Genomic DNA, 144,179 nt, shown 5'->3' on the forward strand with positions numbered 1-144,179 from the left:
TCTCTCCCCCCTCTTTTTCTCTCCCCCCCCCTCTTTGGCTCTCCCCCCCCTCTTTGGCTCTCTCCCCCCCTCTTTTGCTCTCTCTCTCCCCTCATTGGCTCTCTCCCTCCTTTATTTTGCTCTCTCTCCCCCCTCTCTTTGGCTCTCTCTCCCCCCTCTTTGGCTCTTTCTCCCCTTTTGCTCTCTCTCCTCTTTGGCTCTCTCTCTCCCCCCCCCCTCTTTGGCTCTCCCCCCCTTTGGCTCTCTCCCCCCCCCCCTTTGGCTCTCTCCCCCCCTTTGGCTCCCCCCCCTCTCTTTGGCTCTCCCCCCCCTCTTTGGCTCTTTCTCCCCCCCTCTTTGGCTCTCTCCCCTCTTTTGCTCTCTCCCCTCTTTTGCTCTCTCTCCTCTTTGGCTCTCTCTCCTCTTTGGCTCTCTTTCCTCTTTGGATCTCTCTCTCCCCCTCTTTGGCTCTCCCCCCCCCTCTTTGGCTCTCTCCCCCCCCTTTGGCTCTCCCCCCCCATCTTTGGCTCTCCCCCCCCCTCTTTGGCTCTCTCCCCCCCCTCTTTGGATATCACTCCCCCCCTCTTTGGCTCTCCCCCCTCTTTGGTTCTCTCTCCTCTTTGGCTCTCATTCGTCTTTGGCTCTCTTTCCTCTTTGGCTCTCTCTCTTCCCCCTCTTTGGCTCTCTCTCTCTCCCCTCTTTGGCTCTCTCTCTCTCCCCTGTTTGGCTCTCTCTCTCTCCCCTGTTTGGCTCTCCCCCCCCCTTTGGCTCTCTCCCCCCCTCTTTGGCCCTTCTACCCCCCCCTCTCCTCCTGCTCCCTCTCTGGCTCTGTCTTAATTGAAAGCCTTTGCCTCTCTGGCCACGCCCCCATTGCGGCACCCCACCCGGCCATGCCCCATCACGGCAACACCCGCCCGACCACGCCCCTCGCGACGCCCGGCCATGCATCCATCGCGACGCTCCCGCCGGCCACTCTCCCTGACGCTCCGCTTCAGCCTTGCTCTGTGCTGAGTGTCAGGATCCAAACAGCCAGGTATGTTTGTCACGTGCAGTCTCTACTGCGCATGACTGCATCTGACAAACATACTTGGCCATTTATTATATAGGATTTGTAGCTAATATGTTTATACAAAACTAAACTCTTGTTTTGGTGTGTACAAAAAATGAGTATATTGGTGATAAGTGTAGTGATAAGATTTGTCTGAGGATTTGAGAACAAAATAAGTGGAAAAGCATGGACAATCTCAAGGTTACAAGTCCATCTTCAGAGATCTTAATGTTCATGTGTCCACTGTGCACAACATTGTCAAGACGTTTACAGGCCATGGAACTGTGGCTATTCTTCCTGGATATGGACGAAACAGAAAAATTGATCAAAGATTGCAACAAAGGCTTGTTCCAATGGTGGATAAAGACCCTTGATCAACTTCCAGACAAATTCAAGCTGACCTTCAGGCACAGGGTACAAATGTGTCAGCTCGCACTATATGTCGCAATCTGAATGAAAAGGGACGCTATGGTAGGAGACCCAGGAAGACCCCACTGCTGTCACAGAAACATTAAAAAAACATATTGGAGTTTGCCAAAACTTACCTGAGGAAGCCACAATCCTTTAGGGAGAATGTGCTGTGGACAGACAAAACAAAATTACAGTTTTTTGGTAAAATCCCATCATTCTACTGTTTTCAGAAAAAGAAATGAGGCTTTTAAAGAAAATAATACAGTCTCTACAGTCAAACATGGTGGAGGTTCACTGATGTTTTGGGGTTGCTTTGCTGCTTCAGACACTGGATGTCTTGACTATGTGCATGGCATTATCAACTCTGAAGATACTGGGCCCTACATTGCACCACAAAATTTTGTGGTGCAATGTAGGGCCCAGTGTCAGAAAATTGGGTCTCTGTCAGAGGTCCTGGGTCTTACAGCAGGAAAATGACCCAAAGCACACGTCAAAAAGCACCCAGAAATGGTTTAAGACAAAGCACTGGAGAGTACTGAATTGGCCAGCAATGAGTCCAGATCTCCAATCCCATAGACCACCTGTGGAGAGATCTCAAAACAGCAGTTGGGAAATCTGAGAGACCTGGAGCAGTTGGCAAAAGAAGAGTGGTCCAGGAAAACCTGAAGCTTGCAAACAGCCTCAATACAACCCTTGTTAATGTGCCACTAATAATCTGTCCCTTAATTGGTTGAGGTTTCAAAGAACAAACCAGATATTTCATATACAACAGTTAACATAAAGAAGCAATTTCTTATGGATTTTATATTCTGCAGCTGGCATAATAAGTTGCTGGAAACACATTAAGGGAAAAATTATTTTACAGTACACTGCCAACTTAAACTTGAATTTTCAATAAAGAAGTAGTTTACAGACAACTACTCACTCATAAAGAGCATCATTTTTAATATTAATATAAATAATTGAGTTATACTGGAGTTGTAGAAGAACTTAAAAATAAGTTTTTGTAGTACTACACTGCTATTAGTGTTTGTCTTGTCTCTTTTCTGGGGGCTTTTGATGCTGGAGAAAGGAAATGTCCACTAATGAAAGGAGACTGAAAAGCTCAGAATCTCTGTGTTGTATCCAAATGCATAGACACCTAATTATTTTTAGGTTGGGGCAGCAGTATGCACTATTATGTTTGTTTTCTCTTTCATGTTTTTTTTCTACTCGAAATTAAATGAGTCTGGAAATGAAGCAGTGAAATCCTGTCAGGTGAGTTCCTCTGTGGTGGTAGTAAAGAGTATTGTGTAAATACAGCTACATGATAAAGGAGAAAGGTTCAGTCGCTCAAGCTCACAGACATGTGAACGCCAACATCTCGGCACAGGGAGATTACATCACAGGTCCTCTTCGTCTGAGATCATCAGACAGGGTGCTAGCCTGAAAGGTGGGCAGGAAACCTACTGCCCCAACAACATGCAGAAAAACAGGAGAAGGCTGCACAACAGTGTGAATATAAAATATATTTTAATCGAAATCCATAAAAACAGAAATGGCAGACATAGAGGCTGCAAGACGGCTGTCTGACGCGTTTAGCGACCCCTAGTGTCACACCTCTTTTACTGGAATATTTTGAGATTTGACTGAAAGCTTGTGAGATTTGATAGTAAACTTCCTTAAACTGAATAGGGAAATAACATGACTGTGTCTGTACATGCCAGATGCACACTCCCTTACAGGTCCTGGGACTAGCATCCTGATTAGCTGCTTTGCAGTCCCTTTACAATCAGATGTGGCTACTGAGGAGAGTGAGGTAAAATATCATTCTTTTTTACATAGAGATATTTTTAGTCAACGTTTTACAGCTATGCTGCATCACTTTCAAGTGCTTCAACATTTTGGCTATCATGTCCCTTTAATTATCTGTAAAACAGCAACATCCACATTTAGCCATGGGGTGCAGATTTCAGTTTAACTTATTATGCTTGGGCAGAAAGCCAGGGAATTCTCCTTCCCTAGACTCTTTGAAAAAAGATAGGTACAGGGCTCTGTGCTACAAATCTCCCTTTATGACATGCACTGCTGGCACAACTGCTCATATTACTTACCACCACGGCTCAAATACTCCATTTTATATAGTCTCCTCAACAGGTAACTAGCTGAGTGTGCAAGGCTGGTGCAATAAATGGCATGGCTTTAACATAAGGAGCCCCTGGAGTAATCCACATTACTCTCACGTGTGCTAGATATTTGGCTTTGCTTAAACATTTTAGAGAATAGGAAATTTAAAAGCTGTTTCCGTGCAAACCTTCAGGCCCGCCAGAAACATAAATTAACAAGCAGCTATCTTAAGACCACTGCTCCTTAACTCATCTGCCACTTCTGAGGCGGCGGACAGCAATCATCCTGATCAGATACCATCGGGATGATTGACACCCCCTCCTAGCGGCTGATTGGTCGCGAATCTGCAAAGGGGCATAGCACAAGCATTTCACAAGGAATGCTTGTGAAATGATAACGACAGCATATGCTGTCGGCATTTAGCGATGCCCGCCCGCAACTTAATAAATCAGCCCCTAAGAATGTTGTACAAACATTGGAAATTCGAAACAAACAAACGAATGTGTTAAAATTTGTTTAATTTTTCGAATGTTGCTAAATCCAGTAGCCAGCCACAGATGTTAAAGAAATATATATTTTTACATTGTTAACTACTTGGCCCAACTTTTCTTTTTAAGTTTGTGAAAATATCTCATAATGTACAACTTTTACGTTTTTATTTCATAATGTACTATTTTTATTTTATATCTCCTAATGCAAATTTAAAAAAATACTCTTCTAATGTACTTTTCTATTATGCCTAGCATAATAGCATTTCATTTTATTGCATGCTAATCTTACAATGATATTTCCTTCTACAATAAATTTAACTTTTGTTTTAATTATACCTTTTTTTGATATAGCACCAACATTTCACATGGAACATTTGTTAATAAAATACAGTAAATAGGTAAATATGATCAAGGTGTGGATAACAAATCCTTAGCAAATCTGGAGATGATATTGCAGCTGTAGTAACACATAATAACATGGTCACTGAAGTAAAACACTTGTCTAAACAGGTCTGCTTTTCTGGAATGTTTCCGTGCAGACAAAATAAAGTTATGGAGCTTCAAACAAACAAATCCAATACTAACATATTTATTGAATCAGGTGCCATGGCTCATTACTTTGATTGACAGGTTATCCAAATCTATGGAAAAAAACTCACAAAAGGCGCAGAGTGTACAAATCCCCCCACTGATCAAAACCTTCTTGTGTTTTGGATACTTTCTATCCTAACCGAAACAGGGATAACAATGAAGTAGATTCCAAGCCTTTAGAAAACTAATCAACTGATTTAACTACAAAAATCCACATATACTCAAATGGCGATTCTCTATAGAAACCATTAGATAAGATTTTCTAAAGAATTAGGGGCATATTTATCAAAGTGCGAGCGGACATGATACAATGTAGTGTATCATGTCTGCTGCACATCGATAAATGCCGACAGCATACCGCTCCCTGCAGATTCGCGGCCAATCGGCCACTAGCAGGGGGTGTCAATTATCCCGATTGTATTTGATCGGGTGGATTTCTGTCCGCCGCCTCAGAAACAAGGGGCATCAAGCTCCATTCAGAGCTTGGTAATTCCGCCCCTTTAGAATCAACCCCAATATTGGCAAGCAAAACAAAAAGCAACCTCAAAAATTCACCTTTCCAATGTATTTTTAAAGCAGAGTAGCAGAGTTTATGAGGCCCATTTATCAAGCTCCGGATGGAGCTTGAGGGCCCGTGTTTCTGGCGAGTCTTCAGACTCGCCAGAAACACATGTTATGGAGCAGCGGTCTAAAGACCGCTGCTCCATAACCCTGCCCGCCTGTTCTGATGAGGCGGACAGGAATCGCCACAATTCAACCCGATCGAATACGATCGGGTTGATTGACACCCCCCTGCTGGTGGCCCATTGGCCGCGAGTCTGCAGGGGGCAGCGTTGCACCAGCAGCTCTTGTAAGCTGCTGGTGCAATGCTGAATACAGAGAGCGAATTGCTCTCCGCATTCAGCGATGTCTGTCGGACCTGATCCACACTGTCGGATCAGGTCCAACAGACTTTTGGTAAATTGGCCTCATAGAGGCCTATTTATTAAATGTCTGTTGGACCTGATCCGACAGTGCGGATCAGGTCCGACAGAGCGGATCAGGTCCGACAGACATCGCTGAATGCGGAGAGCAATACGCTCTCCGTATTCAGCATTGCACCAGCAGCTCTTGTGAGCTGCTGGTGCAACGCCGCCCCCTGCAGACTCGCTGCCAATGGGCCACGAGCAGGGGGTGTCAATCAACCCGATCGTACTTGATCAGGTTGAATTCCGGCGATTCCTGTCCGCCTGCTCAAATAAGGTGGACAGGGTTATGGAGCAGCAGTCTTTGTGACCGCTGCTTCATAACTGCTGTTTCTGGCAAATCTGAAGACTCGCCAGAAACACGGGCCCTCAAGCTCTATTCGGAGCTTGATAGATAGGCCCCTATATCTTCAAATGGAGTCAAAGAGCCTTAAAGAAACAAGAAAGTCAAAATTAAACTTTCATGATTCAGATAGAGCATGAATTTTAAAAAAAAACAAAAAAAAAACTTTCCATTTATGTCCATTATAAAATTGTGCACAGTCTTTTTATAGGCACACTTTCTCAAGCACTAGCTCCTACTAAGCATGTGCAAAAGTTTACAATATTTACGCAGATATTTGACAGAAGTGAGCTTAACTGAAGTATATCAGCTTGATCCCACCTAACAAATAGACAGTTCCAACCCAAAATACCAGGCATTCCTTCTCTGAACTATGGAAATGGAAACCCCAGATGATTATTTCAACCTTCTGTGAGCCTTGTCAGTGAGGTGCAACCATATCTCTCTTGGCAAATTGGGCAAGGAGTCTACATCTTGTTTCCCTCATAACCCTTAGGGAGACTTTCATGTGATGTCATGCTTTCCCTAATAGAATTGTGCCTTTAAATTTAGCACTAGCCTTTTGACTGAGGCCATGATTAGACTGCTACAGAGCAGCATGGTTGTTTGCTATAATTCTGGAGAGATGGACCTACTGTGAACTCACTGACTCTTCACAGGACCTTGATGTAGCAGACAAGTATTCTCTTACACAAAAGGAGAGAAGTGCTTAACCATAGAATGAACAATAGCATTATAACTTGTTGTATAGCTAGTTACCACCACAGAAGCAGCCTCATTTTGCCCAGAAGGGCCTTTCACAGAAAATAACTTATTTGTAGTATATCCGCCTGATCCTGACTAATCAGCACACTTCAGCCTCGAAATACCAGGCAATCCCTCTCTGAACAAGAGACATGGCAAATCCCAGACATACGTTTTGGCCTAGTGTGGACCTCATCAGTGAGGTGCCGCCATATCCCTCTAGTCACATTTGGAAATGGGTCCACGTCTGGTCTCCCGCCAAAGAACAAGCTATTACTCTATTGTTCATTCCCTGGTTAAGCGCTTCTATCTTTTTATCTATGCATTTTGTTACAGTGGATACAGTCATCTGCATGTTTAGAGGTTTTTGAGAAGAGTACATGGGTATTCTTTCACATAGCTAAGAAATTCACCATAGCCAGTGATGCATGGACACTTGTGTAGTTTGATGTATAGAGGCCTATTTATAAAATGTCTGTCGGACCTGATCCGACATTGCAGATCAGGTCCGACAGACATTGCTGAATGCGGAGAGCAATACGCTCTCTGTATTCAGCATTGTACCAGCAGCTCTTGTGAGCTGCTGGTGCAACGCCGCCCCTGCAGACTCGCAGCCAATCGAACCCAGCAGGGAGGTGTCAATCAACCCGATCGTACTCGATCGGGTTGAATTGTGGCAATTCCTGTCTGCCTGCTCAGAGCAGACGGACAGGTTATGGAGCAGCGGTCTTTAGACGGGACCACAAGCTCCATCCGGAGCTTGAGAAATGGGCCTCATAGTGTTAATGTGCATGATTCCAGATGGACTGGAAAACCAAAATAGGCATTAAATTGGAGTGTAATGAAGTCCGTTTGTATATTTATGGCTGGAAATATCACTAACCTAATAAGATACTACAAGGAAGTAAGTAAAAATATAGATAAAGGGGAATCGGTGGATGTGATATACTTGGATTTTGCAAAGGAGTTTGATACAGTGCCACATGAGAGTATTAATGTACAAAAAAGGGACTGGGAATAGCTGAAAATGTTAGCTCAAGGATAAGTAACTGGATTAAAGACAGGGAGCAATGAGTAGTAGTGAAAGGATCATACTCAAATTGGACAAAGGTAATCAGTGGAGTCCCCCAGGGATCAGTACTGGGCCCTGTTCTTCTTTTTAATGTTTTTATTAATGACTTGGAACAAGAATTAAATACCAACATCCATATTTTTGCAGATGATACAAAGTTGTGAGTTCATTAGGTCAGAACAAGACAAACTTGCTTTACAAGGGGATCTGCAAAAATTAGAAGAATGGGCAGGTAAATGGAAAATGAGATTTAATACGGGGAAATGCAAGGTTCTACATTTTGAAAGTAAAAATAAGCAGGCAATGGGGCATATGTATCAAGCTCCAAATGGAGCTTGATGCCCCGTGTTTCTGGCGAGTCCTCAGACTCGCCAGAAACAGCAGTTATGAAGCAGCGGTCACAAAGACCGCTGCTCCATAACCTGTCCTCCTGCTCTGAGCAGGCGGACAGACATCGCCGGAAATCCACCCGATCGAGTACGATCGGGTTGATTGACACCCCCCTGCTGGCGGCCAATTGGCCGCGAGTCTGCAGGGGGCTGCGTTGCACCAGCAGCTCTTGTGAGCTGCTGGTGCAATGCTGAATACTGCGAGCGTATTGCTCGCCATATTCAGCGAGGTCTGGCGGACCTGATCCGCAGTGTCGGATCAGGTCCGCCAGACCTTGATAACTAGAGGCCAATGTATTATTTAAATGGGACTAGACTTAGCCAAAAAGAGGTGGAAAGGGATTTGGGAGTAGTACTAGAAAATAAGCTAAAGATGGTTGCACAATGCAGGGCAGAAGCTCCTAAAGCTAATAAGATACTAGCATGTATTAAAAGTGGCATTGATTCGAGGGAGGAAAGCATAATTCTGTCACTATATAAATCCCTGGTAAGACCTCACCATGGCTCTCCCATGCTGATCTTCTTTACACATAGCTCTTTATAAGCTGCACCTCTCTGACAATCCCTTCACTAGCTTCCTCTAGCCTCCAGAATAAAACAAAAAATCCTGACCTTAATTTTAAGGGCCCTCAATTACACTGCTACCCTATATCTCTGTGCTTGCCTCCAGATACTCTCCCATTGGTCCCCTTTGCTCTGCCCTATTTTGTTACCTCCTCTCATTATGGGACTTCTCCAGATTGGCCCTCAACTCTGCTTAAAGGGACTCTGAACCCAAATGTTTTCTTTCATGATTCAGATAGAGCATGCAATTTTAAGAAACTTTCTAATTTACTCCTATTATCATTTTTTCTTCGTTCTCTTGCTATCTTTATTTAAAAAAGAAGGCATCTAAGCTTTTTGTTTGGTTCAGACTATGGACAGCACTTTTTGATTGGTGGATAAATTTATCCACCAATCAACAAGGACAACCCAGGTTGTTCACCAAAAATGGTCCGGCATCTAAACTTACATTCTTGCATTTCAAATAAAGATACCAAGAGAATGAAGAACATTTGATAATAGGAGTAAAATAGAAAGTTGCTTGAAAGTTCATGCTCTATCTGAATCACGAAAGAAAAAATTTGGGTTCAGTGTTCCTTTAACTTCACAACACTCTCCCCTAGTCTTCATAGTTTTAAACGTCCCTTAAAGGGATGTTAAGCAGTCTATTTTATTGTTGTAATAAAAAAGCACTAAGCAATGACTTATAGTTAATAACATTAATTGCATTATTCATCCTTTTAAAATTATTTTACCTTTTTTATTTCTTATTTCTAACTTAATAACAGCTGTTAGATTAGCTGTAATTGTTTTTATTTTTGATAATTTCGTTATTATTGTTTTTTATTTTTCGTAATTTAGTGTTTATTATATTTTGTAATTTTAGATTTTTTATTTTTTATCGTAGTGTTAGGTTTTTAAAATTTGTTATTTAGATGTTTTAATTGGTAGTATTTTTTATTTTATTAGAATAGTAAGGTTAGGTTAATTTATAGTTTAATGTTAGGTTTATTTTTATTTTACAGGTAAGTTTGTATTTATTTAAATATAGTTATATTGTAAATTTAAAGTTAGGGGGTGTTAGGTTTAGGGGTTAATAGTTTAATTTAGTGTTTGCGTTGTGGGGTCAGGCAGTTTAGGGGTTAATAGGTTTATTTAGTGGCAGAGATGTGGGAGGCCGGAGGTTTAGCAGTTAATAGGTTTATTTAGTTACAGAGGTGGCGGCAATGTCAGGGGCGGCGGATTAGGGGTGTTTAGACTTGGGGTTTATGTTAGGGTTTAAACATAACTTTTTTTTCCCCATAGACATCAATGGGGTTGCGTTACAGAGAATTTTTATTCCGCGATCGCAGGTGTTATTTTTTTCTAACACTCTCTCCCCATTGATGTCTATGGGGGAAAGCGTGCACGAGCACGTCAAAGCAGCCCTTGGCTTTTGTGCGGTATGGAGCTTAACGCCACAATATCGCACGCACAAGGAGGCTTTTCAGTAACGGCAGCGCTATGGAGGGTGAAATAACGCAACATTTTTGGCGTTAGTTTTACACCCTCTTTAGCGCAAAACTCGTAATTTAGGTGTAAGTGCATTGTCCTTTACTTCCTGTCACAAGGAGGCTGGCACCTCTGCAGGAAGGTATTTATAGCTAGTTACAAAAACTTCTACTGTAACATGAGCTGATATAGACCCCTATTTATCAAGGTCTGGTGGACCTGATCCGACAGTGCGGATCAGGTCCGCCAGACCTCGCTGAATACGGCGAGCAATACGCTCGCCGTATTCAGCATTGCACCAGCAGCTCACAAGAGCTGCTGGTACAACGCCACCCCCAGCAGGGGGGTGTCAATCAACCCTATCGTACTCGATCGGGTTGATTTCCGGCGATGTCTGTCCACCTACTCAGAGCAAGCGGACAGGTTATGGAGCAGCGGTCTTTGTGACCGCTGCTTCATAACTGTTGTTTCTGGCGAGCCTCCAGGCTCGCCAGAAACACGGGGCATCAAGCTCCATTCGGAGCTTGATAGATAGGCCCCATAGTATTCAGATAATGCTAGAGAGACACTAAATCTATTTAGCTCATGCTCAGAAGAGACAGAATGCAACTTAAGTTTAGAACGTACATGTCCCCCTATCTCCCTGAGGGCAAGAGCTACAATGAGAAATTCTAAGTTCTCATTTTGCAACAAAACAAGTAAGTTGTTTGCTGTCTTTTACACAATCTGTTTCTTTTTAAGTTTACTTTGAGTTAACATATTTGTTTTTACTATAGGGGCGCTATTTACTATCCATTTAGAGATTCTACTGTTCAGGGATGCATATAATTCATGCTAACAATTGATGGCAACTCTGTAAATGCAAACCCATACACTTTCTATACATTGTGCCCCCTGTTTTGTAGAGGGAGCTCACATAGGGGCTAGACATAGGGGGCGATTTATCAAGCTGAGGTGGACATTGGCACACTAACGCCGCCTGTCCGCCACAGCTCGCCTCTGGTGGGCTAAATTCCCCTGGCGTAATTCAGCATTGCACACAAGCGCTATTTTGCACTTGCGTGCAAACCCTCCCCCTGCCCGCGTACAGCCAATCACACGTGGGCAGGAGCTGTCAATCTCCCCGGTTGGACTAGACCGTAGAGATTGAAATTTGCCAACTAAGAGGTGGTGAAAGGGTAGGGAAGCAGCGGTCTGATGACCACTGCTTGTTAAATAAGGCGCTCAGGTTCTCTTGGGAAAACCTGCAGTCGTAGGCAGGCAAAGCCTGCTAAAAGGGCTTGATAAATCGTCCCCATAATGTAGGTTGAGTCCATGACCCTTAAGACCCCCCCTGTAGCAAATACAAAACTAAAACTAAAATGAGCAATTTCCCTTACATTTTATACGTAATATGTAGCTGGTCTATAGTGTAAAACATATTTTGTTTCAATTTATTTCCAATTTCCCTTTAAAGAAAGGGACTGGCTGAAGAGCTTGTATGGTAATGAAGCTGATACCCAATGTGTATATGGGGTTGAGAAAGTGGTTGCAGTGCCAAGATCTGATCTAATCAGCGCATGGGACATCTGAAGGGATTGCACAGCCAAGGGATCTGCTCTGATTTTCTTTCTTTCATTATTAATTAATTATTAATATGCATTCTTTATTAATTACCAAACCTAATTAAAGAAATTAGGCTGTCATACCCAGGCACTATTTACTATTAGATCTGCATAGCTCTTGTAAAATCTTGCCAACCTCTGCACTAGAATGTTACAAAGTGAATCTTACAAATCTTCTGCTGTGACCTGAATAAATGATGAAGCTGTTAACATCAAATTGCTGTGACAAACATCTAAGGGAAGGACCCTATATTATAGAAAACAGTATATGGGAGAGGGAAGGGATGCTACAAAAAATTGGGAATAAGGGTGTGGGGGGGGGGACCGTACAGTAGTGATTGCATTAAATATATTTTTCTCTGAAAATCCCATTAGTGAAGGGGTTTAACAGCTTTCCCATTTACTTCTAATATCAAAACAGCTTTGTCCTCTTTGTATCCTTTGTTAAAGGAGCAGCAGTGCACTACTGGGAGCTAGCTTAACACATCAAGAGAGAAAATAACAACAAGCATATATGTGCAGCCACCAATCCGCAGCAAGCTCCCAGTAGTGCATTGCTGCTCCAGAGCCTACCTATGTATGCTCTTCAACAAAGGATTCAAAGAGAACAAAGCAACATTATTAATAATAAAAGTAAATTGGTAATTTGTTTAAAACTGCATGTTCGATCCGATACATAAAAAAAAGGGTTTCATGTCTCTTTTAACAAAAGCTCTACTATCTGAGTTGAAGTATTGAACTAGGGCTATTTATTTCAAATTCAAAGAAAGTCTTTTTTTGCATTGTCTTTTTATTATTTATTTGTCAGTAATGCAATTTTACTGTATTTAATAGTCCATTAGAACATTTCATAGGAATTGTGTGGTTTTTTTAATTGACAGCACTTGTAGGAAGAAATACAGGAACAGAAAGACATGACATATCTGCTTTCAATCAAAAACTGACCTCCTGCTTCTTACACAATCCCCCTGCTCTGGGAATTCAGCCAGCTGGGAGAAGGATTCCCTATTTCCTCTGCAACCTCCTCCAACATTCCCACAACACTTCCCAAACCTTGAGCATGATTTGCGTGTTCTCACTCTGGAAACCATACGCACAGAGCACATCCTTTCGCACGCTGAAAAGCTGCTGATGGAAGATGTGGGCAGTGGGTCACTAGGAGCACCTACTGGGATTAGCAGGAGTCCTGAGAACCTCTAAAAGTTTATCTCAGAACTGGAGCGTGGGTATATGATGACTAAACTGATGTACCAGAAAGTTTCAATTGTCTTACTTCTAACTGCAGTAATAAAATAAAATATAGCGTATTAAATATATTAAATCAACTCCCGAGGTCTATCTCAGTGTGGGCCATATGATAACCAAACAAATGTACCAGAAAGTATAAATTTAGCTACTTTTAAAGGGACAGTCAACACCAGAATTTTTGTTGTTTTAAAAGATAGATAATCCCTTTATTACACATTCCCCAGTTTTGCATAACCAACACAGTTATATTAATATATGTTTTACCTCTGTGATTATCTTGTATCTAAACATCTTCTGACAGCCCCCTGATCACATGACATTTTATTTATTATCTATTGACTTTCATTTTAGCCAATTAGTGCAGTGTCTGCCACAATCCACGGGCATGCTCACAATGTTATCTATAGGGTTTACCTGAACTAGCTCTCCCCTGCTGTGAAAAGCAAATACAAAAGCATGTAATTAGAGGCGGCCTTCAAGGGCTTAGAAATTATCATATGAGCCTTCCTAGGTCTAGCTTTCAAATAAGAATACCAAAAGAACAAATAAAAATTGTTGATAAAAGTAAATTGGAAAGTTGTTTAAAATGACATGCCCTATTTGAAACATGAAAGTTTTTTTTGGACTTGACTGTCCCTTTAACTGTATATTCCAATATCTTAAAGAGGATATATAGTGAAATATATATGTATATCATTCAATATTGCGACTGCGCTAACTCCCATAGACTTCAGCGAAGCACGATTTAAAAAAGAAACCTAACACTTATTGCTCGCACACTAACTCGACAGAACGGGAGTTATGAATATTTAACATTCCAATGTTCTTCACATAGAAGAAAATGTTCTTTTTATTCTTAAATAGAAATGTATATATATATATATATATATATATATATAACACATAAATACATACAGTTATATATAGGAATATCTATTTAAAAAAATGAAAAGAACATTTTCCCCTATGTGAAGAACATTAGAATGTAAAATATTTACAATAAAACACATTATTAAAAGGACAGTCAATACCAGAATTTTTGTTGTTTAAAAAGATAGGTAATCCCTTTATTACCCATTCCCCGGTTTTGCAAAACCAACACTGTTATATTAATAAACGTTTTACTTCTGTGACTAACTTGTATCTAAGCATCTTCTGACCGCCCCTAATCACATGACTTTTAGTTATTATCTATTGACTTGCATTTTAGCCAATTAGTGCAGTGTCTGCCACTAGCCATGGGCGTGCTCACAATGCTATCTATATGGCCTACATGAGCTTGCTCTCCCCTGCTGTGAAAAGTAAATAAAATAGAGGCGGCCTTCAAGTTTTTAGAAATTATCATATGTGCCTCCCTAGGTTTGCTTTCAACTAGAATACCAAGACAACAAAGCAAAATTGTTGATAAAAGTAAATTGGAAAGTTGTTTAAAATTGCATGCCCTATTTGAAAAATGAAAGGTTTTTTTGGACTTGACTGTCCCTTTAAATACTAAAATTGAATAAATAAGTCTAGTATTCCTCTGCTCTTCTATCTTCTATTTTGCTGTGTACTGGTTATTGCCCATCCCCAAATTGTTTGTTGATGGAAAAGGAATTTAAAAACAGAATCAGAGAACAATAAGCACTTAAAGGACCATTCAACACAGTAGATTTACCTTTGATAAAACATCACCTTCACATTCATATGAAAACAGAGAAACCTTCACATGATCTGAAGTGACTGTAACTACAAGAGTTTTTTAGGGACAGTAAACACCTTGTAATTACAAGACATTTACATTGTGTTGCTACAGAATAACATATCAGCCAAGTCTTACCATTTGTAAAAGACATTAAAATTCTTTTTACTGTGCAGATATCTAGCAGAGTTAGCCTTTGCAAAGTCAGCAGGGTGTAGTTTTGGTTATGCGAATTAGAAATTGCTCAATTGTTAGAGCTACATTACATGAAAAGGGGGAACATAAATAATTAAAGTATATTTCAAAGTTGTTTCTTTACATATAACTAAACATTGTATACACAAATCTTTAAAGGACTATTAAATTCAGTTAAGTTGCATAATCATCACATACATAATAAAAAGACTATGCAATTGCACTTACTCTGGAATTTAAATGAATAGTAATTTGTTTTTTGACAAATTTCAAAATTTACTTCAATTTACTGGCCCCCTGTATCATGCCAATAACAGACTCATTATACATTGTGAACTCTTGCAAGCAATCTGTAGGAGTTGGTGCCTCAATCTGATAATGAAAGTAAATTGGAAAGTATTTTAATAGGCCACCTCTGCATATGGCAGCAGGGGTGTAGGAGGGAGGCTTGGCATGTTGGCAAACTACAGATTCTTGTTCCTCTAAGGGATATTGATATTCATAACAGTATTTTACTTTTAACAAAATTGACTTTTAAAATATGTGATTCATATTTCAAAAGAGTTAAACACATAATCAAAGTTGCACTGATGCAACACCCCCATTCCATTTCAGATGAGGATATGACCAGTGAATGCAGCATTGCATGTATCCATGCTTCTGATTGGCTCACCAGCTGTATCTTTATTTTATCTTTAATTGCATTCCTGCAATAGATCTGAATGCATTAACACTGTATTTAATGTATTTGTTTTCCAATGGCCGAACAACCACCACCACTTGCCTTGACCCCTTAAAGAACTTGTACATCACTGGTCTTTCTATGGAGATTACATTTAGCCACAAATCAGCAAGCGCTACCCAGGTGCTGAACCAAAAATGAGCCGGCTCCAAAGCTTTAGATTCCTGTTTTTCAAAAAAGATAGCAAGAGAAAAAGAAGGAAAAAAAATGATACTAGGAGTAAATTAGAAAGTAGCTTAAAATTGCGTGCTCTATTCGAATAATTAAAGACAAAATCTGTGTTTAGTACCCATTAATGTATTTATAGGTGTATATACAGTATCTCACAAAAGTGAGTACACCCCTCAAATTTTTGTAAATATTTTATTATATCTTTTCATGTGACAACACTGAAGAAATTACACTTTGCAACAATGTAAAGTAGTGAGTATACAGCCTGTATAACCGCGCAAATTTGCTGTCCCCTTAAAATAACTCTACACACAGCTATTAATGTCTAAACCATTGGCAACAACAGTGAGTAAACCCCTAAGTGGAAATGTCCAAATTGGGCCCAAAGTGTCAATATTTTGTGTGGCCACCATTATTTTCCAGCACTGCCTTAACCCTCTTTGGCATGGAGTTCACCAGAGCTTCACAGGTTACTACTGAAATCCTCTTCTACTCTCCATGATGACATCACAGAGCTGGTGGATGTTAGAGACCTTATGTTCCCCTACCTCCTTATTGAGGATGCCCCACATATGCTCAATACGGTTTAGGTCTGGAGACATGCTTGGCCAGTCCATCACCTTTACCCTCAGCTTTTTTAGCGAGGCAGTGGTCGTCTTGTAGGTGTGTTTGGGGTCATTATCATGTTGGAATACTGCCCTGCCGCCCAGTCTCTGAAGTGAGGGGATCATGCTCTGCTTCAGTATGTCACAGTACATGTTGGCATTCATGGTTCCCTCAATAAACTGCAGCTCCCCAGTGCCGGCAGAACTCATGCAGGCCCAGACCATGACACTCCCACCACCATGCTTGACTGTAGGGAAGACAAACTTGTCTTTGTACTCCTCACCTGGTTGCCTCCACACACGCTTGACACCATCTGAACCAAGTTTATCTTGGTCTCATTGGACCACAGGACATGGTTCCAGTAATCCATGTCCTTAGTCTGCTTGTCTTCAGCAAACTGTTTGCAGGCTTTCTTGCGCATCATCTTTAGAAGCGACTTCCTTCTGGGACGACAGCCATGCAGACCAATTTGATGCAGTATGCATCGTATGGTCTGAGCACTGACAGGCTGACCCCCCACCCCTTGAAACTCTGCAGCAATGCTGGCAGCAATCATACGTCTATTTCCCAAAGACAACCTCTGGATATGACGCTGAGCATGTTCACTTAACTTCTTTGGTCGACCATGGCGAGGCCTGTTCTGAGTGGAACCTGTCCTGTGAAACCGTTGTATGGTCTTGCCCACCATGCTGCAGCTCAGTTTCAGGGTCTTGGCAATCTTCTTATAGCCTAGATCATCTTTGTGTAGAGCAATAATTCTTTTTTTTCAGATCCTCAGAGAGTTCTTTGCCATGAGGTGCCATGTATAACATCAAATTTAACACACCTGCTCCCCATTCACATCTGAGACCTTGTAACACTAACGAGTCACATGACACCGGGGAGAGAAAATAGCTAATTTGGTCCAATTTGGACATTTCCACTTAGGGGTGTACTCACTTTTGTTGCCAACGGTTTAGACATTAATGGCTGTGTGTTGACTTATTTTGAGGGGACAGCAAATTTACAGTTATACAGGCTGTACACTCACTACTTTCTTCAGTGTTGTCACATGAAAAGATATAATACAATATTTACAAAAATGTGAGGGGTGTACTCACTTTTGCGAGATACTGTATGTCTGTTCATACATATATACACAGATAAATACATATATACACAGATAAATACATATATACACAGATAAATACATATATACACATATATATATATATATATATATATATATATATATATATACACACAGATAAATACATATATACACAGATAAATACATATATACACAGATAAATACATATATATATATATATATATATATATATAAAGACACATACATATTAAGACATGTATGTATCTCTATGTTAAAGCCCTTTGCAGCCCTTATAACTTAAATATCTTTGAGCCCTTATAACTTTTATATGCAATTTATTAGATAGTTTTACTATGAGTGTAATTGTACTTTTTAATTTATTTTTAATGTGTTTTGTGGCACTTTTTTGTCAGAGCTTAAACAGAGCTCTGAAGTTGTGCTATCCCAGCGCGTTAAGTTCAATTCCGATCAAGCGATCGTGTTTACTTTCAACCAATAAAACTCTCACGACTTCCAACATGCGCAAACAGTTGTGATGAATCCGATGTCGCTCGTGCGCAACAGTTAGCAAGCCACTCATAATCTAGCCCATTGTGGGGATGGCTATCATGTGTCATTGTCCCCACTTAAAGGCATATGAAACCCAAAAATGTTCTTTTGGGATTCCGAAAAATCAATTTTTTAAAAAGTTTAGAAATTTACTTCAATCTAAAATTTGCTCTGTTCCCATGGTATTCTGTGTTAAACAGATACCTAGGTAGGCGCCTGGAGTACTAAATGGCAGGAAATAATGCTGCCATCTAGTGCTCTTGCAAATGGTTAAAAGTCTTGCTAAACTGTTGTCATATAGTGCACTAGACATGTGCACCCTCCTGAGCGTACGTCCCTGCTTTTCAACAAAAGATACAAAGAAAATTTGATCAACAGTTGTTTAAAATTGTGCACTTTATCTGAATGGTGAAAGAAATATTTTGGGTTTCAAGTCCCTCAGCAAGTAACAAGTCTCAGTGATGAATGAGATCTCGCTATTCTAAGAAATCAATAAATACACAGAAGAAGCCCAGTGTAATTAAAGGAAGGATAAACTGAGATGCTACAATTTTAGCTTTGGGGTTAGTGTTAGAGGTAGGGATGGGCGAATGCGTTTATATTCAAATTCGAATGTTAGAACGAATTAAGAACAAATATTCTTAAACATTCTATAATCGAATGCTATTTACAGTTTTCAAATGTCACTTTTCGAATTTGAATGTTTTAGATGTAGACTGAATGTCCACATTCCAAATATTGAATGTAACATTTGAAACCCAAATGATTTGCTTATTCTCTCCCCTCTCTATACGTGTTGCAGTCATATACCGACCCCCTGGCTCCTCAACTCAATTTCTAGATCACTTGGCTGCCTGGCTACCTTATTTCCTTTCCATGGACACCCCTGCCCTCATTCTTGGTGATTTCAACATCCCTCTTGACAATCCCGCTGCCTCCTCTGCAAAACAACTTCTGCAACTCACTTACTCTTTCGGTTTGTCACAATGGACTGATTCTCCCACTCACAAAGATGGTCACTCCTTTGACCTGATCTTTAGCTATTGATGCACTATTTCAAACTTCACAAACTCTCCTTTTCCTCTTTCTGACCACCATCTCCTCACTTGCAACATCTCATCCCTTGCTACAACTCTCCCTCCTACTTCTCACACCAAACTTCACAGAAGCATTATGTCATTAGATCAGCAACAGCTTGCTAATTCCCTTGAACCTCTCCTCTCATCCATCTCCTCCTTCTCCTGCCCTGACTTTCCTTCATTACAAGTTCATTTTGAACTCTTACTATTCTGCCCTTAATCTCTATAAGCAACATTACTTCTCTACTCTTATCTCTACTCTTTCTTCAAACCCAAAAAATCTATTCTCCACTTTCAATACTCTTCTCCGCCCACCCCCACCCCCTAATACAACTTCTCTGTCAGCTCAAGACTTTGAAAGCCACTTCAATAACAAAATTGACTCCATCAGAAACTAAATCAGCTCTCAACATACTTCCATTCTCTTACTCCCTCAAACGCTCGCAATCAACCACAACCCACATAGCCATAAATGTAGCTCTTTCTTCCCTGTTACTGAGGAAGAAGTTCTGGCACTTATGCTGCGCTCTCACCTCACTACCTGTCCCCTTGACTCTATCCCCTCACAGCTGATCCCCTCCCTCCCTCTCTTCTACCCTTACCCCTATACTCACACACATTTGCAACCTCTCCCTCAGCACTGGTATATTTCCCTCATCTCTGAAACATGCACTGGTCACACCTATCCTCAAAAAACCTTATCTTGATCCAACCTCCCTATCCAACTACTGCCCTATTTCCCTACTCCCTCTTGCCTCAAAGATTCTCGAAAAGCTAGTATATGCAGACTGATCCCATTTCCTTACAGTAAACTCCCTCCTCGACCCACTGTAATCTGGATTTTGTCCCCATCACTCCACAAAGACAGCAATTGTTAAGGTAACCAACAATCTTCTTACAGCAAAATCAAAAGGCCACTTCTCTCTGCTTATCCTCCTTGATCTGTCCACAGCCTTTGATACTGTTGACCACCCTCTTTTTCTTTGGCATTTGTGACACAGCCCTCTCGTGGTTCTCTTCCTACCTGTCAAACCGTACCTTTAGAGTAGCCTTCTCTGGGGCCTCCTCTGCCCTATCACCACTTGCTGTTGGGGTACCACAAGGCTCTGTCCTCAGTCCCCTTGTTTTCTCAATCTACACTTCATCATTAGGTTCCCTAATAAAGTCCCATGGGTTCCAAAATCATTTGTATGCCAATGACACCCAAGTCTACTTCTCTGCACCAGATCTATCTCCTTCCTAGCTAACCAATGACCCTAACTGTCTTTATCACATCTCTTCCTGGATGTCTTCTCCCTACCTCATGCTAAATCTCTCCAAAACTGAGCTCCTTATTTTCCCCCCTTCTTCCAAAATCTCCACCCCCAATCTCTCTATAACTGTCGACAACTCCATCATTACCCCTACCCCTCATGCCCGATGTCTTGGGGTCACACTTTACTCAGATCTTTCTCTCACTCATCACATTCAGTCCTTGGCTAAATCCTGCCGCTCCCACCTTAAAAACATCTCTAAAATTGGACATTTCCTTACCCAAGAAATTTTAATCTAATCTCTCATTCTTTCCTGCCTTGATTACTGCAACTCTGTCCTCTCTGGTCTCCCCAGTTGCTGCCTAGCTTCTTTACAATCCATAATGAATGCCTCTGCCAGGCTCATCTACTTACACATCGCTCTTCATCTGCTGCAACTCTCTGCCAATCCCTTCACTGGCTTCCTCTTGCCTCCAGCATTAAACACAAAATTCTCACTCTGACATACAAAGCCCTCAACTGCACTGCTCCTATATCTCAGACCTTGTCTCCAGATACTCTCCCTCCTGTCCCCTTTGCTCTGCTCATGACCTCCTACTCTCCTCGTCTTTTGTTACCTCCTCTCACTCCTGTGTACAGGACTTCTCCAGGCTGGCTCCCATCTTGTGGAACTCTCTGCCTCGCTCCACAAGACTCTCCCCTAGTTTTGAAAACTTAAGCGCTCCCTAAAGACTCTACTGTTCAGGGATGCATACAACCTACACTAACCTTTCTTTATACCGTTTCCTCTCCTCCATTGCTATCCCTTTGAACCCCCTTAGCATGTAAGCCTAAGAGCCATGCTGTTTGTAGATCACCTTCTTTAGAGCTGACTACAACAGTGCAACTCTTGACAGAGCCCTCTACCAGTCTGATCCCTATAACTGTTTCCTTGTATTCCACCTATGTTTATAGCACTGCAGAATCTGTTGGCGCTCTACAAATAACCAATAATAATAATAATTTGATTTAACAAATACTATTCAGAAATTCAATAGTTCATGTTGTTGGAAATTTAGTAAATTGATACATAATAGAACCGGTATTGTGTACTATATGGCAGCAGTTTTTGTAGCAATCTGATAAAACAACCTGCTAAAGGAGCTTTAGAGTACAAGAGTTTTTATTGAGTAAGCTAGTGCTGTATAGTTAGAAGCACTGTTTAATAAAGAATAGTGAACAAGAAATTAAAGTGATCTGTCTTTGATTATATGCTTCCTTGAGCTTTAAAAAAAGAGGCGTGGGCACTTGTCTTCCCTGGAATTTAGCTTTTTATACAATTAAATATATGTTAGCATTTGTCCATATCAGTGGCATATTGAAAAGTGAAAAGAGGGGGGGCTTGAGATTTACTAAAGCTAGTCATAACTTTTAACATTCCCCTTTGTTACATGCCAGGGTAGATTAGGTAGTAGTACTGTATATCTATTTTTTTTTAGTTGCAGACAGACAAAAATAATGTATGCCCCCCTCTCTCACACACACACACAGTACAGCAGGAAAGTGTTTTGTTATGTTTACAAACTGCAGAAAAATGTAAACTTTCTTGAAAGAATTATTTGGATTTATAAAGTGCATCCAGCAATCATAAACCTATTCTGATTATTATAAAAAAGTAACATATTTTTTTAATAAATCACTTTATTGTTAGGGCTGCGGTAGTCACTAAATAATTTTCAGAAGGAGGAATTTGGTTGCAAATCATTGGCTTATATTAACATTATTGTTGGGGTATATTTGTTTTGGGGTTTTTTGCCCCCACCTGGAACTTTTTTGAGGGCACCCAAACAGTGTAAGTAGTAATAGTAGGTCAGTAGAAAGGCAGAGCTGTGTGTTTTCCCTGCTGTCACTCAGCATTGCCTGATGCAGATAAAGCCCTTCTACAGATTCATTTTAGCCAATCAGTGCTGACTCCTAGGATTTCCACGTGTGTGGGCACAGTGTTATCTATATGAAACACATGAATTAACACCCTCTAGTGGTGAAAAACTGTCAAAATGCCCTGAGCGAAGAGGCAGCCTTTTAAATTAGCATATGAACGCCCTAGATTTAGCTTTCAACTAAGAATACCAAGAGAACAAAGCAAAATTAGTGATAGAAGTAAATTAGAAAATTGTTTAAAATTACATGCCCTATCTGAATAATGAAAATTTGTTTTGGACTGTCCCTTTAAAGGGATATAAATCCCACAAATGTTCTTTCATGATTCAGATAGAGCATACAATTTTAAACAACTTTCCAATTTACTTCTATTATCAAATTCTGTTGTTATTTTGTGATCCTTTGTTGAAAAGCAGGAAGGTAGCTCATGAGTGTGTACGTGTCTGCAGCACTATAAGGGCAGCACTATTTTATACATTAGCAAGAGCAGTAGAGGGCAGCACTATTTCCTGTCATGTAATACTCCAGACATGCACGCTACCTATCTAGATATCTCTTCAACAAAGAATAACATGAGAAAGAAGCTAATCCAATAATAGAAGTCAATTAGAAACGTTTTTTAAGTTGTTGTCTCTATCTGAATCATCAAAGAAAAATGTGGTGTTTCATGTCCCTTTAGTGCTCTATATGTGTACATCCCTGAGCATATCTTAGTATGCTCTTACAGGTAGGAGCTAATAAGTGTTTTGCATATTTTGACAATAATACGCCAGGCCTGAGAGAGAAATTTCAGCCATGAAATGTCGCTATTCAGCCGACTAGCAGAGACAGTGAAACGCATTTTGCAGTAAGGAAAACAATACGTTCTGCATTTCATATTATAAGTCGGAATGTCAGTGCTTTCCATGTGCAGTGTAGTTTTATTAAGATTTCTACTGTGTGCATTCATTTATTTTTTCCTGCATAATTTCAATACATTTCCATAAAATATCTTTTTTTTTTTCAGAAAATTTTCATTATGATTTGAAATGTGATATAACCGTATAATTTTTTTACTGCATGTTTTTTTTTTCAGTATCTCATTTATTCCTTTTTTTTAGCTCTATTGTAATGTTTGCATCTCCTTGACATACTTAAAGGGACCTAAACCCCCAAAATGTTTTTTTTTTTTATGATTCAGATAAACCATACAGTTTTAAACAACTTTCCATGATATGTCTGTTACCTAATTTGCTTTGTTCTCTTGGTATATTTTGTTGCAAAGCATACCTAGGTAGGTTTATACGCAGCAGTGCACTACTGGGAGCTACCTGCTGATTGGTGGCTTTACAAATATCATTGGCTAACAGATGTTTTCATCTAGCTACCAGTGTTGCATTGTTGCTCCTTCAACAAAGGATACCAAGAGAATCAAGCAACTTTTCTAATAGTAGTAAAGTGAAAAGTTGTTTAAAATGTCATGCTGTATTTTTATTATGAAAGAAAAATATGGGATTTAATGTCCCTTTAAATGTGGGGAACACTATTTTGATAGACAGACACATTGTACACAAGGTAAACGGTGCCTTTGAGAATTCCAGCACCAGGGGCTACAGAATCTCACCTGAGACCTTTAGGTAATGAGTCCTACATTTTGGTGAATAAACTGTACAGATAATAGCGCTGCGGAATCTGTTGGCGCTCTACAAATAAATGATAATAATAATAAATAAGGTAAAATCTGGAGAGACTATATCAGACTGTAATCATTTACTAGACTGTTAAACATATCTATCTCATTGTTAATCCAGATGGTTTCTTTGTCATGTCAGATACTTACAGACTAATAAACATTCCCAAATAGTTGTCCAAAGTATGTTGACAATAAAGTTTTATTTAATACATATCAGGAATACAGGAAAATGTGCAGCTCAAAGTGTTGCCAAAAAAACTGTCAGTGAATTTAAACACAAAATGGCAACATGTGATGAATCAATCAACACATTTTTCTGTCATAATTTATTCATCATGTAAAATAAAAGAGAATAACACTCAAAACAATGTAGATGGAATATGCTAACAAAACACTTCTATAAATAACTATTTACATTTAAAGGGGTATGAATGTGGTATTTTTGCTTCTTTATTTAATCCAAAATATGGTATTTTAATATTTATCCCATTCTTTACTGTAATCAGTAACTAATGTCAGGGCATGTGAGACCCCTCCTTGGAAAGAACAGGGCTTTTTTTTTCTCCTCAAAATGGGCTCTTGTGCAATGCTGTGTGGATTATGGAGGTGATAGTGGCACTAAAAGAAAAGAAAAAAACACCATTATTTCTAGTGCGGCTAGGGTTACCACCTGTCTGTTAATGACCCGGACAATTTGAGTGTCCACTTGTGTATCCTGGTTTGAAGCCAAGTCAGGTTTTGCTAGGAAACAGCCCCAATTGGTTGCTGCACATAGAAACATCATGTGATTGGCTCACCCATGTGCATTGCTTTTTCTTCAAATAAGGATATCTAAAAAATGAAGCAAAATAAATAATAGAAGCAAATTGTAATGTTGTTTAAATTTGTATGTTCTATCTGAATCATGAAAGAAATATTTTGGATTTAGTGGCCCTTTAAAGGGACAGTATACACTGTGTGCAGAATTATTAGGCAAATGAGTATTTTGACCACATCATCCTCTTTATGCATGTTGTCTTACTCCAAGCTGTATAGGCTCGAAAGCCTACTACCAATTAAGCATATTAGGTGATGTGCATCTCTGTAATGAGAAGGGGTGTGGTCTAATGACATCAACACCCTATATCAGGTGTGCATAATTATTAGGCAACTTCCTTTCCTTTGGCAAAATGGGTCAAAAGAAGGACTTGACAGGCTCAGAAAAGTCAAAAATAGTGAGATATCTTGCAGAGGGATGCAGCACTCTTAAAATTGCAAAGCTTCTAAAGCGTGATCATCGAACAATCAAGCGTTTCATTCAAAATAGTCAACAGGGTCGCAAGAAGCGTGTGGAAAAACCAAGGCGCAAAATAACTGCCCATGAACTGAGAAAAGTCAAGCGTGCAGCTGCCAAGATGCCACTTGCCACCAGTTTGGCCATATTTCAGAGCTGCAACATCACTGGAGTGCCCAAAAGCACAAGGTGTGCAATACTCAGAGACATGGCCAAGGTAAGAAAGGCTGAAAGACGACCACCACTGAACAAGACACACAAGCTGAAACGTCAAGACTGGGCCAAGAAATATCTCAAGACTGATTTTTCTAAGGTTTTATGGACTGATGAAATGAGAGTGAGTCTTGATGGGCCAGATGGATGGGCTTGTGGCTGGATTGGTAAAGGGCAGAGAGCTCCAGTCCGACTCAGACGCCAGCAAGGTGGAGGTGGAGTACTGGTTTGGGCTGGTATCATCAAAGATGAGCTTGTGGGGCCTTTTCGGGTTGAGGATGGAGTCAAGCTCAACTCCCAGTCCTACTGCCAGTTTCTGGAAGACACCTTCTTCAAGCAGTGGTACAGGAAGAAGTCTGCATCCTTCAAGAAAAACATGATTTTCATGCAGGACAATGCTCCATCACACGCGTCCAAGTACTCCACAGCGTGGCTGGCAAGAAAGGGTATACAAGAAGAAAATCTAATGACATGGCCTCCTTGTTCACCTGATCTGAACCCCATTGAGAACCTGTGGTCCATCATCAAATGTGAGATTTACAGGGAGGGAAAACAGTACACCTCTCTGAACAGTGTCTGGGAGGCTGTGGTTGCTGCTGCACGCAATGTTGATGGTGAACAGATCAAAACACTGACAGAATCCATGGATGGCAGGCTTTTGAGTGTCCTTGCAAAGAAAGGTGGCTATATTGGTCACTGATTTGTTTTTGTTTTGTTTTTGAATGTCAGAAATGTATATTTTTGAATGTTGAGATGTTATATTGGTTTCACTGGTAAAAATAAATAATTTAAATGGGTATATATTTGTTTTTTGTTAAGTTGCCTAATAATTATGCACAGTAATAGTCACCTGCACACACAGATATCCCCCTAAAATAGCTATAACTAAAAACAAACTAAAAACTACTTCCAAAAATATTCAGCTTTGATATTAATGAGTTTTTTGGGTTCATTGAGAACATGGTTGTTGTTCAATAATAAAATTAATCCTCAAAAATACAACTTGCCTAATAATTCTGCACTCCCTGTACACTCATTTTCATATAACTGCATGTAATAGACACTACTATAAAGAATAAGATGCACAGATACTGATATAAAAATCCAGTATAAATGGTTTAAAAACTTACTTAGAAGCTGTCAGTTTGGCTCTGTTGAGCAATGTTATTTAAAAATAAGCAAAACTATACATTTATTTTAAAAAAAAAACTTTATGGGCTATATAAATAGATCATCTACAAAACATTTATGCAAAGAAAAAATGAGTGTATAATGTCCCTTTAACTCCTGCAAAATCAGCTCCAGAGAAGCAATCCACAGAGCTAGCTGAACACATCTGGTGAACCAATGAAAAGAGGTATATGTTCGTAGCCACCAATCACCAGCTAGCTCCCAGTAAAGAAGGATATGCACATATGATTTTTCAACCAAGCATACAAAGAGAACACTGTGAATTTGATTATATAATTTAGTTTGAAAGTGTCTTGAAATTACATGTTGTGTATGAATTATCAATGACTTTCCTTTCCCTTTTAAGGGACATAAACTATATTTTTCATATAAATTATCTATACTATAATTGTGTTTGTAATGGTCTGTCTCCATCACCAGTTGCGCAAGCATCCTCAAAGGAATGTTGGCTACGCGCACAGCTAAAAGAATCCTTATGGATGCAGCGTAGGCAATTGAAGCCTTAAAAAAACAAACAGTCAACCACCCACACAAAATAATGAAAAAACACGTAACCGCCCACAAGAAATAAAAAATATAAACCTAATTAACTTATTAACTCCTAAACCGTCAACCCCCCACAATGTAAATAACTAATTTAATTACTAAGCCCCTAACCTAAAACCAGGGATAGGCAAGGTGTCCGTACACGGCCCTTGCAGTGTCTGCCACCCGTTTTGCAGAGGGGAGGGAGGATTAGAACAGATAAATGCGGGTCCTCACTCCTCCTTGACCCAAGTGGCGCCACGCTTAGTAGTGGGAAAGTGAGGGAAGAAGCAAGCTGCCTGCAGTCAACTAACGGTGAGTCATGACCCATCCCAATTCCTTGATTTGTGCGGCAGCATGGTGCTGGTGTCTGTGTGTAGAAGACTGCTGCCTACTCTGACAAACCTTACGTAACCAAGTAAGTAACCAACCATGATGATCATGCAATTAACATCAAGGTGGGTGGGTTTGGTCAGGAGTTGCAGACTCTCAATATAACCAAAAAAAAAAGGTAATATCACAAGCAGTATATATATAAATGTTATTTTAAACTTGTTTGATTAGATGACTAATTTGTAGTTGTGGAACTAGGCCAAGGGCGTCCAGCGTGCAGTCCATTTGACAGCAAAGTGTTGCTCTCCCGACTTAAAGAAACATAGAATATGTCGGCAGATAGGAACCATTCGGCCTATCTAGTCTGCCCAATTTTCTGAATACTTTCATTAGTTCCTGGTCTTATCTTATATCTAGCATAACCGTATTCCTATCCCATGCATGTTTAAACTACTTCACTGTCTCCACCACTTCTCCTGGATGGCTATTCCACCATGTATACACTACCCTCTCTGTAAAGAGAGTGTTTTTTGATGTTTTTATTTGAAATGTACCTTGTATGTCTGTACTTTGGAAAATGTCCGCCACAGCCTTGCTCTGTGCCTATGCCTGCCTAACACCCCCTAAATTAACCCCAATTACATAAACTAAACTAAGTTACAATTAAAATAAAAAATCCTAACATTAATTTAAAAATCAAACCTAACATTAAATTACAAAAAAATAATCTAAAATTACAAAAAATAAAAAAGTCTAAAATTATAGAAAAAAATAAACAAAATTATATATATATATATATATATATATATATATATATATATATATATATATATATATATATAAAATTTAAACATATTCCCTATGAAAATAAAAAAGCCCCCCAAAATAAAAACACCCCCTAATATAAACTAAACTACCAATAGTCCTTAAAGGGGCCTTTTGTAGGGCATTGCCCTAAGTTAAACAGCTCTTTTACATTTCAGAAAAATACTAAGTCCCCCCTAACAGTAAAACCACCCCACCCACCAAACCCCCTAAAATAAAAAAGACTAACACTAAACAACCTAAACTACCCATTGCCCCTAAAAGGGCATTTGTATGGGCATTGTCCTCAAAAGGGCATTCAGCTCTTTTACAAGCCCATTAAATCCCTAATCTTAAAAATCCCCCCCCCCCCCACCCAAAAAAAAACCAAAAAAAAACCAAATAGGTACATTCCTTAAGTCCGGCGGAGAAAGTATTCTTCAAGGCGGTGCAGTCTTCTTGGAAGCGGCGATATCTTCTTCCAGCGCAGTGACTTCTTTTGTCTTTATCCAGGACCAAGCCGGTGTGGAGCAGAGGTGACCACGGAACAGAAGAACGGCGACCGCTGAGCCATTGAGCATGGAGATCCTCTTCGTATGGTCATCGCCGCACACTGAAGATGGAATGCAAGGTACTGGTTTAAAAATGGGGTACCTTGCATTCCTATTGGCTGAAATTTTGAAGTCAGCCAATAGGATGAGAGCTACTGAAATCTTATTGACTGAAATTTAAAAATCATCCAATAGGATTAGAGCTACTAAAATTCTATTGGCTGTTCAAATCAGCCAATAAGATTTCAGTAGCTCTCATCAAACCTAGTAAAACCACCCCACCTACCAAACCCCCGAAAATAAAAAAGACTAACACTAAACAACCTAAACTACCCATTGCCCCTAAAAGGGCATTTGTATGGGCATTGCCCTTAAAAGGGCATTCAGCTCTTTTACAAGCTCTTTTACCCCAAATTGAATACAGTACCTTTCATTAAATTTTTAGTGTACGGCCGAGATCGGATGAAGAAGATCCTCCCCGCCACTGAGGATAGCTGCCGCTGAAGACTACTGCTAAGGACTGCCGCTGAGAACCGCCGCTGAGGACCGCCTCTCCGGATCCGCACATTGGGGAAGACCGCTCTGCCACTCCGCTCTGCACTGCCTTCGCTCCGGATGAAGATAGAAGATGATGGAGCCGTCTGGAAGAAGACCTTCTCCGCCGGACTTCAGGAACGGTAAATACCTATTTGGGGCTTAGTCTTAGGCTTTTTTTTTATTTTTTGGGGTGGCTTTTTTTTTACATTAGGGTTTTTTAGGCTGTAAAAGAGCTGATTGCCCTTTTAAGGGCAGTAAAAAAAGCTGAATACCCTTTTAATGGCAATGACCATACTAATGCCCCATTAGGGGCAAAGGGAAGCTTAGTTTTTTTTATTTTGGGGAGGTTGGCTGGGTGGGGGGGTTTACTGATATGGGTAATTGGTAAAAAAAATTTAAGTAAAAGAGCTGTTTAACTTAGGGCTGTGCCCTACAAAAGGCCCTTTTAAAGGATATTGGTAGTTTAGTATTAATTAGGGGGGGTTTAGGGGGGATTTTTTATTTTTATAGTGGTATCAGTTTAGATTTAAAAAATGTATTTTGGATTGCTTTGTTTATTTTTTATGTAATTTTATATTTTTTATTTTTTGTATTATTACGTTTGGGGTTTATATATCTTTTTTTAATAGACTGACCTTTGGGCAGGTTTATCGCCTAATGGATTTTATAAAACAGCAGTTTTTTTTATTTGTATGCAGCACTAGACACTGGGATATCTGCTGCACTACCAACTTACAGTAGTTTATATCTGTTTAATATATATAAAACATCTGAAGGGTCAGGGGCACACTGAGTGGTCATACTCGCCCTCCAAACAACCAGGGATTATTGATTTGTGATACAATAAATACAAAATAAAGTGCATAGGACTGGGAAGGAATCTTGCGATAAAACTGTCTGATAAAACTACCCATCAAAATTTGCTTCCTTCCCTCAAGTCCTACAGTCCTAGGCAAATGCCTGGCTGGCCTAACTAAATGTGTGTCTATGTGTGTGTGTGTCTATGTCTATGTATTTGTGTGTATGTGTATATATATATATATATATATATATATGTGTGTGTGTCTATGTTGTATGTATAGGTGTGTGTATGTATGTATATGTGTATGTGTGTATATGTGTATGTATGTGTGTGTCTATGTGTATGTATGTGTGTGTATGACTGTACGTGTGTGTATGTGTATGTGTGTGTGTATTTGTGTGTGTGTGTATGTATGTGTGTGTATGACTGTATGTGCGTATGTGTATGTGTGTGTCTGTGTATGTTTTTGTGTGTGTGTGTGTATATATGTGTATGTGTGTGTGTGTGTATATGTGTATGTATGTGTGTGTATGACTGTACGTGTGTGTATGACTGTACGTGTGTGTATGTGTATGTGTGTGTTTGTGTGTGTATGTATGTGTGTGTATGACTGTATGTGTGTGTGTATGTTTTTGTGTGTGTATGTATATGTATGTGTATGTATGTGTGTGTGTATGTGTGTGTGTGTGTGTGTGTGTGTGTGTGTGTGTGTGTGTTTGTGTGTGTATGTGTGTCTGTGTGTGTGTGTGTGTGTGTGTGTGTGAGTTGGTGTGGTTATGTAAAGTATGTATGCATTTATATGTGTGGGTATGTGTGTATAAATGTGTGTGGGTATGTAAAGTATGGGTGTATGTATCTGTGTTTTCTGTGTTTGTGTGTTTGTAAGCTATAATTTGAAACATTGTTGCAGCATCAGTGTCTAAGTGTGAGTTAATTTTGCACATGCAAACAAAATAAGGAAGGAAGGTTCTGCTTGTGTTTGTTACTTGATGCATTGTCTATGCCAGTGTTCTGGGGTGCATAGCATGCATGCACAAGCATAGTATTGTTATTTTTATTATTTTGCAGAGATAGGCAAAACAGCTTGTACAGACACAGTGTGTAATAGACTACTGTAGTTTAAAGAGGTGGCAGCTAAATCAACATTATTATATTATATTACAAGTGCAATAATTTAAAGCTTGTAAAGTGAAAACTTATGTATATATCAGCTGTCTTATATAAAAACATTGTTTTATGTCCAAAGATAAGATAACATTGTTTCTGTGATGTTCTCTGCACTAAATATATTTAACACATGTTAGCATTATCTTTAGAGAACAATGGACCAGGAGATTTTATATTTTCTGGAATCTCTGAGGTTAATATTGCTGCTACTAGATGGGGCATTTTGGAAAGACCCTCATATAACTTAAATCCAATGAGCAGGCTCCTTCCCCTCACCCCCTCCCAGCCAGCCCCATAGCCTCACAGCTGAGGAGGGGCACACCACTGTATGGGAAGTGTGTTTCTTGTAAAGTATCCAGAATATGAAAAGCCAGTGAAATTGTGTGAGCAGAACTCCAATGTTTCCTCATTGTGCCTCCTGATGTTGGTAACAGGAAGAAGCCTGATTCTACTGGTTGAAAGTTACTGGGAACTATTTATGTAGCCAAATATCTCTCTGCAAACAAAACAATTTGCAGCAGGAACATCACTGAGCTCATGTAAGTATTGAATGTTACCTATGATATTCAATAATTTTAGAACAGTATCATATAATATATATATATTGTCTCAGTTGATTGCGTCTCTGTTTTTATATATATATATATATATAAAAACATATACATAGATACATATATGTGTGTATATATATATATATATATATATATATATATGTATGTATATATATATATATATATATATATATATATATACATACAAAACACGGAAGGGGACTGCACTCTCATACCGGACCGGGTACACATCCCATGACCCTGTAACATGCTGAGCCCTGGGTGCTCACGGGCACTCACAGGAAGCTGTGTTGTCCCAAAAGTCAAGGACAGTTAACCCCAGACAGGTCTGGGTGCAAGAACCATAGGGAAAATTACAAAACAAATTATTACAACACACAGAGAAAGTCCAGCACTCACTTACAAGCTCTCAGCTAAGATTTAAAAGCAAAAATGGAAAGCTTAGTTACCGCATTTGGCCAAATGGGACAAGCCCAGGTACCACATCAAGGTCCTTTCCAATACCTGGGACCCTAAAACAGCCACACAATGCAAGCTCTCAAAGCCAAACAAACTGGGAACAAGGGAAGGGTGCACAGGCTTATGTAATCACCCTAGACACACATATGTGTATAATGCATCCTTTGAAGGTAATCCTAATAAGTGTTTTTTTATGTTTTGGGAATAAACTATGATAAAATGCTTATCTTAAAAGTTCATCAAATTTTATTTTTTTTTGATTATTTTGTAAATGTTTTAGTATTATTTTTACAAATATAGATTTATGGATTGATTTTAATATAACATGTCTTGACTATTTAGAGTGAGTCACTTGAAAAGTATTGTCTCTCTATTATGAAGGATATTGATTTATAAGTTTTGAGAACATACTGTAACACAATATGTTGTTTTATTTTGTCTTGGCAAATTCCCTCTCTCTATTATCCTTATCTGTGAATTCCACCAATCTCTGAAACACTTAACAACTGTCACTTGGAAGGTGATTTCTGCAGTTTTATCTCATCTAACCCTCCTTGTTTATCCACATCCTGAAATGTGACCTTTTTAACGCTTGTGTATTTTCTACCAACTTGTCTGCAATGTATTGATCATTCTATAAACGTGCAGAGTTTACATTGTATTTTACAGGAAGAAAAGCATTTAATAAAGAGAGATGTTCCAGAACAAGGGGTCATATCCGTGAACTGGAACATAAGTGATATAAAATCCTTTATGTGAAAAGAATGTTAGATATTTGTTACATATGTAAATGATATGGGACTTGCATTATGTAGCATACTTAAAGGAACATGGAGCCTTAACATTGTCTTTCATGATTTGGATAGAACATACAATTTTAAACAGCTTTCCAATTTACTTCTATTAGCAAATTTGCTTCATTCTCTTGTTATCCTTTGCTGAAGTAACAACATTGCACTACTGGCAGATTGCTGAACACATCTAGTTAGTCAATCACAAGAGACAAATGTGTGCAGGCACCAATCAGCAGCTAGCTCCCACTAGTGTAAGATATATGCGTAATCTTTTTCAACAAGGGATACCAAGAGAATGAAGCAAATTTGAAAATAGAAGTGAATTTAAAAGTGTCTTAAAATTACATGCTCTGATTCATGCAACTTTAATTTTGACTTTCCTAGACCTTTAATTCTACACGTTGTACAGTTAAATGATGATTTTATATCCCTTGCAATATAAATATATATATATATATATATATATATATATATATATGAACAATTGCACTTAAAGGGACAGTCTACACTAATATTGTTATTGTTTAAAAAGATAGATAACACCTTTACTATCCATTCCCCAGCTTTGCACAACCAACATTGATATATAAATGTACTTTATAACATTTAAACCTCTAAATTTCTGCTTGTTTCTAAGCCACTACAGGCAGCCTCTTATCACATGCTTTTTTATTGGCTTTTCACAACAGGAGACTGTTAGTTCATGTTGGCAATATAGATAACGTTGTGTTCATACCCAAGGAGTTATTTAAGATGTAGCACAACTAAATGCAAGTCAATAGATAATAAATAATAAGTCATGTGATCAGGGGGCAGTCTGCAGAGGCTTAGATACAAGATAATCACAGAGGTAATAAGTATATTAATATAACTGCGTTGATTATGCAAAACTGGGGAATGGGTAATAAAGGGAATATTTATCTTTTAAAATAATAAAAATTATATTGTAGACTGTCCCTTTTTAAGTACATCTAGCCTTTAAATAATGTAATAAAAATCTGTAATTGATAAGAAAATGCTATTGCACAAATGTTTGTGTGTAACTATTTATTTAACCAACCTTAAGGAGTTACATAGATGGTTACAAGCAAAACAGAGGCATATGGCATTATGGATCTTGAGCAGGACACAGCCTGAAAAGCCAGTAAGGTGCATCATACACGCGTAGTCGCCAATTAAAGGCTATATACTGTAATTACAAGACATTTCTGTGGTGTTGCTATACAATCAGCCAAGTCTTAAAGGGACAGTCAACTCTAAAAATGTTATTGTTTAAAAAGAGAGATAACGCCTTTACTACCCATTCCCCAGCTTTGCACAATCAACATTGTTATATTAATATACTTTATAACATTTAAACCTCTACATTTCTGCCTGTTTCTAAGCCACTACAGACAGCCTCTTATCACGTGCTTTTTTATTTGCTTTTCCCAACAGGGGAGCGCTAGTTCATGTGGGCCATATAGAAAACATTGTATTCATGCCCGTGAAGTTATTTATGAGTCAGCACAACACAGTACTAATTGGCTAAAATGCAAGTAAATAAATAAAAAGTAATGTGATCAGGGGGGCTGTCAGAAGATGATTAGATACAAGGTGATCATAGAGGTAAAAAGTATAATTATATAACTGTGTTGATTATGCAAAACTGGGGAATGTGTAATAAAGGGATTATCTATCTTTTAAAAAAATACTAATTATATTGTAGACTGTCCCTTTAATGTTTTAAAAACAAATTAACATCCTTTTTTATTGAAGTTATTTTTCAATAGCCAAACTCCCCCGACCATTTGCCTTATTTGGAGAAGCCAATCAGGGCTTTAGTCTGCAGACAAAGGCTATCTACTGTCATAATGTGTATAAAGTCAATTGTTTTGCAGTTGTTGTCTGATAAAGCCAATTAGGGACAGATATCTAACAGATTTAGCCTTGAGCCAACAAGGTAATTTTTAAGTTCATAGAATTACAAATTGCTCAGTTTTCAGAACTAAAAAAGATGAAAAGTGGGCAAAACAAATCATGTAAATATACTGCAAAGTTTTTAATTACACATTACTAAATATTTTATGTAAACATCTCAAGGTGTATACACATAGGGGTAGATTACAAGTGATGCACTAACTTTAGCAAGGGTTGCGAGAAGCATAATTGTGAGCTCGCTAACTTGTACATATTACAAGTTGAAAGTAAACGGGTGCACTCGAGCGCAAACAGAAGTTAACAGAGTTAAGACCTAGGGGCTGATTTATCAAGGGCTGAAAGGCCCCTGATGCCCCTGTTTCTGCACAAGCCTTCAGGCTCGTCGGAAACAGCAGTTATGAAGCAGCGGTCTTAAGACTGCTACTCCTTAACTGGTCTGCTGCCTCTGAGGCTGCGAACATCAATCTGCCCGATCTTATACGATCGTGTTGATTGACACCCCCTGCTAGCGGCCGCATAATATGCTACAGCGTATCATGTCGGACAGACATCGATAAATCGGCCCCCTAGTGTAAAGTGTAAGGGGTAAAAAAAAAAATCTGCACCAAACACAAATACATTAAAATAAAATATTGCACGTATATAAACACTTTCTGATAATATTTTTTTTTAAAGGGTTAAAAGGTATATGGTATATGACAAGGTATTTGACTGGAAAGGGCTATAACGTGTATATATACAGTATATATATATATATATATATATATATATATATATATATATATATATATATATATATATATATATATATATATATATATATATATATATGTTTGGCCATATAAGTTCAGTAGACAAGATGTCAAAATAACTGCACTATGCAATGATAACTTTTTTATTTTATAAGGGTTAAAAGGTATATGGTATATGACAGGGTATTTGACTGGAAAGGGCTATAATGTGTATGTATGTGTGTATATATATATATATATATATATATATATTTATAGGTTTGGCCATATAAGTTCAGTAGACAAGATGTCAAAATAACTGCACTATGCAATGATAACTTTTTTATTGGACTAACATAGGGCTAAATTACAGGTGGAGCGCTAATTTATTGTGTGCCCACAAATGGACACATTTGCCCGTTTATGGGCGCACTATAAATAACCAGCCATTACAAGTGCTATAAGAACAAGGCTCCCATTGGAGCCTATGGAAGCATATACTCTTGTGAGCGCAATGCTTCAGTGGAATGCAAACGCGAGGCCGTGTTTGCATTGCACCTCGCTCATAATACCAATACACATTTTTATGCTCAAATATTTTTATTACTCAGTTGAGCGCAAATATCGCTTTCGCCTAAATGATATTTTGCGCTTAACTCGTATCTCAATTTACTTTCAGCTTGTAATATGTGTGCTAACCCCCAGCTCTAAAAAGTTTGCTTTGGGAGGTGTTTGCTCTCAAACAGAAAAAAAATGTAGGGTGCCACTTGTAATCTGGCCCATAGGTGCCAATCACAATCGTTTACATTTTATCTAATGGTGTGTCTACAAAATTAAAGGTGATACTGAACCCAGATTTTTTCTTTCATGAAACAGATAGAGAATGCAATTTTAAGCAACTAACTAATTTACACCTATTATCAATTTTTCTTTGTTCTCTTGGTATCTTTTATTTTTGGTTCAGTACCCTGGATAGCGCTTGCTCATCGGAGGCTGCATTTAGCTACCAATCAGCAAACGCTACCCAGGTGCTGAACCAAAGATGGGCCGGCTCGTAAGCTTACATTCCTGCTTTTTCAAATAAAGATACCAAGAGAACAAAGAAAAATTGATAATAGGAGTAAATTAGAAAGTTGCTTAAAATTGCCTGCTCTATCTGAATCACGAAAGAACAAAATTTGGGTTCAGTGTCCCTTTAATTATTAAAAGCTATGAGAATTTTTGTACATAAATTATTTGATTAGCTTTTTTAAAAGATTATGTTCTACCCCGTATTTACACACAAGCATTTAGTAATAAATATGTTGTAATGTGTCAGAGCATTTTGTAGTCACATTAGTGTGTCCGTTTAAAACAATTATATTTTCCTATTTTTTTTTTATAATGATAAATAGTATGTCTCTGTTCGTCTATGATCTTCAATCAATCAGACATAAAAGTCCCGGTTTAAATTAATAATTTTGTAATTGTGGAAAGAATTTTGATGTTGCCTGTAAATGATGGCTATAAACTGACTGAATGAATAATCCATCTGTCCCAAAAAACAAGAAGAGTAAAGGCATTTTAATATAACAAAAGGTCAAATGAAAAATGTGGTTTATTGACAAGATCCATACAGACTAAAACAGTAAGGGAATTCACACACACGCACACTCTGGATTAGGGACAGATTTCTGTAAAGGTCGATGAGGTCGTGGCCTGGGGGCATCAGAGAACAACAACTGTCAACAAAACCTCCTTCTGTGTCCTTGATCAGAGGGTTAATCTAATCACAGACTGTCTGCCGATGTTCTCTCTTTCATCTTTCTCTCTCACATTCTCTCAAATTAGTTTTATTGGTAAAACAGATTCCAAGTAATGTTTACTACAAGATATAGGGCATAGATGGCTAACCTTGGCACTTCAGATGTTTGAAACTACAGACCTAAAATCAGGATGCCAAGTTTAGCCTTCATTGATATACGGACTATGGTATTTGCAGATTTGGAGCCATTAAAGTTTTAAATGGATCTGAAACTCAACATTTTTCTTTTATGATTCAGACAGAACATTGGTTTTTAAATCCCTAACAGGTCAGATTTTGAGGGTATCTGAACTAGAGCACAGGTGAAATAATCAGCTGATTAGTAAACATGGTTATGTTACCTGCTCTCACCTAAGGTAATCCTGAAAATCTGGCCTGTTAGGGAGGCCTGAGAACAGGTTTGAAAACCAGTGAGATAGAACATGCAATTTTAAAAAAAAAATCAAATTACTTCTGTTATCTAATTTGCTTTGTTCTCATGCTTTTGAAAAGAATACCTAGGTAGACTCAGGAGTAACAAAGCACTAATAGAAGTTAGCTGCTGATTGGTGGCAGCACATATATGCCTCTTGTCATTGGCTTACCTGATGTGTTCAGCTACCTCCCAATAGTGCTTTGCTGCTCCTTCAACAAAGGATACCAAGAGTACAAAGCAATGTGATAATGGAAGAACTTTGGGAAGTTGTTTAAAATTGTACAATCTATCTGAATCAGGAAAAAAGAAAAAAATCGGTTTCCTGGTCCTCTAACTTTGAAGGTTTTAGTTAAAGTCTCTTTGTATATAGTTCAATAGTCAGTGTTTAGAGGTTGTGTTCATAAGTTGTTCCTTTAAGTAAAGGGACAATAAAGTAGATTTTTTTTTACAACTTTATTAAGTCAAACTAAACTTTAATGATTCAGGCAGAGCGTTATATTATATTTAAAAATAAAATAAAACACTTTACAATATACTTCTGTTATCAAATTTGCCTGTATCTTTTGGTGTCCTTTGTCAAAACTTGTACCCTCCTTCATAAGAGCATACTGAGGTAGGTGTAGACTTGTCTAAGTTGAGCAGGATATGGCAGCAGCATTTGCAATAGTGTTTGCAAAAAATGTTAGACATGCACACCCATGAGCCTACCTCAGTATGCTTTCATGAAAAGGGGCCACGTTTCAAATGAAGTTATAAAGACAAAGAGGTACATTTGATAACAGAAGTTAAAGGACCAGTAAATACAGTAGATTTGCATGCTCAACAAATGCATGATAACAAGACAATGCAATAGTACTTTTTTTCTGACAAATTTCAGTTATGTCTATTTCCACTCCCCCTCTGCCATGTGACAGCCATCAGCCAATCACAAATGCATATACGTATATTATGTGAATTTTTGCACATGCTCTTTAGGAGCTGGTGATTCAAAAAGTGTAAATATAAAAAGACTGTGCATTTTGATAATGGAAGTAAATTGGAAAGTTGTTTAAAATGGCTTGCTCTATCTGAATCATGAAAGTTTAATTTTGACTTGAGTATCCCTTTAAAGGGACAGTCAAGTCCCCAAATAACTTTCATGATTTAAATAGGGCATGTCATTTTAAACAACTTCCCAACTTACTTTTATTACCAATTTTGCTTTGTTCTCTTGTTATTCTTAGTTGAAAGCTAAACCTAGGAGGTTCGTATGCTAATTTCTTAGACATTGAAGACTGCCTCTAATCTGAATGCATTTTGAGCACTAGAGGGCATTAGTTCATGTGTTTCATATAGATAACATTGAGCTCATGTACGTGAAGTGACCTAGGAGTGAGCACTGATTGGCTAAAATGCAAGTCTGTCAAAAGAACTGAAATAAGGGGGCAGTTTGCAGAGGCTTAGATACAAGGTAATCACAGAGGTAAAACGTGTATTAATATTACTGTGTTGGTTATGCAAAACTGAGGAATGGGTAATAAAGGGATTATCTTTCTTTATAAACAACACCATTTCTGGTGTTGACTGTCCCTTTAACTGTATATTTTTTTTAAATGTTGTACACTATGGGCTAGATTACTAGTGGCGCACTAATGATAGCGAGGGACACGATGAACAATATCTCTGGACCTCGCTAACATTAGCTGTTACAAGTCCATGGTAAATCCCATTTACCAGAGAAGGGTTAATGCGTCCGACATCGCTCTAGCGCAACCTACACTTTCAAAATAAATAGCGCACATATTACACGTTTAAAAAGTTATAGGTTGCACTCAAGCTGAAGCTCAAGTTGCAACCTTAAAGAGACATTAAACCCAACATTTTTCTTTCATAATTCAGAGAATACAATTTTAAACAGCATTCAAGTTTACTTCTATTATCTAATTTGCCTCATTCTTTAGATATCCTTTGTTAAAGAAATAACAATGTACACGGGTGAGTCAATCACATGAGGCATCAATATGCAGCCACCAATCAGAAGCTACTGAGCCTATCTAGATATGCTTTTCAGGAAAGAATATCAAGAGAATGAAGCAAATTAGATAATAGAAGTAAATTAACAAGTTGTTTAAAATGGTATTCTCTATCTGAACCATGAAACAAAACATTTGGGTTTAATGTCCCTTTAAGTAAAGTGTAAAGGTTAAAAAAACAGTTGCACAAAACGCATCAAAAACTAAATCTTGCACAACAGCCAGACAGTGATAGTTCATGTGTGTCTTATAGTTAACATTGGGCTCACTCGTGCAGAATAATAATGGTTATACAATAACCAGCACTGATTGGCTAAAATGCAAGATTGTAAAAAGAACTAAGATAAGGGGGCAGTCTGCAGAAGCTTAGATACAAGATAATCACAGAGGTAAAAAGTATATTAATATAACATTGTTGGTTAAGCAAAACTGGGGAATGGGTAATAAAGGGATTATCTATCGTTTTAAACAATAACAATTTTCAAGTAGACTGTCCCTTTAACAATCAAGTGGTTTCCTTGCACCTTTCTGATAGGTGTCACAAAGTCTCTTTGTTTAAAATAAAAAGTATTGCACAAAACAAACAGGGGATGGACAATTTCAAAAGAGATGTTGTTTCTTACAGCAGAACATGTTCCTATCAGCGATTGCCCTGTTGCGAAGTATCATCCTGCACGTGCTTACCTGTCATCTCCAAATACAACTGATGTTCGCCAACTGCATCAAGCGCACGTGCTCAAGAGACAGAGCGTGCACACAAGTTGCTGATCGCACATGTGCACTTTGCGATCACCCTCATTTGCATCCCTCCTATTGATGGGCAGGGGGTGTATAGCAATGTATTTTTTCCCAAGCCCTTTTATGAGGGCGCCCCTGGAACATGTTTCTCGTAGTGGGAATGGAGAGAATTTAGATGGGGAGACCCAGAAAAGTAGCTGGGTCACAGTTAGAAGGGGAAGTAAGAATAAGCAGAAACGACGGACCAGTTCTGAGCTGGTACACCCCAACAGACTTGCCAGATTGAGTGAAGATGTTGGAGATTTCAGTTCAGGGCTTGCAATGTCAGAGAGGGCTGTTCTGCCTAATATAGTGAACAGTCATTCAGTCATGGAAGAGGGGCATACTATAGTGAGCAGTCCTTCAGTCATGGAAGAGGGGCATACTATAGTGAGCAGTCATTCAGTCATGGAAGAAGGGAAACTATAGTGAGCAGTCATTCAGTCATGGAAGAAGGGAAACTATAGTGAGCAGTCATTCAGTCATGGAAGAGGGGAATACTATAGTGAGCAGTCATTCAGTCATGGAAGAAGGGAAACTATAGTGAGCAGTCATTCAGTCATGGAAGAGGGGCATACTATAGTGAGCAGTCATTCAGTCATGGAAGAAGGGAAACTATAGTGAGCAGTCATTCAGTCATGGAAGAAGGGAAACTATAGTGAGCAGTCATTCAGTCATGGAAGAGGGGAATACTATAGTGAGCAGTCATTCAGTCATGGAAGAAGGGAAACTATAGTGAGCAGTCATTCAGTCATGGAAGAGGGGCATACTATAGTGAGCAGTCATTCAGTCATGGAAGAGGGGCATACTATAGTGAGCAGTCATTCAGTCATGGAAGAAGGGAAACTATAGTGAGCAGTCATTCAGTCATGGAAGAGGGGCATACTATAGTGAGCAGTCCTTCAGTCATGGAAGAGGGGAATACTATAGTGAGCAGTCATTCAGTCATGGAAGAAGGGAAACTATAGTGAGCAGTCATTCAGTCATGGAAGAGGGGCATACTATAGTGAGCAGTCATTCAGTCATGGAAGAAGGGAAACTATAGTGAGCAGTCATTCAGTCATGGAAGAAGGGAAACTATAGTGAGCAGTCATTCAGTCATGGAAGAGGGGAATACTATAGTGAGCAGTCATTCAGTCATGGAAGAAGGGAAACTATAGTGAGCAGTCATTCAGTCATGGAAGAGGGGCATACTATAGTGAGCAGTCATTCAGTCATGGAAGAAGGGAAACTATAGTGAGCAGTCATTCAGTCATGGAAGAGGGGCATACTATAGTGAGCAGTCATTCAGTCATGGAAGAAGGGAAACTATAGTGAGCAGTCATTCAGTCATGGAAGAAGGGAAACTATAGTGAGCAGTCATTCAGTCATGGAAGAGGGGAATACTATAGTGAGCAGTCATTCAGTCATGGAAGAAGGGAAACTATAGTGAGCAGTCATTCAGTCATGGAAGAGGGGCATACTATAGTGAGCAGTCATTCAGTCATGGAAGAGGGGCATACTATAGTGAGCAGTCATTCAGTCATGGAAGAAGGGAAACTATAGTGAGCAGTCATTCAGTCATGGAAGAGGGGCATACTATAGTGAGCAGTCCTTCAGTCATGGAAGAGGGGAATACTATAGTGAGCAGTCATTCAGTCATGGAAGAGGGGCATACTATAGTGAGCAGTCCTTCAGTCATGGAAGAGGGGCATACTATAGTGAGCAGTCATTCAGTCATGGAAGAGGGGCATACTATAGTGAGCAGTCATTCAGTCATGCAAGAGGGGCATACTATAGTGAGCAGTCATTCAGTCATGGAAGAGGGGCATACTATAGTGAGCAGTCATTCAGTCATGGAAGAGGGGCATACTATAGTGAACAGTCCTTCAGTAATGGAAGAGGGGAAACTATAGTGAGCAGTCATTCAGTGTGGTATACCTTTAACTCAAACCCCTCCTATGTGGTCTCCTCCCTATTTAAGGACTACCTGTAACATTCATTTACTGCCTGATTATTGAAGTCATACCTACTCTGTTGTAGCTATTCTTATTTCAGGTCTCCTATTGCTTGTATCCTGTGCAAAGTAACTTTCTAATATTTACTTTTGCTTCATCTTGAATCTCTTATGATCTTATCGCAACTTTGTTATTACCGAGTCTGGATCATTGAACGGCCGGATCTACTTTTTTACCGCTACCCGGAAGTAAGCCGCATTCACACACGCTGCCTGTCCCAGACACGGATCTTCCAATGCGGTAACGGAACACCCACGGTCCTCAAGGTGGTAACGTACACGAACAAAACTAAAGCCTTTAAACTTCATACCTGCTTGTTTATTGTCACCATTCTGAATTATTGGGCATATCCTATTACCTGCAATATCCAATATAAACAAACAATGTGTGTCTGCGGAATGTCTGAACTTGTAAATATTTTAGGCTGTGTGTGATTGCGTGAAGTAAAAGAGATCATTTTGTTTCTACCATTACTGATTCTGAGCGTGTCAGTATTTCTTCTCCATCTGTGGCTTCCGTTTACATATATATATATCGAACATAAGATATGTATTATATTAATAAATCCTTATGCTTATTAACACTTAAGTCTGTAGTTAATACATAAATTCATCATATATTAAATGTCTCATATTGTCTAATCAGGCTACATAGAAGTTGTTTTCTGATTAGTACAAAAAAGAGCAACAAGCTCTAATTTTAGGGCTAACCTTTATAACAATTGTACAAAATGCTTGTTTTCTGAAATACAAAGCTCAGTATACCACATAATAATCAGGCCCAAAAAACCTTATTTTTGAAATAATTACCATTATGGATCCTAATGAAATAAAAAAGGAATTTAATAATGTCTATCTTAAACTTGATTATTTAGCAAGAGCAGTGACTGAAGTACAGACTGAAAATGCTGCACTTAAAACAATAGTTAAAGATTATGTTTCACAAAAGCCTCATGATCCACCTGAACCTCATATTAATTATCCACAACCTTTCTCAGGGAAACGTTCTGAGTTCAGGGAATTTAAGAATGCCTGTAACTTATTATTTTCCCTTAGACCTAAGACTTATCATACTGAGCGGATTAAAGTATGTACCACAATATCTTTCCTACAAGGTGAACCCAGGACTTGGGCTAATAGGTTTTTTGAAAACAATAACCCTATCCTAGACTCATTACAGGATTTTTTTTTCTGCTTTAACTAGTCTATATCAAGACTCAAATACTCAAATAAATGCTGAAACGAGATTGAGGTCTTTAAAACAGGGTAAGAGAAATGTGGAAGATTATACCACTGAGTTTCAGATGTGGGCAGAGGACTCTCAGTGGAATGAAATCAGTTTGAAGAATCAATATCGTTTGGGTTTGTCTGAATCACTCAAAGATGAACTTTCCCGTCTTGAGATCCCAGATACCCTTGAGGGTCTTATTAAATTAAGCACATCTTTAGATCGTCGTTTGAGAGAAAGGAGAGCAGAGAGGGCCTCTTATGATACCCCATCCAGGAAACCTTACCAAGTCACAACAAGTCATGACAGAGCTCATGGCAGTGCTACCCCTATGGAGATTGGAGTTCTTAGAGGACCTCTGCCACCAGAGGAAAAAATTAGAAGGAGGTTGGAAAATCTCTGTTTATACTGTGCTCAAAAAGAACATGTAGTATCCACTTGTCCTTTGTTGAAAAAACAAAAGAATGGTAAGACAATAACCAGTGACTTTATTTACAGCATTGCAAATGATACACACATGACTTTGTCCATTTCTTTACAGTGGGACCAGAAAAATATCCAAACCAAGGCATTAATTGATTCAGGTGCATCCGGAAATTACATTGATTCCACTTATGTAAATAAAAATCAAATACCAGTTATTTGCAAACAAAATCCTGTGTCTATTAAGTTAATAGATGGTTCATTCATAGAACAAGGACCTATTACACATCATACTGTTCCCCTGCTTGTAACATCATTGCAGGGACACACTGAATATTTATCTTTTGATCTCATATCCATACATCAGCATACTCTCATCCTAGGGTATCCTTGGTTGAAGAAACACAACCCAAACATAAATTGGGTTTCAAATAAGGTAACATTAGATTCTGCCTTTTGCTCAAACACTTGTTACCCACATCAAACCATAGCGTCACTTGATAATGGTTTACCCTCGTGTTATCAGGATTTGGCAGAAGTATTTAATTTAAAAGAGGCAGAAAACCTTCCACCCCATAGGGAATTAGACTGCCCTATCGATATAATACCTGGTTCCAAAATCCCTCATGGTAAGATCTATCCCCTCTCTCAAGAGGAACTCCAGTATATTAGAAATTACCTAGACGAAAATTTACGTAAGGGATTTATTTCACACTCCACATCCCCTGCAGCTGCAGGAATGTTTCTAGTAAGAAACAAGGATGGTACCATAAGACCTATTATTGATTATAGGGCATTAAATAACATCACAATAAAAAACAGGTACCCTTTACCCTTAATACCTGAACTTTTGGAACGTCTAACTGGTGCCACTATTTACACCAAATTAGATTTAAAGGGAGCTTATAATTTGATTAGAATCAAAGAAGGTCACGAATGGAAAACGGCATTCAGGACCAGATATGGCCTTTTCCAATATAACGTAATGCCTTTCGGTCTGAGTAATGCTCCGGCAACTTTTCAGTTTTTTATAAATGAGATCTTTCGTGACCTGATTGACATTTGTGTCATAATATACCTTGACGACATCTTAATTTATTCTAGAACACCACAAGAACATGAAAAGCATGTACGCTGGGTATTAACTCGTTTAAAAGAACACAAACTATATGCTAAACTGGAAAAATGTTCATTTCATGTCACAGAAATAAAATTCTTGGGTTATATCATCAGTCCCAACAAAATACAAATGGATCCGGAGAAGGTATCAGCAATTTTGAATTGGCCTACTCCAACTTCCACAAAATCTGTACAACGATTCATTGGTTTTGCGAATTTTTATAGAAAGTTTATTAAAAATTTCTCTTCAATCGTTAAACCATTAACAGCACTTACTAGTGAAAAACAAAGATTTAAGTGGACAGAATCCGCTAGTCTTGCCTTTAATAAATTGAAAGAATATTTTACAACAGCACCCATTCTAGCTATGCCAGACTTTGATTTGGAATTTATCCTTGAAGTAGATGCATCCGACTCAGGTATCGGTGCAGTATTATCACAACAAGATAAGAACAAGACTGAGATTCATCCTATTGCTTTCTATTCAAAAATGTTGACTAGCGCTGAGAAAAACTATAGCATAGGAGATAAAGAACTTCTAGCTATAAAACGTGCCCTAGATCACTGGAGACATTTATTAGAAGGTTCTAAACTGCCTTTTAAGATTTATACCGACCATAAAAATCTTGAATTTCTAAAAACAAGTAAGACCTTGTCTGCAAGGCAAGCAAGATGGTCGATATTCTTTGATCGTTTCAATTTTCTTTTAACATACAGACCGGGACACTTGAATACCAAAGCGGATGCTCTCTCTAGACTACATGAACAAGACACTCATAATCAAATCAACCAAATCATTCCAAAAGAAAAAATTATAGGTTTACTAACACCTTTAGAAGAAGAGATATTAAAAGAATTAAAACATGAACCACCACATGGAATAGACTGTCAAAAAGATTCCAATACTGGTCTTTTTTACCATAATTCTAAACTATATATCCCCAAACAAATTAGATCTTCCATTCTTAAACAAACCCATGACGGGACACTAGCGGGTCATCCAGGTATTTCTAAAACTATTGACCTAACCAGGAGAAATTATTGGTGGCCACTCATGGATACTTATATTACAAATTACGTAAAACATTGTGATACCTGCGCCAGAAATAAGTTAGTTCACAAAAGACCATCAGGTCTTTTATCTCCTCTGCCTATTCCTGACAAACCCTGGAGTACCATATCAATGGACTTTATTGTTGAGTTACCTGAATCCCACCATTACAATACTATATTAGTTGTTGTTGACCATTTAACAAGACTGGCTCATTACATTCCCCTAAAAGGTCTCCCTACAGCTTTCACAACAGCTCACGTTTTCCTAGACAACATAGTTCGCTTACATGGACTGCCTAAAGTTATTATAACTGACCGTGGTACTCAGTTTACCTCTAATTTTTCGAGATCTTTATGTAAGCTTATCAAGATTGATTCAAGATACTTGACTGCCTTTCACCCTCAGACAAATGGTCTTACAGAACGACTCAACCAAACCCTTGAGCAATATCTTCGTTGCTATATATCTCATTTACAGGATGATTGGTCATCTTATTTACCTTTGGCAGAATTCTGTTACAACAATACTACTTCTTCATCAACTAAACTATCCCCATTCTTCGTTACTTATGGATATCATCCTACCACCATCTCTTTGTCCTCTCAACAAGTGAACTCTCCCTCAGCATTGGATTTCGCAACTACTCTACAAGAAAGGCTTGACATCCTGAAAAAACATCTTTCGGAAGCTAAAGATTATCAAAAAAGGTTGTATGATACCCATCACACAGCTAGCCCTTCTTATCAGATTGGAGATTTAGTACTACTCTCGACGAAGAATCTTAAACTTTCCGTTCCTAGCAAAAAGCTAGCAAATCAATACTTGGGTCCTTTTAAAGTGTCTAAAATAATCAACCTCAATGCTGTGAGATTGGAGCTTCCTCAGGATTTTAAGATTCACCCCTCTTTTCATGTCTCCTTGCTAAAGCCATATCTTCCTTCACCTCAGTCCCTCTCCTTGTCTCGACCACCTCCAATACTCATTGATGATCGAGAGGAGTATGAAGTCGAAGCTGTGTTGGATTCTAGGATCCATAGGCGGAGGTTGGAGTACCTTGTGAAATGGAAGGGTTATGGTTCGGAGGATAACTCTTGGCAACTTCATTCTGATCTTCGCACTCCCCGTCTTCTGCGAAATTTTCATCGCCGCTATCCTGAGAAACCTAGCTTGGAAACCCCTGGGGTGCTTCCTTGAAGGGGGGGAGATGTGGTATACCTTTAACTCAAACCCCTCCTATGTGGTCTCCTCCCTATTTAAGGACTACCTGTAACATTCATTTACTGCCTGATTATTGAAGTCATACCTACTCTGTTGTAGCTATTCTTATTTCAGGTCTCCTATTGCTTGTATCCTGTGCAAAGTAACTTTCTAATATTTACTTTTGCTTCATCTTGAATCTCTTATGATCTTATCGCAACTTTGTTATTACCGAGTCTGGATCATTGAACGGCCGGATCTACTTTTTTACCGCTACCCGGAAGTAAGCCGCATTCACACACGCTGCCTGTCCCAGACATGGATCTTCCAATGCGGTAACGGAACACCCACGGTCCTCAAGGTGGTAACGTACACGAACAAAACTAAAGCCTTTAAACTTCATACCTGCTTGTTTATTGTCACCATTCTGAATTATTGGGCATATCCTATTACCTGCAATATCCAATATAAACAAACAATGTGTGTCTGCGGAATGTCTGAACTTGTAAATATTTTAGGCTGTGTGTGATTGCGTGAAGTAAAAGAGATCATTTTGTTTCTACCATTACTGATTCTGAGCGTGTCAGTATTTCTTCTCCATCTGTGGCTTCCGTTTACATATATATATATCGAACATAAGATATGTATTATATTAATAAATCCTTATGCTTATTAACACTTAAGTCTGTAGTTAATACATAAATTCATCATATATTAAATGTCTCATATTGTCTAATCAGGCTACATAGAAGTTGTTTTCTGATTAGTACAAAAAAGAGCAACAAGCTCTAATTTTAGGGCTAACCTTTATAACAATTGTACAAAATGCTTGTTTTCTGAAATACAAAGCTCAGTATACCACATAATAATCAGGCCCAAAAAACCTTATTTTTGAAATAATTACCATTATGGATCCTAATGAAATAAAAAAGGAGTTTAATAATGTCTATCTTAAACTTGATTATTTAGCAAGAGCAGTGACTGAAGTACAGACTGAAAATGCTGCACTTAAAACAATAGTTAAAGATTATGTTTCACAAAAGCCTCATGATCCACCTGAACCTCATATTAATTATCCACAACCTTTCTCAGGGAAACGTTCTGAGTTCAGGGAATTTAAGAATGCCTGTAACTTATTATTTTCCCTTAGACCTAAGACTTATCATACTGAGCGGATTAAAGTATGTACCACAATATCTTTCCTACAAGGTGAACCCAGGACTTGGGCTAATAGGTTTTTTGAAAACAATAACCCTATCCTAGACTCATTACAGGATTTTTTTTTCTGCTTTAACTAGTCTATATCAAGACTCAAATACTCAAATAAATGCTGAAACGAGATTGAGGTCTTTAAAACAGGGTAAGAGAAATGTGGAAGATTATACCACTGAGTTTCAGATGTGGGCAGAGGACTCTCAGTGGAATGAAATCAGTTTGAAGAATCAATATCGTTTGGGTTTGTCTGAATCACTCAAAGATGAACTTTCCCGTCTTGAGATCCCAGATACCCTTGAGGGTCTTATTAAATTAAGCACATCTTTAGATCGTCGTTTGAGAGAAAGGAGAGCAGAGAGGGCCTCTTATGATACCCCATCCAGGAAACCTTACCAAGTCACAACAAGTCATGACAGAGCTCATGGCAGTGCTACCCCTATGGAGATTGGAGTTCTTAGAGGACCTCTGCCACCAGAGGAAAAAATTAGAAGGAGGTTGGAAAATCTCTGTTTATACTGTGCTCAAAAAGAACATGTAGTATCCACTTGTCCTTTGTTGAAAAAACAAAAGAATGGTAAGACAATAACCAGTGACTTTATTTACAGCATTGCAAATGATACACACATGACTTTGTCCATTTCTTTACAGTGGGACCAGAAAAATATCCAAACCAAGGCATTAATTGATTCAGGTGCATCCGGAAATTACATTGATTCCACTTATGTAAATAAAAATCAAATACCAGTTATTTGCAAACAAAATCCTGTGTCTATTAAGTTAATAGATGGTTCATTCATAGAACAAGGACCTATTACACATCATACTGTTCCCCTGCTTGTAACATCATTGCAGGGACACACTGAATATTTATCTTTTGATCTCATATCCATACATCAGCATACTCTCATCCTAGGGTATCCTTGGTTGAAGAAACACAACCCAAACATAAATTGGGTTTCAAATAAGGTAACATTAGATTCTGCCTTTTGCTCAAACACTTGTTACCCACATCAAACCATAGCGTCACTTGATAATGGTTTACCCTCGTGTTATCAGGATTTGGCAGAAGTATTTAATTTAAAAGAGGCAGAAAACCTTCCACCCCATAGGGAATTAGACTGCCCTATCGATATAATACCTGGTTCCAAAATCCCTCATGGTAAGATCTATCCCCTCTCTCAAGAGGAACTCCAGTATATTAGAAATTACCTAGACGAAAATTTACGTAAGGGATTTATTTCACACTCCACATCCCCTGCAGCTGCAGGAATGTTTCTAGTAAGAAACAAGGATGGTACCATAAGACCTATTATTGATTATAGGGCATTAAATAACATCACAATAAAAAACAGGTACCCTTTACCCTTAATACCTGAACTTTTGGAACGTCTAACTGGTGCCACTATTTACACCAAATTAGATTTAAAGGGAGCTTATAATTTGATTAGAATCAAAGAAGGTCACGAATGGAAAACGGCATTCAGGACCAGATATGGCCTTTTCCAATATAACGTAATGCCTTTCGGTCTGAGTAATGCTCCGGCAACTTTTCAGTTTTTTATAAATGAGATCTTTCGTGACCTGATTGACATTTGTGTCATAATATACCTTGACGACATCTTAATTTATTCTAGAACACCACAAGAGCATGAAAAGCATGTACGCTGGGTATTAACTCGTTTAAAAGAACACAAACTATATGCTAAACTGGAAAAATGTTCTTTTCATGTCACAGAAATAAAATTCTTGGGTTATATCATCAGTCCCAACAAAATACAAATGGATCCGGAGAAGGTATCAGCAATTTTGAATTGGCCTACTCCAACTTCCACAAAATCTGTACAACGATTCATTGGTTTTGCGAATTTTTAAAGAAAGTTTATTAAAAATTTCTCTTCAATCGTTAAACCATTAACAGCACTTACTAGTGAAAAACAAAGATTTAAGTGTAAAAAATTATAGGTTTACTAACACCTTTAGAAGAAGAGATATTAAAAGAATTAAAACATGAACCACCACATGGAATAGACTGTCAAAAAGATTCCAATACTGGTCTTTTTTACCATAATTCTAAACTATATATCCCCAAACAAATTAGATCTTCCATTCTTAAACAAACCCATGACGGGACACTAGCGGGTCATCCAGGTATTTCTAAAACTATTGACCTAACCAGGAGAAATTATTGGTGGCCACTCATGGATACTTATATTACAAATTACGTAAAACATTGTGATACCTGCGCCAGAAATAAGTTAGTTCACAAAAGACCATCAGGTCTTTTATCTCCTCTGCCTATTCCTGACAAACCCTGGAGTACCATATCAATGGACTTTATTGTTGAGTTACCTGAATCCCACCATTACAATACTATATTAGTTGTTGTTGACCATTTAACAAGACTGGCTCATTACATTCCCCTAAAAGGTCTCCCTACAGCTTTCACAACAGCTCACGTTTTCCTAGACAACATAGTTCGCTTACATGGACTGCCTAAAGTTATTATAACTGACCGTGGTACTCAGTTTACCTCTAATTTTTGAAGATCTTTATGTAAGCTTATCAAGATTGATTCAAGATACTTGACTGCCTTTCACCCTCAGACAAATGGTCTTACAGAACGACTCAACCAAACCCTTGAGCAATATCTTCGTTGCTATATATCTCATTTACAGGATGATTGGTCATCTTATTTACCTTTGGCAGAATTCTGTTACAACAATACTACTTCTTCATCAACTAAACTATCCCCATTCTTCGTTACTTATGGATATCATCCTACCACCATCTCTTTGTCCTCTCAACAAGTGAACTCTCCCTCAGCATTGGATTTCGCAACTACTCTACAAGAAAGGCTTGACATCCTGAAAAAACATCTTTCGGAAGCTAAAGATTATCAAAAAAGGTTGTATGATACCCATCACACAGCTAGCCCTTCTTATCAGATTGGAGATTTAGTACTACTCTCGACGAAGAATCTTAAACTTTCCGTTCCTAGCAAAAAGCTAGCAAATCAATACTTGGGTCCTTTTAAAGTGTCTAAAATAATCAACCTCAATGCTGTGAGATTGGAGCTTCCTCAGGATTTTAAGATTCACCCCTCTTTTCATGTCTCCTTGCTAAAGCCATATCTTCCTTCACCTCAGTCCCTCTCCTTGTCTCGACCACCTCCAATACTCATTGATGATCGAGAGGAGTATGAAGTCGAAGCTGTGTTGGATTCTAGGATCCATAGGCGGAGGTTGGAGTACCTTGTGAAATGGAATGGTTATGGTTCGGAGGATAACTCTTGGCAACTTCATTCTGATCTTCGCACTCCCCGTCTTCTGCGAAATTTTCATCGCCGCTATCCTGAGAAACCTAGCTTGGAAACCCCTGGAGTGCTTCCTTGAAGGGGGGGAGATGTGGTATACCTTTAACTCAAACCCCTCCTATGTGGTCTCCTCCCTATTTAAGGACTACCTGTAACATTCATTTACTGCCTGATTATTGAAGTCATACCTACTCTGTTGTAGCTATTCTTATTTCAGGTCTCCTATTGCTTGTATCCTGTGCAAAGTAACTTTCTAATATTTACTTTTGCTTCATCTTGAATCTCTTATGATCTTATCGCAACTTTGTTATTACCGAGTCTGGATCATTGAACGGCCGGATCTACTTTTTTACCGCTACCCGGAAGTAAGCCGCATTCACACACGCTGCCTGTCCCAGACACGGATCTTCCAATGCGGTAACGGAACACCCACGGTCCTCAAGGTGGTAACGTACACGAACAAAACTAAAGCCTTTAAACTTCATACCTGCTTGTTTATTGTCACCATTCTGAATTATTGGGCATATTCTATTACCTGCAATATCCAATATAAACAAACAATGTGTGTCTGCGGAATGTCTGAACTTGTAAATATTTTAGGCTGTGTGTGATTGCGTGAAGTAAAAGAGATCATTTTGTTTCTACCATTACTGATTCTGAGCGTGTCAGTATTTCTTCTCCATCTGTGGCTTCCGTTTACATATATATATATCGAACATAAGATATGTATTATATTAATAAATCCTTATGCTTATTAACACTTAAGTCTGTAGTTAATACATAAATTCATCATATATTAAATGTCTCATATTGTCTAATCAGGCTACATAGAAGTTGTTTTCTGATTAGTACAAAAAAGAGCAACAAGCTCTAATTTTAGGGCTAACCTTTATAACAATTGTACAAAATGCTTGTTTTCTGAAATACAAAGCTCAGTATACCACATTCAGGCCTAGATTTGGAGTTCGGCGGTAAAAGGGCTGTTAACGCTCCGCTGGCTTTTTTCTGGCCGCACCATAAATTTAACTCTGGTATCGAGAGTTCAAACAAATGCTGCGTTAGGCTCCAAAAAAGGAGCGTAGAGCATTTTTACCGCAAATGCAACTCTCGATACCAGAGTTGCTTACGGACGCGGCCGGCCTCAAAAACGTGCTTGTGCACGATTCCCCCATAGGAAACAATGGGGCTGTTTGAGCTGAAAAAAAACCTAACACCTGCAAAAAAGCAGCGTTCAGCTCCTAACGCAGCCCCATTGTTTCCTATGGGGAAACACTTCCTACGTCTGCACCTAACACTCTAACATGTACCCCGAGTCTAAACACCCCTAACCTTACACTTATTAACCCCTAATCTGCCGCCCCCGCTATCGCTGACCCCTGCATATTTTTTTTAACCCCTAATCTGCCGCTCCGTAAACCGCCGCAACCTACGTTATCCCTATGTACCCCTAATCTGCTACCCCTAACACCGCCGACCCCTATATTATATTTATTAACCCCTAACCTGCCCCCCACAACGTCGCCGACACCTGCCTACACTTATTAACCCCTAATCTGCCGAGCGGACCTGAGCGCTACTATAATAAAGTTATTAACCCCTAATCCGCCTCACTAACCCTATCATAAATAGTATTAACCCCTAATCTGCCCTCCCTAACATCGCCTACACCTAACTTCAATTATTAACCCCTAATCTTCCGATCGGAGCTCACCGCTATTCTAATAAATGGATTAACCCCTAAAGCTAAGTCTAACCCTAACACTAACACCCCCCTAAGTTAAATATAATATTTATCTAACGAAATAAATTAACTCTTATTAAATAACTTATTCCTATTTAAAGCTAAATACTTACCTGTAAAATAAATCCTAATATAGCTACAATATAAATTATAATTATATTATAGCTATTTTAGGATTAATATTTATTTTACAGGCAACTTTGTAATTATTTTAACCAGGTACAATAGCTATTAAATAGTTAAGAACTATTTAATAGTTACCTAGTTAAAATAATAACAAATTTACCTGTGAAATAAATCCTAACCTAAGTTATAATTAAACCTAACACTACCCTATCAATAAAATAATTAAATAAACTACCTACAATTACCTACAATTAACCTAACACTACACTATCAATAAATTAATTAAACACAATTCCTACAAATAAATACAATTCAATAAACTAGCTAAAGTACAAAAAATAAAAAAGAACTAAGTTACAGAAAATAAAAAAATATTTACAAACATAAGAAAAATATTACAACAATTTTAAACTAATTACACCTACTCTAAGCCCCCTAATAAAATAACAAAGCCCCCCAAAATAAAAAATTCCCTACCCTATTCTAAATTAAAAAAGTTACAAGCTCTTTTACCTTACCAGCCCTGAACAGGGCCCTTTGCGGGGCATGCCCCAAGAATTTCAGCTCTTTTGCCTGTAAAAAAAAACATACAATACCCCCCCCCAACATTACAACCCACCACCCACATACCCCTAATCTAACCCAAACCCCCCTTAAATAAACCTAACACTAATCCCCTGAAGATCTTCCTACCTTGTCTTCACCATCCAGGTATCACCGATCCGTCCTGGCTCCAAGATCTTCATCCAACCCAAGCGGGGGTTGGCGATCCATAATCCGGTCCAGAAGAGGCTCCAAAGTCTTCCTCCTATCCGGCAAGAAGAGGACATCCGGACCGGCAAACATCTTCTCCAAGCGGCATCTTCGATCTTCTTCCATCCGGAGCGAAGCGGCAGGATCCTGAAGACCTCCAGCGCGGAACATCCATCCGGACCGACGACTGAACGACGAATGACTGTTCCTTTAAGGGACGTCATCCAAGATGGCGTCCCTCGAATTCCGATTGGCTGATAGGATTCTATCAGCCAATCGGAATTAAGGTAGGAATTTTCTGATTGGCTGATGGAATCAGCCAATCAGAATCAAGTTCAATCCGATTGGCTGATCCAATCAGCCAATCAGATTGAGCTCGCATTCTATTGGCTGTTCCGATCAGCCAATAGAATGCGAGCTCAATCTGATTGGCTGATTGGATCGGCCAATCGGATTGAACTAGATTCTGATTGGCTGATTCCATCAGCCAATCAGAAAATTCCTACCTTAATTCCGATTGGCTGATAGAATCCTATCAGCCAATCGGAATTCGAGGGACGCCATCTTGGATGACGTCCCTTAAAGGAACAGTCATTCGTCGTTCAGTCGTCGGTCCGGATGGATGTTCCGCGCTGGAGGTCTTCAGGATCCTGCCGCTTCGCTCCGGATGGAAGAAGATCGAAGATGCCGCTTGGAGAAGATGTTTGCCGGTCCGGATGTCCTCTTCTTGCCGGATAGGAGGAAGACTTTGGAGCCTCTTCTGGACCGGATTATGGATCGCCAACCCCTGCTTGGGTTGGATGAAGATCTTGGAGCCAGGACGGATCGGTGATACCTGGATGGTGAAGACAAGGTAGGAAGATCTTCAGGGGATTAGTGTTAGGTTTATTTAAGGGGGCTTTGGGTTAGATTAGGGGTATGTGGGTGGTGGGTTGTAATGTTGGGGGGGGTATTGTATGTTTTTTTTTACAGGCAAAAGAGCTGAAATTCTTGGGGCATGCCCCGCAAAGGGCCCTGTTCAGGGCTGGTAAGGTAAAAGAGCTTGTAACTTTTTTAATTTAGAATAGGGTAGGGAATTTTTTCTTTTGGGGGGCTTTGTTATTTTATTAGGGGGCTTAGAGTAGGTGTAATTAGTTTAAAATTGTTGTAATATTTTTCTTATGTTTGTAAATATTTTTTTATTTTCTGTAACTTAGTTCTTTTTTATTTTTCGTACTTTAGCTAGTTTATTGAATTGTATTTATTTGTAGGAATTGTGTTTAATTAATTTATTGATAGTGTAGTGTTAGGTTAATTGTAGGTAATTGTAGGTAGTTTATTTAATTATTTTATTGATAGGGTAGTGTTAGGTTTAATTATAACTTAGGTTAGGATTTATTTACAGGAAAATTTGTTATTATTTTAACTAGGTAACTATTAAATAGTTCTTAACTATTTAATAGCTATTGTACCTGGTTAAAATAATTACAAAGTTGCCTGTAAAATAAATATTAATCCTAAAATAGCTATAATATAATTATAATTTATATTGTAGCTATATTAGGATTTATTTTACAGGTAAGTATTTAGCTTTAAATAGGAATAAGTTATTTAATAAGAGTTAATTAATTTCGTTAGATGTAAATTATATTTAATTTAGGGGGGTGTTAGTGTTAGGGTTAGACTTAGCTTTAGGGGTTAATACATTTATTAGAATAGCGGTGAGCTCCGATCGGAAGATTAGGGGTTAATAATTGAAGGTAGGTGTCGGCGATGTTAGGGAGGGCAGATTAGGGGTTAATACTATTTATGATAGGGTTAGTGAGGCGGATTAGGGGTTAATAACTTTATTATAGTAGCGCTCAGGTCCGCTCGGCAGATTAGGAGTTAATAAGTGTAGGCAGGTGTCGGCGACGTTGTGGGGGGCAGATTAGGGGTTAATAAATATAATATAGGGGTCGGCGGTGTTAGGGGTAGCAGATTAGGGGTACATAGGGATAACGTAGGTGGCGGCGCTTTGCGGTCGGAAGATTAGGGGTTAATTATTTTAAGTAGCTGGCGGCGATGTTGTGGGGGGCAGGTTAGGGGTTAATAAATATAATACAGGGGTCGGCGGTGTTAGGGGTAGCAGATTAGGGGTACATAAGTATAACGTAGGTGGCGGTCGGCAGATTAGGGGTTAAAAATTTTAATCGAGTGGCGGCGATGTGGGGGGAGCTCGGTTTAGGGGTACATAGGTAATTTATGGGTGTTAGTGTACTTTAGGGTACAGTAGTTAAGAGCTTTATGAACCGGCGTTAGCCAGAAAGCTCTTAACTCCTGCTATTTTCAGGCGGCTGGAATCTTGTCGTTAGAGCTCTAACGCTCACTTCAGAAACGACTCTAAATACCAGCGTTAGAAAGATCCCATTGAAAAGATAGGCTACGCAAATGGCGTAGGGGGATCTGCGGTATGGAAAAGTCGCGGATGAAAAGTGAGCGTTAGACCCTTTAATCACTGACTCCAAATACCAGCGGGCGCCCAAAACCAGCGTTAGGAGCCTCTAACGCTGGTTTTGACGGCTACCGCCGAACTCCAAATCTAGGCCTCAGTCATGGAAGAGGGGCATACTATAGTGAGCAGTCATTCAGTTATGGAAGAGGGGCATACTATAGTGAGCAGTCATTCAGTTATGGAAGAGGGGCATACTATAGTGAGCAGTCATTCAGTTATGGAAGAGGGGCATACTATAGTGAACAGTCATTCAGTCATGGAAGAGGGGCATACTATAGTGAACAGTCCTTCAGTCATGGAAGAAGGGAAACTATAGTGAGCAGTCCTTCAGTCATGGAAGAGGGGCATACTATAGTGAGCAGTCATTAAGTCATGGAAGAGGGGCATACTATAGTGAGCAGTCATTCAGTCATGGAAGAGGGGCATACTATAGTGAGCAGTCATTCAGTTATGGAAGAGGGGCATACTATAGTGAACAGTCCTTCAGTCATGGAAGAAGGGAAATTATAGTGAGCAGTCCTTCAGTCATGGAAGAGGGGCATACTATAGTGAGCAGTCATTCAGTCATGGAAGAGGGGCATACTATAGTGAGCAGTCATTCAGTCATGGAAGAGGGGCATACTATAGTGAATAGTCCTTTAGTAATGGAAGTGGGGCATACTATAGTGAACAGTCCTTCAATCATGGAAGAGGAGCATACTATAGTGAGCAGTGCTTTAGTCATGGAAGAGGGGCATACTATAGTGAACAGTCCTTCAGTCATGGAAGAGGGGCATACTATAGTGAACAGTCCTTCAGTCATGGAAGAGGAGCATACTATAGTGAACAGTCCTTCAGTGATGGAAGAGGGGCATTCTATAATGAACAGTCCTTCAGTCATGGAAGAGGTATGTACTATAAATCCCTAAAACCCCATCCCCCACATCGCCAACACTAACTAAACCTATTAACCCCTTAAACGCTGCCCCCCACATCGCCAACACTAACTAAACCGTTTACCCCCTAAAACGCTGCCCTCCCACATCGCCAACATTAACTAAACATATTAACCCCTAAAATCCTACCCCTCCACATTACCAACACTATCTAAATCTATTAACCCCTAAAGCACCGCCCCCCTCATCCCCAACACTAACTAAACTTATTAACCCCTAAAACGCCGCCCCCACATCGCCAACACTAACTAAACCTATTAAGCCCTAAAGCGCCACTCCCCCCATATCGCCAAGACTAACTAATCCTAATAACCCCTAAAAAGCCACCCCCTCTACATTGCCAAAACTAGCTAAAACTATTAACCCCTAAAGTGCCGCCCCCCCCCCCCCACATTGCCATAAAAAAAAAATGTTTTGGCAAATTAGTTATGTTGTTAAATCGTTATTTCGGATCTGTTCGTTATTTCAGATCCATTCTTTATTCATATTAATTATTCTATTCTGAAGTTTAGAATAGAATAATGAATATGAATAAAGAATGGATCTGAAATAAAGAATGGATCCGAAAAACGATTCCCTAAACAAAATTATCTGAAAACAGCCATCACCCTAACACTAACTAAACTTTTTAACTCCTAAAACGCAGCCCCCACATCACCAACACTAACCAAACCTATTAACCCCTAAAACGCCACCCCCACATCGCCAACACTAACTAAACCTATTAACCCCTAAAGCACTGTCCCCCCACATATCCGACACTAACTAAACCTATTAACCCCTAAAAGGCCGCCCCCCACATCGCCAACACTAACTAAACCTATTAAGCCCTAAAGCGTCGCTCCCCACATCGCCAACACTAAGTGAACTTATTAACCCCTAAAGCACCGCTCCCCCACATTGCCAACACTAACTAAACCTTTTAACCTCTAAACTGTTGCCCCCCCACATCGCAACTACCTAAATTAAACTATATTAACCCTTAAACCTAACACCCCTAACTTTAACATAACTAAAATACACCTACATTAAAGTTACAATTATTAACTACCTATTTAAAAATAAATACAAACCTACCAGTGAAATAAAAATAAAACCTAAGCTAGTTACAATATTACTATATACTAACTACCTAGTTAAAATAAATACAAACTTACCTGTGAAATAAAAATAAAACCTAAGCTTAAACTAAAAAAAAAACTAAGATTAATAAAAATAAAAAAACTAGCATTACAAAAAAATTAAAACTACAATTACAAAAAATAAGACTAAAATTAAAAAAAAATACTATTACAAAAAATAACAAACGAAATTATCCAAAATAATAAAAAATATTCTTATTCTAATAAATAATAAAACAAAACACCCTAAAATAAAAAAACAACTAATCTTTAATAAACTACCAATGGCCCTTAAAAGGGCCTTTTGTAGGGCATTGAGATAAAGTTAACAGCTATTTTGCAAAACAATTAATAAAAAACACCCCCTAACATTACAAACCCCCACCCGCCCAAACCCACAAAAAAAAAAAAAAAAATAACTAAAAAAAACCTAATCTACCCATTGCCCTGAAAAGGGTATTCAGCTCTTACAAGCCCATTAAAACCCTAATCTAAAAAAAAAAACTTACACTAACCCCAAAATCGGTACTCACAGTTGCTGAAGTCTGGTGAAAGATCTTCATCTCAGCAGTGAAGCATCTTCATTCATCACGGGACCGGCATCTTCTATCTTCTTCATCCCTGCAGAGGCGGAGCGATCGGTGGATGCACGGAGGTGGTGGGCCATGCGGAGGTCCATTGGTCCGACGTGGAGGTCCTCTTCATGCAATCATCCACCGCACACTGAGGATTCAATGCAAGGTACCCCTTTTATATTGGGGTAACGTCAATGGGATTTAAGTAGCTCTCATTCCTATTGGCTGATTTAAAATTTTCAGCCAAAAGGAATGCAATGGTACCCCAATATAAAAGGTGCATTGAATCCTCAGTGTGCGGCGGACGATCACATGAAGAGGACCTCAACGTCGGACCGATGGACCTCCGCATGGCCCTCTGCCTCCGCGTATCCACTGACCGCTCCGCCTCCGCAGGTATGAAGAAGATAGATGATGCCGGTCCCACGATGGATGAAGATGGAGAGGCCTGGATGAAGATGCTTCGCCGCTGGGATGAAGATCTTTTTGCCGGACTTCAGCAACTGTCAGTACCAATTTTGGGGTTAGTGTTAGTTTTGTTTATTTTTTTGGGAGGGTATTTTTTTTTAGATTAGGGTTTTAATGGGCTTGTAAAAGAGCTGAATGCCCTTTTACAGGCAATGCCCATACAAATGCCCTTTTCAAGGCAATGGGTAGATAAGTTTTTTTTTAGTTAGGTTTTTTTATTTTGTGGGTTTGGGGGGTGTTTGTAATTTTAGGGGGTGTTTGTTTTAATTTTTTTGCAAAAGAGCTGTTAACTTTAGGACAATGATCTACAAAAGGCCATTTTAAGGGCTATTGATACTTTATTATAGATTCGTTTTTTTTTATTTTGGGGTGTTTTTTTTTAAACGGGGTATTTTGGATAATTTTGTTTGTTATTTTTTGTAATGGGATTTTTTATTTTTGGGGTGTTTTTTTTAGATTAGGGCTTTTTTATTTTTAATGGGCTGAAAAAGAGCTGAATGCCCTTTTTAAGGGCAATGCCCATACCAATGCCCTTTTCGAGGGCAATGGGTATATATTTTTTTTTTTTTACTTTGTGGGTTTGGGGGGTGGGGGTTTATAATGTTAAGGGGTGTTTGTTTTATTTATTTTTTGTTGGCGATGTGGGGGGAGGTTTAGGGGTTAATAGGTTTAGTTAGTGTTTTGGCGATGTTTGGGAACAGCAGTTTAACAGTTAATAGCTTTATTTAGGGTGTTGGCGCTGTCGGGGACTGCTGTTTAGGGGTCATTAGGTTTAGTTAGTGTCGGCGATGTTGGGGAACTGTGTTTTAGGGGTCAATAGGTTTATTTAGTGTCGGCGTTGTCGGGGAACTGTGTTTTAGGAGTCAATATGTTTAGTTAGTGTCGGCGATGTCAGGCAACTGTGGTTTAGGGGTTAATAGCTTTATTTAATGTTTTAATTAGTGTTGGCGATGTTGGGGAACTGCGGATTAGGGGTTAATATAGGTTTAGTTAGTGTCAGCGATGTCGGGGAATTGCGCCATAGAGGTAAATAGGTTTAGTTAGTGTCAGCGATGTCGGGGAACTGCAGTTTAGGGATTAGTAGGTTTAGTTATTATCAGCTATGTTGGGGAACTGCGGTTTAGAGGTTAATAGATTTAGTTATTGTCGGCGTTGTTGTGGAATGACGGTTTAGGGGTTAATTGCTTTATTTTGGGTTTTAGTTAGTGTTGGCGATGTCAGGGAACGGCGGTTTAGATTAGAACACTGAAAAATTCCAAATATGAATAAAGAATGGATCAGAAAATTCGGTAACAGATTTATTAGTTTTTGGAATTGTAATTATGGTGCCAATTTGGAAATTCAGATTCATCCGAATCTCCAAATCGGCCAAAATTCAGGTGAAACGAAATTCGGCCGAAACTAATTGCACGTGTCACACAGTTATAATAATACATGTTTCACCTCTGTGATTACCTTGTATCTAAGCCTCTGCAGACTGCCCCCTTATTTCAGTTCTTTTGACAGACGCATTTTAGCCAATCAGTGCTCACTCCTCGGTAAATTCATGTGCATGAGCTCAATGTTATCTATATGAAACACATTAAATAATGCCCTTTAGTGGTGAAAAACTGTCAAATGCAGAGACGGCCTTCAAGGTCTAAGCAATTAGCATATAAACCTCCTATGTTTAGCTTTCAACTAAGAATACGTAGGGAACAAAGCAAAATTTGTGATAAAAGTAAATAGGAAAGTTGTTTAAAATGACATGCCCTATTTGAATCATGAGTTTTTTTTGGACTTGACTGTCCCTTTAAGGGAGATAGCTTTTTAAATGTTCTCAAAGATAACTTCATGTAACAATTAATATGGAGCCATGACATGGTCATGTTCAAAACACTTCTCATAAGTAGTAATATAAATTGGGACCAAGTATTCTTAAATAAAAACACAGAGGATAAATGTATAACATATGTACATCAACACCTGAGTTATCTCTAGAGGATTTCAGGGAAAAACTAGATAATATTATGTTAAATAAAACTCCAGGTCCAGGAGATATCCTTGGCAGGGGTGAGAGGAGACTGCCCGGAGACAAATCAGACAGGAATCTAACACCCGATTCCCCCACCGCAAAAGTTAACGGAAAGGAGGAGAACAGAGCGGTCGCGGAGGTGACCGCGGAAGACACAGAGATAAACTAACATTGGCTCAGAGTGCGAGGGGAAAATCTGACCCTGAGAATAGTCTCAGCAAAAGTAGACATAGCGGTACCGGAGACTCCGACCAGAGGGTGAGTTTTACAGAGAGCGGGAAACCGCCATTTTAAAAAAACATTGAGGGGAGGAAGAGAAAGCCGCGCAGCACCCGCCCCACGCACAACCTGACTAGAGTGAAAGTAACTATATAGGGTTCAGACACACAAGCTGCTACCCGAACCCAAACTGATCCAGGATAAGGGAGATTGAGCCTAACATATAGCTTCACATTACGGAGTTAAGGCAGGGAAAGAAGGGGGAACAAAACAAACAAAAAACTACTCGCTACCTCCCAGCATAGTATCCGTCTGGAGCCAAAAGTTACACAAGTATAATAAACACTAGGCGTGCAGGTAACCTTTACAGCGCCTCACCCTTATAGAGCAGTGCTGAGTGTCTGGGAAAACAGTAAAGAAGTGGGACACTAGCAGGTTGCAACTCCCCAGTCACAATTGCAAAGGAGTTACCGGCACCCTTGCCCTGATCACTGGGGGACTCACCTCTGGCTGACAAGATAAATCTCCCCAGCTACAGCCATATTGTTCACATTAATGGTGGTACCCTTTGGTAACATGCAGGGCTAAACTGATGTGAGTTCATACCCCCTCACTCACCCACCGCGCAGTAAAGACTTTCAGACTCTCTGATGGACCTGATCATTTCAACCCTGACAGTGTATTCCTACAGTTCAGTGGATTAGACCTTTTCACCTGTCACAGAAACACCACATCTTTATTCTTAGCTGGAATTATCAGCTACAAGACCCGCTCACCTGTATGCAAAAGTATTACGACTCTTTCACTAAAACAACTGTCACAATGACGAACAGACTTAAAAACGCTGACAAGAGAAAGAATCAAGTAGAAATACAACAGGTGGCAGTGCCAGCTGACGACATGCTCCCCAACAATACTATAGACGCTCACCCAATAGTCTCCCAGATCTCAGCTCTGTTTTTGCCAAAAATTGATCAGCTCCAGTCAGGAATGGACTCACTTACAGCAGAAGTTAAATCTTTCAATGGCAGACTGACACAGGTGGAGCAGAAGGTTGCAGACAGTGAACTCCGCCACAGAGAGACTGAATCTAATGTTCAAACGCTACAACAACAAAATGAGAGATTATGGGCTAAGATCGATGATCTGGAGAACAGATCGCGAAGAAATAACCTGCGAATAGTGGGGGTTCCAGAGTCTATCTTGCCCACGCAACTGATGGAGTTCGCAGAAAATATCCTACCAAAGTTATTAAAAATCTCACAAGATTGTCTACCCTGTACGGCGGAAAGAGCGCACAGAGTGGGAGACCCAAGAAAGCAGGGAGGAAACAACCAACAACCACGCCAAGTTATGGTGAAGTACCTTAGCTTCCAGGACAAAGTCACCATCCTGCAAGCCTACAGGAAAACTTCCCCATTGGAATATGAAGGGAAAAGAATTTATTTGTTTCAGGACTACTCTGCCACAGTAGCAGCTCGAAGGAGAGAATTCTCACCATATTGCAAACAACTAATTGACCAGGGCAGATCAGCGGTTTTACTGTTCCCAGCACGCCTGAGACTCCAGACAGCAAGAGGCCCTCTGTTCTTTGACTCACCAGACCAACTGAACCTTCATCTACAGACGGAGAGAGAACGTCAAAGAGCTGAGCAGGGCAGAGACACTGATCCACCAACTTGAAACTCATTGTAGGTCCACAGCATTCATTACCAAAGACAGACTATAAGCTCAGTCACGCAGACTGATATCTTTGAAATGTGAGGGGGGGGGGGACTCTTTTATAGAAGTGCTGTTTTTGTTCTTTAACGGTTGGGGATTGTGGGGGGAGGAGGGAATACTGTTTGCAAAAAGCATTATTGTTTGTCATTTCATTGGTTAACACTGTTTGTCTCTCTTTTGAAGTGTAAACGTCAAACCAGCCAGATCCGTGTAACCTCGGGGCGTCACTCCGGGGGAAAGAGGTTATAGAAACCCCGCCATACACTGAGTGTAAGTAACTACTAGATAGCTGGGGAGACCCTAAACCACATTCTAAGAGCAAAGCGAGCCACACCATACATTGGTATTCAGAAACACCTCAGACTGACACCTGTCCCAGTATAAGATGAAATTAATCACATGGAACGTGGGAGGGATCACTTCCCCAATGAAGAGGAAAACGATTCTTAGGCAGTTAAACATTAAGAGGGCTGACATAGCGATATTAGAAGAAACACACCTCTCACAAACAGAACACCAGAAGCTGAAACAGAGTTGGGTGGGGGAGGTTCTATACACACCGTATGAGTCAAGGAGGGCGAGAGGTGTTGCTATTTTATTTCGAAAAGGCTTGGACTACACTATCTCACACACGATAGCTGACAAAGAGGGTAGGTACCTAATTATTAAATTGGAAGTGGACAAACTACACTTGGTGTTATGCGGAATATATGGTCCCCATACCGAAAAGAAACACTTCTTGACCCAAATACAGACCCAACTTATTCAATTCTCCGACCTTCCCATCATTGCAGGAGGGGACTTTAACATAGCACCACACACCCCAGCAGACAGATTCCGAAATCCACACCTTCCTACACATTCAGCTCAATCCTGGCCTAGTTCCAAAAGGGAAACCCTCATCCTCAAAAACTTTAGGAACACTCTGTCACTCTCTGATATCTGGAGGAACCGTAATCCAGAGTCTAGAGACTATACTTGCCTACACCCATCTAAAACCACGCTATCCCGTATAGACTACTTCTTGGTAACAGACTCCTTCTGCCCCCGGATTACAGATGCACGAATTGACCCAATTACAATCTCAGACCATGCACCAGTCTCAATCACTATAAACACCACCACATCACACAGACAGGCTCGCAGATGGAGGTTCCCCGTCCACTTATACCACGATCTGAACTTTCATAAACATTTAATTGGGGAGTGGCTGGGATATAAAGATTTGAACATCCAACACCTTAGAGACATCTCCCTATTTTGGGAATCAGCGAAAGCAGTGCTAAGAGGGGTGGTCACAGCATATGCAGCCAAAGTAACCAAAACCCGTAAGTTGAGGGGCGACCTACTCCTCCGTCAATTGCTGAACGCTAGAAACCAATACTTACGAAACCCCACAGACTTGAACAGAACGAAATATAGAGACACAAAATGCCTCAGGGACACATATCTTACTCAATCCTCTATCACTGCTCACAATAGACTACAGGCCAAATATTACCGCTTTGGCAATCGTGCCGGTAAACTCCTAGCAAGGCTCACTAAACTTGAGAGGAAATCCAGCACCATAACAGCCGTAAGACAAGGTGACAAGATTCTCACACAAGAAACAGACATACACAAAGCATTTATTGACTACTACTCAGACCTCTACAGCTCACAAGAGATCGACTCAGACAAAAAAGACCTTTTCTGGAAAGACTTACATTTGCCACAACTAGATGTAGAACAAGCACAAAAGCTTAACGCCCCAATCCACCCTTTAGAGGTTGGTAAGGCGATTGATTCACTCCCACTTGAGAAGACCCCGGGACCAGATGGGCTACCCGGGGAATTCTACAAGATGCTTAAAGTAGACACCATAGATACACTAGCATCCTTATTCAATGCAATACTGGATGGGGAGGCCAAGTTGTCCAATCGCTTCACAGAGGCGAATGTAACGGTGATTCCCAAGCCAGACAGAGACCCACTGTTGACGTCCTCGTATAGACCAATCTCCCTACTAAACGTGGACTACAAGTTGTTCACCAAAATACTGGCCAATAGACTGGCGGGGGTGCTCCCTGCCCTAATACACAAAGATCAAACTGGTTTTGTACAAGGTAGATCAGCAGTTAGAAACATGAGACAGCTCCAATTAGTACTTGCTTACTTCTGGGGGAGGAAGGGTAAAGACCAACCAAGGAGGGGTGAGGACGCATGCTTGATCCTAGTAGATGCTGAAAAAGCATTCGATAGGATGCTCTGGGACCATCTTTTCACAGCCCTGGAGAAATATGGAGTACAAGGACCCTTCTTGAGAGCCATTAAAACCATTTATAGTGCACCTCAAGCGGCGATCTTGATAAATGGAACGCCATCCAAGCCATTCCCTCTTAAGAGGGGTACGAGACAGGGGTGCCCCCTCTCCCCACTCCTTTTTGACCTCGCACTGGAGCCCCTAGCGATAAAAATTAGAACTGATACATTAGGACTTAAAATAGGTGACGAAACCATCCATTTGTCCCTTTTTGCTGACGACATGGTGCTGTATATGAGCGACCCTAGAACTAACATTCCCACTGTTATGACGATTATTACCGGATTCAGTGACATATCGGGATACCGGATAAATAAAGACAAATCCGAACTGCTATGGCTATATGACACACAACCTTCCACCCCTCTTAGAGACAACTTCAAAATCATTCACAACACTTTCAAATATTTGGGGATTCATCTAGCACTGAACCCCGCCAAATGGTATGACGCAAACTTTAAACCACTGTTGAAGGAGCTTAAACAGCTCCTAGTGAACTGGCGAGGCCTACCGCTTTCACTGTCTGGAAGAGTGGGGCTAATTAAAATGATATTATTCCCCAAGCTCTTATACACCCTACAGATGTTGCCTGAACTACTACACAAACAAGATCTCAAATCACTAAACAAGGAAATCCTTCATTTCTTGTGGCAGGGAAAGAAACACAGAATGAACCACCGCAAACTAACATGTCAACCTAGGGTGGGAGGATTTGGACTCCCAAACATTGAACACTATAACTGGGCAGCCCTGGCCAAATATGTAATGGATTGGTTGGTGGACAAAAACCACTTCACCAATAGCCCACCTGAATCTGAACTTACCAAACCATGGTCTCTGAAGATGCTACCACACATGACACACGCACAGATAGAACCCACCATCAGGGAGATACCCCCCCTCTATCACCCCATAAGGGCCTGGTGGAAGATTTGCAAGATGCTTAATGTCTCACATAAACACACAATCTACCTACCCCTCAAAGGTAACCCTAACTTTCCTGCGGGGATTACTACAAAGCCCTTTCAACAGTGGGAAGGGTGGGGGATTTCCACAGTCAAACAAATCTTGATGGAGGATGGGAAGACAATAAGATCTTTTGGAGAACTGCAACATGACTTTAACATCCCAAATACACACCACTTTGCCTACCTCCAGGTGAGACACTATGTGCAAGACATTTTGAGAACAGGAACCTTACCTGACAGTAATTGCGACATTTATAAACTTTTGACCTTGACAAGAGGAGGGATGACGTCCATCTCACACACTTACAACACCCTTCAATCTCAGCCCCACAATACCCTTAGATCACATATTCAGAATGTCTGGAACACACTGACGGAACAAAACTCCATTGACCAAGAGATAGAGCAAAGCTTTGAGAAAGTGAGAAAAGCCACCTTGTCGAATGACATACGAGAATCCCATACAAAGCTGATCAATAACGTATACATTACACCTAGGATGTTTCACAGATGGGTACAGACCTCGTCAGGTCTGTGCCCAAAATGCGCACACAATGACCCCAATATCCTACATATGATCCTGAAGTGCCCAGGGCTCACTAAGTTTTGGGGAATGACACGGAGGTGGTTGGAGGGTTGTACTGGGGAAAAACTCAGATTCACGACGGAAATGATATTCTTCTTACACTCACAGCCCATAATTAAAAATCACGTGGAATACATCCATAATGTCATACTACACGCCAGGAAACTCATTCTTGGGCAGTGGATGCTCCCTACACCACCTAGACTAACACAGCTCAAAGGAGCTTTGCGGCAACAGATGACAAGAGAACAATTGGACACTCAAGGGGACATTACACGAAGGACAAAAAAATTTATGACCAAGTGGGAGCCCTTCATTAAAACGCTAGACCTCACACACCAAAAGCAAATACTATACCCACTTAAGGACTCTGACTTTATCCTCAATGCGCAGCTACGAGGGGACTGGAACATATTCACCTAGACACCAATAGAATAGGAAATTGAGAAATATACAGAGAACATAAATCCTGGAGTGGCGCCCCAGGGGAATGAGAACGGACGGATTTTGTAGAAAAGAGATAGAGTTGGGAAAATTAGAAGGGGAAAGTTCTTCAATAGACTCTGGGCTGATGCTCCTCTCCTCCAGAGAAAACCTTAGGAGGACATTTAAAGAGACTTTGTTATTCCATACAGCTGGAAAAGAGGAGAAGTTATCAATCAAGGGGAGAGAGTGCATAGTCCACCAGACTTCCTATAATGATGAGGGAGCCTAACCCTTTGAGTTAGTAAAAGTGTTCAGGGAGAAAAGTATGAGGAGGGGAGGAGAGAATAGGATTTAATGGAATGGAAAATAAGTGTGGTTGAAGACCTAATATGCATTTCTTTCTTTTCATCTTACGTATGGTTGACTTGTCATTGTTTTCTTTTACCTGTTTATGAATACCACACGAAAAAATAAAATATTTAAAAAAAACTCCAGGTCCAGATAGAATACGCCCAAGGATTTTATCGGAATTTATAACTGTTATAGCTAAACCTCTACTCCTAATTTTTCAAGACTCATTATCCTCAGGCATAGTACCCCAGGACTGGTGAAAAGCTGATGTGGTGCCACTTTTTATAAAGGGAAACAGGGCTGATCCAGGAAGCTATAGACCAGTTAGTCTGACATCGGTAGTAGGCAAGATACTTGAAGGTATTATAAGAGATTATATTGATGAGTATATTCGTGTAAACAAGATTATGATAGGGATGGGTGAATGTTTTGCAACATTCGAAAATTGAAACTAATTTTAACACATTCATTCATTAGTTTTGAATTTCAAATGTTTGCAAAACATTCTAACATTCGTTTTAGGTAATAGTATTTCTAATGCTTTATGTAATTAAATATTCAATTTGAATTTTTCTAATAATACGATTCGACTAATACAATATTCGAATTCGAAAATTTTAATCTATATATTTGTAATAGTATTTCTAATGCTCTCTTTAAATGTAATATTTTAATTATGCAATATTTGAAATAGAAACATTTGAACTGATATATTTGTATCTATTATTTATCAATTTACTAAATTCCCTACAACATGAACTATTGAACTTCTGAATAGTATTGTATGTTACATTCAATATTATGAATGTGGATATTCTATTTTATTATGAACATTCGAAAATAAAAGTAATATTCGACTGTCGAATTTTAATGGATTTTCATTCATATTCGATTGTCCAAAACGAATGTCCACAGTACTATCCGTTCTACCAAACGAATCACACTTTCAGCACATCCCTAGATTATGAGTTAAAATTAACATGGTTTTATGAGAAATAGATCATGTCAAACTAATCTAACTAGATTTTATGAGGAAGTAAGTCAAAATATAGATAAGGGGGAATCAATCGATATACTTGGATTTTGCAAAGACTTTTGATACAGTGCCACATGAGAGATTAATGTACAAAATGAAGGGACTGGGAATAGCTGAAAATGTTAGCTCATGGATAAATAACTGGATAAAAGATGAGTAGTAGTAAATGGATCATACTCAGATTGGACAAAGGTAATCAGAGGAGAACCCCAGGGATCAGTACTGGACCCTGTTCTTTTTAACCCCTTAACAACCATGACGTACCCTGTATGACGCTGGACGTTAAGGGTTTTCTTGGTTATTATAGAGTGTGTCCTGCCGCTTGCATATTGATCATGCTATTATACCCTCCCTCCCTTCTGCTGGCCACCGGAAATAGCACACTCTAGCTGCTGGTGGTAAGACCGCACTATTAAAAAGGCAATCCCCATATAAAAAGATATATAAATATACCCTGTAAGTCGCTGGTCCTTAAAGGGATACTAACCCCTCATTTTTTTTCTTTCATGATTCAGATAGAGCATGCAATTTTAAGCAACTTTCTAATTTACTCCTATTATCAATTTTTCTTTGTTCTCATGTTATCTTGATTTGAAAAAGCAGTAATAAAAGGTTAGGAGCCGGCCCATTTTTTTAGTTCAGCACCTTGGTAGAGCTGCTGATTGGTTTGCTACATTTAGCCACAAATCAGAAAGTGCTACCCATGTGCTGAACAAAAAATGGTCTGGCTCTAAAGCTTACAGTACTGCTTTTTCAAATCAAGATAGCATGAGAACAAAGAAAAATTGTTAATAGGAGTAAATTAGAAAGGTGCTTAAAATCTCATGCTCTATCTGAATCATGAAATAAAAAAAAATGGGTTTAGTATCCCTTTAAGGGTTTAATATTATTATTCACGACTTGGAGCAAGGATTGTATAGCAACAGCTCTATTTTTGCAAATGATACAAAGTTGTATAAGGTCATTAGGTCAGTACCTAATTGGCTTTAACTGAAAAATAGTGCAAAACAATGTACTTTATTTATATTTGTTCTAAAGAAGGTTAAGACTTGTCTTATGTTTTTCTATAGCAACACAACAGAAATGTCTTGTAATTACAAGGTACTTTATTTACTCTCAATTTAGCTGCTCATATATATTATGCATATATACAATTATTTGTTGTTCAGCAGATCATTTGCTGTTGCAGGGCATAATTGCTGGTATGTACTGTGCAAATATAAAAAACTTATTGTGTATATACACCTCTTACAATGCACAAATTAAAGGAACACTGAAGTGAAAAATATACTTTATTATTGAGATAGAGCATACAATTTAATTTTTTTTTAATTAATTCCGTTATCAAATCATACAGAATCTTTTTATCTACACATTTTTTGAAGAACTAGCTCCTTCTCAGCATTTGCAAGAGTTCACAGTGCATACATATATGATTCTGTGATTTGCTATTGCTTGTCACATGATACAGGGGCAGAGAAATCTAAGGATATTCTTAAAGGGACAATCTAGACCCATTACTTATTCTTTATTACTTATTGTTACATACCAGACAAGAATCTTGCAATGTGTTCCAAATCTATAAGCTTGTAAGAAGTACATGAAACTATTAAATAATCATTGTTTGTTAGCAGCTAAAAATGGCCAACAAGCTCCACCCACAGCTTTCTTCTTGTCCAATTAGCTGTTTTCTTGTATGACAGCTAAGCAGTGCACGTTTAATATTTTTCAGTTTGCTATTTCGAATTGCACATGCAAAAATCAGTGTGTGCGAGTAGAAAACAAAAATGTAAGAGTCAATCGTGATTGGAGAAACTTACATTCCACAATATACATACAATAGGTGGGCGGAGCTTGGTGGCCATTTTTGGCTCCTAACAAATTATAAAGATTTCAATGTTTCATGTACTTCTTAGAAGTTTATAGATTTGGGACCAGCTGCAGTATGCTTCCCTGGTATGTAAAAATAAGTAATCAAAATTATGTATTGGGTATAGACTGTCCCTTTACTTTGGGTCAGAAAGAAATCTACTTCTCATTTGAAAGTCAGAATAAATTATATTGCATTGTCTTTGTATTATGCATTTTTTGATTATGCAATTCTACTGGAATGTAACAGTCCTTTAACTGCTGATATATGGGTGACTAAAGGAAAATTTCCTTCAGCAAATCAGACTCATATACATATACACGGTGAACTCTTGCACAGGCTCAGTAGGAGCTAGGGTCTAATAAAGCTTGCATGTAAAAAGACTGTGCACAATTTGATTATGGAATTAAAATGAAACATTTTTTTTTTTAAGATTACCTTTTCTATATGAATAATTTAAAAATAAGTTTGACTTAAAGGGACATTAAACATGGTTATATAAAATGATAAATTGTATATATATATATATATATATATATATATATATATATATATAAAAAACTCTGCAATATACTTTATTTATTTTGTTCCCTTTTCCTGTAATTCCACTCTGAAATTGTGAGCTTGTCAGTTCCTGTTAGAAATGGAAGTGCTGAACACTGTTATGTCGCACACAGCCATTGGCTGCAAACTCTAGTGACCTATTTATAACTGTTCCTAATTGGCTACAGCAGAAAGTTAAGTTACAACATGGAAGCTCCCATTGTTTTATATACACTCAAACTTTACACTTATTTTGTCAATGTTTAAACTTTAAAAATATATCTACTGTATATGTTATTCTCAGACTAATCTTTTCTTTGAGTGCATCATTCTATCTATCTATTTATTTAGTGTTTAATGTCCCTTTAAGTGCCCCTTAGCATTAGTCAATGATGTTGAATTGTTTATAAATTAATTTATTTATTTATTTTGCAGAAATTCAAGAATTATTTGGCGTTTTCACCCCCAACAGAAATATGGAATCATTTACTATCGATCATTTAGATCTAGAAGACGAAGATTTCAACCATTTTAACTTATCCTATGTGGATTTAATTGATTACACTGAGACTTCTAACATTTACATACTATACTTGTTTATATGTTTGTTTGGTCTCGTTGGAAATGCCTTGGCCATCTATGTCATTTTGAGGTATCAAAAAATGAGGACAGTTACCAACATTTATGTGTTAAGTCTGGCTGTGGCCGACCTGCTTCATATGATCTGCTTGCTAATAGATGCTATTGAAGTAGCTTTGTCCTACTGGCCATTGGGGGGATTCATGTGTAGGGTATACTGGACTCTACTAACATGGACTAAATGCTCTAGTATCTACTTCCTGGTTACCCTTTCCATTAGTGACTGTGTACTGGTGTATTTTCCTGCCTTCTCAAACCAACGGCTTGGATCCAAGATAGCCATAGGAGCAAGCAGCTTTGTATGGGCTCTGTGTTTGCTACTAGTAATCCCCCTATTTAGATATTCTGATATGAATGAGTTTTATTCATGTAAGATCATTTGGCCCGAACCAATAATATTTTGGTCTCAAATCATTATATCCTACCAATTGTCCATGACTTTTGCGTTGCCATTCTTAATCATTTGTATCTGCCTCATTCTCACTATAGTTCGCATTAAGCAACAAGAGAAACCAACTAGTTCTACTATCAAGCAAAATCTGATAATGATTGTCGCTCTTTACATTGTCTTTATCATTTTCTGGCTTCCCGTGGATGTCCTGGAAACAATGAAAGTATACAGGAACTTAGAGGATCTTAGTGATGTAATGCTCTACATTGTTTTACTCATACCTTACTTAAAATCATGTCTTTACCCTATATTGTATGGATTTTTGTCTCCGGGTTTTAAAGAAGCTTACAAGAATGTGCTGCTCTGCAGAAAAGGGGCGGACACTAAAAGCACTCAAGAAATTTCTGACGGTAAACAAGATGCACCATCCTCCAACTGCTAGTTGTGATCTTATTGGGCTTTAAAGAAATGATGTGGCTCATGATGCGAACTTAAACAGAAGTTTTTTTTAAACCCATTACTAGTAATCAATTACTAAGAGGACACTGTACATTGATTTCTATGCTTACTTGAAGACCTGCTCTTCATTATTATCACAAATGTCTCAATGTAATATAGTTTATAGTTACAAAAGCTATTTGATGTTTTAAATGCAGGATGCAACCATAATATTATACTATATACATAGCTGGGATTTCCTACTAGTTCTAGACTAGTAAACATTCATAGTGGACAATTTCAAATTTAATTTCCAGGTATATTGTCGAGTACAATAGTGGTATAATAGTAACTTTTCTCTCCAGAGTAATAAATTAAAGTGACAATTTTGCTGCATTTATATATATATATATATATATATATATATATATATATATATATATATATATATATATATATATATATACATACATACACACATGCTGTATGTGTGTGTGTAAAAATATTGAAAATATTATAATAGTTTACCCGAAGAACTATGATTTTCATGATCCCTAGGTTTGCCTTTAAGGGTTCCTTTTCTTTTATAAATAAAAAACGTTAAAGGGACAGTCTACACCAACATTTTAATTGTTTAAAAAGATAGATAATACCTTTATTACCCATTCCCTGGGTTATATACTTTTTATCTCTGTGATTACCTTGTATCTAAGCCTCTACAGACTGCCTCCTTATCTCAGTTCTTTTGACAGACTTGCATATTACCCAATTGGTGATCCAGGGTACTGAACCTAAAATGGGCGGGCTCCTAAGCGTTACATTTGTGCTATTTAAATAACGATACCAAGAGAATGAAGAAAAAATGATAATAGGAGTAAACGAGAAAGTTGCTTAAAATTGCATGCTCTATCTGAATCATGAAATAAAATAATTGGGTTTTGTATCCCTTTAAGCGTGCTTTACTTTCCTGGCTTATTTACTAAATTTAAAGTATTCAAGCAAAATAAACTGAGCTCAACAAATACAATATGTGTTTAGTCATAGACTGCTTCTATATTTATTCCAATGCTGAAGCATATGGAGGTGTGATTGTTTTATATTAATGTGCAGTTTTGGTGTAAAGATCTTAGGTTTTCAGAAGAGTTCATTACTGACCCCAGATTTTTATTATCATCCTCATCAATAAACATTAAATTCAAATTGTTTTGTTTGCACAGGATTTAGTAGGAATTGGGTGCTTTTTACTATACACTTTTCTTCACAGAGATTCACACAGAATTGTATAGTAAATTATCAATATACACCACCATCATGCAAGGATTATTAATCAACAGTGAAACAAGCATTGTATATATGATCGTCTGGGGTTGCTGTGTTCCTTGTACAGAGAGGAATTGCCTGGTATTTTGGCGCTGGACTGACCGTAATAGGCGGGATCAGACGGATATACTACAGGAAAGCTCTACTCTGTGAAAAGCATTACTGGGCTAAAAAGAAGCTGCAAAGTCGCCATAGAACTGAGGCTAATCAATGTGATGTTTATATATATATATATATATACACTATACATACAAACTATGACTTGCACAATTATACATTCATTCTATAATAGTTGACTTTCAGCATATTAAGAGGTGAAACATGCTACCCATTTTCCCAATAAATCAGAGAATTAATGATTCTAGTCACTGAACTGAAGAACACTGTCTCATAATATTAATAGTAATAAACATCGCCTGGAGAGTCGGCATTCAGCCTTGATGCTTTGTCATTCCAAGATCTATGATCTTCAAAAGAAAATATTAGTCTAACAATATCTTTTCTCTCTTGTAACAGCAAAGACTAAGAAGACACGTTTAAACACTTATTGGCTGGAACTAGCCCATGTTCATGTTGTTAATAAAGCTGGTTGAACTAAGGCATTGTATCTTACTTACTCAAGTTACGGCACTAATTTACGTGTGAGCCCCTTTCATTTATTTTTTTAAAAGCTCATGGGTAGCTACAGACAATACTAAAGATTGGCTTTTGATTGTTGGTGTTTCTAATTCTGTTTTATAGGGTCTTTAAAGGGACATTGTGCTAAAAAAGGCATCATTTATATGAACGGCAACATTTATTTCTGTTGATCTATTTTCTTTTTGTCTGAAAAAAACTGTTACAGGACCACTAAAGTCAAACTTAAACTTTCATGATTCAGGAAGAGTATGAAAAACGTTCCAATATACTTACATTACCAAAATACATATAATATTTTATTATGCACACTTTTTTTTTTTTAATTGGCTGATGGCTGTCACGCGATGCAATGGGGAGGAAAATAAAACTAAGTTTGGAAATTGTCAAAAACAAACTACTTGTGAAATTCAAACTATCGGCCAGATTACGAGTTTTGCGTTATTGTCACCGCTCACTTACCTACAGCGCTGGTATTACGGGTTTTTCTAAACCCGGGCTTAAAAGACAAAAAGTGAGCGTAGAGCAAAATTGTGCTCCATAACGCACTCCAATACCAGCGCTGCTTAAGTCAAGGAGAGCCGGCTAAAAAAAAACTTAACACCTGCAAAAAAGCAGCGTAAAGCTCCGTAACGCAGCCCCATTGATTCCTATGGGGAAACGAAATTTATGTTTACACCTAACACCCTAACATGAACCCCGAGTCTAAACACCCCTAATCTTACACTTAATAACCCCTAATCTGCCGCCCCCGACATCGCCGACACCTACATTATATTAATTAACCCCTAATCTGCCGCTCCCGACATCGCCGACACCTACATTATACATATTAACCCCTAATCTGCTGCCCTCAAAATCGCAGACACCTACATTATATTTATTAACCCCTAATCTCCCTCCTCCAATGTCGCTGCAACCTACCTACATTTATTGACCCCTAATCTGCTGCCCCCAACGTCGCCGCCACTATAATAAACATATTAACCCCTAAACCGCCGCACTCCTGCATCGCAAACATTAGTTAAATATTATTAACCCCTAATCTGCCGACCCTAACATCGCCGCCACCTACCTACAATTATTAACCCCTAATCTGCCGTCCCAACGTCGCCGCCACTATATTATATTAATTAACCCCTAGAATTCTATCAGCCAATCGGAATTAAGGTTGAAAAAATCCTATTGGCTGATGCATTCAGCCAATAGGATTGAACTTCAATCCTATTGGCTGATCCAATCAGCCAATAGGATTGAGCTTGCATTCTATTGGCTGTTCCAATCAGCCAATAGAATGCAAGCTCAATCCTTTTGGCTGATTGGATCAGCCGATAGGATTGAAGATCAATCCTATTGGCTTTTGTATTTTAGCTAATTGTATTGAATTTAGTTAATTGTATTTAATTTAGGGAATTTATTTAATTGTAGGGTTAGGTTAGGTGTTAGTGTAAGACAGGTTAGGTTTTATTTTAAAGGTAAATTTGTATTTATTTTAGCTAGGTAGTTAGTAAATAGTTAATAACTATTTAGTAACTATTCTACCTAGTTAAAATAAATACACACTTGCCTGTAAAATAAAAATAAAACCTAAGATAGATACAATGTAACTATTAGTTATATTGTAGCTAGCTTAGGGTTTATTTTACAGGTATTTAGTTTTAAATAGGAATTATTTAGTTATTAATTGTAGGTTTTATTTAGATTTATTTTAATTATATTTAAGTTAGGGAGGGTTAGGGTTAGACTTAGATTTAGGGGTTAATAAATTTAGTATAGTGGCGGCGACGTTAGGGGCGGCAGATTAGTGGTTAATAAATGTAGGTAGGTGGCGGCGGTGTTAGGGGCGGCAGATTAGGGGTTAATAATATTTAACTAGTGTTTGCGAGGTGGGAGTGTGGTGGTTTAGGGTTTAATATGTTTATTATAGTGGCGGCGATGTCAGGAGCGGCAGATTAGGGGTTAATAATTTTATTATAGTGTTTGCGATGCGGGAGGGCCTCGGTTTAGGGGTTAATAGGTAGTTTATGGGTGTTTGTGTACTATTTAGCACTTTAGTTTTGAGTTTTATGCTATGGCTTTGTAGTGTAAAACTCATAACTACTGACGGGATAGGCTGTACCGCTCACTTTTTGGCCTCCCAGGACAAGCTTTTAATTCCAGCGCTATGGAAGTCCCATTGAAAAAAGACTATACCCATTTTGCGTAAGTTGTTTTGCGGTAAGGCCAAAAAAGTGTGCGGAACAGCTGTACCTAGAAGACTCGTTATAACAGCGGTAGTAAAAAAGCAGCGTTATGAGCCTTAACGCTGCTTTTTTACTCATAACGCAAGACTCGTAATCTAGCCGTAAGTGTTTTCGCATTGTCTATCTATTATACACTTAATGACTGTGCTATACTACTGTATTTAGTAGTTATTTTTAACCCCTTCCCGCCATTAGGATGTTCTATACCATTCTAACTGCGCAGGGCTTTAGTGCCATTAGGATGTCATGGAAGATCCTAACCATTTGACTGTCCTGAAGCAATAGCCGCTTTCTATATGGGATCATGTGATTTCTATTTCAAATCATTCTTGGCAGGAAGGGGTTAAGTAAAAGCTGTTTATATTTAAATGACACAATAGTGCAGTATTGGTTTCTTTACTGGTGGAGAGGGGCGCACTATAAAAAAAATAAATTATATTTTCAGAACCAAAACATGAGTTTTCAAAAAAAATAAAATAATATATCAAATACATTTTGAAGAAAGTTGACTCAAACAAGGCTTGTCTAATCAGGAATAAATAATAAAAGCTATAATTGAATTCACACACTGCAGTTTCACATATCCTGTTCCTCATTTGCTTTGAAGATATTTAAAAGGAACAGTGAACAGTTTGAGATTGTAATACAAAATGCTTAAATGGACGCTAAAGTCAAAATGATACATTTTTATGATTTAGATAGAGCATGCAATTTAATTTTTTTTAAAAAAATCTTTACTTCCAGAGTCAAAATGGGCACTATTTTTATGTGCACACTTTCTGAGGCACCATATCATACTGAGTATGTGCAAGAATTCACAATATATACATATATGCATTTGTGATTGACTGATGACTGTCACACGATGCAGGGGGCTGGGAAAATTAAGTACCTTTAAAATGTATCAATAAACAAATTCACTACTCATTTGAAATACAGCCTAAGTATTATTGCATTATATATGTATTATGCATTTGTTGATTATAAAATTCAGCTGCATTTAATGGCTTTAAAGGGACAGTCTAGTCAAAATTAAACTTTCATTATTCAGATAGGACATGTAATTTTAATCAACTTTTCAATTTACTTTTATAATCAAATTAGCTTTTTTCTCTTGGTATTCTTAGTTGAAACTAAACCTAGGTAGGCTCATATGCTAATGTCTAAGCCCTTGAGGGCTGCCTCTTATCACATGCTTTTTAAATTGCTTTTCACAACAAGAGACTTTATAGTTCATGTGGGCCATATAGATAACACTGTGTTCAGGCACAGAAAGTTATTTAAGATTTAGCACAACACAATGCTAAATGCAAGTCAATAGATAGATAAATAAATAGTCACAGTCATGTGATCAGGGGGCTGTCAGAAGGTTCTTAGATACAAGGTAATCACAGGGGTAAAAAGTGTATTATTATAACTGTGTTGGTTATGCAAAACCGGGGAATGGGTAATAAAGGGATTATCTATCTTTTAAAACAATAAAAATCATGAAAGTTTCATTTTGACTTGAGTCTACCTTTAAGCCAAAAATTGCCGATTTTGTTAAAACAATGACAGTTCCAAATATGCTTCTCTAATTACGGAAAATGATTGATGGTGTTTGACCACTGACAAAATTGCAGCAAACATGGTGTTAAGTAATTCTAATAACATTCAAACTCTGAATGATATGCTGATATGTTAATCTTTTGAAAGACTGATTACCAATGTTGTAATTACAAAGTGTTTGCCATTGTTTAAGCAATAAATATTTTACTATTTACAAATGCATACATCTTTATGGTTGGTTTTCCTTTATTAAAATAAGAGACCTTAAAAAGTATGGGTACTGGTGAGAGACTTATTAGTTTCTACCAATGATTCTTGGCTTTATTATTAAAGGGACATTAAATACTTTGAGATGGTGATATAGAATGATAAATTATATATATAAAAAACCTCTGCAATACTTTCATAATTTATTTTGTCCCATTTTCCTGTAATTCCATTCTGAAATTGTGAGCTTTTTTGTTTTTGTTAGAAATGGAAGTGCAGTGCACTGTTATATTCCACACAGCCATTGGCTGCACTCTAGTGACTTATTTATAACTGTCACTATTTGGCCACAGCAGAGAAGGTAACCTAAGTTATAACATGGCAGTTCCCATTGTTTTATAGACACTAAAACTTTACACTTATGTTGTCCATATTTAAATTGAAAGTCAACCATAGCGTTTTTGAAACGCAAGGATTGACTGTTGAAACAAATAAAGGGCACTTTCATTTATGAAGTATAAGATACTTCATGCAGAAAGTGCCTTTATTCGTTTCAACCACTTGCCGTTCTTAGCTGCAACGGCAGCCCACGGCCAAAACGGCAGCCCACGGTGAAAACGTTACCTAATAGCCAATAGCCTTGTGGTAAATCCGGTTTGGCGCCCATGGGAGCTGGATTTACCGCACAGCTATTTGCTAAGAGGTGAAAACTTCACCTCTCAGCAAAATATTTTTTTACCGTGGGCTGCTGTAGCAGCTAAGAATGGCGAACGGTTGAAACGAATAAAGGCACTTTCTGCATGTTATACTTCATGAATGAAAGTGCCCTTTATTTGTTTCAACAGTCAACCCTAGCGTTTCAAAAATGCTATGGTTGACTTTCACTTTAAACAGCTAATGAAACTTTAAAAAATACATCTATATGTTATTCTCAGACTAATTTTTTCTTTGACTGCATCATTCTATCTAGCATTTATTTAGTGCTTAATGTCCCTTTAAACCTCCCTTTTCGCCATGTATTGCTATACTTGTGCTAATCACTTAAAGAAGTAGTCTACATCAATAATAGACTCACATTTTTGGATTCCTTGCCCCCTAATTATTCCATAGTACATTATCCCAGGTAGCATTCTTTTATTCAATGTAGGCAAAATCAAGGTTTTTTTCAGTTGCAGTTTTAAAATGGCTGCCAAGCTCCTTCTATGTTACATGATCATATTCTGAGGGGTAGTGAATCACCAGCATGTCGTATACGACGATTCATGCACGTTCACTGCGATTTGTAATCTAAGAAATCCAAGGACACAATAGCTTGTTATGTTCTCACTTTATAATACAGTCTACTTAAAGGGACACTCAATCAAAATAAAATTTTCATTATTCAGATAGAGCATGCCATTTTAACCCCTTAACGACAGAGGATGTGCAGGGTACGTCCTCAAAAAAAAGGCAGTTAACGCCTGAGGACGTACCCTGCACGTCCTTGGTGTGGAAAGCAGCTGGAAGCGATCCTGCTCGCTTCCAGCTGCTTTCCAGTTATTGCAGTGATGCCTCGATATAGAGGCATCCTGCAATAACCTTTTTAAGCCATCCGGTGCAGAGAGAGCCACTCTGTGGCCCTCTCTGCACCGGAGATCGGTGGCTTACTGCGTTGGTGGGTGGGAGCCGGACCGATGGCCCTCGTGATGTGGAGGGGGGCGGGATCGTGGGCGGGGATGCCAAGGGGCGCGCACTGATGCGTGCACGTGCACGGGAGGGTGGGGCGGGCGCGTGCACGGGGAGGGAGTGGGTGGGAACTGCTACACACAGAAAAAAAAGTGTAAGAAAATAAAAAAAAAAATAGTAAAAATAAAAAAATCAGATTAAAAAAGAAAACAATCAGTTAGGTGGTGGGGTTGGTCTGTGGGGAGGGGGAAGCTACACTACAGAAAAACTGGGCAAAAAATAAAAAAAAACATATTTTTTTGCAAACTCATCCCCCCCAAAACCGCTAGAGAGCGGTTTTGGGGGGGATCAGGGAGGTTGGGGGCTAAGGGGGGGATCCTACACAGTAGCATATGTAAATATGCTAAAAAAAAGTATTATTTTTAAATACCCTTTTATTTTAGTACTGGCAGACTTTCTGCCAGTACTTAAGATGGCGGGACAATTGTGGGGTAGGGGAGGGAAGGGAGCTGTTTGGGAGGGATCAGGGGGTGGGATGTGTCAGGTGGGAGTCTAATCTCTACACTAAAGCTAAAATTAACCCTGCAAGCTCCCTACAAACTCCCTAATTAACCCCTTCACTGCTAGCCATAATACACGTGTGAGGCGCAGCAGCATTTAGCGGCCTTCTAATTACCAGAAAGCAACGCCAAAGCCATATATGGCTGCTATTTCTGAACAAAGGGGATCCCAGAGAAGCATTTACAACCATTTGTGCCATAATTGCACAAGCTGTTTGTAAATGATTTCAGTGAGAAACCTAACATTGTGAAAAATTTAACGTTTTTTTTTTATTTGATCGCATTTGGCGGTGAAATGGTGGCATGAAATATACCAAAATGGGCCTAGATCAATACTTGGGGTTATCTACTACACTACACTAAAGATAAAATTAACCCTACAAGCTCCCTAAAAGCTCCCTAATTAACCCCTTAACTGCTGGGCATAATACACGTGTGGTGCGCAGTGGCATTTAGCGTCCTTCTAATTACCAAAAAGCAATGCCAAAGCCATATATGTCTGCTATTTCTGAACAAAGGGGATCCCAGAGAAGAATTTACAACCATTTATGACATAATTGCACAAGCTGTTTGTAAATAATTTCAGTGAGAAACCGAATGTTTGTGAAAAAATTTGTGAAAAAGTGAACGATTTTTTGTATTTGATCGCATTTGGCGGTGAAATGGTGGTATGAAATATACCAAAATGGGCCTAGATCAATACTTTGGGATGTCTACTAAAAAAAAATATATACATGTCAAGGGATATTCAGGTATTCCTGAAAGATATCAGTGTTCTAATGTAACTAGCGCTAATATTGAAAAAAAAAATTGTTTGGAAATAGCAAAGTGCTACTTGTATTTATGGCCCTATAACTTGCAAAAAAAGCAAAGAACATGTAAACATTTGGTATTTCTAAACTCAGGACAAAATTTAGAAACTATTTAGCATGGGTGTTTTTTGGTGGTTGTAGATATGTAACAGATTTTGGGGGTCAAAGTTAGAAAAAGTGTGTGTTTTTTTCATTTTTTTCCTCATATTTTATAATTTTTTTATAGTAAATTATAAGATATGATGAAAATAATGATATCTTTAGAAAGTCCATTTAATGGCGAGAAAAACGGTATATAATATGTGTGGGTACAGTAAATGAGTAAGAGGAAAATTACAGCTAAACACAAACACCGCAAAAATGTAAAAATAGCCTTGGTCCCAAACGGACAGAAAATGGAAAAGTGCTGTGGTCATTAAGGGGTTAAACAACTTTCCAAATTACTTCCATTAACTAAATGTGCACAGTCTTTTTATATTTAAACTTTTTGAGTCACCAGCTCCTGCTGAGCTTGTGCAAGAATAAGTGTGTATGCATTTGTGAATGGCTGATGCTGTCACATGGTACGTGTATGCATTTGTGAATGGCTGATGGCTGTCACATGGTATGTATATGCATTTGTGATTGGCTGATGGCTGTCACATGGTACAGGGGGAGTGGAAAAAGACATAACTTTTAAAATTGTCAGAAAAAAAATCTACTACTCATTTGAAGTTCAGACTAAGTGCTATTGCATTGATTATGCAAATCTACTGTGTTGACTGGTCCTTTAAGAAAAAGGGTGTTAGATTCACTTCAATGAGAAAGCTTTCTAAAAAAAACGGAAGTATATTTGTTTCAAGGTGGTCCATTCATGTAAAATGTCCCCTGCTCTTCCTGATCCCTCAAGCACGGGAACAAATGTTAGGGAACAACCGACACAACTTAGAACATGATGATGTAACACATTGTTTCACAACCGCAGCCCTCAAGTACCCCCAACAAGCCAGGTTTTCATTATAGCTGAACCATTACACAGGTTAAGTCATCAGCTGATGAACCATAGTTACTAACCTTCTCTCACCCATCAGCTGATTATTTCACTTGTGCACTAGTTCAGCTATAATGAAAATCTGGCCTGTTAGGAGTCCTTAAAAGGACACTGAACCCAATTTTTTTTCTTTCGTGATTCAGATAGAGCATGCAATTTTAAGCAACTTTCTAATTTACTCCTATTATACATTTTTCTTCATTCTCTTGCTATCTTTATTTGAAAAAGAAGGCATTTAAGCTTTTTTTGGTTCAGGACTCTGGATAGCACTTTTTTTATTGGTTGCTGAATTTATCCACCAATCAGCAAGGACAACCCAAGTTGTTCACCAAAAATGGGCCGGCATCTAAACTTATATTCTTGCATTTCAAATAAAGAAACCAAGAAAATGAAGAAATTTGATAATAGGAGTAAATTAGAAAGTTGCTTAAAATGCCATGCTCTATCTGAATCACGAAAGAAAAAAATTTGGGTTCAGTGTCCCTTTAAGGACCGCAATTGAGAAACACTGATGTACCATAAAGGAGGAGTCCAGCAGCCATTCTAAAAGGTAAACGCTGGAAAAGAAACTTGATTTTTCCTACATTGAAAAAAAAAAAAGAGTGATATTTGGGATAATTTACTACGGAATAATCAAGGTGAAAGGAGTCCAAAATGGTGAGTCTATTATTGGTGGAGACTGTCCCTTTAACCACAGTTTTAGTCCCCTCCACATATGGATAACTACTGAGATTGTAATGGATGAGTTTATGTTTAAAGGGATATTTCAGACAAAATTGAAATGCACATGATTGCATTTCAATTATGAATAAAATATTTTTTTAATATATGTGTATTAGCAAAAATGCTTCTAGTAAAGGCAATCACTCTTTAAAAGGTCAGTTTATTCAATTCCCCCCCCCCCCCTTTTAATTGTTCCCAATTATCTATTTTACCTGCTGGAGTGTATTAAATTGTTTACAAGTAGCTCATTTACCCTTATTTTGGCATTTGAAATAGCTGATTTAGCCTGTGGAATCCCAACCTACGCTGAAAGTTTATTTAATTAAGTCTAGGCTATTGACAAGCCTAAGTAAACACAGCCAGCAGAAGAAGGGATACTCCCAGTGGGGTGCAGGATAGTTAAAGGGACAGTAAAGTCAAAATTATACTTTCATGATTCCGGTAGAGCATGGAACTTTAAACAACTTTCCAATAATTTACTTCTGTTATCAAAGTTGCTTTGTTATCTTGGTATCTTTTATTGAAGAGTAAAACTAGGTAGGCACATAAGAGCTCAGGAGTGTGCACGTGTCTTTAGTACTCTATGTAGCTTTGTTATACAACAAATTCATGCATTAGCCCTGAAATAAAATGAACACAAGTTACAGTTTATATTTATCAGTGTGTGCTTTGAATATTCAAACTGCTGCATATTGTTAAAAATAAATCAGCACTGAAATAAAAAAGTACAACAATCGTTATTCATTGTGTAGTACATCTCTGCACATACAAACATACTGGGTAATCTTTTTTTTTAGGAATGAAGAGAGAAACCACCTCTCGAATGAATAAAAAATAACATTTACTAGAATGCTTATTTTTTTTTATATAGGACAGCAAGCCACCTATAAAAATAGTAAGGGGAAACGCAGCACATAGGCTTACACGTTTCGGCAAACTGCCGTAATCATAGTTATTTTTATGGGTGGCTTGCTGTCCTATATAAAAAAATTTAAGCATTCTAATAAATGTTATTTTTTATTCATTCGAACGGTGGTTTCTCTCTTCATTCCTGAATCTATCTAACCAACCTACCACACTCACTAGTCTGCTGCTATCACAAAAGGATTGGTCTACAGACACACACACCCAGGATTACGTCATCAACAGACGCATCGTGGAAACTGGAAGCATCAAGCCTGCATGACGGGCGGGTTCAGCGGACAGCGTGGAAGCACCAAGTGTGCACGAAGGATTTCGGCGTCCAGCTGCAGATGTGAGAGACCCTTCCTGATGCCAATGAAAGGTGGAATGGAGGTATGTGTTTGCCTATTACGGCATCTCACATAATTTGAGGATTGTTAATAAGCGTGTGAGTTGTCTTTGATTACTCTGTCGCCAGGCAAGCTAAAGGCTGCAAGCAGGGTAGAAAAACCCTAAGATGAACACTTTGATTATCTACTCCTAAATAATACCTTCTTTGACGAAGTACACATATATTATCCACAAAGGGGTTAACAGAAGTGTGTGAACTACAAGGAAAATTTACCAATCCTATCTAATAGACATTGAAAAAGAACTGTATGCAAAAGTATCAAGTTTTTATTATAACCAAACATATTTTCTGAACTTTTGTATTTAATCTTTTTTTTTTCTCAACAAAATATCTCTGCAAAAGTGTTTCCATTAGAGCAAGGAATTCTGGCTAATGCTATGTTTCTTTCTTACAGTTATTGCATCTAAAATCAGTATGGGCAACCTAACGTCAGTCGGATACTGCTTAGTAAAGCTTTAGATGAACATAAAGGAGAAATAAATAAGTGTTCTTATGTGCTAGAGCATTTTATCCTTGCACTAATACTTGAAAATAACTATATATTTAACTATAACTACCTTAAAAGGACAGTCAAGTCAAAATTAAACTTTCATGATTCAGATAGGGCATGTAATTTTAAACAACTTTCCAATTTTCTTTGATTATTAAATGTGTTTTGTTCTCTTGGTATTCTTTGTTGAAGGCTAAACCTAGGTAGGCTCCATTGCTAACTTCTAAACCCTTGAAGACCATCTCTTATCTCAGTGCCTTTTGACAGTTTTTCATAGTTAAACAGTGCTAGTTAACCTGTGCCATATAGATAACATTTTGCTCACTTTACGTGAAGTTATTTATGAGTCAGCACTGATTGGATAAGATACAAGTTCGTCAAAAGAACTGAAATATGGGGGCAGTCTGCAGAGGCTTAGATACAAGGTTATCACAGAGGTTAAAGTGTATTAATATAACAGTGTTGGTTATGCAATGGGAAGGAGTAATAAAGGGATTATCTATCTTTTTAAACAATAACATTTTTCAAGTAGACTGTCCCTTTAAAGAGGTTAAACACAGGCAATGCACTACTGTTCCAGAGCTGAACATAGCCACTAAGCCAATCAGGCTCTGGATATCTGGATAGCCACCAATCACTATCTAAATGCAGCTCCAGACCATCACTGCTTAAGAACTGACTTTCTTTGCAGGGGTTAAATGTGTTCTTCTGTTCAAGCAGCAGTGTGATAATAAAACCCATGTAGTGCATTTAGGAATTGTATTATTGCTCCATTATATTTGTTTAAACCATTGCAGAGAACCATGTGACTAGTCTGTTTCATTACAATAAAAACTCCAGCACATTATATGACTGTATACTTAGTAAAGCTGGTGAAAGGAACTTGCTGGAGTAAACTCTACTGTTACGGTCTTGCCTGTCTAGCAGAGAAGGAATCTTTCAAGCATATGTTTTTAATCACATAAACCTATCAGCTCTGCATTTTATGCTGGCGTTTTTGTCTTTTCAACCTTCAATTAGTCTTCTCATTAAGCCTCTCTTATGTCAGCGTTTACAAATTATCTGCATTATCAATTGATTCCATTTACAATAAAATCATGCATCACTTCATTATAAGGTTAAAGGCTTTCCATACTCCAGAGAACCAAGGAAATTGCTTATTTGTACTACTGAGCCCTCTCACACTCAATTTTTGTTACAATGTTTGGATGTGTTTTAAAGTAGGCCAAGCACTTTTAGAAAATAACTTCAGTTTGCAGAATTATTCAGACATGGCAAATATTTTGTCACCACCACCCTGATTGACAAACTAATTAATGGCACGCATCTTGAAACTAGAAATGTGGATCAGGCCCCAATAAAACAGCAAAGACCCAATATAGAGAAGTTGCACCCATCAATGAAACACCTTAATAATCTAAAAATGAAAAACCAGTCTGGACCTGATCAAATCCCAGCAATGCTGTTGAAGCTCAGTGCGCCGGCAATGCTAAGCCTGTCGCAACCCTAATTAACGAATCCTTGATGTCTGGATACATACCCAAACTCTGGAAAATTGCAAGAGTAGTGCCTATAAAAGTGGGGAGTTAACCTTGGTTTCTAACTATATCATTGCTCCCAGTATTGTCAAAAATTTTAGAAAAATGCGTCCATACACAATTATGCGAGTATTACCAACTTTCTAACTATCTGACCCCTGATCAATCAAGTTTTTGCCTGAATCACTCCACTACAACTGCCCTCCTAAAAGTTTGCAACGACATACAAAATGGCATGGAACAAGGAGAACTAACTGGAGCTATTTTCCTTGATTTTGCAAAGGCCTTTGACACAGTAGACCACGACATACTACTGCTCAAACTAAAAAACTCTGGTATTGCTGATCGTCCGTTAACCTGGTTTCGATCATATTGTAATATACCTTTAAGACAGATCCCTCCTACTATTAACCAAACCCTATTTAACCTATCAGTACCATATGCACCTTGCCTGTTAATTGTTGTCCTACGCTTAGTTAGCTCTGTGTAGAGTCAGCTCTATTTCATAGTTTTATTTCCAGGTCCTTGGTAGTATTTCACCTCTGATTTTTGAACCAGCGACAACTACCTTTACTTTCATCAACTACTTGTGCAAGAACAAATCAACTTTATCACAGTCTCCAAAGTATCGTATCCTGTACCGGTAACTGCAGCTTCTATTCAGTACATTCTGTAGCGGTTTCCTTCAGAACTCCTTACCGCAACCGGAAGTGAGTCACACTCTCACCGGCTTCACTTTCCTCCACACGCTGACGGTTGAACTTCTCCCCAAACCCGAACTTCTGACTAAGGTATCATACTGCTCATTTTGGTCTAAAGTCGGTAAGCACATTTACAATATCCTCTAAAGCATTCCAGTTCTCTACTTTGATACTTGTGACTGAATCACCAAATATTATCTGTGCTTTACTAATGGATGAATGTATAACTACTGTATATATTTTATCCCGGTGTGAGTGTGTGAAGATTGATTGCCAAACTTGCTGATACCTCTATCATCGCTATAATGGATATGCTGCACAAAAGCTAATTTACGTTTTCATACCAGTCTGCAGAGATCTCAATCTGCAACGTATCACTGCTTATTAGAAAGTCTCTGTATTAATGTGCACTTGCTTTCTTTATATTCAGTGTTATTTATCTAACTGTTCCTACGACTAAAAAGCTCACAGTTACTGATCTTAGTAAAATCAAATACTTTGCTGAGACAAATAACACAAGAGCAACAAAACCAATTTTACATTGGTCAGAGCATTACAGTATTAACAGGCCAAAAGACTACCTGTTTGTTTAACTCTTTAAGTCATGGAACCACAAGAGATTCAGAATGAGTTCAATAATATACATCAAAAATTGGACTACCTTGCACGTGGCTTAACAGAGGTGCAAGCAGAGAATACTGCACTAAAAGCATTAATTAAAGACTTATTAACCCCTAAAGAGCAGGCAACTCCTGAACCTCAAATTCAGCCTCCCACACCTTTTGCAGGTAAACGTTCTGCCTTTAGGGATTTTAAAAATGCGTGCAATTTACTTTTTACTATGAGACCTAGGACTTACCATAGTGAGAAAATCAAAGTTTGCACAACTATTTCTTACTTACTTGGGGAACCTAGAACATGGGCCAATAGGCTATATGAAGCTAATGATCCCGTATTAGATTCTTTACAGGACTTTTTTTTCTGCTATGTCTATCTTATATGAAGACACAAACATTCAGATTAATGCAGAGTCTAAATTACGTGCCCTTAAACAAGGCAAGCGAAGTGTTGAGGAATACATCACTGATTTTCAGATGTGGGCTTCAGACTCACAATGGAATGAGGTTAGCCTCAGAAATCAGTTTAGGTTGGGACTATCTGAGAGTCTAAAGGATGAACTTTCACGCCTTGAAATGCCTGACTCTTTAGCAGCTCTCATAAAGATTTGCATCACTCTTGACAGACGCTTAAGAGAACGTAAAGCAGAGAGATCACTTTATGAGACAGTCCCAAGACGCTCATACCCCACACCTGTAACACAAGAAAAGAGCTCCTCCAATCCTATACCCATGGAAATAGGAGCTATAAGGGGTCCTCTTTCCTCAGAGGAAAAGATAAGACGAAGGTTATCAAATCTCTGCCTTTATTGTGCACATAAAGAGCACTCTGTGAGTGATTGTCCATTATTAGCTAAACAAAGAAAGGGTAAGACAGTATTTGTTAAACACATAGATAACACCTCAAAGACACAACATCTAACTATTCCCCTTTCTTTACAGTGGGATCAAGACAACCTACAGACTGAAGGACTGATAGATTCTGGGGCGACTGGAGTATATATTGACACTGATTTTGTAAATAGAAATAAAATACCCACTGTGTGCAAAGCAAATCCAGTTTTTGTCAAGTTAATTGATGGCACTTTCATTCAGAAAGGACCAATCACTCATCACACCATACCTCTCCTATTAACCACATCTAACATACACACTGAATATGTCTCATTCGATATAATTCCTATAGCACAACATTCAGTTATTTTGGGTTATACATGGTTAGTGACTCATAATCCTCTTATTGATTGGACACAAAACTCTGTAAAGTTAAATTCACCTTATTGTTCTAAGACTTGCTACCCACAGGTTTCCATTGCTACTATGGAACAGGGTATTCCATGTGTTTATCAGGATCTGGCAGATGTATTTGATTTGAAAGAAGCTGAAAATCTACCACCACATAGGACATTTGACTGTCCCATTGATATTATTCCTGGATCTCAAATACCTCATGGCAAAATATACCCAATGAATCAAAATGAGCTACAAGATTTACGTTCCTATTTGGATGATAATTTAAGAAAGGGGTTTATTACACACTCTACCTCTCCCGCAGCCGCTGGGATTTTTTTTGTGAAAAAGAAAGATGGAACTTTACGTCCCATCATCGATTATAGAGCCTTAAACAAAATTACAATAAAGAACCGTTATCCTCTCTCTTTAATACCTGAGCTATTAGAAAGACTTACAGGAGCCACGGTATTTTCGAAGCTGGATCTAAAAGGAGCATACAATCTAATCCGTATCAAAAAGGGTGATGAGTGGAAAACCGCTTTCCGCACTAGATACGGACTATTCCAATACAACGTTATGCCCTTCGGATTATGTAATGCTCCGGCAACCTTCCAGCATTTCATAAATGAGATTTTCCATGATCTCACTGACGTTTGTGTAATCATCTATTTGGATGATATCTTGATATATTCCAAAGACATGACTGAACATGAGAAACACGTACGTTGGGTTTTATCTAGACTTAGACAAAACAAGTTATATGCTAAGTTGGAGAAATGTATCTTTCATACATCTGAAATAAAATTCTTGGGATACATTCTAAAACCTAACAAAATTCAGATGGATCAACAAAAGATCCAGGCAATTATAGATTGGCCAGAACCCTCTACTGTACGCTCACTCCAGAGGTTTCTGGGGTTTGCAAATTTTTACAGGAAATTTATTAAAGGATTTTCCTCCGTAGTAAAACCCCTTACACAACTGTCAGGTTTCACCTTTCTACTCCACCTCTCCAGTACGCCCACTCTCTCCTGATTGGATAACTCTCCTTTAAGACACCTGTGCAGCACTCAACCTGTGCTTAGTATTGTTTGTTTATAGGATACTAGCTCTGAAGTTACTCTAACGTTCCCCAGAGGTTTCCAAGAAGCTTAATTCTTTCTTTTGAGACTAATTTCTACTCTCACCGGACTTATCTAACAGTGGTGTTCAGGAGAATACCTTGCAACTGCAAAAGCCTCTCTCAGTGCGGTAATATACTTTCAACCACTTTATTGAAGTCCATTCACTTACCGTCTTCTTACAGCACTTCTGCCTTCTCTCCCCTAAACGCTGCCTGTCAGCACTACACAACTCTGCTGCAGCGTGACGTCACTTCCGGTTTCTCCGGCACCAGCTTCAGATCACTGACAAACAGCTCCGGACCAAGTCGCACGAGCCTGCCACTAATACAAGTTTCAGGTACCTTTAACTGTATTACAATACCGGACAGTATACATTCTGTTCTCTTGCTTGCTACATCGCCTAAGCTGCTGCTTAATACGAACTGTGCCTGTGTTTAATCCACTTTGTGCGGCTGCTTCCTCCTACTGTGCTTCTATGAACTTTTGCTACTCAGTTTAATATGTTTGGCTTGTTTGCTATTAACTTGGAACATCTGTGATAACATCACCTAAAACTCTCCTACAGATTATACTGTGAGGTTTGTTAATTTCAACAATCTGAGCATTATCACATTGACTGAGGAATATCCTTTTCACTCATAGAGGATTATATCAGTTAAGTGAGACATTCCACATATTTTTAGGTACTGCAGTTGCGTTCCAATCCTGATTCTAAATAGTTACCTTATATAATACTAAGCCCTTAAAAAAATGGAACCAGCAGACCTACGCCAGATTGTTTACAATTTAACTCAAAAAGTAGATCAATTAGCTCAGCGATTACATGACCTCCAAATTGAAAATGCATCCTTAAGAAGTATCATAAAAGACTCTTTAGCATTAAATGCTACTCAGACTGAAGCGATTATTGAACCACAGATTCCTTTCCCTGACTTATTCTCTGGAAACCGTAAAAATTATAGGCAGTTTAAAAATGCCTGCTACCTCCTCTTCACCATGAGACCTAAAACATATCCCACTGAGAGAGTGAAAGTTATGACTACTATCTCCTTCCTCAGGGGGGACCCCAGAACATGGGCTGACAAATTCCTAGAGACCCAAGATCCAATTTTAGGCTCCTTAGAAGATTTCATTTCTGCTATGGACGAGTTATTTCAAGACACTGATATACAGCTCACTGCTGAAACAAGCCTCAGAAATCTCAAACAGGGTAAGAGACCGGTTGAAGAGTACATTTCGGATTTTAAACAATACGCCACTGATTCTTTATGGAATCCAGTTGCTCTGAGGAACCAATTCCGTTTGGGACTGTCTGAACAATTAAAAGACGAGTTTGCCCGAATTGAATTGCCAAAAACTCTTGATCTCTTTATGAAAACCGCTATACAAATTGATCGTCGCTTACGCGAACGTAAGGCAGAAAAGTATGCCATGGATTCTAAGGCAAAGGTCTCCTATATACCCTCAACCCTCTCCACCAGCTCAAGTACCAAGGTTCATGCTGAACCCATGGAGATTGGTTTCTTGAGGGGTCCACTCACACCTGAAGAAAAACAACGTAGAAGGCTTAAAAACCTCTGTATGTACTGTGCAAGCTCCTCCCATTCCGTCCAGGAGTGCTCACTTTTGTCTAAAAACAAGAAATGTAAGTCTGATTCTCTAATGTCTTCCTTACAACAACAAATGAAACCTTCTCATTGCACTATCTCTCTCTCTCTACAGCTGGAGCAAAGCCTGCAGATGATTGACGATGCAATAATAGATTCTGGGGCTTCTGCGAATTATATGGATCAAGTATTCTGTGAAAAGAACAAAATCCCTCTGATCCTGAAGAAGACTCCTATACCCATCAAAGTTATTGATGGCTCATTTATGTTTTCTGGTCCCATTACACATGAGACTGTTCCTTTATTAGTTAATATTTCTGGTCATATAGAAAAATTGTCCTTTGATGTTTTACCCTCCCCCCATTTTTCTGTTGTTTTGGGATTAAAATGGTTACAAATCCATAACCCAAGTATTCTTTGGTTTCCCTTTCAAATAAAATTTGATTCTGTTTACTGCAAAGACACGTGTTTCCCTACTTCTTTTTTGCTGCAATCAACCTCAGTGCTTGACACGTTACCAACAGAGTATCATGATTTTACTGATGTTTTCAGTAAAACGGAGGCTGAAAACCTCCCTCCACATAGGGCATACGATTGCCCTATCGACCTTCAACCAGGTGCTCGGATCCCTTATGGACACCTTTATCCGTTAAGCAATCCAGAACTCGAGCACCTTAAACTCTATTTAGAAGAAAATCTAAAAAAAGGTTTCATTAGACCTTCCTCTTCCCCTGCAGGGGCAGGTTTCTTCTTTGTACGAAATAAAGACTCCACTCTTAGACCGATTATTGACTACCGTGAGCTCAATAAGTGCACTATCAAAAACCGTTATCCTCTGCCTTTGATCCCAGAGATGATTGAAAGACTCTCAGAGGCTAGGATTTTTACTAAGCTTGATTTAAGAGGGGCGTATAATCTGATCAGGATTAAGCAGGGGCATGAGTGGCTGACGGCATTCAGGACCAGATACGGTCTCTTCGAGTATCTGGTAATGCCGTTCGGTCTCTGCAATGCCCCTGCCACCTTTCAGTTTTTCATCAATGATGTATTCCGAGATTTATTAGACGTTTGTCTAGTAATATACCTCGACGACATCCTAATATACTCAAAGACTCAACAAGAACATGTCAGACATGTTCGTCTAGTTCTTTCCAGACTTAGAGCACACAAGCTATACGCAAAACTTGAAAAATGTAAATTCCATACTGACCAAGTTTCTTTTCTCGGTTATGATATCTCACCCTCTGGTATAAAAATGCAAAAGGAAAAGGTGGATGCAGTTCTTCATTGGCCACAACCTAACTCTAGAAAGGATTTACAACGCTTTCTAGGATTTTCCAATTATTATAGGAAATTTATTAAAGACTTTTCTAAGATCGTCAGACCTCTAACAGCCCTCACTGGTTCCACATCTTCATTCTCCTGGGGACCTGATGCCGATAAAGCTTTCCAATACCTGAAATCCAGATTTACTACAGCTCCGATTTTACAATTTCCTAACCCTCTCTATCAATATACCCTAGAAGTAGACTCTTCTGATTTTGCTATTGGCGCTGTGCTCTCACAACAAAAATCCCTCACAGAACCTTTACATCCAATATCTTTTTATTCTAAAGTTATGTCTCCTGCGGAAAGGAATTATGCTATTGGGGATAAGGAGTTGCTGGCTATTCGTCGCTCTCTAGAACACTGGAGACACCTCTTGGAGGGTACCAATATACCCATTAACATATACACTGATCACAAAAACCTCCAATACCTTCAATCTAACAAAACTCTTTCTGCTAGACAGGTCCGTTGGAGCCTCTATTTTGACCGTTTCAACTTTAACATTATTTACAGACCAGCTCACAAGAATGCTAAAGCCGATGCATTATCCCGTTTGCCAGAGAGACCGATTTCCTACCCTCTTAGGAGGGAAATTGTTTCCCCTGACTGTTTTATTGGCCTCACTACTCCCATGCTAACGGACTTACGAAACTACTGTAAACAACAAACTAGTCCACCTTTACCTAACCTCATAAAAAATTCTGGAATTTTCTATCATGGCAAGAAGATTTTTCTACCACCTGAGATGAGAGTCCCCTTGATACAGAATTACCATGACTCTCCGTTGGCTGGTCACCCTGGGGTTCGTCGGACTCTTGATTTGCTTAGCAGGACCTTCTGGTGGCCAAGGATGAAAACCTCAATATATGATTATATCACCACTTGCAGAACCTGTGCCACTTGCAAACCTGAGCGAAAACCACCTTTTGGCTTATTGATGTCTTTACCAGTTCCCACCAAACCCTGGCACCACGTTTCAATGGATTTCATAGTTGACCTACCTCCATCTAATTCTCAAACTACCATTCTTGTTGTCATCGATCTTTTCACAAAAATGGCCCATTTTGTTCCATTCCACAAATTGCCTACTTCCTCTGAAACTGCTACTCTCTTCATTGATCACATCATTAAGCTACATGGCATACCACCCATGCTAACTACAGATAGAGGAACACAATTTACCTCTAAGTTCTGGTCTAAACTCTGTGAACTAACTCAGATTGATCATCGCTTCTCCACTGCTTTTCACCCTCAAACTAATGGGCAAGCAGAAAGGTTGAATCAGTGGCTCGAACACTACTTGAGATGTTATTGCTCCTACCATCAGACTGACTGGGTCAAATACCTCTCCATGGCTGAGTACGCTTACAATAACTCTATCCATTCTTCCACCAAGATGACACCATTTTTTGCAAACTACGCCTACCACCCAGATTTCATACTATCATCTCTTGGCTCTGTGGACTCCCCTACACTTGATGAGCTTCATGATTCACTTCAACACAACTTTGAGACAATTCGACAAAACATCCTGCAAGCTCAAAAATCTCAGAAACACTACTATGATCTCAGAAGAAGGAAACCTCCTCGATACACTATTGGTGATCTTGTATGGCTCTCCACTAAGAACTTGAGATTACAGATTCCATCAAAAAAGATGGCCAGCCTTTTTATTGGACCTTTCCCAGTAGAGAAGGTCATAAATGATAATGCTGTTAGGCTACAACTCCCTCATACTCTCAAAATCCACCCAACGTTTCACGTTTCGCTTTTGAAACCCTATATCCGCACGAGGAACGATCAGCTACTGTTACCACCTCTTCCTACTACCCTTGCGGACAATGAGTATGAGGTTGATTCGATCTTAGACTCTAGATACTCTAATGGTGTCTTACAGTATTTAGTTAGGTGGAAGAACTACTCCAGTGATGAGGATTCCTGGGAGCCTCTTTCTAATCTCAACTCTCCCCGGCTCTTGTCTTTGTTTCACCGACGCCATCCTGATCGTCCTGGTCCTGTCGCTGTGGGACAGCTCCCTTGTTGAGGGGGTACTGTCAGGTTTCACCTTTCTACTCCACCTCTCCAGTACGCCCACTCTCTCCTGATTGGATAACTCTCCTTTAAGACACCTGTGCAGCACTCAACCTGTGCTTAGTATTGTTTGTTTATAGGATACTAGCTCTGAAGTTACTCTAACGTTCCCCAGAGGTTTCCAAGAAGCTTAATTCTTTCTTTTGAGACTAATTTCTACTCTCACCGGACTTATCTAACAGTGGTGTTCAGGAGAATACCTTGCAACTGCAAAAGCCTCTCTCAGTGCGGTAATATACTTTCAACCACTTTATTGAAGTCCATTCACTTACCGTCTTCTTACAGCACTTCTGCCTTCTCTCCCCTAAACGCTGCCTGTCAGCACTACACAACTCTGCTGCAGCGTGACGTCACTTCCGGTTTCTCTGGCACCAGCTTCAGATCACTGACAAACAGCTCCGGACCAAGTCGCACGAGCCTGCCACTAATACAAGTTTCAGGTACCTTTAACTGTATTACAATACCGGACAGTATACATTCTGTTCTCTTGCTTGCTACATCGCCTAAGCTGCTGCTTAATACGAACTGTGCCTGTGTTTAATCCACTTTGTGCGGCTGCTTCCTCCTACTGTGCTTCTATGAACTTTTGCTACTCAGTTTAATATGTTTGGCTTGTTTGCTATTAACTTGGAACATCTGTGATAACATCACCTAAAACTCTCCTACAGATTATACTGTGAGGTTTGTTAATTTCAACAATCTGAGCATTATCACATTGACTGAGGAATATCCTTTTCACTCATAGAGGATTATATCAGTTAAGTGAGACATTCCACATATTTTTAGGTACTGCAGTTGCGTTCCAATCCTGATTCTAAATAGTTACCTTATAACAACTGACTAGTATCAGACACAAATTTCATTGGACAGAAGAGTCCAAAGAAGCTTTTAATAAGCTTAAAAGACTTTTCACTTCAGCTCCAGTTTTAACCTTACCTGATTACAACCAACCATTTATATTAGAAGTAGATGCTTCCAATTCTGGAATCGGAGCTGTACTATCACAACAAAACAAGGAGACTAACCAGATCCATCCTATAGCATTTTATTCCAAGACCTTCTTACCAGCAGAGAACAATTACTCTATTGGTGACAAAGAGTTACTAGCTATAAAACGCTCGCTAGAACATTGGAGACACCTATTAGAAGGAACAAAAGAACCCTTTCTAATTTACACTGACCATAAAAACCTTGAATACTTGAGGACTAATAAGACTCTTTCTTCCCGTCAAGTACGGTGGACACTTTTCTTGGATCGCTTTAATTTTCTGATTACATACCGGCCAGGTATAGCAAATGTAAAAGCTGACGCTCTATCAAGACAATTTGATTCCAACCAACCATTAAGTATCACAACATCAATTATACCAGAAGAAAAGATTCTGGGTACTCTTACTAATTTAGAGACTGACATTCTAACCGCTCTACAAACTGAGATACACATACCCCCAGAGTGTGTCAAGGATCCTACAACAGGATTATTCTACAACAAGGGAAGGTTATTCATCCCTGAGTCTCAACGACAGATTATATTAAACAACACTCATGACAATTTGTTATCTGGACATACAGGAATTCAAAAGACTATTGAGTTAACAAAACGAAATTTTTGGTGGCCTCAAATGGAAAAGACTATAACTGAGTATATCATTGGTTGTGATGTCTGTGCCAGAAACAAGATTGAACACAGGAAACCTATTGGTTACTTAACATCGCTACCAATACCTGATAGACCATGGAGTACCATATCCATGGACTTTATTGTTGAATTACCAGAGTCACAACATTACAATACGATATTCGTTGTAGTAGACCAATTAACCAAACTTGCTCATTTCACACCACTGAAGGCTCTTCCCACTGCTTACATAACAGCAAAAGCCTTCATCAGAGCTATAGTCCGGTTACATGGTTTACCATCAACCATTATAACTGACAGGGGTACTCAGTTCACCTCCGCTTTCTGGAGATCACTCTGTAAATTACTAAAGATTGATACACGTTATTCTACAGCATTCCACCCTCAGACCAATGGTCTAACTGAACGATTGAATCAAACCTTAGAACAGTACCTCAGGTGTTATATTACACATTTACAGGATGATTGGGTAACATACCTACCCATGGCAGAATTCTCATACAACAATTCTGTATCCTCCTCAACAAAGATGACTCCATTTTTTGCCACATATGGTTTTCACCCCACATCAATCACTCTATCAAACACTCCAGTCAACTCCCCAGGTGCTACAACATATATCACTACATTACAAGATCGCTTAGAACAAATAAAGACACACCTCGTTCAAGCTAAAGACCGACAAAAACATTATTATGATCAGAGACATCGACCCTCACCAGTTTATAAGTTGGGTGATCAAGTACTCTTATCCACTAAATATTTGAGGTTACAGATACCTAGTAAAAAATTAGCAAATCAGTTTATAGGACCATTCCTGATAGACAAAATCATCAATCCCAATGCAGTACGACTCAAATTACCAAGACATTACAAGATTCATAACACATTTCATGTCTCTTTATTAAAACCTTACACATCGGACAGAAACAGATTGCATTTGGTAGATCCTCCTCCCTTACTCTCGAACACTCAGGAGGACTTCGAGGTCGAAAGTATTTTAGACTCTCGTATTAGGAGAAAGAGGTTGGAATATCTCATCCAATGGAAGGGTTATGGACCAGAGGAGAATTCTTGGCAGCTTCACTCAGAGATTACTGCTCCAAGACTTCTTAGGCGCTTCCATCTGCGTTACCCCTCTAAACCTCATCCTGAATCACCGGGGGTGATTCTTTAACGGGGGGGAGATGTAATATACCTTTAAGACAGATCCCTCCTACTATTAACCAAACCCTATTTAACCTATCAGTACCATATGCACCTTGCCTGTTAATTGTTGTCCTACGCTCAGTTAGCTCTGTGTAGAGTCAGCTCTATTTCATAGTTTTATTTCCAGGTCCTTGGTAGTATTTCACCTCTGATTTTTGAACCAGCGACAACTACCTTTACTTTCATCAACTACTTGTGCAAGAACAAATCAACTTTATCACAGTCTCCAAAGTATCGTATCCTGTACCGGTAACTGCAGCTTCTATTCAGTACATTCTGTAGCGGTTTCCTTCAGAACTCCTTACCGCAACCGGAAGTGAGTCACACTCTCACCGGCTTCACTTTCCTCCACACGCTGACGGTTGAACTTCTCCCCAAACCCGAACTTCTGACTAAGGTATCATACTGCTCATTTTGGTCTAAAGTCGGTAAGCACATTTACGATATCCTCTAAAGCATTCCAGTTCTCTACTTTGATACTTGTGACTGAATCGCCAAATATTATCTGTGCTTTACTAATGGATGAATGTATAACTACTGTATATATTTTATCCCGGTGTGAGTGTGTGAAGATTGATTGCCAAACTTGCTGATACCTCTATCATCGCTATAATGGATATGCTGCACAAAAGCTAATTTACGTTTTCATACCAGTCTGCAGAGATCTCAATCTGCAACGTATCACTGCTTATTAGAAAGTCTCTGTATTAATGTGCACTTGCTTTCTTTATATTCAGTGTTATTTATCTAACTGTTCCTACGACTAAAAAGCTCACAGTTACTGATCTTAGTAAAATCAAATACTTTGCTGAGACAAATAACACAAGAGCAACAAAACCAATTTTACATTGGTCAGAGCATTACACATATGTATCGGATCAATCACAATATGTCTCCGTTTCTAACAGTGACTCCCTCCCTCTCCCAGTCACATGTGGTGTTCCCCAAGGTTCCATTCTTGGCCCCCTACTATTCACATTATTTATAAATGATCTGCCTAATGTCTGCAAATACTCAACTGTACACATGTAGGCAGACGACATGGTAATCTATGCAAACAATTCCGATCTTCACAGCTTGAGACAGTGCTCCAAGACCTGTTCACAGAGGTAGAAAAGTGGATCTCAAAAAACAAACTCTTCCTAAACTCTGACAAAACAGTCACAATGATCTTTGGAACAAGACCTAAATTACACAAATTACAAAATTCCCATCTACGCATCAAAACAAAATCCAATTGCACGCTGACCGCAGTCCACTCTTTCAAATACTTGGGTATGTTGTTAGACCCTAATCTATCTTTTGGCCTCCACATAGAAAAACTTGCATCTAAACTTTATCCAAAACCAGGTGCCCTGTACAGAAACAAATCTTGCTTCAGCCCTACAGTAAAAGAAAAGATTGTACAGCAAATGCTGATGCCTATCGTGGATTATGGAGATGTAGTATATGCACCTGCACCGCAAACTCACCTTAATAAACTTAATACATTGTATAACTCGTTATGCCACTTTGTGCTACAATGTAACTACAGGACCCACCATTGTGACATGCTAAAAGAACTAAACTGGCTGTCGCTGGAATCCAGATGCACCCTCCATCTTTCCTGCCTTATGTTTAAGAGCCTTTCTGGGAAGCTCCCATCCTACCTGAGCAGAATGCTCTCCCCGGCTGTTCCCACCTCCTATAACCTCTGATCCAGTACCAGCACATTATTTAGCTTGCCTCAATACAAAAAGAAAGCAGCTCAATCCTCCTTTTCCTACAGAGCACTACAGTTATGGAATGACCTCCCAGACACTTTCAAACCTTCCCCAAGCCTAATATCCTTTAAGCGATCCCTCTCTACATATCTCAAAACACAATGCACCGATCATGGTTGATTATATATTTCCTACCTGTTCTATGTTAATGTTTGCATATATTGTGTATTATTATTGTTTTTGTATTTTATTGTACCCATTGTATCAATGCAATGTTTTGTGATCCCAGGACATACTTGAAAACGAGAGAAATCTCAATGTATCCTTCCTGGTAAAATATTTTATAAATAAAAAAATCCACCATATGAAATACAAATATTGCCATTTTATATATTGCATACACCTGCATCATATAGAAGCAAAAGTCAAAGCAGCTGGCTCAGTACTGATAATAATTGCTTAACACAGTGACGTGCTGTCATAGGAGGCAGGTGAGGCAGTGCCTCACCTGTCCTATCTGTGTAATTGCACCTTATTTAATTAATAATAAAAATAAAAAATAAAATAATAATTTTTATAATTGTTTTGTGGGTAACCATTTTCGGGTGACCCCCCTACTCCCCCCACCCTGCGCTCATGGCTGCGCTGCATAATTATTGATTTAAAATAAAATCCTAATCAAAATCAAATACATACACATTGCGCAAGTAGGCAGAGGCGGTGTGCCCTACTGTTGCGCAATGTGTATCTATTTGTTTGTATGGGCCGGCGGAGAGTGAGACTGCCACCCAGTGGCTACTGGCAAAAGTCTCTGAGTCCTCTTCGTGGCCCATACCGCTCCCAATGGAGGCTGTCAGCGCCGGCGCGCTGCGGTCCCAGGGGTGGGACATACTGGACTGCGGGAGGAACTTAGTATAGTTTCTATTTCCTTTTCCCGCGCCTCTACACGTCTTGGCTCTCAGTCAGTGTGAGGGCTTGGCGCATTTTTTGCTGGCACTAGTCAGAGGAGTCGGGTGAGAGAGAGCCCAGCGTTCCGGTCCGGATGACAGGTCAGTCACGGGTGACACTGACAGGCACTTGCTGCATTTGTTCCCTAAGGAATTTGCTGCATTTGTTCCCTAAGTGTCACAGTGCAGGCAGAGAGGCGGCACTTTGTCTGTTGCAGAGATGCGGCTCAAACTGCCCTGCTGTGCTCTTCAGGGCAGCAATCGGCTGTGATTGGGTCGATCAATACTCTGATTTTCATGAAGGTTTTTTTATCTGGCACTTGCTATCCAGCTCCTATGCCTTTCATTTGTGGGCTTGAGTCATTAACTACAGTATGCTACTATGCTGAGCATTTCTGTACTGCTTTAGAGGGGCGCCTTGCAATACAAAGCCAAAGAAAAAAATTGTCCTTGCTTTGTTTTGTGTAATGTGTTCTCTGACTTACACTTTAGCATGATTACTATAGAAAACACATAACCCAGTTTGGCTTATTTTAAAAAAGTGTTTTGCCTTTGGGACACAGTGCTAATCTGTTCATTTTTTTTTCTTTCATTTACTTTTTACTTTAATTACATGATTGTTTTACTTACATAATTATGTTTTGTTAATAAATGTGCAGTTATTAGGAACTGTCCATGACCAAACGATTGTTACATCAAAACGATGATACAAAATTGTGCGTGTTGCATGTATATTGAATGTGTAATACAATACTACATATAAAGCCCTAACATACAGAATGTGATAGCATTAATTTAACTATATAGATTAGTGTAATCTTGTAACAAAGAGTGGATTGTTCTGGTCAGTGTCATACAAACTTACAAAGATCTTTCTATGCTACGTTGATTTGACACATATGCAGTGGAACAATCAAAACTATAAATTCTGGGAGGGGGGGGTTCTTTCACAAACTATATTATTTTATTTATTAAATTAAATAAATTATTTATTTTTTATTTGGATTAAAACATGCTCATTTCTTTACAACTTTTACTGTGGCACATATTCAGTGGAATAATCAAAAATAAAAATTCTGTCTTTCTGTCTTTCTTTTCTTTCTCTTATTATTTCACAAACTATTTTAAAGGGACAGTAAACCTTAAAAATAATGTTATATAATTCTGCACATAGTGCAGAATTATATAACATTATTTAGGTGCTATAGCTATAAATGCCTTTTTTACCTTTTTAATTTTTTAAAAATATGGCGCTTTTACAGACCCGCTCTCTGCTCTCTGCTGAGCGGGTCTGTTATTTTTAGTCAGCGCATCGGGCCAGCTGTATAGTCACAGCCCGGCCGACCGTGCCATAAGACTAAGTGCAGCTCGCTCCTGTCATGACCAAGTTCATATTTAATAAGACAGAGAGTGTCTAGAGGATTGCTCTTTATTGCCTTCCAAATCTCTGCCTGCCTTGTAATATCCATAGTATTTTTTTTATTTAATTTGCAAGAAAAACAAATAGCTAAGTTGACAAATAGTTACAGGATATTATAAAAGGGGCTTTTTGAGAATCCCCTGTAACTATTTATTGTCAAGCTATTTGTTTTTCTTGCTAATTAAATAAAAAAATACTATGGATATTACAAGGCAGGCAGAGATTTGGAAGGCAATAAAGAGCAATCCTCTAGACACTCTCTGTCTTATTAAATATGAACTTGGTCATGACAGGAGCCCTCAGCCCCAAGAGGTGATGACTGTGCACAGTGCAAATTATGCTGTCAAGATGGGGGACATAATCACATACAAACACACTTGTTTGGATAATGTTTTTTTTTTCTCTTGGAATTCCTATCTGGACTGTGTTTATGTCTATATATAGTTACATACATACATACAATACACACACATGCTCCACACAACAACAACAAATCGGAAAGTGTTTAGGCTTTTTTTATTAAAAATATATTAATTGTTCATTTTCTACAGCTGGGATATATTCAGCAGATAATATGAGTTCATACAAATTCTATTGGACTTGAGTCTTTATTAAAAGTGGCCAAAAGTATACTTGTTTTCTATTTCTTTTTTTTTCAGTCATATACTGTCTTGAACTTTTTTAACTGAGTTTAGATAATGTAAAACTAGAATATTTTTATGTCTAAGTTGATCTTCATCTACACAATTTCTGCTCTATTGGCATACTGAGAGGTAGTTCAGGCAGCAGTTGAGATATATATATATTCCAAATATCTTTTACCTAAATGCTGTTTTAAAGATTGTGCTGCATTCCCACTGGGAAAATGTGATTTTTCATTTTGAATGATTAGTATTCCTTTATGAACCACAATACAATTTAACAGCAGTTTATAATAGTGCTTTGAAGGGTCCAATAAAATAATAGAAACAAGGGGTTGACAAGAAATAAAAGCTATTAAAATTATTTTGCACTGTTTCCTCCATTTCAGTGTGTTCATAATGTGATCCATTTTACCTGATGGATTGGATTAAAATGGAAATGGCTGTTTTTTTTTCTGTTAACCACAACCTGTACTTCAAAATTCCAAAATGCACATTTCTATTTTACTTTTATTATTATGTACTGCATTATTTTGGTATCCTTTGTTGAAGAGCATACCCAAGTGGGATGTGCACTTGTGTTTCTTGTGCACCGTATTGCAGCAGCTGTGTTGGCAGTATTGCTAACTTTGTGTAAAACTTGTATGGTAAATTATTTCTATTTTTACAAAACAGTAGTGAGTAGAGAAGAGATTGTTTATCATTCTAATTGCTTAGTAACTGGTACTGTGCCACAGAATTGTGTGAGTGTGTATGTGAGCAGAGTTTGTGTGGGTGTCAGTGAGCAGAGCATGTGTGCTTTATTCTCCAGGTAATCAACACATTTCAGATGAACTAGTGCTTTAGTTTCTCAACCATGGTCCTCAAGTACCCTCAACAGGCCAGGTTTTCATTAAAGCTGAACCAGTGCACAGGTGAAGTAATCAGCTGATCAGTAACACAGTGGTTACTAACTTGCTCTCACCCATCAGCTGATTACTTCACCTGCGCACTGGTTCAGCTATAATTAAAACCTGCCCTGTTGGGGGTACTTGCGGCCTGCGGTATATGTGTTTCTTCGGCATATCGTATCTAGTGCCTCACCAGCCTCTAACTTCACCGCACGTCACTGGCTTAACATTGGAAAATAGTTTTACATTTAAACCCTTAATGCCATGCATGTTAATCTGACGTGCTCCAGCAGTTGCCTTACACTTTGACACTGGTCTTTTAAGAGGTAACATAATATGCCTGGTGAGGAGTCCTGTTGTGACTGGTGTGTATGGTTGCATGTGTTCCCTGTCAGTAAAGCACTTTGGGGGAGGGGTGACTGATCACATGCTGGTGCCCTCACCTGCACTAGGCACCAGAGACCTCAGGGACCCTTCTGTAATTTTCTATGCATCCAGGGGGGAGGGGGGGGGCTATTACATTTACTTTAGGGAAGGAAGAATGGTATTTATTATTATCAGTTATTTGTAGAGCGCCAACAGATTCTGCAGTGCTATAAACTTAGGTGGAATACAAGGAAACATTTATAGGGATCAGACGGGTAAAGGGCCCTGCCAAGAGTTACACTGTTGCAGTCAGCTCTAAAGAAGGTGATTTACAAACATCATGGCTCTTAGACTTACATGCTAAGGGGGTTCAGGGGATAGCAATGGAGGAGAGGAAACGGTATAAAGAAAGGTTAGTGTAGGTTTTATGCATCCCTGAACAGTGGAGTCTTTAGGGAGCGCTTGCAGTTTTCAAAACTAGGGGAGAGTCTTGTGGAGCGAGGCAGAGAGTTCCACAAGATGGGAGCCAGTCTGGAGAAGTCCTGTAAACAGGAGTGTGAGGGGATAACAAGAGAGGAGGAGGTCATGAGCAGAGCGAAGGGGACGGGAGGGAGAGTATCTGGAAACAAGGTCTGAGATGTAGGGGGGAGCAGTGCAGTTGAGGGCTTTGTATGTCAGAGTGAGAATTTTGTGTTTAATCCTGGAGGCAAGAGGAAGCCAGTGAAGGGATTGGCAGAGAGGTGCAGCAGATGAAGAGCGCGACATGTAAGGAAGATGAGCCTGGCAGAGGCATTCATTATGGATTGTAAAGGAGATAGGCGGCAGCTGGGGAGACCAGAGAGGAAAGAATTGCAGTAATCAAGGCAGGAAAGGATGAGAGAGTGGATTAAAATCTTAGTTGTGTCTTGTATAAGGAAATGTCTAATTTTAAAGATGTTTTTAAGATGGAAGCCGCAGGATTTAGCCAAGGACTGAATGTGAGGAGTGAAAGAAAGATCTGAGTCAAGTGTGACCCCAAGACATCAGGCATGCGGGGTAGGGGTAATGATAGAGTTGTCGACAGTTATAGAGAGATTGGGGGTGGAGATTTTGGAAGAAGGAGGGAAAATAAGGAGCTCGGTTTTGAGGAGATTTAGCTTGAGGTAGTGAGAGGACATTACAGGAAGAGATGTGTTTAAACAAAACAAGTGTCAAAATAAAGGTAAGGAAGCTATTTAATACACAGAAGATAAATAGATCACGGAGAGTGTGTTAAAGAAATGAACATTGTGTTTATTATTCTTTATATTTAGAGGCTTTCAAATAAACACACAAATACAGTAAGAATGAAATTGTGAATCGGTAAAACAGTAACCAGGAAGGTAATACATAGATCAACAAAGAAGAAAACATTTTTTATGTATTGTCACTAATTTGAAGTAAAGAACAGCAAAGCTTTCATTTTAACATAACACACAGTATAATGTTCCTTCAATTGAAAGAAACATCACAATACCTACAACTAAAGCAATTTTGTGAACAGGTACCAGCCAAAAACAAAACTTTAAAGCATCCACATAAGGCTGTAACAGCGCTGGATTGGCTGGAGCATTATTCAGAAGGGAGCACTTATTGATTGTATCAGAATGCATCAGAGAAAGCTTCAGCACTTTTAAGGGATTGAAAGGTCAAAATTCAAATGTGCATCAGTGTATTTCAATTTTATATAGAAGCGTTTTTGTAATATACTTCCATCAGCAAAAATGCTTCCAGCAAAAGTTATTACTGTTTCAACGGCATATGCACATAAGCTACGTGTGACTGAAGGATTGTAATTTAAAGGGACAGTCTAGTCAAAAATAAACTTTCATGATTCAAATAGGGCATGTAATTTTAAACAACTTTCCAATTTACTTTTATCATCACATTTGCTTTGTTCTGTTGGTATTATTTGTTGAAAGCAAAACCTAGGTAGGCTCATATGCTAATTTCTTAGTCCTTGAAGGCCGCCTCTTATCTGTATGCATTTTGATAGTTTTTCACAACTACAGGGCATTAGTTCATGTGTGCCATGTAGGTAACATTGTGCTCACGCCCTTGGAGTTACCTAGGAGTCAGCACTGATTGGCTAAAATGTAAGTCTGTCAAAAGAACTGAAATAAGGGGACAGTCTGCTGAAGGTTTATATACAAGGTAATCACAGAGGTAAAAGTGTATTAATATAACAGTGGTGGTTATGCAAAACTGGGTTCATGTATTTAATAATACTTGGAATGCATAACTTTATAGTTATTATTATTATCATTTATTTGTATAGCGCCGCCAAATTTCGTAGCGCTGTGTACAATGATAAGGGTATACAATGACAACATAAAACTAAACAAATCTAGTACAGAAGTAAGAGGGCCCTGCTCCGGAGAGCTCACAGTCTATATGTTTAGGGTGCAGAAACATAAGGTTGGGGTAGCTTGTTACATTGGTTGTAGTTGCAGCAGTGAGTCAGGCAGTTCATGTATTAGTTTGGTTTGGATGAGGGATGGAGGAGAGATGGTACGCCTCTCTGAATAGGTGGGTTTTCAAGGAGCGTCTGAAGCTATACAAGGTTGGAGACAGTCTAATGGAGCGGGGTAGAGAGTTCCAGAGGACAGGAGGAGCATGTGCAAAGTCTTGGAGGCGGGAGTGGACGTAGAGATTACAGGAGTGGAGAGACGTAGGTCAGAGGTTGATCGAAGAGGACGGGATGGGGAATATTTCACGATAAGAGAGGAAATACTGTATTGTTGGGAGTTAGACTGTTTAGTGCTTTGTAAGTTAGGGTTAATACTTTAAACTGTATTCTGGAGTGTATGAGGAGCCAGTGTAGAGACTGGCAGAGCTTAGGTGGATGAGTCTAGCAGAAGCATTCATAATAGATTGGAGGGAGGAGAGGCAGTGTTTTGGAAGGCCATTTAGGAGTAGGTTGCAATAATCAATGCGTGAGAATTTGAGGGAATGAATAAGTATTTGTATCGTTTTTTGAGCATGGAAGGGGTGAATTCTGAAAATGTTGCATAGATGTGAACTGCAGGATTTGGTAAGCGATTGTATATGTGTGTTGAATGTGAGCTCTGAGTCTAGTGTGATCCCAAGACAGCGGACCTGGGGTGAGGTGTTGAGAAAAGAGTCTCCAACTGTCAGAGAAATGTCAGGTGTTCAATGTCTCAAAGAGGGGGGAATAAGAAGCAGCTCAGTTTTGGGCAAATTGAGTTGGAGGTAGTGCGAAGACATCCAAGAGTAAATTGCAGAGAGGCCATTGGAAATCTGGTTGAGTAAAGAGGGAGAGATATCAGGAGAGGAAATATAAATTTGGGTATCATCAGCGTATAAGTGGTACTGGAATCCAAAGGAGGCTATAAGTTTTCCAAGGGAGGATGTATATAGAGAGAAAAGCAAGAGACCCAAGACAGAGCCTTGCGGTACTCCAACTGAGAGAGGCATAGGATCGCAAGATATATTGTTAAAGGAAACTGAAAACGAGCGGTTTGAGAGATATGAGGCAAAACAGCAGAGGGCTGTGTCTCTGATGCCAAATGAATGTAGTATTTTTAGGAGGAGAGGATGGTCGACTGTGTCAAAAGCAGCGGATAGGTCAAGAAGAATTAGTAAGGAGTAGTGTCCTTTTGCTTTAGCTGATAACAGGTCATTTGTTACTTTAGCAAGAGCAGTTTCTGTTGAGTGTTTAGGGCGGAAACCAGATTGTAGTGGATTAAGTAAGGAGTTAGTTGTGAGAAATTGAGTTAGCCGATTGTAGACCAGTCGTTCCAATAATACTGAAGCAAAGGGAAGTAAGGAGACCGGTCGATAGTTAAAAGGGGTGGAGGGGTCAAGCGAGGGCTTTTTTAGGATTGGTATGATTGACGCATGCTTGAATATATCCGGAAATTTGCCAGCGGTGAGAGATTGGTTAAAGAGATGAGATAGGGTAGGGGTTAGTGAAGCCGAGAGAGAGGGAAGAAGTCATGAAGGAATAGGGTCAAGTGGGCAGTTTATCTCACTTTATTACTCTATGATATATTAAGGTTAGTTGAAACACAATTTCATTTGTTATATTACAGTATTTCCTATATTATTTGATATAACCACCCCTTAACAGCATAAAATAAAAAAGCAGAGATCCAAGAGCGACCTAGTAAATATGGAAGTAGGAAAAAGGGGATTGCCATAAGAAATGTATATTTTTACAGCTTTAAGATCTGACATGTCGACCTGATGTATGATGTTATAATTTCTCACTTATTTTATGTATATGTCAATTTGTGTCCTCAATAAAAATATAAATAAAAAAAATAAAAAAACTCCTGCATCTAATCCTTTGATGCATCTAATATCAGGATATTAAAAAAAATAAAAAAAAATAACATTGCATAACAACAGAAGTGGTTATGAATTACAATATAATTCCAAACTGGCAAATTGATAATGTAACGTAACCACTCACAATATATAGGGTCACATCATTTCTGGCTTACAATGGAATACTAGGAAGTTTAGTCCTTAAGAAATTGGAGCGCAAATACAGGTTAAAAATTATATGAAACAAAGAAACACAGACGCAGCCGGACTCAAATGCAGAGTATTTAATATAGAGTAAGTTCATATGACAAAATACATACTCACTAGCGCTTAAAATCAATAAAAGCATGTGTAATTAAAAACATTCCTTCCGATGTGATTCTTAGGTCCTGAGCAGATTTAGCCACCTCGGTCGAACTATACCAAGTCTGGATGTGAAGTGCCAGGAAGTATAAAAGACACTGCCGGTAGAGTAAAAAGGACTCTACGTACGTTTCGTCTGAGAACGCTCAGACTTTTTCAAGAGTTTGGAATCTGGCCAAACAGGGCTCAAACTGGCTTTTTAAAAAGAGCCTATCTGATTGGGACTTCAGATTAACCAATGGCATGTTGTGCATCATGCACATGACTATGCTGACTGATTGGAACAAGGGATATATTGAATACTTAACAAAACACAACATAGGGTTAATAATCCCTATTCCCTATATGTTATGTCATTTAAGTTGCATAAAACACCCTCTGATAATGGTGTCCAATATTTGATGTAAATAATGAGAACATAATATAAAGCAATAAAAACATAATATAAAACATTGAAAACATAATGTAAAAAAAAAAACTATGGGAGTCTAAAGATAAAACTTAGGTAACCAAATATAATGACAATCTCTCATTACAAGAGAGAAGTTTAAAATCATTACAAGACAATAAAAACATCATAATCAGGTCAGCAGATAAAGGTGGTTGTCATACAAGATAGGATCGACTACCTAAAGGAAGCTAATAATATTCTCAGTGACAGTCAAACATATAAGAAGCTCCAATTTGATCCAACTGTAAAATTTAAGAAGGATCTAAGTATCATCTTGAAAGATGCTAAAAATGACATTTTAAATAATGACGAGTTCCATCTTTTAATGGAACCACACCTAACTATACCCACTTCTTATCACCTGCCCAAGGTGCATAAAACACTGATAGCACCTCCCAATAGACCCATCATATCAGGGATATGGTCCCTTACCAACAATCTCTCTATATATATCGATCATTATTTGCAGCCAGTTGTCAAATTTATTAGAGCCTATCTCAGGGATACCCTTCACACTATTAATATATTTGAGGGTTTACAATGGCAAGATAACTACATTTGGATCACGTGTGATGTGTCATCCTTGTATACATGCATCCCCCACAATTTAGGTATCAAGGCTGTACAAGACTCACTAAGAAGTACAAACATTTCCCAAAACCACTTAGACTTTATTTTAATGGGCATCACATTCATACTCAATCACAATTATTTCACATTTGAAAAACAGTTTTTCCAACAAGTACAGGGGACTGCGATGGGGACCACATTTGCCCCATCGTATACAAATGTATTCATGCATAACTTTGAAGAACAACACATATGGGCCAATAATCCCCACATCAGTAACCTGATCAAATACCATCTGTATATTGATGATATTGTGATGATTTGGAGAGGATCAGAGACTGATTGTGGGGACCTAGTGAACCATATGAATAATAACAATTGCAATCTTAAATTTACCTCTAAAGTGGATAAACAACAGGTGGAATTTTTAGATCTCCTACTTTTTGTTGATGACGATAGGAAGGTAGCAGTATCTAACTATCGTAAACCCACTGACAAGAATGGGTTTTAGATTGCTAAGTGGTCACCTACCAAGGTGGAAAACCAACATCCCCCTGGGATGCACCAGGGAGATAGATTATTATAAGGAAGAAGCCTTGTTAGATGCTAGATTTAAAGAAAAAGGATATGATCCTAAAGTAATACAGGAGGCAAAAGATAGAGTTAAAAATATGGAAAGAAAAAACATCTTGAAACCTAAAAATAGAAACCTAGACCTAAAAGAAGTAACATATAGCAATGAAGCCAGATTTATTACTACTTACAATCAGGGTAGTAAAGATATTCAAAAAATTCTTAAGAAACATTGGGGAGTTCTAAAAGCAGACCCCATATTAGGTGCCACCTTACAAGAGAAACCTTTTAGTAACATTTAGAAAAAATAGGGATTTGAAAAATATACTAGCTCCCACTAAATTACGTGACATCAATAAAGATAAAGCACCCACAACCACATGGTTAGAACAAAAACCAGGTACATATAGATGTAGACCAAGTAGGTGCGGGGTGTGCAGTTACATTAAAAACGGCAGTTCTTTTGACAATCATGATGAATCAAAATCTTTCACCATGAAATATAAAAGCAATTGTGGCACTAATTATGCAGTTTATCTCCTTAGCTGTAGCTGTAAGCTTATCTATATTGGAAGGACAAAAAGGAATGTACGAACCAGGCTGAGTGAGCATGCCAACAACATTAAAGCTGGTTTAACAACTCTGATGGCTAGATTTAGAGTTTTGTCGGTAACGACCCGCGTAGCTAACGCTGGCTTTTTTCTGGCCGCACCTTTTAAATACCGCTGGTATTTAGAGTTCACAGAAGGGCTGCGTTAGGCTCCAAAAAGGGAGCGTAGAGCATATTTACCGCCACTGCAACTCTAAATACCAGCGGTGCTTATGGACGCGGCCAGCTTCAAAAACGTGCTCGTGCACGATTCCCCCTTAGGAAACAATGGGGCAGTTTGAGATGAAAAAAAAACCTAACACCTGCAAAAAAGCAGCGTTCAGCTCCTAACACAGCCTCATTGTTTCCTATGGGGAAACACTTCCTATGTCTGCACCTAACACCCTAACATGTACCCCGAGTCTAAACACCCCTAGCCTTACACTTATTAACCCATAATCTGCCGCCTCCGCTATTGCTGACACCTGCATATTTTTTTTAACCCCTAATCTGCCGCTCCGTACACCGCCGCAACCTACATTATATCTATGTACCCCTAATCTGCTGCCCCTAACACCGCTGACCCCTATATTATATTTATTAACCCCTAATCTGCCCCCCACAACGTCGCCGCTGCCTACCTACAATAATTAACCCCTAATCTGCCGACCGGACCTCACCGCTACTATAATAAATGTATTAACCCCTAATCCGCCTCCCTCCCGCCTCACTAACCCTATAATAAATAGTATTAACCCCTAATCTGCCCTCCCTAACATCACAACACCTAACCTCAAGTATTAACCCCTAATCTGCCGACCGGACCTCGCCGCTACTCTAATAAATGTATTAACCCCTAAAGCTAAGTCTAACCCTAACCCTGACACCCCCCTAAGTTAAATATAATTTTTTTCTAACGAAATAAATTAACTCTTATTAACCCCTTAACGACCGAGGACGTGCAGGGTACGTCCTCAGAAAAAAGGCAGTTAATGCCTGAGAACGTACCCTGCACGTCCTCGGTTTGGAAAGCAGCTGGAAGCGATCCTGATCACTTCCAGCTGCTTTCCGGTTATTGCAGGATGCCTCGATATCGAGGCATCCTGCAATAACAATTTTTGCCCCTCCGGTGCAGAGAGAGCCACTCTGTGGCCCTCTCTGCACCGGACATCGATGGCCGCATTCGTTGGTGGGTGGGAGCGTAAATGGGAGGTGGGTGGGCGGCCATCGATGGCTTCTTAGTCAGAGAGGGGGGCGGGATCGGGGGCGGGATCGCCGGGGGGCGCGCACAGGCGCGCGCGCGTGCACAGGGGGCGGCGGGGAGGGCGCGTGCACGGGGAGGGAGCGGGTGGGAACCGCTTACACTACAGAAACTTGTACATATTTTTGTACAATAGAATAAAAAATAAAACGTAATTGAAGGGATCTGGGAGGGGGTGGGGGATTGATCTGGGGGAGGGGAGCTACACTACAGAAAAAACTGAAATAAATGAAAAAAAAAACATTTTTATATGCAAACTGGGTACTGGCAGACAGCTGCCAGTACCCAAGATGGCCCCCAATAAGGCAGTGGGGGGGGGGTAGAGAGCTGTTTTGGGGGGGATCAGAGAGGTTGGGGGCTAAGGGGGGATCCTACATAGCAGCATATGTAAATATGCTTCAAAAAAAAAAAAAAAAGTAAAAAAAAAAAACCTTTTATTTTAGTACTGGCAGACTTTCTGCCAGTACTTAAGATGGCGGGGACAATTGTGGGGTGGGGGAGGGAAGAGAGCTCTATGGGAGGGATCAGGGGGTCTGATGTGTCAGGTGGGAAGCTGATCTCTACACTAAAGCTAAAATTAACCCTGCAAGCTCCCTACAAGCTACCTAATTAACCCCTTCACTGCTGGGCATAATTCACGTTTTGTGCGCAGTGGCATTTAGCGGCCTTTTAATTACCAAAAAGCAACACCAAAGCCATATATGTCTGCTATTTCTGAACAAAGGGGATCCCAGAGAATCATTTACAACCATTTGTACCATAATTGCACAAGTTGTTTCTAAATAATTTCAGTGAGAAACCTAAAGTTTGTGAAAAAGTTGACTATTTTTTTTAATTTAATCGTATTTGGCGGTGAAATGGTGGCCTGAAATATACCAAAATGGGCCTAGATCAATACTTGGGGTTGTCTACTACACTACACTAAAGCTAAAATTAACCCTACAAGCTCCCTACAAGTTCCCTAATTAACCCCTGCACTGCTGAGCATAATACACTTGTGGTGTGCAGCAGCATTTAGCGGACTTCTAATTACTTAAAAACAACGCCAAAGCGATATATGTCTGCTATTTCTGAACAAAGGGGATCCCAGAGAAGCATTTACAACCATTTGTGCCATAATTGCACAAAATGTTTGTTAATGATTTCAGTGAGAAACCTAAAATTTGGAAAAATTTTACTTTTTTTTTTTATTTGATCGCATTTGGCGGTGAAATGGTGGCATGAAATATACCAAAATGGGCCTAGATCAATACTTTGGGATGTCTTCTAAAAAAATATATATACATGTCAAGGGATATTCAGGGATTCCTGAAAGATATCAGTGTTCCAATGTAACTAGCGCTAATTTTGAAAAAAAGTGGTTTGGAAATAGCAAAGTGCTACTTATATTTATGGCCCTATAACTTGCAAAAAAAGCAAAGAACATGTAAACATTGGGTATTTATAAACTCTGGACAAAATTTAGAAACTATTTAGCATGGGTGTTTTTTGGTGGTTGTAGATGTGTAACAGATTTTGGGGGTCAAAGTTAGAAAAAGTGTGTTTTTTTTCCATTTTTTCCTCATATTTTATAATTTTTTTTATAGTAAATTATAAGATATGATGAAAATAATGGTATCTTTAGAAAGTCCATTTAATGGCGAGAAAAACGGTATATAATATGTGTGGGTACAGTAAATGAGTAAGAGGGAAATTACAGCTAAACACAAAGACCGCAAAAATGTAAAAATAGCCTTGGTCCCAAACGGACAGAAAATGGAAAAGTGCTGTGGTCATTAAGGGGTTAAATAAATTATTCCTATTTAAAGCTAAATATTTACCTGTAAAATAAACCCTAATATAGCTACAATATAAAAATTATATTGTAGCTATTTTAGGATTAATATTTATTTTACAGGCAACTTTGTAATTATTTTAACCAGGTACAATAGCTATTAAATAGTTAATAACTATTTAATAGCTACCTAGTTAAAATAATTACAAAATTACCTGTAAAATAAATCCTAACCTAAGTTACAATTAAACCTAACACTACACTATCAATAAATAAATTAAATAAAATACCTACAATTATCTACAATTAAATAAAGTAACTAAAGTACAAATAGAAATACAAATAGAAAAGCTCTTTTACCTTACCAGCCCTTAAAAGGGCCTTTTGCGGGGCATGAGAAAACAGCTCTTTTGCCTGTAAAAAAAAAAACATACAATACCCCCCCAACATTACAACCCACCACCCACATACCCCTAATCTAACCCAAACCCCCCTTAAATAAACCTAACACTAAGCCCCTGAAGATCATCCTACCTTATCTTCACCACGCCGGGTATCACCAATCGGTCCAGGCTCCGAAGTCTTCATCCAAGTCTTCATCCAAGCCCAAGCAGGGGCTGAAGACGTCCATCATCGGGCTGAAGTCTTGATCCAAGCGGCGGCTGAAGAGGTCCATCATCGGGCAGAAGTCTTCACCCTATGCGGGCAGAAGAGGAGATCCGGACGGGTAGACATCTTCATCCAAGCGGCATCTTCTATTTTCTTCCATCCGACGATGAGCGGCTCCATCTTCAAGACCTCCGGTGTGGATCCATCCTCTTCTTCCGACGTCCTAACACAGAATGAAGGTTCCTTTAAGGGACGTCATCCAAGATGGAGTCCCTCAAATTCCGATCCAATAAGCTAATCAGATTGAGCTTGCATTCTATTGGCTGATCGGAAGAGCCAGTAGAATGCAAGCTCAATCTGATTGGCTGATTGGATCAGCCAATCGGATTGAACTTGAATCTGATTGGCTGATTCCATCAGCCAATCAGAATTTTCCTACCTTAATTCCGATTGGCTGATAGAATCCTATCAGCCAATCGGAATTCGAGGGACGCCATCTTGGATGACGTCCCTTAAAGGAACCTTCATTCTGTGTTAGGACATCGGAAGAAGAGGATGGATCGGCGCCGGAGGTCTTGAAGATGGAGCCGCTCGTCGTCAGATGGAAGAAGATAGAAGATGCCGCTTGGATGAAGATGTCTACCGGTCCAGATCTCCTCTTCTGCCCGCATAGGATGAAGACTTCTGCCTGATGATGGACCTCTTCAGCCGCCGCTTGGATCAAGACTTCAGCACAATGATGGACGTCTTCAGCCCCCGCTTGGGCTTTGATGAAGACTTCGGAGCCTGGACCGATCAGTGATACCCGGCGTGGTGAAAATAAGGTAGGATGATCTTCAGGGGCTTAGTGTTAGGTTTATTTAAGGGGGGTTTGGGTTAGATTAGGGGTATGTGGGTGGTGGGTTGTAATGTTGGAGGTGGGGGGTATTGTATGTTTTTTTTTACAGGTAAAAGAGCTGTTTTCTTTGGGGCATGCCCCGCAAAAGGCCCTTTTAAGGGCTGGTAAGGTAAAAGAGCTTTTCTATTTGTATTTTAGAATAGGGTAGGGCATTTTTTTATTTTGGGGGGGCTTTGTTATTTTATTAGGGGGCTTAGAGTAGGTGTAATTAGCTTAAAATTGTTGTAATATATTTCTAATGTTTGAAATTTATTTTTTTAGTTCTTAGTTCTTTTTTTTATTTTTTGTACTTTAGTTAGTTTAATTAATTGTAGATAATTGTAGGTATTTTATTTAATTTATTTATTGATAGTGTAGTGTTAGGTTTAATTGTAACTTAGGTTAGGATTTATTTTACAGGTAATTTTGTAATTATTTTAACTAGGTAGCTATTAAATAGTTATTAACTATTTAATAGCTATTGTACCTGGCTAAAATAATTACAAAGTTGCCTGTAAAATAAATATTAATCCTAAAATAGCTACAATGTAATTATTCGTTATATTGTAGCTATATTAGGGTTTATTTTACAGGTAAGTATTTAGCTTTAAATAGGAATAATTTATTTAATAAGATTTAATTTATTTTGTTAGATAAAAATTATATTTAATTTAGGGGGGTGTTAGTGTTAGGGTTAGACTTAGCTTTAGGGGTTAATAAATTTTATAGAGTAGCGGCGAGGTCCGGTCGTCAGATTAGGGGTTAATACTTGAAGTTAGGTGTTGGTGATGTTAGGGAGGGCAGATTAGGGGTTAATACTATTTATTATAGGGTTATTGAGGCGGGAGTGAGGCGGATTAGGGGTTAATAACTTTATTATAGTAGCAGTGAGGTCCGGTCGGAAGATTAGGGGTTAATTATTGTAGGTAGGTGGCGGCGACGTTGTGGGGGGCAGATTAGTGGTTAATAATTATAATATAGGGGTCGGCGGTGTTAGGGGCAGCAGATTAGGGGTACATAGATATAATGTAGGTTGCGGCGGTGTGCGGTCGGCAGATTAGGTTTTAAAAAAAATTTAATAGAGTGGCGGCGATGTGGGGGGACCTCGGTTTAGGGGTACATAGGTAGTTTATGGGTGTTAGTGTACTTTAGAGCACAGTAGTTAAGAGCTTTATGAACTGGCGTTAGCCCAGAAAGCTCTTAACTCCTGACTTTTTTCTGCGGCTGGAGTTTTGTCGTTAGATGTCTAACGCTCACTTCAGCCAAGACTCTAAATACCGGCGTTAGAAAGATCCCATTGAAAAGATAGGATACGCAATTGGCGTAAGGGGATCTGCGGTATGGAAAAGTCAAGGCTGGAAAGTGAGCGTTAGACCCTTACCTACAAGACTCTAAATACCAGCGGTAGCCCAAAACCAGCGTTAGGAGCCTCTAACGCTGGTTTTGACGGCTAACCCAGAACTCTAAATCTAGCCGTTAGTGTGTCTGAACACTTTAGAATAAAGCATAATAAAGATCCCGATAGCTTAAAAATAAAAATTATAGACTGGATCCCACCAAACAGATATCCTAACAGATTACTTACCCTGAGACGCAGGGAGTCATATTGGATTTACCAACTTGACTCTATGCACCCTCAAGGCTTAAATATAGATCTGGACCTACAGGCTTTTATGTAATAAATAGCTAATTATATGGTACAAAGATGCACTAAATTTGTTTTTTTATTAGTTTTTACCATCATCTTATTGGACTATGGATATGCATTGATATATGTTCACTCTTCCTCAATGCATATATCTTAAGATTGTCATGTTTGTTTAGGTTATATGGCATTTATAACATAAAGGTGGTACCCATTCATTTTCATTTTAACTTTTATTGGGTAGACATACAATTTTTATATGTTTATATATGTATATATTTTATTGCTTTATATTATGTTCTCATTATTTACATCAAATATTGGACACAATTATCAGAGGGTGTTTTATGCAACTTAAATGACATACCATATAGGGATTATTAACCCTATGTTGTGTTTTGTTAAGTACTCAATATATCCCTTGTTCCAATCAGTCAGCATAGTCGTGTGCATGATGCACAACATACCATTGGTTAATCTGAAGTCCCAATCAGATAGGCTCTTTTTAAATAGCCGGTTTGAGCAAAGTTTGGTCAGATTCCAAACTCTTGAAAAAGTCTGAGCCTTCTCAGACGAAATGTACGTAGAGTCCTTAAGGGCTAAAACCCCTAAACAGACATTCTTTACCCACAGAAATAAAGAGACCACACGAGAACTCGAGGTTAAGACCAACATGGTCTCGTTTATTTATAACATTTAAACATGACTACCATTTCATGTAGTCATCTTCAAACGGTGGCGGCCAATGGAGTCCCTAAAACACAGAAACCCCAAACGGGGAGAGGGCGGGGCCATAAGGTAAGATTGTCAGGTGGGGGGAGCCATCAGTGACTCCGCCCCTGCGGAACGGCTACAGACACCCTAGGGGCCCGAAAGGTCAGCAGGCCCGCGGGGTGTGTCACCCCTAGGTCACGACCCAGGGACATCACCACACCCATTAGCTCAACCCCCAGCCCCCTCTGGACTCTGCACCAACAAACAGGCCCCGTCCTCCAGCCCGAAAGGGAAAACTATCAGCCCCCATGAATGGGAACCCCCTCCCAGCAAGACGAGCTATACAACACGCCAAACTGGGAGAGCTAAGTAACTAAATGCCAGGGGCTTACTAAGAAAAGTTCAACTAATCAAATCCCCGCCCTGGTACCACAGCTACTTTCTAACTACTACATCTAATGCCACCACCACTGCACCTGCAACAAAATTGGTTAAACAAGGGAGGGAGGGAGGGAGGGAAAAATTTCACCACGACAGCCACCAGGAAAAGAGGGAGAGAAAATGGCCACCGCAGCTTAAATAGGTAAGCTTATTCCCCACCCCTAATATTGCAACAATGTTGCACTTACCCAGCCTAGCAATCATTGCCTGTAGTGGTCAGGCCCTTAATTTGTTTCAGGCTGACAAGCAGCCTTACACTTTCATAAGGGCTAAAACCCCTAAACAGAGATTCTTTACCCACAGAAATAAGGCCCGCAGGATGTGGCACCCCTAGGTCACGAACCAGGGACATCACCACACCCATTAGCTCGACCCCCAGCCCCCTCTGGACTCTGCACCAACAAACAGGCCCCGCCCTCCCGCCACAAGAGACCTTAGAACAGAAAAAAGGACTCTTGCCGCCACCCTAAATCAGCTTAGCCAATGCATCCTTAATATCAGTCAGGAAGATATCAAGGCCTTCCTCTGTCAAATGCACCCCATCCGGGTAATACAAATGACGCTTATCTGCCGATAAGCCATCGCGGCGCACCACAAAACCTCCCGCAACCATGACCGCCTTCCCCAGCTCTCGGTTAACCTTTTTGCGCACTCTATAAGCTGCCCTCGGGGATGGAAATGAACGCCAGCAAAGCCTCGCCACCAAATTTGACCAACCTAATTTTAAACCTGGCAGGAAGGCGTGCAACCACCGCATGTCCGACTTCATAACATTGATTAGGTCTAAAGCCGGGAGCTGCCCCATATCATTCCCCCCTAAGTGCAAAAGGATAACGTCTGGCTTTCCCCACCGGTGACAAGCGTCCACCAATACTGAAGGCAGCTCCGGCCATGTCATGCCCCTGCGCCCGAGCCATCGCAGCGAAACCCGGGACGGGCAAAAACCCAGCTGTGAACCTCCAGGCACGGCCAGGGCCCTAAGAAAGGCCCAATGCACGTAAGAATGCCCCACGATCTATACACGCTTGGGGCGACTCGCCAACCCTGCAAACAAACATAAATTGAATATAAACTATTGTCCTAAATTACGCGCCCCTTTTCCCCTTTTTTTTTTTTACCTGCGCCTCACGCCTGCTAGCCGTTAAGCACCGGGCGCACATAGGATTGATAACGCCTAGATTTCCACCTACCCAGTCTCTTAATTGCCTCCCCCGACCAGCCTAACGCCACTGCGCTGGTAGCCGTGCCAATCCTAAAGGAATGAGGTTCAATTTTTTCCGCATCTAGCCCGGCTCCTTTCGCCGCGCCCTTGAGTACTTTCCTAAATTGAAATCTAGACAACGAAAGTCCGTCCCTATGGACCAGGAACTGGATTGCTGTCTCAGGGGGCACGGCCATATAAGCCCTTGTCAGCGCTACCGGGCAAACTGCTCCGTCTCCCGCCGCCGACAGGGAAAGCCAAGCCCCTTTTCCCTCTTGGTCGGTTTTGGAACGTGACACGAACAGTAACACAGACTGCTCAGATATCCTCACGTGCCTAGCCATTAACCCAAACCCCACCTTCGAACGAGATGGGGCCACCAATTCCCCTACCCTCAGCGCCCCATAAAATGCCAAAGCAAAGGCTCAACTGAACAATGCAACCTCATATTCTGAGGCACACACTTGAACGAGTCCTGTCACTATAACGCCCAAGCACAGGGCTGTAACAGGCTCCCTCTGATCGGTTCCACGGGGTTTCAATCTACCCCAACCTTTCAACGCCTTCCTAACAAGAAAGGAGCTCCTGAAGTCATTAAAACCATACAGCTTGTTAAAGAACTACAAGGCTGCAACCCGACCCTGGGCAACCCCAGCAGACACTCCCCGCGCCCGCAAGCTAAGCAGCCATTCAACTACTAACACCTGTGTACCTTTGGCTGGTGACTGTCGGCGCAGCTGACAGAAATCCTCCCACTCCTTCCAATGTCTACTGTAGGCTTGCCACGTCTTTGGAGCTAACGAAAACCGCACCAGAGGAAGAAGTGCCTCTAAAGGCCTGCTATCTGCCAAAGAGAGATCGGACATGGGACACTATCAACATCCGCTGACGGCACTAAACACCTAAACTGACCCCACTGAAAGCGTGACAAAGCGTCAGCTACCACATTGTTTACCCCTGGCACATGCCTCGCTTCAAACTGCAAATTAAGCTGCATGCACCTCAAAACCAGGTGTCTCAAATAGGACACCACCACTGGAGAAGCCGTTGAAAGCCGGTTCACAGTGTACACTACGCTAAGGTTATCGGACCAAAAAAAGCACAGAGTGATTCCGCAACTTTGAACCCCACAACTCCACTGCCACCACGATCGGGAATAGCTCTAGCAATGTGAGATTCCGAACTAGCCCTGCCTCCACCCACGACACTGGCCAAGGCTCCGTGCTCCAAGCCCCCTCCAAGTACGCCCCATAACCCGCCGCTCCCGCTGCGTCCGTAAACAAGTGGAGGGCCTGGCTAGAAACCACTGGTTCTCTATACAGCAGAATGCCATTAAAGTGCAACAGAAACTCCTCCCACACCACAAGATCATCCTTCATCACTCTTGTAATGCAAACTCTCCGCCTGCAAGCTAATCCCCCTTGCAGGAGACCCTCCAGCCGCCGGTTAAACACCCTCCCCATGGGTATCACCCGACAAGCAAAATTCAAGAGGCCCAACAACGATTGAACCTGCGTAAGGGTCAGCTCAGCAACCCCTGCAGCCTCCCGCACTGCCAAAAGCAAACGCGCCACCTTGTCGCTGGGCAAGCGGCACACCCGCTCGACCGTGTCAATCTCAATCCCTAGGAACACCAACCGCGTACAAGGTCCCTCAGTCTTTTCTTCCGCCAGCGGCACCCCAAACTCCCGCAGCAAAGACCGCATAACAGCCATCAGCCTTGAACACTCCCCAGACCCCTGCCTCCCCACCAACAGGAAATCATCGAGATAATGCGCTATCAGCCCGCCCCCGGCTGCCGTCTCTACCGCCCAGTGCAAAAATGAACTAAATAGTTCAAAATAGGCACAAGATATGGAGCAGCCCATGGGAAGGCATTTATCCACATAGAACCCATCCTCAAAACGAAAGCCCATCAACCTGAAGGATTCCGGATGAATAGGAAGGAGGCGAAACGCAGATTCAATATCCAATTTCGCCAACATCGCCCCAAACCCAGCCCCCCTGACCAAGTCTAAGGCCTCCTCAAACGACTGATATCTCACCGAGCTGATTGCCGGATCGATAGCATCATTAACTGACCTCCCTTTAGGGTAGGACAAATGCTGAATCAGCCGAAACTTCCCCGGTTCCTTCTTAGGCACCACCCCCAGAGGGGACACTACCAACCCCGGAACCGGAGACACCCGGAAGGGAATCCTCCCCAAAGCCAGCTCCTTAGCCAACTTTTCCTTAACCACCTCGGGAAACTGGTATGCTGATTTAAGATTCCTGTGAGTGGCAGACCCCACCACCACAGATATAACCGGAATCTTAAACCCGTCCCTGACCCCCATGAAAAGCGTGCCAGCGGCCACCCTATCTGGGTAGGCCGCCAGCCATGGCCCCATGGTGGCCAGGTTCAGGGGCGTGGGAGCCCTTTCCAGCAACCACACCCCTCCCTGCGCCTATCCGGCCACTGCTCAATGTAGCAAGACGCCAAGACCTTAAAGCACCGACGCCACTCATCAAACGTCTCAGGCCTTTTGACATTCTTGGGGCCCGTACCATCCTCACTCTTCTCCCTGTCCCTATGAGCCTCCATAGACAGCTCAAAGACGTTAACATACCTGCCTTCCCTAATTTTAGCTACAGTCTTTGGCTTCAGCTGTGCATGCAGCGAATGGACAATGCATGGGTAGGTATCCCTGTGCACCGTCACCTTCCTGGCCGCCACCCCGGCCTCAACTCCCCCATCTAATTGGACACCCCTCAGCCCCCCAGTCATCCCCTGGGGTGTGACCGGCAACACACCAGCAACTGCTGAGCTGCAGCCCCTGCCTACACCTGCCACTGGCATCCCTGACTGAAGCGCTAGCATGTGCCTCATCATCCTGTACATCTTACGCTGCCCTTTACTATGCAACCCTAAAGCATGCTCCCCGTCTGAGTCTGACTCGCTGCTGTCTAACAGGGTAGTGTGTGTAGTCCGTGTCAATGTGTGTGTAAGCGCTCCAGGAACTATCTCACCTGCACCCGAAATTCCAGATGGCCCCGAACTTCCAGATTGCCCCGGTTGACTCCTCGGGGCATCCGATGCTGCCACCGCCACCAACGAGTTCCCAGCAGCAGGAACCCCACTGTCTACCGACTCCATTGCCCAAACCTGCGAGGGACATAAAAAAGAGATGGGAGCACCCAGAGCACGAGTCCGAACACCACTCACACTTGCCCCCACCCCAACCCGCTGGCACCCCCAGCAATCACATCACTCTGCTGACTACCAGCCATTGAAACTGGCGCCACTGGACCTCCACTGCCTGTGCATCTCCAATGACTGCAAGCCCCCATTTGGCTATTTGCCCCTGGAAGGTCCTGGCTCTATATGCTCTGATATCCCTTATAGTGACCCCCAACCCCCCCCGGTCCCCCCAATGGGCCCCTGCCCGGTTGCTCTCCAATCCTCCCTAGATCCCCCCTTGCATCATGACCACTACCACTCGCCCCCTCCCTAAATACTTCCCCTCTGCTGCCTCCAGCTAACTTCTGCCCTTTGCCACCACTAGCCTGTTTCTCCCTTTGCCCCTTAATAGCAGAGCAGCCCCCCGCACCACCCGCCATGTCCACTCCACACCTGAACCCTGCCTGGGCACCCCCACCTCACCTGCAGGCCTTTTTACCGCCGGGGAATCGCCTCCCTGATCCAGGCCTCTGTGCACTAGGACCCTGCGCTCCTGTTCGCTCCTCCCCCGGACCTCCCTCTCACGCTCCCTGCCTCTCTGCGCAGCTGTGCTCCCTTTCGCCGCCGGACCGGAAGTGACATCACCCAGAGGACCGGAAGTGACGTCACCTGGAGGACCGGAAGCCCCAATCTCCACCATGGCCCCGCCCGACGCCATCCTTGAGGGCCCAGCATCCGGTGCAGCCTGCGCTGCAGTTTGGCGTGAACACACCTCCCGGCCTCCAACATGACCGGAACCACCACTGACGGTGGCCATGATACCGGGGTTGTCGGCGAAAGTCCTCACCAGCGTGAAGATCGCCGCCAAGGCCTCAGGTGGGAGTAGGCTCATAACTCCCTCTGGGCTACCAGTTGCCCCACTGCCTCCACCCCCAGCCGCATCCACCGACCCACCAGGCCTCCCTTCCACACGCCTAACCCCTGCATCTCCCCCAGAGCTACCGCCTACCACTGAGCCACTGCTCCCTGGAGCCTCCCCTACAGGCCTCAAACCCTCCCGGCCCCACACTACTCCCCCGACCACCCGCTCCTCTGACTGACGAGAAGGGGGGGAAGCCTGACCTAACCTGCCCTGCCTCAAAGGCCCCGACACCACCTCCTGACTAGGAGGAATAACATCCTCATCCCCAATATTTATCTGCTCTCTTGCAGGCAACCCTTCCTGTGGAGCATCGTCCACGCCATCCCTGAACCTGAGAGGAGGAAGAGATGAATGACGCGACCGGTTAATAGCTGCACAGGAAAATATTTCACCACGACAGCCACCAGGAAAAGAGGGAGAGAAAATGGCCACCGCAGCTTAAATAGGTAAGCTTATTCCCCACCCCTAATATTGCAACAATGTTGCACTTACCCAGCCTAGCAATCATTGCCTGTAGTGGTCAGGCCCTTAATTTGTTTCAGGCTGACAAGCAGCCTTACACTTTCATTTTACCTTACCGGCAGTGTCTTTTATACTTCCTGGCACTTCACATCCAGATTTGGTATAGTTCGACCAGGGTGGCTAAATCTGCTCAGGACCTAAGAATCACACCAGAAGGAATGTTTTTGATTACACATGCTTTAATTAATTTTAAACGCTAGTGAGTATGTATTTTGTCATATGAACTTACTCTATATTAAATACTCTGCTTTTGAGTCGGGCTGCGCCTGTGTTTCTTTGTTTTATACAGCTTTCTCTTTCGATTGAGTGTAATTTGGAAGTACACACCCACTATCACGGCAGCAGACCACTTTGATGACATCACTGAGGATCCGGAACCACCCTCTAGACTGAACCATCTACGCTCAGTGGTTGTCCGTTTTCTTCAACAGGAACAACTGGCTTTCCACTATGCAGTAATCAGCATATATCTCCTCCACCACAGCACCGATACCGGTATTGTGTTTCCCAGGTTACAAATGATATCTACTATACAATATTATTTTTAAACAGGCACAACTTCATTTAAAGAGACAAACATGTTATGTAACATATTAACCCTTTGGTTGTGAGGCAGTGTTACAAAACTTTGCTAACATCTACCAAACTAAGGAGATAAAAGGGTGTAGCAAGATGGTGTTAATACGTCAGAATTCAGTGCTTCACTAAACATAGCCTGCAGAAGTAAAATGCACTGAGTTATAGGCCTCTATTTATCAAGGTCTGGCGGACCTGATCCGCCAGACCTCGCTGAATACGGCGAGCAATACGCTCGCCGTATTCAGCATTTCACCAGCAGCTCACAAGAGACATCGCCGAGCATTCTCATGAAACTGGTACTAATATGCAAGCATTTATAAATCAAAAAGTCTGACAAACCCATGGTTATATTGTTCAAGGTCCTGTTTGTCATGAGAGTATGATTAAAAAGTGTGTAAACTGCGTATTAAATCACCAAAGACGACAAGTATCTATTGTCGGTTATTTATTTAATTGCTTCATTATATACTTATTTTTTACTCGATCGTGTTATCTTATCATCACTTGAATAAATATATTAAAATAAAAAAAATAAAAAATCTGTTTCAATCACAACTGCCCAATGAATGATATTAAAGGGATATGAAACCCAAATGTTTTCTCTCATCTTTCAGATAGAGCATGCAATTCTAAACAACTTTCTAATTTACTTCTATGATCAATTTTAGTTTGTTTTTTGGTATCCTTTGTTGAAAAGCAGGGATGTATGCTAAGGAGCCGGCCCATTTCTGCATCACTATATGGCAGCAGTTTTGCAAGAATGTTATTCATTTGCAAGAGCACTAGATGGCAGCACTATTTCCTGCCATGTGGTGCTACAGATGCCTACCTAGGTATCTCTTCCACATGGAATATCATAGAAGTAAATTGGAAACTATGCTCTGTCTGAATCACAAACAAACATTTTTGGGTTCCATATCCCTTTAATAACTGCATTTTGATACATTGTAGCTGCTAAAACATCTTTTGTATAATTCCTATTTTAAAGACTCCATGAAAAAAAAGTGATTAAATTAAAAAGCTTAGAATATGAATATTTGTTATTCCAAGACTTTTCTGTAGTCTACCAACATATTATGAAAACTTTCTAAATACATTGACACCATTTTTGCTGTAATTGTTTTTCAGTGGCCCAAACTCCCACCACCAATTGCCTTATTTGGAGGATAAAATCCAGTTTTGCTATTGGAGTAGACAAGGCTTGTTACTGTCATTTTATTTGCAAGATGTACATTGTTATGGCGCATCGTATCACATCCCCTCTACTAAGGCTAGTTAGGAACAGATATGTAACAGAGTTGGGCTTAAAGGGACATGAAACCCAACTTTTCAGTTTACTTCTATTATCAAATTTGCTTCATTCACTTGTTATCCTTTGTTGAAGGAGCAGCAATGCACTGCTGATTTCTAACTGAACACATGAGTGAGCCAATGACAATCAGTGTATTTATGCAGCCACCAATCAGCAGCTAGAACCTAGGTTCTTTGCTGCTCCTGAGCTTACCTAGATAAACCTTTCAGTTAAAGATAACAAGAGAAGAAAGCAAATTAAATAAAAGAAGTAAATTGGGAAGCTGTTTAAAATGGTTCTGTCTAAATCATGAATGTCTTATAATGACTTTACTGTTTCTTTAAGAAGCCTGTAATCTACGCTTCATTTTATCAGGACTGGCAACCCCACAGATTTAAAAAATGAAATTACAGGAAAATAGGGCAAAATAAATAATGCATATTGCAAAGTCTTTTTTATTAAGCATAATTACACATTTTATATTAAAATCTCAATATTTTTCACGTTCCTTTAACACTGACATTTTTTTTGGCACAGGAGGCTGAAATCATAGCTTAAACCACAGCCCACAGTTGAATCGGAAAAAAAACAAAACAAAAAAAAAAGTTTGCTGGCTTTTAACTGCTATAATGGAATGTAACCCCTTGGGCTCAATAAAGGAAATAGCCCATTAAAGATTGAGAGAATATAACTGTTATCCACAACTAGAAACATATTATGAGTCAGAGATATGTGGTATATTTCATTCTCACTTTATAGATCAGCACAGGCTTGTTCAAGAGGTTGCTGTGTAGGCAGAAACACATTAAGTGATGTGGATGTTGCAAGGAATATTCTTTAAAGGGACATTAAATACTAAGGGCCAAATAAGTGCAAAATATTGCTTTAGCTAAAGCGATATTTGCGCTCCACTTTGTAATACCAGCGCACGCAAATGTAACATAGTAACATAGTAGATAAGGTTGAAAAAAAGACTGAAGTCCATCGAGTTCAACCTATACAAATCTAAAATACTTACAAAAAGCTCCAGTTAATCTTAAATAACCCCATTAAAATGTGACCCATTTAATACTAGCAATCATATCCATGAATTTTGTTAGTATACAGAAACTTATCCAGACTATTTTTAAATGTATCTATGGTATTGGCATTCACTACCTCCTTTGGTAATGAGTTCCACAATTTTATTGCTCTCACAGTGAAAAAACGTTTCCGTTGCAGGAGATTAAATCTCCTTTCCTCCAACCTTAAATTATGACCTCTTGTCAGAAACAATTTTCTTGGAATAAACAGAGCTTCTGCCATCTCTGTATATGGGCCTTGAATATATTTATATAAAGTAATCATGTCACCTCTCAAGCGCCTTTTTTCTAAAGAAAACAGACCCAGTTTGGCTAGCCTCTCCTCATAGGTTAATTTCTCCAATCCCCTTATTAGCTTTGTGGCCCTTCTCTGAACTTTTTCTAGTTCTGCAATATCTTTTTTAGCAATTGGTCCCCAGAACTGCACTCCAAACTCAAGGTGAGGTCTTACCAGGGCTTTATATAATGACAGAATTATGCTTTCCTCCCTTGAATCAATACCTCTTTTAATACATGCTAGTATCTTATTAGCCTTTGAAGCCGCTGCCCTGCATTGTGCACCCATCTTTAGCTTGTTATCTATTACTACTCCCAAATCCCTTTCCTCCTGTGTTTGGCTAAGTCTTGTCCCATTTAAAAAATACGTAGCCTGCTTATTTTTACTTCCAAAATGTAGAACCTTGCATTTTTCCGTATTAAATCTCATTTTCCATTCACTTGCCCATAGTTCTAATTTTAGCAAATCCCTTTGTAAAGACAGTTCGTCCTGCTCTGACCTTATGACCTTACTTAACTTAGTATCATCTGCAAAAATAGAGATGTCGCTATTTAATCCTTGCTCCAAGTCATTTATAAAAATATTAAAAAGAACAGGGCCCAGTACTGATCCCTGGGGGACGCCACTGATTACCTTTGTCCAATCTGAGTATGATCCATTTACTACTACTCGTTGCTCCCTATCTTTTATCCAGTTATTTATCCATGAGCTAACATTTTCAGCTATTCCCAGTCCCTTAATTTTGTGCATTAATCTCTCATGTGGCACTGTATCAAATGCCTTTGCAAAATCTAAGTATATCACATCCACTGATTCCCCTTTATCTATATTTTGACTTACTTCCTCGTAGAATCTAATCAGATTAGTTTGACATGATCTATTTCTCCTAAAGCCATGCTGATTAGAACTCATAATCTTGTTTACACGAATATGCTCATCAATATAATCCCTTATAATCCCTTCAAATATCTTCCCCACTATTGATGTCAGACTAACTGGTCTATAGCTTCCTGGATCATCCCTGCTTCCCTTTTTGAAGAGTGGCACCACATCAGCTTTACGCCAATCCTGGGGTACCATGCCTGAGGATAATGAGTCTTGAAAAATTAAGAGTAAAGGTTTGTCTATAACAGTGCTAAATTCCCTCAACACCCTTGGGTGTATTCCATCTGGGCCTGGAGTTTTATTTACCTTAATATTTTCCAGTTTTTTCCTGATATCCTCTAAACAAAACCCAGTTAGTGGTATGGACTGGCATGTTCTATTATGTTCAAAAGTGTCATTCAATGGTTCTTCTCTTGTGTATACTGAAGAAAAAAACTGGTTTAGTACCTCAGCCTTCTCCCTGTCATTATTTATCATGCTACCCTCCACACATTTTAATGTACCTATATTATCCTTCTTAGATTTTTTGCTATTTATGTACTTAAAGAACCTTTTAGGGTTAGACTTAGAATCCTTAGCAATTAATTTTTCATTTTCAATTTTGGCTAATTTGATTGCTTTTTTGCATGCTTTGTTACATTCCTTATAAATATTGTATGCTGAGTCTGTACTATTTTCTTTTAATAATTTAAATGCCCTACATTTTTTCCTAATTTCTCTTAACACATTTTTATTTAGCCATAATGGCTTTGTTTTTTTATTTTTACTTTTATAACCATATGGTATGTGTTGATATGTATATTTATTTAACACATTTTTAAATATTATCCATTTATTCTCTGTATTTTTATTAGAAAATACATTGTCCCAATTTATATTATTTAATGATTTCCTTAAATCGTTGAATTTTGCTTTCTTGAAATTAAAAGTCTTAGTTAAACCATTAAAACACTGCATTTGAAAATAGATTTCAAATGTGACCATGTTATGATCACTGTTACCCAAATGTTCTTTAACTTCTATGTTTGATATTCTATCTGTATTGTTTGATAGCACTAAATCCAATATAGCTTTACTCCTAGTTGGCTCCTCTATTAATTGTGACAAGAAGTTATCCCTGAGAACATTTAAAAATCTATCCCCCTTAGCTGAATTACTAGTTTCATTGGCCCAGTTTATATCAGGGTAGTTAAAATCTCCCATAATTACAGCACTGTTATTAGCAGCCTTACCTATTTGGATAAGTAGTTGAGTTTCCTCCGGGTCACTAATGTTGGGAGGCTTGTAGCATGTTCCTAGTAATATTTTTTTAGGATTTTTCCCCCCACTCTTTATTTCAACCCACAGGGTCTCTACATTGTCACTTGTATCATAAATATCTTCCCTTATTGTAGGTTTAAGGTTAGGTTTAATATACATGCAGATTCCTCCACCCCTTTTATTATTCCTGTCCCTCCTAAATAATGTATACCCCTCTAAGTTAACTGCCCAGTCATGTGAATCATCCCACCAAGTTTCAGTTATACTGATAACATCATAGTCCTCTTCTGCAACTAAGAGCGTCAGCTCCCCCATTTTACCTGTCATGCTTCTTGCATTTGTTGTCATACATTTAATTTTCATGTGCTTTCTGCTGCTACTCGGTGTGCTTTCCTCTATATTTTCTAATGTGACATTTCTTAAGTCATCCCTTCCTTGAGATATTAAGGGATTGTCATATTCACAGACTGATCTCTCTGTTCTATTTTGTTCTAACTGACCCTCCCCCCCTTTGCCTAGTTTAAAAGGTTCTCTAAACGTGCTACCATCCTTTTCCCCCAACACATGTGCGCTCGTATTACAAGTTTACAGCAATGTGAACTCATGAAAGCGCGCTTCCGTAGGCTCCTTTGGGAGCCTCGTTCTGATGCTGTCACAGATGGCATCAGAACCTCGTGCAGCGGAGAGGTAAGTCGTGCATCGATGGGCAGCGGTTAGTAAATATATATGTATATGACTATATACAATACATGTGTATATACATATTAACACATAAATATATATGGATAAATTCATATACATATATATTTACTGGGAACACAGAGTTCCCATAGGTCTCGAGATAGCAATAACCAGCCACATGTAATGGCTGGTTAATTATCGCACCAATTTGCAGGAGCGTGATAATTTAGCGCTCCACTTGTAATCTAGCCTTAAATAAATGCTAGACAGAATGATGCATTCAAAGAAAAGATTAGTCTGAGAATAACATGTAGATGTATTTTTTAAAGTTTCATTAGCTCTCTAAATATTGACAAAATAAGTGTAAAGTTTTAGGGGCCGAATTATCATGTCCGCTGCACATCGATAAATGCCGACAGTATACGCTGTTGGCATCTATCATTGCACAAGCATTTCTAGTGAAATGCGTGTGCAATGCAGCCCCCTGCAGATTTGCGGCCAATCGGCCGCTAGCAGGGGGTGTCAATCAACCCGATCGTATCCGAGGTGGCGGACGAGTTAAGGAGCAGCGGTCTTAAGACTGCTGCTTCTTAATTCCTGTTTCTAGCGAGCCTTAAGGCTTGCACGGAAACAGATGCATTGGGGCCGATTGACGGCTTGATAAGGGGCCGATTTATGAAAGTGCAGACTGATATGATCCACTGTAGCGATCATGTCTGCCGCACATCGATAAATACCGACAGCACACACTGTTGGCATTAATCGTTGCACAAGCAGTTCTGGTGAACTGCTTGTGCAATGCCGTGCCCTGCAGATTCGTGACTAATCCACCGCTACGGGTGGATTGCTGTCTGCCGCATCAGAGGCAGTGGACGAGTTAAGGAGCAGCGGTAAAAGAAGGCATTAGGGGCCGTATGGGGCATAATAAATCAGCCCCTTAGTGTCTATAAAACAATGGGAGCTGCCATGTTGTAACTTAGGTTTACTTTTTCTGCTGTGGCCAATTAGGGACACTTATAAATAGGTCACTAGAGTGTGCAGCCAATGGCTGTGTGGAATATAACCATGTTCTGCACTTCCATCTCTAACAGGAACTGAAAAGCTCACAATTTCAGAATTAAATTACAGGAAAAGGGGACAAAATGAATAATAAAAGTATATTGCAGAGTTTTTTATATATACAATTTCTCATTTTATATTACTAACTACGTTTAAAACAAGAGAACATTATTACAATGTTATTATCCAGAGACAACCTAGAGCTGAGTATTCTTATTAAATATTAACTTCTATTTTTATTTTTTTTAAAGATCACAGCATTTTGGGCCAGATTACGAGTGGAGCGCAAACATTTGCGTGTGAGCAATATTGGGTTTTCGCTTAGGTTTGCACGCAGGTTAAATTGCGCTGGTTTTGGAGCCCTTTGCAGTTAAGTAGATTAACGGTTTTAAATGGTTTTAAACATTTTTAAATGTTACATATGGTTCCTTGGCATGCACTGTTACTAAAAGCCTACAAACATTAATGTCTATTTATAATAAATATAATCTGCATGCTTATCTTTTTATAACAAATTACTAGAAATAATTATTTTTTTCCATAAAGCATTATTTAAGTATGCTATCAACACTTCACAAACTGATAAATATGAATGTATTTTTTTTTACAGTCACATACAATCATGGTAGCCTGTTGATACATAGGCCCCTATTTATCAACCCGTCAACTTACTTGCATTCGCCGGCACCAATATGCTTGCCTATAATCTCCTAACATTGCTGCCGTGGACCTGAATACGTTCTCCAAAGTTACCAAAAAATCTGTCAAAAAGCCGCGCACCAAGTACGGGGCGATGAGCAGCGGACTGTTGTTAACTAACAGTCATCGATCTCGCTGCTAGGGTTTTTTTATTTTGGGGGGACTTTTTTTATTTTGATAGGGCTATTAGATTAGGTGTAATTAGTTTAAATTTCTGTAATTTGTTTATTATTTTCTGTAATTTAGTGGGGGGGGGGTTGTACTTTAGATAATTTAATTTAATTTAGGTTATTGTATTTAATTTAGTGAATTGTATTTAATTTAGTTAATTTATTTAATTATAGTTGTAGTGTTAGGTGTAATTGTAACTTAGGTTAGGTTTTATTTTACAGGTACTTTAGTATTTATTTTAGCTAGGTAATTATAAAATAAAAATAAACCCTAAGATAGCTACAATGTAACTATTAGTTATATTGTAGCTATCTTTGGGTTTATTTTATAGGTAAGTATTTAGTTTTAAATATGAATAATGTAGTTAATGATAGTAATTTTATATATATTTATTTAAATTAGATTTAAGTTAGGGGGTGTTAGGGTTAGACTTAGGTTTAGGGGTTAATATATTTAATATAGTGTGCAGCGACGTTGGGGACGGCAGATTAGGGGTTAATAAGTGTTATGTAGGTGGCGGCGATGTTGGGGATGGCATATTAGGGGTTAATAAGTGTTATGTAGGTGGCGGCAGTGTAGGGGGGCAGATTAGGGGTTAATAACATAATGTAGGTGGCGGCGGTGTAGGGGGGGCAGATTAGGGGTTAAAAACATAATGTAAGTGGCGGCGGTGAAGGGGGGCAGATTAGGGGTTAACAACATAATGTAGGTGGGGGCGGTGTAGGGGGGGCAGATTAGGGGTTAATAACATAATGTAGGTGGCGGCGGTGTAAGGGGGGCAGATTAGGGGTTAATAAGTATAATGTTGGTGGCGGCGGTGTCGGGGCAGCAGATTAGGGGTGTTTAGACTCGGGGTATATGTTAGGGTGTTAGGTGTAAACTTAACTTTATTCTCCCATAGGAATCAATGGGATATCGGGCAGCAGCGAACATAAGCTTTCGCTGCTTTCAGACTCCCATTGATTCCTATGGCATCCGCCGCCTCTAGGGCGGCGGATTAAAACCAGGTATGTTGACCCAGAATAGTGCCGAGCGTACCTGGTAGAAATTTGTTAACTTGGAAAACTTGCATTCGGAACATCTGTAATGACGTAAGCATCGATCTGTGTCAGACTTTGACCGGCAGATCGTGTGTTACGTCACAAAATTCTACTTTTGCCGGTCTGTTGGGTTTGATAAATAAGGGGAATCAGGCTCACCACAATTACGCTGCGGAATTCCAGCATATTTGCGGTTGACAGCTTGATAAATAGGCCCCAAAGAATAAATATGTTGAATTATCTATTTTTCCATATTTGTTTCGCTTTAATCCTCTAGGAATAGAAAATGAATTCAAAAGAAAATATAAATGATGTCAAAGTATAGTTTCTTTTGTTGGAGTAATACTGTTATTAAAATTAAGCTTTCAGAAAAACTAGCAGTTTCTTATGAAAAGCTATTTAAACGAGCATTTCTTCACAGAATAAACACATTACATTATGAATAAAAGTCTATAATATGTTCCATTGATGAATAGTAAAATGGTACTTTAACATTGTTGTGAAACAATTATTTAATTGGTGTTTTCTAACCAGATAATGTACATTAAAAGGGAAATCTACAAGCCAGGATACAATAGAAGATATTACTGTTGAATTTCTTAGAAACCGGTGAAGACATCTTTATCTCAACATTCATATTAGAGTCAGCAATATATCTTCACAGCGGGAGAGATTCTCAAAATTCAAGGAATCCTGAGGAGTCCTTATTAAAGACAAGTGCTAAGCATTTCAATGATAAAATCTAAAGAGCCTGCACAATCTCTTTATCACCAAAAGAATCAGTAATAAACAGACTATGTGATGGAGTTAAAATGTGTGCCATTATTATGTAACAGAAAGCAGGAATGATATTTCTCAATAAGAGTCTAAAACCTAACTTGTATTGAAAAGAAAATCAGCACAAATGATGTTACTAACATCTTCTTTTTCAGGTTGAAGTATTTGAACAATTTTTATATGTATTTTGTATACAAATTTAAAGGGCACAAACATTTTCCCTATGTAGTAAAGAAGAGCTTGACAAACCCAGGAGCCAGGGAGCCATTGGCTCCTAGAATTTTTCCACTGACTCCTAGAATTTTACCCCTGGCTCCTAACTTTTTGGGTGATTCTTTATATCTTTATATACAAATACCACTGTCTGGATTCTAAAAGAATGTCTGGCTCCGAAATATTCTTACTGGCTCCTAAATTTTGAACAGATTTGTTGACCACTGGATAAAGGCCATTTTAAAATGTCTTAATTTTTATTTCAATGAACATTCTTGTACTGTTTGCATGTGAGGCGTCCCAGCCAAGCAATAAAGCAATGGGAGTTCTGCATATCAGCCAGAAGTGCCGGATTGGCCCACCGGGATACCGAGACTTTTCCCGGTGTCCTAGGACATCCTTTTGGGCAGGGAGGGCACAGAGGGAGACTTGTGACATGCGTAGTGCATTTATTCAAGGCTGGTCTGCTCCTGCCGAGGGTGTGGGGGCCTGTTGGGGCAGATAAATGGCCCCTTAGAACAGAGGACTAAGTTGGCAGGCAAGGTAAGGGGGTGGAGGCTGGGCCAGGGAGGCTGGTCTTTAAAAATGTTATCTTTTGTTCAAAAGCAATGACATATGCTTGGGAGCCGGACCATTTCTGGACCATTATATGGCAGCAGTTTTGCAAGAATGTTATCCATTTGCAAGAGCACTAGATGCAGAACTATTTCCTGCTAAGTAGTTTCCAGAGGCCTAACTAGCTAGCTCTTCAACACAGAATATCATGGGAAAGAAGCAAATTTGATAATAGAAGTAAATTGGAAACTTTTTTTTAAATGATATGTTCTGTCTGAATCAAACAAGATAATTTTAGGATTTCATATCCCTTTAAGATTGCACAATAGCTGTTGATTAATCCTGCCCCCTTGTTCTTGTGCAAACAATCATGAGAGATCAGGGCCTGTCAATCACCCCAAATAAGTGAGTTTGGGGGATTTTATCTCCCCAAGCTGGAACTGCTTCTTAAATATATGGTTAAACATGTAAACCTACATGTCTTATCTCCCTTAATCGTGACAAATAAGTGCTAACTGTAAATTAGTTAGTATCTGTCTCTAAGCAATCACTGTGTATTATATAAAGCTGCTCAGGCAATTTGCAGCAAACTTAGATAAAGTAATATTTGAGCAAATACAAGCAAAATAAATAGTACATTTATATTGCAATGTTGTTTACTTTTTATTAATTAATACATTTATGGAAACCAGAGGATATGAATAGTACCTTAAAGGGTTTGCTTCTTGTGTGTCAGGATCTCACAAGGATCTGGTTGGAGATTTGGTTTTATATGTAAGTTAAATAACTTTAAAAGCTTAGTGCTAGGCTTCATTGAACAGGTATGGTTTGAGGAAGGATTTTTAAAAACAATTATATCACATATATTAAAGAAAAGTGAAAATCCCTCCAATCTCTGAAGTGCAGGTTCTGTCTAGGGTTTCAGCCATGTTTCTTTTGCCACCTTTTCAGTGGGGAGACTTTAGAGTGTGAGGCAGGTAGTGTAGGTTGATTGACAGGTTACACAGGCATTATTTGAAGTGTTCCTACACAAAAACTGTATTTGGTTTCAGTGAAAACACTGTCTGTGCTGTGTAGGAACACTTCAAATACGGACCTCTACTGCCCGCTTAAAGTGCCGGCAAATGGTGATGTCAGTGGACTTTTGCAAAAGCCGTGATCCCTATTATTTCCTATAGGAGACACAATCCGGGTCCGCCCTTTTCTTTAGAATATATCGACAGACCGACTGCAAGACCAACAATGTCAGAAAGGCAGTTTCTCATCGGTCTCAGTGGCGTCACTAGGGGGGGGCGGGGGGGGCGGGCCGCACCCGGGTGACACCCTCCAGGGGGTGACACCAAAAAAAAAAAAAAAAAAAAAAAAAAATTTTTTTTTTTATTTTTTTTTTTAAATTTTATTGAAATTCAAAGAAATACAATGTTGAGATGCATAGATTTTTTTTTTATTAGAGGGGCTGGCATTTGTGAACATTGGTGGGACTGGGGAAGTTGTAGACACACAATTTTTTTGCCCCTTGAGCCAGTGCTGCAATTTCAACAAATAGTTTTCCCGGCTGCTTTTGCTTGTTTGTACTTTGCTTCTCCCCTGCCCAATTTCGCTATGAATGTTGTGGGCATGCCGTGGGGCTTGCAAAGTTGCGCTGCTAGCCTAAACCTGCCTGCCTATCTGTGCTCACTGCTCAGTGACATGTGGAGCAGTGGAGTCACTCACTGCTGTGCTGTCTCTCTAAACGGGAACTGGCAAATCATGAGGGGATGCCTGGCACCTGACCGCATGACTGTTTGACACTGTCTTTAAAATGAAGGAGCCAAGTATGATGCCCACCAGACCATTACGGTTATGGTACACTAAGTGCACACTGAACAGGTAGGAGGGCGGGCGGGGGTCTGGGGGTGGGCAGAGTGCAGAGGTGATTGGCCATAAGAAGCGGTAGGCACGCGGCCCGGGGCTGTGCACTGACAGGCTTGGAACAGAGTCAGAGAGCAGAATTTTCATAGTTTGCACCTAAAACTTTTCTTTAGTGATTTATTTTTAGAGTGCTCTGTTTATCTTTCATTTGATGCTCTGCTGAGCCAGGGAGCAGCTCTAGGCATGAGCTTTATAATTAATGCAGTGCAGTTTACATATTTTGTAAGTGTGTGTCTGAGTTTTTGTGTGTGTGTGTGTCTCAGTGTTTTTGTGTGTGTGTTTTTGTGTGTGTGTCTGAGTGTGTTTCCGAGTGTTTGTGTGTGCATCTGAGTATGTTTTTAAGTGTGTCTGAGTGTTTGTATGTGTGTGTGCCTGTGTTTTTGTGTGTGTCTGCTTTCTGGGGGGGGGGGGGGTGACACCATAACTTACCGCACAGGGTGACACCAACCCTAGTGACGCCACTGATCGGTCTGTCGATGCTTTGAATATCGGGGCTTCAGAGAGCGCATACAATTTTAAAAAAGTTTCCATTTTACTTATAGTTTAAAAAATGCTTTGTTCTTATGGTATTCTATGTTGATGAGATATCTAGGTTGGTGTCTGGAGTACTACATGGCAGGAACGTGTGCTGCCATCCAGTGCTCTTAGGAGTCAGTGGTAAAAAAATTCCAGAAAATAACTGGGCTTTTTTTTTTTTTTTGCACGTTTCTTCTTGTTAACTATTGTGTTCATTGGAAGCATGTTTTTTTTGTAATGAGAATAGCAGGACCTAGGTTATTATTGTTGTTTTTATTTTTGTTATGATTTATTTATAAAGAGTCAACAGGGATACCAGAAGGTTTGGACAAGAGATAATGGAAAGAACATAATTTTCCCAACTACTTTTCTAACTAATATTATAGGAAAAACATCTGGCTAGCTCAAGAGACGTATTTTGTTATCAGTGAAAACATGTATTATTTTATTTTTGAGATTACAAGAAGTTTCAGTGTGGTGGGAAAATGTTATAGGTCTATAGGATTTCAATTCCTGTAGATTTGTGTCAGTGGATAAATTGTGGTAGATGCTGTAATTGATGTTGGCTGTAAAACAACCTGAAGAAGAAATAAGAGCTGTAGAGGTTCTACAGAGGTTAAAATGCACCTCAGTCTTTTGCTTTGAATCTCTGCTAGGCTGCAGCAGAATTGGTGACTATTGCCACTTCCTGCTGCTATCCCTTCATACCTGTAAGGGTTTTTTCCCTGTTTTGCTTGCCATGTGCTGAAGGCAGCCATTTTACTCACCTCTCTTGCTGACTCTGGTGCATACTGTGTGATGCTGCTCTTCCTTTTATGGCCAGACTGGTGTACATCATCTGTGTGAGACAGGATGCAGTCTCAGAATTGTGATGTCATCACTTATTATTTAAAGGGCCTCTGTTCAGTATGCTTTGCACTTGTGTTGTCTCAGACCTGTTTGTGAGAGCTCCTGTGTATAACCTGGCTGTCTGACATCCCTCCTGGTTCCTGATCCCTTGCTTGTACCTGACTCTGCTGTTCTCCTTGTTCCTGATTCCTGCTCGTCTGACTACTCGCTTTGGCTCCTGACTTGGTTCGTCTGACTACCAGCTCTGGTTTTGATTCCTGGCTTGTTATTTGACTTGTGGACTTTTTATTACTTTTTGCTATTAATAAAGGTGTGATTATTTTTGCACTTCTCGTCTCAGTCTGATTCCTGGCACCCTGACATTATGCAAGGGCCATGAATCCTGATGGTGCTAATAATCCACCTTTACCTGCCATAATTTCCTGGATGGATGAACAGGTTCACCGCTTGGATCAATTTGAACTAGCCCTGCAAACCCTGCTGACTCGCACTGCACATTTGGTCCAAAGTGTCCCGCAAATTATGTGCTCCTGTTTCCGCTGCTGCACCTAATACTACCAGGAGCATGTCTGGTTCTGCACCTCTACCTCAGCGTTATGGAGGCGATCCTAATCAGTGCAGAGGGTTTTTGAACCAGGTGGGCATTTACTTTTTTGATGTTACCTCAGGCGTTTTCCTCTGACAGAGCTAAGGTGGGATTTCTCATCTCATTACTCTTGCCTGGGCTAATCCCTTGTGGGAAACTAATAGACCTGTGATTTCAAATTACCCTCAATTTGTGGCCGCCTCTCGAAGGGTATTTGATGTTCCGGCTCGCTCCTCCTCTGCTGCTAAATGACTCATGTCCATTCAGCAAGGTACAAGATCTGTTGCTCAGTATGTCATTGAGTTCCATATGCTTGCCGCAGAGGTAGGTTGGAACAATGAAGCCCTTGTTGCCGCCTTCTTTCATGGGCTCTCTGATGCGATTAAAGACGAAGTTGCTGCCAGAGATTTACCAGAAGATCTCGAGGCATTGGTGTCTTTTTTGATCCTAATTGACATCAGACTAAGTGAGAGGCCCTCTTTCAAGGAGCACTTGCGGAGGCCTCCTGTTCCGTTGTTTCCTACGTGTTCATTCCACCCATGCCTCCCTCTCCTCCCATGCCTCCTGGTCCCGAGTCACCAGGTACTGCTGAGCCGATGCAGTTGGGATTCATGCGTCTCTCCATGGCGGAGAGGGCCTTTAGGAGGAGGCAAGGGCTCTGCCTCTATTGTGGGTTACAGGGCCACCTTTTTAAGTCTTGTCCTACACGGCCGGGAAACGCTCACACCTAAGGTCCTGTTGGGGGCAGACTTTTGGGTGGTTTATCCTCGTCCCCGGAACCGCTAAAGGAGAAACCTTTGGTCACGGTTGTCCTTTCCTGGGTGGACTCCTCCATAGTCACCCAGGCTCTTGTTGACTCCGGTGCTGCGGGCTATTTCATTGACAGTGCTTTTGTATCAAAGCACTCCACTCCTGTTTTGCCTCGGTCCGTTCCGCTTGCTATTGAGGCCATTGATGGCAGGCCCCTTCAGCCCGCACTCGTTACTCACGAAACTGCTCCGTTATCCATGGCTGTTGGGGCTCTCCATTTTGAAACCCTCCAGTTCCAGGTGATAAACTCTCCTCATTTTCTGGTTGTTCTGGGTTATCCCTGGAGCCATTCCTCCTCGGGGCCAGGTTTACCCTCTGTCTGTTGCGGAGAATTGTGAAATGGAGGAGTATGTTGTCGATGCTCTGTCGCAGGGGATCATCCACAAATCCTGCTCTCCTGCAGGGGCTGGCTTCTTCTTTGTGAAGAAACAGGGTGGCGAGTTAAGACCATGCATCGATTATAGGGGTCTTAATCATCTAACAATTAAGAATGCTTACCCTGTTCTGCTCATTACGGAACTCTTTGACCGCCTCAAGGGAGCTACGGTCTTTACTAAACTTTATTTGAGAGGAGCGTACAATCTCGTTAGGATCAAGGAGGGCCACGAATGGAAAACAGCTTTAAACACCAGGAGCGGGCATTATGAGTATCTTGTAATGCCCTTTGGCCTATGTAATGCTCCTGCTGTTTTCCAGGAATTTATTAATGATGTCCTACGAGATATGTTGCAACAGTGTGTTGTGGTGTACTTGGATGACATCCTCATACACTCACCCACACTTGAGGCTCATCATTCTGATGTTACACAGGTTCTTCAGAGACTACGTGAGAACGGCCTGTTTTGTAAACTCGAGAAATGTGAGTTCCATTAGACTCAAGTAACCATCCTAGGTTATGTTATCTCCATTGCAGGGTTCTCCATGGATCCTGACAAGTTATCTGCAGTTCTGCAGTGGCCTCGCCCAGTTGGTCTTCGGTCTATTCAACGTTTTTTGGGGTTTGCCAATTACTATAGAAAGTTTATTAAAAACTTTTCTTCCTTGGTCAAACCTATCACAGACATGACCCGTTAAGAGAATAATCCACTCCATTGGTCACCTACTGCTATTAAGGCCTTTGATAGTCTTAAGACTGCCTTTGCTGCCGCTCCAGTTCTCGCTCATCCTAACCCTGTCCTGCCTTTCATTCTTGAGGTCGATGTGTCTGAGACTGGAGTAGGTACCCTCTTGTCTCAACGTCCTATGCCTGACGGTTCCTTGCATCCATGTGGTTTCTTCTCTAAGATATTGTCTCCAGCGAAGTGCAATTATGAAATTGGTGACAGGGAATTACTGGCTATAATTTTGGCACTTAAGGAATGGAGGCATCTTCTCGAGGGTACTAGCGTGCCAGTGCTCATTCTTACTGACCACAAGAATTTAACTTATCTATCTGAGGCAAAACGTTTGTTGCCCCGACAGGCCAGAGGGGTGCTATTTTTGTCTCTGTTTAATTATGTGGTCTCCTACCTGCCTGGTAGTAAGAATGTTAGGGCTGATACAATTTTCCCCTATGTCCAAGGAGGAGTCTGTACCTACTCCAGTTATACCTCCTGACCATATTTTGGCTACCATACGTACTAATTTGACTTCTCCCTTGGGGGAGGAGATCCTGGCTGCACAAACAATGCACCTCCTGAGAAACCTAGTGGTAAGTGTTTTGTTCCTGAGAATCTTCAAACTAAACTTTTGCACACTTACCACTATTCTAAAGCCGCAGGTCAGCCAGGCAAGAACCAAATGATTTGGTCTGTCACTCGACAATTCTGGTGGCCAGGTCTTCGTTCTGATGTTGCTGTGTATGTTGCCTCCTGCTCAGTTTGTGCACATAATAAGACTCCTCAATGTCTTCCTGTGGGTCTTCTTCAACCTTTTGCTAATGGTGAGCGTCCTTGGACACATCTTTCCATGGCCTTCATTGTCGAGCTCCCTGTTTCCAATGGCAATACTGTTATCCTTGTGTTTGACTGTTTTTCTAAAATGTCATATTGCATTCCCTTGAAGAATTTGCCTACCGTTTAGGAGCTTGCTTCAATTTTTGCCCGGGAGGTCTTCCGTTTACATGGGTTACCCAAGGAGATAGTGTCGGACCAGGATAGCCAGTTTGTCTCCAGATTTTGGCGTTCCTTTTGTGCTCAAATGGGGATCCAGCTTTCCTTCTCCTCGGCATATCACCCTCAATCCAATGGGGCTGTGGAACGGTCTAATCAAGCTCTGGAACAGTTCCTCTATTGCTATGTCTCAGATCACCACAATAATTGGTCTGAACTGTTACCTTGGGCAGAGTTTGCTCGTAATAGTGCTATTAATGCTTCCTCCAAGTTATCCCCGTTCATGGCAAATTATGGGTTTCAACCATCCTTGTTGCCCAATTCATTCATGTCTCAAGGTATTCTGGCTTTGGAGGAGCATCTCCGGAAACTCTGTTCCACGTGGGTGCAGATTCAGGATTGCCTTCATCGTTCTATGCAGCGCCAAAAGTTCCAGGCTGATCGTAGGCGTCTGCCCGCGCCTTCCTACCAGGTTGGTGACAGGGTTTGGCTGTCCTCCCGCAACTTGAACCTTTGTGTGCCTTCCAATAAACTGGCTCCCCGTTATGTTGGTCCTTTTCGAATAATCCGACGGGTCAATCCTGTGGCCTACGCTCTTGACCTTCCTCCTGCAATGCGCATCTCCAATGTTTTTCATATCTCCCTCTTGAAACCATTGGTTTGTAATCAGTTTACCACTGTGTTGCCTCGTTCCCATCCTATCTTTGTTGACAACCATGAGGAGTATGAGGTCAGCAGCATTATTGACTCTCGTATGTCCAGGGGCCGCATACAGTATTTGGTTCACTGGAGGGGCTACAGTCCGGAGGAGCGTTCATGGGTTCCCTCCTCTGATGTTCATGCTCCCGCCCTCCTCCATGCCTTCCATGCCCATTTCCCACATAAGCCTTTTGTCCTCCCGCGGGGGAGGGGTCGTTGAGGGGAGGGTACTGTCAGGGTTTTTCCCTGTTTTGCTTGCCATGTGCTGCTGGCAGCCATTTTACTCACCTCTCTTGCTGACTCTGGTGCATACTGCGTGATGCTGCTCATTTCCTGCACTTCCTTTTATGGCTAGACTGGTGTACATCATCCATGTGAGACAGGATGCAGTCTCAGAATTGTGATGTCATCACTTATTATTTAAAGGGCCTCTGTTCAGTGTGCTTTGCCCTTGCGT

At 39.7% G+C, this 144,179-nt stretch overlaps 1 protein-coding gene across 4 annotated transcripts; it reads left to right on the plus strand.

Annotated features, from left to right (window-relative positions):
- The first annotated feature begins 12,884 nt into the window (after positions 1-12,884).
- LOC128642126 (somatostatin receptor type 5-like) lies at positions 12,885-75,132 on the plus strand. 4 transcript variants are annotated; one of them, XM_053694802.1, is made up of 3 exons: positions 31,725-31,918; positions 64,739-64,825; positions 73,073-75,132. In XM_053694802.1, exon 3 carries the CDS (start codon positions 73,114-73,116, stop codon positions 74,107-74,109), a length of 996 nt encoding a protein of 331 aa, XP_053550777.1. In that variant the 5' UTR covers positions 31,725-31,918; positions 64,739-64,825; positions 73,073-73,113; the 3' UTR covers positions 74,110-75,132. The 4 variants fall into 4 exon arrangements, with proteins under 4 accessions (XP_053550778.1, XP_053550777.1, XP_053550776.1 ...); XM_053694803.1 differs by lacking the exons at positions 31,725-31,918; positions 64,739-64,825 and adding an exon at positions 12,885-13,003; XM_053694801.1 differs by lacking the exon at positions 64,739-64,825.
- Positions 75,133-144,179: the final 69,047 nt, after the last annotated feature.

The sequence above is a fragment of the Bombina bombina genome, chromosome 11 (genome assembly GCF_027579735.1).
Source record: "Bombina bombina isolate aBomBom1 chromosome 11, aBomBom1.pri, whole genome shotgun sequence".
Taxonomy (NCBI): domain Eukaryota; kingdom Metazoa; phylum Chordata; class Amphibia; order Anura; family Bombinatoridae; genus Bombina; species Bombina bombina.

What these genes read in the sequence shown, in the direction of transcription:
- LOC128642126 (XM_053694803.1), top strand. Translation starts at nt 73,114, where the DNA reads ATGGAATCATTTACTATCGATCATTTAGATCTAGAAGACGAAGATTTC.